We start from the raw sequence: 144,179 nt of genomic DNA, 5'->3' as shown, positions 1-144,179 counted from the left end.
AGTTCATAGGTAATACCCTTTGGCACTATATCCCCCTTGAGATGGAATTGGGAATTTTTAAAACTCTGTAAATGATCCTGAGAACTGTTTTTTTACCTGCCACAGGACATCATACATGAGCACTCAGGGTAGTTACTTCTTTTAAAAGACCTGTTAAGATTTTATGTCTACTCTCCAATCATCTCCTACATCATAAGACGATAAAGATTTAAAGGAGTGAAATAACTTATTTTTCTCTTCTTACCAAAACTTCTTACCACGACTGCAGCACAACTGAACACTTCTCTAGTGGGTTCCCAATTTTAATTTTGAGAAGCTACATGACAACTAATGCCAATAAAATAACACTCATGCATTTCCTTCAGGGCAAGGGAGCCCATGAGGGTTGGGCGCTCTTGAAAAATGAAATCCTAGCAGCTCAAGAGCGGGCCATCCCTGTGTTCCGGAAAAGGAGCCGGCGGGGGGAAAAGCCAGCTTGGTGGAGCAGGGAGATCTCAAGATGCATCAATAAGAAGAAGAAGCTCTATGTGCTCTGGACAGGCATCTTGGGTGGACTACAGGGACGAAGTGAGATCGTGCAGGGAAAAAATCAGGAGGGCCAAGGCCCAACTAGAATTAAAACTCGCTAAGTCTGTGAAAGACAACAAAAAGTCTTTCTACAAGTACATTAACAGGAAAAGGAGGACAAGGGAGAATATCCAGTCTCTAGTGGATGCAGAAGGAATAACAGTGACAGGGGATAAGGACAAGGCTGAGGTACTTAATGCCTCCTTCGCCTCAGTCTTTAATAGCAAAGAAAGTTGTTCCTTCTGTTTACAAATCCAAGAGTTAGAGGGGCAGATTGAGGCTCCCGTGATCCAAGAGGAGGCGGTTAGAGACTTGCTTGCCCAGCTAGACGCCCACAAGTCTATGGGGCCGGATGGGATCCACCCAAGAGTATTGAAGGAACTGGCGGATGTCCTTTCCAAACCCCTATCCATCATCTTCCAGAGGTCCTGGCTGACTGGGGAAGTTCCACTAGACTGGAGGCTGGCTGATGTTGTGCCCATATACAAGAAGGGTTGCAGAGAGGATCCGGGGAACTACAGGCCTGTCAGTCTCACCTCAGTGCCAGGGAAAGTCATGGAACAGGTAATCTTGAGTGCTATCATGAAGCACATGCAAGAGAACCGGGTGATCAGGCCCAGTCAACATGGGTTTACAAAAGGCAGATCTTGCCAAACTAACCTGATCACCTTCTATGACAAAATCACTCAACTACTGGATGGGGGAAAGGCTGTGGATGTAGTCTTCTTGGACTTCAGTAAAGCCTTTGACACAGTTTCTCACAGCATTCTGCTGCAGAAACTGTCAGCCTCTGGCCTGGACAGGCGCACACTCTCCTGGGTTGAAAACTGGTTGGATGTCCGGGCCCAGAGAGTGGTGGTCAATGGAGTTAACTCCAGCTGGAGGCCAGTCACAAGTGGAGTTCCTCAGGGCTCAGTACTGGGTCCAGCCCTGTTCAATGTCTTTATCAATGACCTGGATGAAGGCATCGAGTGCACCCTTAGCAAGTTTGCAGATGACACCAAGCTGGGAGGAAGTGTCGATCTGCTGGAGGGTAGGGAGGCTCTGCAAAGGGATCTGAACAGGCTGGACTGCTGGGCCGAGACCAATGGGATGAGGTTTAACAAGGCCAAATGCCGGGTCCTGCACTTGGGCCACAACAACCCTATGCAGCGCTACAGACTGGGGGAAGAATGGCTGGAGAGCTGCATGGAAGAGAAGGACCTGGGGGTGCTGGTTGACAGCTGACTGAACATGAGCCAGCAGTGTGCCCAGGTGGCCAAGAAGGCCAACGGCATCTTGGCTTGTATCAAAAATGGGGTCACCAGCAGGTCCAGGGAGGTTATTCTCCCTCTGTACTCAGCACTGGTGAGACCGCACCTTGAATACTGTGTTCAGTTCTGGACCCCTCACCACAAGAAGGATGTTGAGGCTCTGGAGCGTGTCCAGAGAAGAGCAACAAAGCTGGTGAGGGGCCTGGAGAAAAAGTCTTATGAGGAGCGGCTGAGAGAGCTGGGGTTGTTTAGCCTGGAGAAGAGGAGGCTGAGGGGAGACCTTATTACTCTCTACAACTACCTGAAAGGAGGTTGTGGAGAGGAGGGAGCTGGCCTCTTCTCCCAAGTGACAGGGGACAGGACAAGAGGGAATGGCCTGAAGCTCCGTCAGGGGAGGTTCAGGTTGGATATCAGAAAAAAATTCTTCACAGTAAGAGTCATTGGGTACTGGAATAGGCTGCCCAGGGAGGTGGTCGAGTCGCCTTCCCTGGAGGTGTTTAAGGAACGGGTGGATGAAGTGCTTAGGGACATGGTTTAGGGAGCGTTAGGAATGGTTGGACTCGATGATCCAATGGGTCCTTTCCAACTTTGTGATTCTGTGATTCTGTGATTCTGTGATTTACATAATTATGGATGAAAAAATAACACATAAGCTTTAAAGAATCACTGGTGCAGCCAAATAGGCTGAAGAAAGGCTTTACACATCAAAAGGAATTATCTAAATGTGCAAGATCCTCTGCAGACCCAGTGTAAGTAACAAACACAAAAAAAATCCCCACTAACATACTCTGGTTAAGATAATAGAAATGTCATCAGACATATGAGGCTTTTTGGGTGATCTGGCATACTGGAGATACAAAATTCACCACACGAAATTATGAGACAGACCATGTGGAAAGCCTCAGCAGTTTCTGCCTTCTAGTTATAAACTTCTCACAGCTTGGTCACCTCTCCAGCTCCTTTGGAATGAAAATTATTCAAAATCTCAGCTTTTCCTTTTAAAAAATGTTGCCACAAAAATATTTAAAGCATGATTTAGAAACCAGAAGGTAAATGAAGCTTATACAAAGGTACTGTTAAATATGAAAACCATTGAGACTTCCATAAGCTGCCTTTTCCAACCAGGGAAAAGAAGTGATCATTATTTTTGTGATATTTACGAGGTTTTTAGTTAACAGTTCTGCCTAAAGCTAGCAAAACAGTAAAAGATATATGTCCAGTGTTGCAGAACTTTAATGGAAGTACTCATACCTCCTCCCACTCTTCGTTTAGAAAGATCATATGAATGACAGTAGAAGAAAATTTTTGAGCGGCTAAGCCATTGTCTGTGTTTGACTGACCCCACGGATCACTCTCAGTGCTTACACACCTGTTTACATTCAGGTTGAATTATAGCAGCCGCTCTGGCAGCCAGGAGGCTGCTTGCACCCAAAGCAGAGAAACAAGGCTTGAACAGGTAAGGTCTGATGAACGAAATAGTGCGGTGAGCTTTAAATATTCAAGCTGCTTCCTGTGTGTTCAACTGGGTCAGAGTTACTGCACCTCAATAGATACTCATATAAATTCAAGGATTTAAACCACGGTGGAATAGTGGATAGAAGTCATAAATAAAAATAATGGGTGGAGAGAGAGATTGTCTCACCTGTTAGTGATGAATGGGACTACTTGGCCTGAAAAGAAAAAAAAAAAAAAAGCTCAAAAAGCTGCTGTTCCTCAAGCCAGTAGGTCTCATTGAACTAATCCAAGTAAAGTCTTCATTTTTTTAGTGTTTTCAAATGCAGTCTTTAATAACATCTGTTTGTATTAAAAAAGAACACTATATTTTTCCTTTCCCGCTCCATTAAAAATATTACAATAATCTTTCACAAACAGTGATTGCAGTTTATTAGCTCAAAACATCTATGAAAAACAGCAAAAAGAGTCAAGAAATTCAGGTAAGGAGGAGGTGAGGAGGTTTTATTGTTCACTTCTCGATATCTATTCTGCATATGAACATAGTTTCTTCCAGATTCACAACTAGAATATTAATAAATCTACAATGTTGATAGTATTCAACATTATTCCTTATTAAATATACATAAGATATGATGTATGATAAACGTGTTTTCTTTATGTTGTACTTGCTAGTACTGTTAAAGGATGCAGACAGAAACTCATAGAATCATAGAATGGCTTGGGATGGAAGAGAACTTAAAGATCATTTAGTTCCAACTCCCCTGCCATGGGCAGGGACACTTTCCACTAGATCGCGTTGCCCAAAGCCTCACCCAACGTGTCCTTGAGCACCTCCAGGGATTGGGCTTCCACAGCTTTTCTGGACAACCTTTTCCAGTGCCTCACCACCTTCAGGGTAAAAAATTTCTTCCTAATAGCTGATCTAAATCTGCCTTCTTTCAGCTTAAAACTGTTATTCCTCATCCTATCACTACACTCCCTGATGAAAAGCCCTTCCCCACCTTTCTGGTAGGCCTCCTTTAGATACTGGAAAGTTGCCATAAAGTGTCTAGGCTAAACAAGCCCAACTCATCTTCGTGTCCCTCCTCTGGACTCACTCTAACAGGTCCACATCCTTCCTACGCTGAGGACTCCAGAACTGAATGCAATACTCCAGATGCGATTACACACTAAGTATATAATCTGGTTTGAGAACTATTTAGTCCTCTTTCTTGCTTTTTCTCTTTTTAATGGTGTGATAGAAGTGTGGTGATATATCCTGAAGTATTTAGCCAGTTTTTGCTTAATTTTCAGAGTGTCTCCTCATCGCTATGTTTCTTTGAATGACTCTTTAGGGCCCAAAAGGTTAAGTAGATCAGTGTTTTGTTATACCACTGGAATTTTCCATATGTTGATGTTTAGATCTAGTCTAAATCTTTAGCAAAATATTTGAGAATAAATATTAATTAAATATTAATGTTTAGAGCTTATCCCGATTAAATAACTTTTTATTGCTATAGAAACAGCATTATAATAGTAGTAGTAATATATCATAGTAGTAGCAATACTACACTAACAGAAAGAAGAAATGCCATCTTATGGTTCACGTGGCATTATGAACCAACTGAACTTTATGACACTGCTTAATGATATGAGAAAAGTCAGAGAAGAATGTCTTCAGCACAGCAGAAAGCAAATCAACATTTATTAACTTTTCAATGGTTTATTATTATTTTTTTTTTTTTTTAATTTTCCAGCGGGCCCATTAAAACCCTTTGCTTCAAATTCTGGCCCAATTCAGATTATAGGGAATGTTATCATTGGCTTCCAAGAGGCTGGGATTTAACAAGAAAAATTATTCACAAAAGCATTCTGATCTGAATGCTAAACATGCTTATAATTATTCTAGGCATTAACATTTTAAGATTCTTTTTCCTAGTAAAGTATTAGTTAATTGCTTTCCTGACAAGTCTTTTGGTGATGAGAAAATGGTGATATGCCTAGTTCTAACTAATACGGTAAGACATTGTCAGTCTCCCTTAAGAAGGGCTGGGGGTTGTGGGTTTGTTTTGTTTTGTTTTGTTTTGTTTTGTTTCAGGGGTTTTTTTGTTTCTTTTTTTTTGTTTGTTTGGGTTTTTTTAATTTTTCTTCCATTTCACTTCCTCAGTGTGCAGCCAGGTGATAGAACATACTCAGCTGGTGAAAGTATGCATTTTTCTTGGTTGTCTAAGCAGCATTGCCATTAGCGTAATGGGGCTGACCCAGTGTTTCAGAATAAGAATGAGCTATGTTTCATTTCTGAAAGCATGCAAGTAAAGTACTAATATTACCCTGCAGAAACACATTATGTGATTTTTATGAATCACACCTAGCAATTTATTGTGAGTTTGTACCCGATGGATTTCTGATTAGGTTTCGGCTAATTTAGGAGCCTCTCTATGCTAAGAGATGTCTGTTTAAAGGCTGATGAAAAATACATGGTATGATCAAGTGCCAGGTGATACCAACACCTGTAATTTGTTGAGTATTTCAGAAGATGCAGGAGAAAGACCTTTACAGTAAGCAGATCTCTTCTGTTAAAAGAATTTTACACTTCTTTTGTGTTTCACAAGCTTCCCTGCTGGTGGCATAGGTAATCACTGATAAGTTCCTAAAATGTTTCCCTCGAGGAAACAGAAGAATAAAATTCCTTCAATAAGGGGACTCACTACAGAGCTGAAGGTGGATAGACAAGCAACATCATATTTATTCCAAGAAATATTGGTGCAATATGATAAAGTCAAATAGGTCATCCTTTTCAGTTTACTGGCATGCTTTCAAAGCACAAGAACGAAAACCAGCTTTACAGCATTTAAAAATTACTGCAGGCTTACAAGGTTTCCTCATGGAGTTTTCAAGAGCATTTAGCAGTTTCTAATTGTAGCCAATTTAGCAGCTTTTTTTGTCTTCTTGCCTCACATCATAAAAAATAACTTCTATTTTTTAACTCTGGATAATTTCTTTTCTAGTCTGATATTTCACAAGCACTCCTATTTAATCTTATTGCTCTGATTCTTTCTAAATTACTACTAAATCCCAACATGCTATTCATATACTTCTAAGTAAATTACTTGCCTTAAAAATACAAATTTCCCTTGGTATTTCAACACAGGAACATCTCAAACATATAAAGATGACAAAGAACTGCAGTACCCAAATTACCACACTACAGGTGATATGAACGGCATGAAAAGCATAGCTTTTGTAGTTATATTTTATTCTGAATAGAGCAATAAAAACTGGTTGGCATCATCAAGCCTGAGAGTTATTTTGAGCATGAAGTGAATTTTGAAACCTTGAGATAGAGGGTAACCACAATTCCATTAAAGTAGGGAATTGAGTCAAAGATGTTCCCATTACTACTGCACTGATACAACAAAATGAAATATGGAGCTATTTCCACACATCTCTGCCATGATTAATGGCAGTATAAATGTAAATGTACCCAGAATAACACAAAGCATTTCAGTTTTATGCTAGGTAGAAGTTATGGGAAAACTCTGATTCTTTTAGATTGCAAGTTTAAAGTATAAGAAATGAGGAAATAAATATTCACCAGAATGTTCTTAATAGACTCCAAGGGATGGCAGGTTGAAGCTGAAGATGTGCGTTGCTCTACAAAGGCTCAAAATACAGGTATAGAAATCTGGGGGAAATTACTACCTGTGATTTACCTACATCATCAATTGGTGGCCTTATTTGACCATTTCACTTTCCAACTGGAACTGGTTTAACATTCTCGATATGCTAAAAAATGCGCTATTAAAACTGAGATATTAAAGTTATTCAGTGGAATATTTATACAGATTACTGTTGATTGGTTTAAGAACAGGAAAAATAGCACATAACTTCAAGTTAATTTAATGTTAATACTTCAAAATTGAGCTCTGAGGAAAATGAGCTTCTAAAGAAAAAGACCCCCCCAAGCATTAGCTTGGCCATGTTGCAGAAAATATCATATATTAAGATTGACTTTACGATATTAAAAAAAACTGATGTAATTTGAATTTAATTGGAAACATAAGGAAGAAAGCCAGTCACATTACTATTAATTGATTCACTGATTGTAATGCTTGAAGAAACCATTGCAATCGTTTGTATTAACATCACAGGACACAGAACTGTGCTCAATAATGTCTGCATCAATTTAACAGTTTATAATCAAGCATTATAGGTATTATTCTCAATAAACCTGTGTTATTCTGTGTCTTCTAAAAGGACTAGAGGTTGTTTTAGAAGTTCTCAAGGGATGAAGTTATATTCAAAAATATTAATGTGATCCTACGTAATTATTTGTGCAGAACTCGGAGTCCCAGGCTGCACTCATGGCTTGACTGCACTTGGGGCAGTGGAAGCATGCTCCAAAACCCCAATTTCTCTTCCTAAGAGAAGCTTAGCATCAAGTGGTAAATAAATTAGAAGTATATGAATTGCCTGAAGATCAGAGGCAGGACTGGAAATAAGGAAAAAAGTGTCATTGCAGTGCGTATTCCACACTGTCTTTCAATGAGACATTCAAAAACTTGGATATCATACTTCCACTTCATGTATCAGTCACACTGAGCCAGCCCGTAACTGTTCTCTCAAGAAGAAATAGTTCAGCCTATATTGTATTTTTATTACAAAACAAACAAAAAAATATAATTAATATGACATTATACATACACTACAAGAAAGAAAGAAAGAGAGAGGAGAATAATCATTTGTTTCAGTTATTCATGTGTGTATGACAGGAAAAGATTGTGCACAGCTGAAATGTAATAACGCCTGACAAAAGGCAGCCTAGTGCACAGGCAGCAAGTTTCCAGTAAGAAAAGTACATCCAGGTCTCCCTGCTGGTGGTTACAGGCACAGGTTATGTCAGTTCTTACTGGTCTATACAAAGACTACCAGTATGTGATATGTGTACATCCATGTGGTTCCCCCTGCAGCCATATGTTTGGGGCGTATGAGACTCTCTCAGAATTGGGGGCTCTACACACAATTTTTGGGGCAGGAAGGCAGAAAGTGGTCTTTTATTGTAATCTAGCCTACACTAAATGACAAGCCTTGTTTTCTGAAAAAGATTTGTAGTTCTACAGTTTTGTGTGGCTTGCCATTTGTTTGTTATGTTTTGTTTGTTTTTTTTTTCCTGATTTTATTTAGTTTATTCCTGTTGAAAGCAATGACCACATAATTTTGCCCTCCAAAAATAGGCCAGTGCTGAAGCTTGTTACGCTGGAACAAAGGTGAACAAAATAAGCTTAAATTGCAGTAGAAGTTGTGTTATGATGTTTCTAAGGGGCATCACACAAGAGGTTATTGTAATGGGCTGAAATAATTATTTTAAAGAAGATTTAAATTAATAATCACAAATTAATACAGAATGAATATTTAATATTTCAGACTATTAAATATGTGACTACAGCAGAGTAAAACTAGACAATATGTCACACTGAATTATTTTGTTATTATTCTATTATAAGAAGAGAGAACATAAGATATTATTACCTAAAAGAGAATCAATGAATATTTAAGGCATATGTAAATTAATTTTAAAGCCCTAGAAGCTATTAAGTAAGTAAAAGAGTTTGCAGTAATTGTGTATTTTTCTCAAAAACAAACTGCAAAAGAAGCTCTATGAAGAATTCAAGGCAAATCTATTGAGGTTCAGAGTTAAGGAGACTCAGGACATCGGAGCACTTCATGTAATATATTTGTATACTTACACATATCTCTGTGCGCATGCATATGTGTGTAGGCACACTTTACAGATGAGTGAAGTAGGTTTTCTTAGCTCACAGTCTGTGTGTTCAAAGAGTGCCCAATTCAGATACAAGAACTTTCATTTATCTATAGTACTTAAAAAAAAAAGTAATGTCCTCAATTTCAAGCATACTGAAATTCTGAGCCTGGAACTTCTGTATTACTTAAATTCAGATGGAAAAATGGATGTTCAGTTTCAGAGCAAAGTTGAAGCTGTTGAATTCAGTGGACCCTACACTTCATAACCTGCTTTCAAATTTACTTCTGGCTTGTATTTTGTAGTAGTTAATGTCTGAAATGCACTTGAAAAACACTTCCACTTAAACATGTAATTCATGTGGGATATTATATACATTCATTTTTAACAAACAGAAACCAATATCTTAGTATCTTATTATTTTGTAAAGCATAGCATGTATTAGGAGAGGAACAAAACAGATTTCCAACACTTCAAATTGGAAGAAGTATTACTACTAGCAAGGGATTATAGAACTTTCCCATTACTTTATATTATAGTCCAGTTAATCTCCCTGGAAATAAATGAAGTGACCTTTGGGGCAACTAACTATGAACAGCATATGTTCCTTAACCCTTTAGAGTACTGGCAGTTTTTACTAAGATTTTCCTTCCAATTAAGTGTAAGCCCTCCACCTCCCCATAACATAGTGAACATAATGAAAACTGAGTTTGTGTTGTCCTTTGGTTCCCTCATCTACAGAGCGTAAATGCATATTTATTAATGACAGCAGCTGCAGAGGAAGTGAACTGGATCTCCAGGAAGTGTGAATCAAGAACAAATCAATTTAAGTCACAGTTTATACCAGTTGAAAAGCATCACTATCTTATTTAAATTATTACAAAGAAAGAGGAACTTATTTCAGAGAAACTAAAAGATAAACAGTAATTACTGTGTGATCAGAATTTAATTCTTGTCAAAATCTGGCTTGAAAATTAATAGTTTCCCTTGATATTGTGATGTTTTGGGACATATATTATCTCCTTCCCTGTCAGTGCTTATCCAAAATTGCCAGACAGGCTACAAGAAAGCCTCAAAATGTAATGATTCAAGAGTACATACACATATATATTTCGTTCCTAAATGATATCTATTAGCATAGTGAAAATGCAATTTTCTGGCATCTAGAAAATTTAAAATGTTCTGTAGTGTACAAAGCCTAATTTTACTGATATGACAAACCAGAAAGACATATGAAAATATTGTTAAATGGTGCTTTGAGGATATAATGCAGTAATCTACTTAAAAATTACATTGACATCATATTTCCGTTAATAAAAATAAGACAAAATCACATTTCTTTGTATTGAAATGCTATTTCTTAAATAGATTGTTAATGGAGTACCAAACAAAAGGTGGATTTTCCTCTTCCTTTTTCTAGTTTTAGAGACTGAAGTCTCTTCGAGCTAACTGTGACCACTTTAGCAGTGGTGGTCTTTATTAACTAACTCTGTAATACTTTTCACGATGAATTGTGCATTTCAGATGAGTTGTTCATTATAAAACTGATGAAAGTATATGTTATTGAGAAAGTAAGGGCTTAATAAAATACTCATCAATGTAAAACTCTACAGATTTTCTTCTGGGCAAGTATATAAAGGATTGTCAGAATGTCAGAATTCTTAGCTGTAGGCAAAACAAGTATCTCATTCTGTTTTAACAGCAATAGTATACACTACCTAGGCAATCAATTATAATTGACATTTTGTTAGAATAGAAGTATCCATTGGACAGACAATAAGCACTTTCCATTGTCAGTTGCTAATCAATTCCTTCTGTAAATCTAACTCAGAGATTGTGTTTCTGTTCGAATTTTATTTTAGATGCAAACAGCTAACCACGATTAGAATGAAGTAGCAATGCTGTTTATTGTCTCCCATTATTTATTAATAGAATTACTTGGTTTGCTTTCATGTCAGTGGCTGTTCTCTCAATGATGAAATGAAACTTTTACAAGTACATAAAAACTTTCAAGATTGTCAATGACACAATGCAGTTTATATGAAATGACTCTAAAATCAAGTTTTTTTAGTAACCCTTCGGATCAGTAGTTTGAACAAGTGACACCGAAAAATATTCTAACTTAAATGTCAATGAAGTAATGTTGGCCACTGCTGTAAAATTTCTGTTAAGTAGTTCGGTTCAGTTCAAGTTTCAAAATTTTAGACGTTCAAGTTTCAAAATATTGCCTTTAAACTCCAATTATTATAAATTCAAGTTTCAGCTGAGTTTTGCTCCACAGAGATAAGAAAGAATGTTTGTGTTGACATAAGGACATTTAGAACAGTCCATACTTACAATAGAGTTGGTAAGAGGTTTTTTATATTTTTGCTTCAAATTCTTCCAATTAATAATCATACTAGAATACAATGATTAAAACAAGACATGAACTGGCAGAGAAATCCAAATGATAATAACAACTTTGGCACTTTGAACCTTGATTGTGGTCTTAATGAACTTGACATTTGCCTTAAAATAAATGACAAATTTTGTCCACTTTATTTTGATGAGCATCCTAATGGAACACAGCTCCAGCATGTTGAGTCATCTTGATTAGCTGGCTTCTTCCAGCTTGGAGAAATTTGTTTTATCTATTTGTTCACTAGAAAACACCTTGTTGTCACTGAATGGTGATGATCTCCTTTAGGCCTGCTCAAGTTTAATTTTGCTCCTTTGTTTTCCACCCATGAGATCAGCTTTCCTTCTTTTCTTATTTCCTTAACTACTTTCCAAAATTCTTTATTTTGAGTTTCCTTTTCTTGAATATGGATCTTCAATATCATGCACAAAATGACTGAAAAACTGATGAAGTCTTAGCAGATCCTTGCACAAGGCAGGATACTTGTTTTGTTGGAAACATGAACAGGAAGTATGACAAAATTGTGTGTCGCTCTGTCCTCTGGATCATATGGATGAATTTGCTTCAACATATTGAAATGAAACACCTCAGCCCTAGAAACCTAACATTTCAGTATGAAAATAAAAAAACTGAAATTATTTGTTGATACAGAAGTAGTCCACTAAAATACTTTGATTGATAAAATTATATTTTTTAAGATAAAATGGTCAATATTTTTAGGCTGCTCTGTACTTCAAAATCGCATATGCTACACCATTATCTTGTCAAATCACAGAATAAAACTCTCATTAAGCTCACTCTATAAACTGCAAATCTTTCTCAATGATTGCTTTCCAATAATAACCAGCCAACAAAACTGAGTTTAAAAACAAAACGGAATATTCTTTTCAACAAGTCTCAGTTTCTGTCATCAAAAACCAGCAATAATTGTGTTCCACAGGAGGATACTGATGACTAAAAGGTGAACATACTTTAGTAAACAACACAAAAGAAAGGAACTCTTTCTCAGACCAATTTATTAACTGCCCTTCCCTTCCATGAAAGGGCAGACCTAGCCTGGAAATCTGCACAACTGCAAAGCCTATAGTCCAAGGGGAGAAGTTTGACAAACCATGGAGCCTGAACGATTTGTCCAAGAAGAAGGTGCTCTGGTCATTTAAAACTGACAACAAATGAAAAAAAGAAAGGTGGTAACATCAACTCTTCCTAGTAACAAATAAATCTAATACAGTAAAGGTAGGTAAACTCCATATGCCTGTCTCTAGCTCTTGTTTGATCTTTTTAACAGATCATGGTGAATGTATTTTAATAGCTGAATCCCAAAGATGAAGAAGGAATATGAGGTCTGACAAACAAAACAAAGAGATTGTGAATGTAACTCTCTTGAACAAATTAAGAAAATCAGCTATGATCACCTTCAAAATAGTTCCCTTCTGAGTTGACACACAGCTGTATACAATGCTGCCAATGTTCTAAGCAATTCCACAGATCACTTTCTGAAAGGCTGTTGAGAAACTGTCATTTTTGCTTTGATATCTTCTGTCAACAAACAATGGAACCAGTTCCTTGGGATTTTTTCACCACAAGCCTCGGTCAATAATTGAAAAGTTTCTATTGTGGATTTCTTCGGTTTACCAAGAAACTTTATATTAATTTGCTGTTCACTCTTGCACACCAACATTTTCCAAATGAGGTTAAAAAAAATGTCTATAATTGAACATGCGTCCACTCATTCAGAGTGAAGAAATGAAGCTGAGTCTTATCTCATTGTGACAGGTTAGAACATGTTCTATAACCATCTGTTTGTCTATCCTCTCCCATTCTTGGTTCCAGAGCTACATGTATGGTCAGTAGTTTTTGTTGAACCTCATCAGTCACAGTGGTGCAATTTCTTGCATTTCAACCTAAAACAGTTGAAAGCATTGTTTGAAATTAGGCTAATTTACAAACAATGTGAAGTAAAAAAAGACTGTGAAAGACATGGAAAACTACTAGTTTTCACAAATCCAGCATAATTATTTTCAGCTTTTCTCATGATAAACTGTTAGCCAGCTCACTCATATGCATCAGCTATTTTAAACGGTGCACCACAATGTGTACCTGACTGTTGAAATGTAAAGTTGTGTGTCATCAGCACAATAAAATCCTTTCAACCTACAAGCATTAACACTCATAGTTGCTTTATATGCCTCCTTGAAAAAGAGGTCTGATGGGTTAGATTCTCAGCATGCATCAGCAACACTCCAGTGAGGACAGAAAGTTGTTTGGTATTGTTTTCTCTGTCTTCTAGGAAACAGTGAGCCTGGATTTGAGATGGAAATTTGTGTAGCATGAAGGTAACTGGAGGCAGTAAGTAAAGATTGCTGCTTGATTAAAATATTCAGTGAATATGTTTATTTTTAGTTCTGGACACTTAGGCTGTGCTTAGTGTAGTAAATTATACATAGTTGGGATTATTTCCTGACACTGAAGCCAGCTGGCATGGAATGGCCTCTGTCTATATTATGAAATTATCTTTTTCTCATTGTAACTGCCTTTTAGTCCTGTGCTAATTTCCCAGCCATGCTCCGGATTTGTCTGTGGAGCGTTAGCTGGCCCAAGACTGAACCATGCAAGAGATTTTTCTGACAATTTAACAGTATAGAAAATCAAGTTCCAATGTCCTGGAACTATTCACTTTCTTAGCACTTTAATATATGGTTTTGATTTTATTATATATATAGTCTAATGTGTCAGATTCTCAGTTCTGTTCCTGTTCTACTTGGGAGCTGAATATAAGAGTGTTACACCCAACCCTGGAGATGGACAGGGGAAATGCAGTTCAATAAAATGGTGTTCTGGGAGGTGAATTAAACTGAAGGGACACTACATGGTTAATTTGAACTAATTTATTAATTTTAACACAGCTTTCAAATATTCAGTCATCTATTAAAGTAAAATAACTATTGATTCATGATGAAGGCAAAGATGTGTACATATACAAAACATATAAAGCAATACACTGTATAAATATGCCTCTCCGGAAGTGGAAAAGCAAAGAGAGAGAGAAGGATTAGGAAAAGGGGAAGAAAGGCAGATTAAAAAAGAAGAAAACAGAGAATTACTGGAAGAAATATTGTTTCATCTCCCTGATGAATCCCACAATACGGATGACACCAATATCCTTGGGCAAGTGGGAATGTTCATTTCAAACAAGAAGACTCTCCCCTTTATGCAATTTGGTGCCAGCTGATCATGTCGATTTATGTCCACTGGGCATCTCTCAGAAGGAAACTTTTGTTGCACAAACTGTCATGTGCTGCTTCCAGGTGAAGATGCCCAATTCATCTCAAGAGCACTGGGCACCCTGACCCCCTCCTGAAATTAGTTACTGATGTGTGACCACTCTTCACCTGTTCAAACAATACTTTAACAGGTACAAAAGCAAGTGACCTTGCTTGGGCTATTTTGAGCTAGTTTCAACTACTTTCTCTCACAAACATGACTCAAAAACACTGTTTAAGACAAAATAAAAACAACAGTTTGCAGTTTGCAACTAAGTGCTTGACAAGGAGCTAACTTTTCCCCCCCAGGTGAGGAAGCAAATTTGGTTGGATTTTTTCCCAGTTTTTCATTAGGATCATCACAGAATAGTGAGAGAAATGTAGGGATTAACCCTTCAGACTCAAAGGAAAATAGGGACACAAAAAAATATTAGTCAGACCAAAAGCTGATATAGCATAGTATCCCCCCTCTGACAGTGGGTAATAGCTGATACCTATGGAACAGTATGAGAAGTCGATAGTGATGGTTTTTTATGCTATATGTTGTCATATTCTGCTTCAAAAAAAGTCAGCTATGGTGTGGGGAGTAAAAAGATTCTTTCCTGAATAATACAATTAAGAATACTTGATTATTTTTTTAATTAGTGTTCTACAACATGCCCCTGATTACAATATCGCAAGCTATGGATGAGGTAAGATCCACTCCTATAGAAGTTATATATCTTTCCAGATTCCCCAAAACAAGCCTTGCAGAGATAGATGTCCTCTGCCAACAAGGATACTAATTTCTTGTTTTCAGTATTCATTTTTTACTAATCTCTGTTAAGTTATGTTGTGATTTAACCCTAAATTCAAAAGGTCCTACAAGGAGAATGACTCACAGAGGAACTCTATGCTCCTCTGCAATTTGGACAAATACTATCATCTTTAAAAAAAATAATAATTAATCACTACCAGCAGGTTTGCTATTTAGATATAAGCAGCATCCTTTTCCTTTATACACAACCATCCAGAAATATCGTTTTAGAGGTGCTTCTATTTACATACAGTCCATTAGGTTTAGTATGTCAAATGCGTGTTCTTCATAGATTTAAAAACAATGTTTGACTTCAAGCCAATAAACAATCAATTTAACATACACTTAAACTAGAAAGAGGAAACAGCTATTATTTTCACCGTGCCCGATAGGTTGAAAGTTGAGTTAGTAGGCTGCTGTTCTTGGTATTTGGGAGAGTCAGTAATAGAGTTACATACGTCCTGTCAAGTAAATTTTCTTGCAGTTGCAGTTGGTAATCTCAGTTAGCAATCTCAGTACATGAAAGCAACTGTCAGCCCCTTGATACCACCTCTGAAAGTGCTTGAAGTAAGTGGAAAGAGTCCTACTGGCTTCGAATCTCTGAGTTTTGGCATAATTACAAAGCTGTTGTTTTTTATCAAGTAATGAAGTGGTAGGATCAAGTGAGTTTACCTCCACTATGGTATGGGAATGAAATCTCAGTGGGAACCTTCATTCTATATACTACTTTGGGAAGCAGATGCAAAGGCTGGGAGGATACTATGGCGTGCTCTATGGATGACCAGAGGATAAGGCCTAAAAAATGCACTGTAGAAAGCAAAGAAGTGCTACCAGCTGTGCAGACACAGCCTGGGCATGCAGTTACACCTTCTTTACTCTTTGAAGCACAGCCATGACTGTTGCATCAAGAAAAACTCCAAAGGATCCACTTATTAAAAAACAAAAAACATTTACCTTACCTGCTATTGTTTTTTCAAGAAATTTCATATCCATGTGCAGCCAATACATTAGAGCATCTAATACTTATTCATCATACCACAGCTGACTAATTTAAATGTATATCCAGTAACACCTGCACTTACTGTTTTACTTCTAAAATCAAAATATCCAAAATGCATGATGTACAGTCTGCAAATTCAAATCAAATAAACTGTCATATTTTTCTTAGCTAATAAAACAGTACCATAATCTATGGGTTTACCATACAAAAAACCGGACAGTCGTTGATTTGAATATTGACCTGGTCACAGTTAATTCATTCTCAGGCCTAGTTTTTCCCTGCTTGCATTTCCATAGAATTAACATCTTAATTCAGCTGATACCATGCATTTTGGGGAAGTGGGATTACACTGAAGAAAAGAAACTATTCATGATTACACAGGAAAACACTACAAAAGACTGCCAACTTTGTATTCCTTCAGAGTAATAAGTTTTGTATATAATTGCAAAACGTAAGACATTATAAGATGAGGCATTACAAGCATGAATATATGAGACTGCAAACCTTTAGTAGGAATGTTTTATGCACTACAAATATTTTACATTATCTGCACAACGATTTTTTTCATCCTGACATGCTTGCTTTAATAGACTGCACAGTTCCCACCTCATTTACTTACCAACTCAACTGAAGTGAAGAAGAAAAATAATTTAAAGGCCAGTAAACTGTGAACTTTGAAAATATGCTTTATTGAATTTACTGCTGTTTGAAATGGAAAGAAATTGAAGAGGCAATATGTGTCCTGGCTTGATTTCTATTCACCATTACAGCATGCATATGGGTACAGGTAGAACTTCTCCTGTCAGCGTTATCACAAAGACACTACATTGCCTCTTTTTCAGTCCTTGTGGAAATAAATCATCAGAACCAGGTACCACTACTTTTCTGCTCAGTGTGTCCTGAGAAGCAGATGCAGTAAATTCTATGTCCGTGACCTTTTCAGTATTCTGTGTTTTGACTGAGTGTCCATTCTAGTCACAGGTTGCTGAGGTTACAAACAGAAAAGGATAGGAATGGCAAGCGAATCAAATTACAGAATACTAAAAAGGTCAGAGTAATACCATTTATATTACCCTTCACAGAACAGACCGGGCAGAAAAAGTTGTATATCTGTCTCACAACAAAAATTGTAATGATTCAGTAAACAGCATCAGTGACAAATTCACATTTGTGACAAACAACTGCACTATAAGGAAATAGCTAAAATATCCAGTGCTTACATGTTATACTTAAAAATGAAGTCTCTTGGAAGTTCTGTTGTTTTGAAATAGCACCATTACTTTCAGAAATAAACTTGAATAAAGTCCTTCTGAAACAAATTGCAAAATTATGTTCAGCTAAAATAATATTATGACAATAATCTGGCATGTTTCTATCCATGACATGACTTTTTCCAACTATCTTATACATGTTGTAGTAGGAGGAGCTATTGTTCATAAAAGATTTTTTTTTTTTTTAATTTAAATTCTCAGGTGGCCAATAGTCCTTTGAATTTCAAAAAATCACTGCAAAGCATATTTTTTTCTAGTATACTTTCGGATTTATGTCTGTCAGTACATGTAATTAGGCTGTCCTATCTCATAGTAGAGTCTTACATCAACAAAACTTCGGAATCAATATACTTATACAGCCCATTATTATTTTAAAAATTTTCAAAAGATGCAAAACCAGATGCAATGATGTGGGAAGGTCCTTACATACTGTGTGATATATTTGCCCATCAATCATTTTCCTTTTTTTTTTTTTTTTTTACAATGGCTAGTATCATAGAAGCAAGTCTGACTTTCAAATACATACTTTTTTTTTTATTTCAGGAAGCTTTTTCTTTTTATCGAAACTGCAACTACATAATCTGAGTAAAGCAGCTGCTTGCACCAAATTCTTTGTAGTCTAATAAAAATGGTGACCAGACAGCCATGGAAATGAAGCTGGTTATGACTGGCAATAAACCAGTTCTCAACAGCACAGATACAGCAAACATTTTGTAAGCAGTTCTTGGTTTTTGTCTTTTTTTTTACTGAAAGTGTATAGCTCACAGGAATGCAGAATGTCCACTTAGAATTTGGTACAATTTATTCTGCTCTACACAAAGAGGGAACATATTTAGGGCAGTTTTCTCCTAGTTCTTATTTATTATATTTCCTTCCTCTTGGAAGCAATTTCTAAATTAGGTGTGGGAGAAAAACATGAGCATGTCTTGCTTTTTGAACAACAGTTGTAAAGGTCTAACAGATTTAACACCCAGGTGGTCTTATTTCCAATATTACACATTGAACTGCAGTAGTGATAAAAGAAAAGTGATAAAAAAAAAAAAAAAAGATAAGTCTTTTTCCAGGAAAGTAAATTGTTCTTAAAAATTACTCATCCACTTATACCTAGTCATCATAATTCTACATTCTAAACAATCAACACGGTTTACATAGAAAGTAGTTCTCTATATTAAGCAGATTATTGCTTGACATAGTAAATATATATAAATCAACAGAAAAAAAATTCCTCTTGTTATTGTTGTTTATCATTTATATGCACCACTGCTTTTCACCCAGTGAGTCTCAGCACTCAGGGGAGTTTAGAAAAAAAAGCAATAAGGAGGATGCCAAGAGGTTGAGAACATTAATATAATCTATGACAAAGAAAAATCTCACTCCGCAACTACCCATATAGCTTAATCTTTCAAGGTCAAATATTATCTGCCATAAATAAACTATAAAGGCTCGTTTTGTCTGTAGTTTTCTTTTAGAAGTGAGAATGTCAGGAACATTTTATTTATTTCTTTTTCATTTCAAATTGAGAAGATATCACTTTACTTAGGCATCAGCTTATCTACAGTTTTATACTGTCATGGGGCTGTTCCGGGCATACCTTCAGGGTGAGATGATTCTGGAAGAAGTTTCAGTCCTCTGAAAGTTAAACCTTTATGAACACATAGTCCACTTTTTCTCAGTAATGCCCACCAATGTTTTGTCTATCTGAACCAATGCTGTTTACTTTTCCTTTTTTTCATCCTTATGCAGTCCCTGGTTATGGCTGGAACATTGCATACGTAGTAAAGAGACTTCATTATTTCATGAGTGATATTAGCTGTTTTTTTTATTTCCTTCAGGCAAAATAACCATCTGTTTCTTGTTCTTTGGATCATATTACTTCTAATATATAAATACCAACGATTTGTTTCCCAACATATGTTTTTCACTGTTTCCTAATCATTCTGAACATACAGTATTCAATCTGTATTACTATACAACTGTGTATAGGGCAAATTTCTTTAAGAAGAAAAACAAAAAAAAAGAATTTTCCTGTACAAGATCTTCCATTTTATGTGATTCATAAACCTGTCCCTTAGCAACTGACATCAAGATTTATCACAGCTAAATGAATCATAGTTACATGTACCAAATATTCTTTCAATCTAACTGTGAGTTTTCAAACAAATAAGCAAAATAATTTACATATATTGGCATGCTCCTAACACATGAGTACAAATATCCAAAGTGAATAACTGGATAATTGCATGTATGATTGATTCATGAAGTACTACATGAAACTACATAAACAGGCAGTTTTACTTGCACCACAATTTGGAAATGTAGTCACATACCTTGACAACTCATTAACTATCACAATGAGTTTTGTTGTTCATTTCTAAAGATGTTAAAGATCAATTTAACCTGCATTTGTTGGTTTAAAAATGATTAGAGAAAGAACTTATTTTAAAAAAAGTCTTCAAAATACTTACCCCTGTTTATGTACATGAGTGTATTTGACATCTGTGCACTGAAATACAGATCCTGAAGAGCAATTTATAGGAAGGCAGTTCCACTCACCCACTGTTCAGGAGACAAATCACTACTGGAAACACATAATCACCTATAAATCTGAAGTTCATAACTCAAGCAAATACAAAGTAAAAATATAAGTTAATTATATGAATTTTGTTTTGCACCCTCATCACTTTGTTATTTTTCTACCCCTGTTTTGTTTTCTTTTACCTTAATCAGTTACAATTATACTTTGCATATCAATCTTCTTGGCTATTTCCCACAGAATGTAAGGGGTATAGAACTAACCAGAGCTGGCAAAATGTAAAGACTGTCTCTCACTTTTTAAAGTGTTAGGAGCAGGTGGGACTGTTATCCGTATTTTATTCAGAAATATCCTCATTTCTGAATAAAAGTTTGCAGATTTGCAAATGCTTTTGATCTAGCTACAGAAATATATATATGTGTATGCATGTGTGTGTATATAACTACAACATTGTCTTCCATGATGAGGCTACAAAAGAAATCTAATGTTAACCTGCAACAGAAGCAGAGAGCCTGTAACATCAGTCAAATCCCTACTAGCATAGAAGTGCCTTCTATAGGACAGTGATGTGCACAAGTTACTTCTTAGAAACTGTATTTTGCCTAGCTGTGGTCTCACACTGACTTTAAAGGCAGGTATTGGGGACATGGGAGGCACAAGTAGTCTGTTACAGCACCACAGACTCACAGGTTTTTTTATGTCCTCATTCTGATTAACCCCTCCCCTGCCATTACCCATAGCAATTAATCTGCTATGACTCAACAGTCAGGTAATGGTGCGGATACCACATCAAATGTTGCCCCAGAGAGCACAGTATGATGTAGAAAAGCATGGCCCTGGTGGGAGACTTCTCCTTTGTACAATATTTATGTCTGTACCAGAATACATGCAGGAAGCTGCGACTTGATATGGGCAAGACAGGTGGCAGGTTAATCATCTCTCCACATCATCTGTTTTGCAGCTAATTCTCCTATTGTTTTTGTTCACTTGCCCTCTTATGCACTCCTACCTGTTTGCATGCTTTACCCTCTGCCTGTTTTATCCTTCAGGCTCCAATACGAGCAGGCATCCCTGCATGAGCTTAAGGAGGACACTGTTAAGGAAAAAAAGTTATAACACAGCACCCAAGCACTGTGGACAAACTGAGCAACCTTTCTTGAAATCAGATTTAACTTGTGTGCGCTCTCTCTGTCAGGCTGGGATTTCTCAGAGGATATCAGGATGCCTCTCCAACAAAGGACTGTGAAGATCTGGACACCCAGTTGTCTTGGCCTTCTTTAAAAAGTACCTTCAGTAAGGACTTTGCACTATGTCCCATGCAGCAGGAACCCAATCTCACCATTGAGGTCAGCAGAAGCCAACACTGGGAGGGGAAAAGAAATTCAAACAATGTTTGAAACCATGCATGGGTTCAGAGTGGAAACACAGAAACAATTCATCTAGATGTTGACTGTACCTGACTTTTCAAATGCCACAGTCCAGCAGTTTTAACATTCATAAAACAAAGCTAATCTGGGGAGATGATATTTTCTCTTGATTATCATGCAATCCTCTTAAAGTCAAATCCCCTTTCAGGTAAAATGTCACTGGAAGTAATTTAATTATAGTAAGAATTATAACTTCCGCAGAAAATTTCTGATTTTATACAAAATAGTATTAATAAAACTAAACTAATGCTGAGGTTACAGCATGCAAATATCTGTGCTGGAACGGAAGCAAGGGGAAATAGATGAACATGATCTAAAACCACTGACATGACAGACTGTGCAAGAAAACTATGATCAGAAATTGACATCTGGCTCTTACGGTCAACACCTCATGGATACTTGAAACTGGCACTGAGTTCATCTGGAATCATGACGTTGTAGATTTCTTCGGATTCACCATCCTGCACCAAGCACATGCACCTCTGGGCTATGCTTCCCATTATAATTCCCTTTTCCAGAGGGTAGGAAGGCTACTGTTCACCCCAATACAAATGCCATCTCCAGACAGACTTATGGTTGTACATGACCAACTTCCCAAATTATTACTAGTAAAGGAAACATTTCAAAGCAAATGCCACTGTGGCTCTATGTTCCTCCCAGTGGTGACATGCTGTGACTAATGCGCAGTCTTCACAAACAAATAATTGTCTTCTGGAGAATTAAGGATACAGAGATTTAGGGATTACAGGTTGAGGGCTTGAAGCTGTCAGTGAAATCACACAAAACACCTGTAGGAATGCAAAGCAATGCAATGTGCATCAAGCATGCTCTTCTCTCTTTACTCAGTAGGTGTACCATTTTTTCCCTATATTATGGTACTTCTCCCTCCCTCCAGTAATACCTGGATGGAGTGACATAAGACTGACTCCAACTGAAGAATGTATATGGAAAGCCCAGATATTAATTTACTAGTTGAATACAAACCAATATTTTATGTAGTTGAAGGATTTGATTGAGGCGTGAGTCTGGTTGTGGTTTTGTTGTTTTGTTTTTTTTTTAAGATTACATTGCTCATATGGGAGGGATGCCTGAGATTTGGAGATTTTGACATCCATGCTGCCTTATTATGTTTTCCTTGTGTTTAACGCTCTTCTTAAAATCCAGTGAAGCTGGAAATTGAGAGAAATAAAAGAAAATGACAACATACTGTACAGTTCCTTATCGTTTATAGAACCCATTTGAAGTTATGTAGTGCAGTTTACATGTATATTTAAAAACTCCATAGTAATATCTTAAAAAAAATACGTAATAAAAGGGGGAGAAAAGGAAGAGAAGATAAGTCTTTTCCAGGCTTCTAGTTTATAGACTCACATAAGTGTATCCCTTTAAGGGAAACATATTAAGTTATTCCTGTCTGACATTTACATATCCTCAGGTTCATCTGAATTTCTGTGAATGAAAAATAGTGGTATTCCTAATGTTCTATCTTTGCTGTTTCTCTCTCATTCTTGACTTTGGTATTTAATTCCCTTTAGCGTTCTCTCTGGTTTTGTTTGTGACCACTGTCTATCTCTAATAGGATGAATTACAGACTCTCATTACTATTACATAAGAACAGTGCATCACTGTACAGATGCAATGTCAGACTATGTTTTTTCCAGCCTAGTTCAAGAATTTTTGTATATACTACTCCTTTTCCCTCACTAAGAATAGTTCACCCACACACTAGTCTTAGCCGTTCAGGCCAACTTTCTGGGAAAAGTAGGAAGTAAAAAGCTATTCCTTCATTCCTGGGCATTTATTAGTATCTGTTTGGAAATAGCAGCTGAGCAGAACTGGTCTGTCTCCATATGGCAGTTTTCCCACATATCATATAAAGAAGCATGAAAGAAAAACTTTCTCGCTTCTACTTTATTTTTGCTTGAATCACATTTTTTACTTTTTCTTTCTTTTAATTTTGTTCTTGTTTCTGCACTCTTTCCTTTTTTTAAAATTTCTATCCCTCCTTTTCATCCCATTTCACACTTTCCTGCCACTTTTCCTACTCCTTTTTATCTTTCTACCTATCAGTTTCCTTTCTAAACTCTTTTATTTCCTTTAACATGTCAATTTAAAGCATTATTTTTACATTTTGTTGAGAAACTTCACAGTGTTAAGTGATCATGTAAAATAGTGCTGTGGAGTTCGAAAGTATATACACCATGGGTTCCAAAGTAGATTTTATCTTCTTACAATTGAAATTCTTTTTTATTTTTATATTTTGCAATTTTTTTTAATTATTCATTTTCCATGTGTAATGTTGATAGGAAATACTGTCATCCACAAGTCCGACTTCCTAAAGAACATGGACAATGAAATTTCCAAAAGATCCCTTCTGATTTTTAATCTGGTCTCCTATAGCAGCTTCTAACTTTTTTCCACAAGGATCAAACTCTCACCAATTTGATTCTTAATAAGGGCTTAGGATGTTAGCCTGTCTGAGACCTTGATCTCTTTACAGTCGTACCTAAATTGGAGAAAGTCTTTTGCAAGCTGTAGGCTTTGGGTTGTTTTCCCACAAACCCCAGGACTCTATTTGCAGTACCATAAATATAAATAATGATTTCATAAACATTAAGTGACCTTCTCTTCTATTCTGTCTTATCAGACTCTGTAAGCAAGTGCTTTAGTCCTTTAAGTTTCGGTTGCAAAATATCACCCTGAAATTGATATTCCAAAATGCTTGCAGATAGATTCTGATCTGTGGGAGATTCATGACTAGCACACTCTTATTTTTCATCCAATTCAATATATTATAGATAGCTTTGGCAAAGTAAACAATAACACATATACAAGGAGATAGGGCTGCAGTAATGTTTAAAAAAATGACTGAAGCATGGACAGTGTGGAAATTTTCCATCCTTCTTGAATGTCAACAGTGTGTTACAGCCATGTTCAGTGCCACAACAATGTTGCAGAAAGCTACAAAGTGTATTAACTTAGCCTAAGGGTATAAAATGTTGTCATGCATGAGAGATCAGAAAAAGTTGCAGCTTGTCTAGGTGTAGTAAGTGGTTGTGAAGATAAATATGAGAGGACTTGTAAAGAGGAAAATAAAAAGAGCCAGTTCTACTCCTTCACCTAAAACCAGAACACGGGGTCATTTGCAGGAAATGATCAACTGTAGTACAGATAATCCCTGATTCTATACAATTTAATTCAAAAAAAAAAAAAAAAAAAAGAAGAAATATCCAGAAAATGCCTTTGCCTACAACCACAGTGAGAGCAGATCATGGGAACCGAATGTTGTTCCTCTTTTATGTTAACTTAATTGTCATTTTCCCGCATGACATCCAAGTTACATGGAGATCAAAAGCCAGTTTAAGCTTAGATTATGTCATATAATGTAATTTAACATAGCCTGCATACACTAATGTAAAATGTGAAATTTGTGCTTTAAAACATTAATATCCTGAAATAAAAAGGATCTAATCCACCTGTGAGCAGGAGTTGTGCAAATTGTTGTCCCTTTGGCACATTTAGTTTTTGTAAAAGCTGACAGCAAAAGCTTAGTCATAAGGGCCAAAGAATGCTGCTTTAGCTCTATAGGCAACAGAGAGCTTGTACTGAGGAAGAATTTGATCCTTAAAGTTAGTATGAGCCGCATGTACATATCAAAGACAGACCCCTCCGAGCATACTGCTAAGGCAGAAATGTGCTCAGCTATAATGACATTATAAAGGTAAGCCGTAAAAGCAGTCACCCCACTGACTAACAGGAAATATTAGGTTGGTGGGATAAATCACATCTTATGCTTAATTCACTGGTAAATTGCATTAGAGGTGTACAGTGAAGGAGCAGAGAATGCACACTGAGTAAAAAGCCTTGTTCTATCACTTAATTTCCTGGAATACTGAAAACAGTTCTTTGAAATTTGCTGGTGTGTGAAATCCTCATACCTACACGCTACTGTGGCTTATTACAAAAAGACCACCTCATTATCACATCACAAACTATCCTACAGCAGAAGAAAAACATCCTCTTGCCTTTCACAAAACCACCCCATTTGTTTAGACATATTCAATGCCAACACTTCTGAGTCAATGTCTGGAAATGTTTCTAAATGAATGACCACCAGTTTTGCACAAAGGGCTCCAAGGAGGCAGTCATGCTGGGATAAAACAAAGTGTTTTGAACAGTGTTCAGAAATCTGTCAAGCCAATGGCCAGTTGTTTCTTTACGTCTCCTCTCCACCCCCACCCTCCTTTTCTTTTTCCCCCCCTTCCATTATTTTATCATCTCTCACTGATAAAGTCTGACTACCCTGGCAAGGGTTCAGAAAGCAGAACCGAGGGCCCCATAATGTCTGCTGCTGGAGTGAAATAAGCATCTATTCCATCTCTAAATGGCTTTCAATTCCACTGGTGCTGAAAGTGTATGTTATCTATAACTTTGTCATCTAATGGGTATTTTATCTGGAGTTGTTCTAAGAATAGCAAAAAATTATCATGTACAGGGCAGAGCAGGTCCTAAAATGTAAGTTGTAAACGTCACAGCTTAAGAATATAAGTAGGAAGACAAGAGAGATAACTCTGCGACCCTGAAGATACCAGCATACACATCAAAAAGTGAATGATGCCATTAAAATTCCAGGCTCCCAGTATCCAAGTGGTTTAACTACCTTATATGTCTTCCTTTTTATTTCTTTGTTTGCTGTTGCTCCAACTCTTTGATTTTCAGCTTCCCACAGTAAATCCAGAACTAGAAACAGCAGCATGGGATACTTCAACTTTTGTTCTGTGAATTTCCTGCTCCGTAGAGGGCAATGACTAAAGCTGACAAATATTTTCTAAGTTGTCAAATAACATCACCCGGCTTCATACATTGATTTTGTTTTCTTCTAAGGACTGTGGCAACAGATGTTAATGTGGTATAAATGAATACATAGAATTTCTCACACTTGTGATGGCAAGTCTTGGGGAACTTTACTTGCATTTGACATGCTACCTGACCTCTACCTGTTGCTCTCTGTTACATCAAATTACTTCCATATCAAGATTTTGGGATTCCATGATAGTGCAACATAAGGCATATTTCTTGAGGAATATTAAAAATCTCTCTTTCCTGTTTAGCTTTATGTTAAAACAATACTACAAATTCTGTCTTTCACTAACGTTTAAGAATACTTTCTTTCAAGGGCAAGAGGAGTGTAAATATTCAACTGGCTTAGCTTAAATATAATTTATATAAAATTTATTTTAAAGCAAAGATCCAATTATTGCTGTTGAAACACCAGCTTCACAAGCAGAATATTAGCTTAGCCAATGGATAGTGTTTAAATTGATTCTTGTAGATTTAATGTGTAGGCTTCTGAGCATACTGACACAACTTCAGCACTAATTTATAACAATTTTTCCTGTTACTTGCTACATCACCATTGCAGAAACTCAATTGATCAGAACATTGATGTTTAGTGGAAAAAAAATATTATATTTCACTACAGTGGGCTTGTTGGGGTTTTTTTTCACCAATGTTTTTTTCACTGACCTGCTCCTGGCAGTTGAATTCTCTTCTCGGGGGTGATGGCTTCTCTGTATCCCTTGAAATCCTTCTAAGACAGACAGTGCACCTGTGGAGATGACTCACACCTTTAGCTTGTGGGACTTGATGGCCAAATGGCTCAGAAGTTAGTCATGTTTCCCAGAAGTTAAAGCACAGCAACTCTAAAAGGTTAATTGAAGAAGGCCAAAAGGATAGCTGAGAAACTAGAATAACATTTTAAAAGTTGCTATTGATGTTTTGAAAACTTTGCTTATTAGAAGATTATAATAAACTGTAATCTCAGTTGCAGAGTCTCTGATTCAAACAAATTGCTAAAGTATCAAAAACACAGCAGGTTAGAAGGAGCACTAGCACAGATAAGGGAGTGTTCATTCTCTCTTAGGGCTTAAAACTAGTGAATTTTTTAAAGCACTGTGTGTATGTTTTCCTTCCTCTCCTTCAATAAATGTTCCTTTTTTTTCTTCTTTTTTCATTCAGGACAATTTTTCTTTTGAATAAGTGCTAAATAATAGGACTTTCAATTTTCCTTTCGTCTATGAATTGTTGTCACTACTGATGCCAGCAGGAACAACTAGAGCTATACACATATGGATCAGAAGAAACGTTGAACTGCTCAGGAGGCATTTATGGTCCACTTTGTTGTGGGTCATATGACCCCATACAAGAATGAGTACTGTGCATTTTGTGCATTCACAAGAGAGTATTAGGGGCACAGTTACAGATGCTAATTTTGAAAGGTGGAAAGCAATTGCAACAGAGAGAAGCTCTTACACACAACAGCATGTAGTCTGTGTTTGATGATGTGTTTATCCAACAGTGTAAGTTAATGTCTCAGGTAAAAGTAGCAGCATGCCATTAGTTAGCACAAAGAGTTTTCAGCAAATAGCTACTGGAGATTTAAAAGGCTGTGGCCACTCACATGTAGCTGTATGATTTTATGTTTATACCTGAACGAGTTAACTGAAGTATTTCACTTATGTCTGTATTTGAATAGGTAAAATTTACAGTTGCAGTCATATTAATGCATACCATGCGGCACATATGTGACTGACATTAGTGTCTCCCAATTGCCAGCATGTGTTTTTTCTCATAATACTTTTGAAACAGAGAAATACATTTCTTGTATGACTGAGCCAGAGAAGCTTTCCCACATGGGTCGTGTATTGCAGAGAAAAATATGAAAGTCAGGTTTGCTGACTGGAACCTTAAACAGTGCATATTTATGCCTCTCCATCCTCTACAGTTTGAGAGCCTATGCCACATTTTTCAGAAAGATAGATTATTAAATATGCACGTACACTATCTTCCACTTCATTCTGACTTCAATAGTTCTTGGGCCCATTGGTCCACTTCAATCGCATCTGAAAGGTTCATAAGGTTCTCAACATCACTAAGTTTTTCAGGTTAAAACCCAAGGTAAGGTAGAAAAGAGACACTGGGAGGTATAACTTGTCAGTTCAACAGCAGCAGTTGCACCAGTCAGTATGTGTGTACAGGCCAGCTAATCAGCTTGTGCCTATCTCCAAACTATCCTCAGAATTTGAAGTCTCCTTATTGATATGTGCCATGCGGAAGGAGAATTGTGTTATTATGTGACCTGTCTCGGTTAGATGAAGAAATCTATGATATACACTACTGGAAGACAGACGTTTAAGAATGAGCCATCAAACTGTAGGCATCATGACTGCATAATTCAGTGGCTCTCTTAGGAATAAATAATGAAGATATGCCCAAGACTTAATGTCAGACAGTAAATCATTGCTGGGTTTTTGAAAGATACTGATCTCAGCATGGTTTCCATGCATGAAGTGGCTCTGCTGCTCCACTACAATACAACTGCATGGGTTTATCTTGTGCACTTTTTTTTAAAATGCATGTTTCTCTCTAGTCTGCTTTACACAGTTGTAACATCATTTTGAGACTGGACTGACTGACAAGACTTCCTAAGTTTGTAAGACATTAACCACATTTTGTTTCGATTAAATCCCAGTGTTTGGAACCCTAGAGTACAATCAAAGGCAGTACCTAAACCAAGCCAAATACAGTAGTCATTCCTCCACTCAGAAGCCTCCATACTGCTGACGGGGTTATCAAAGTGTTCAGGACACAGTGGGCAATTAGCATCTCCAGTTCTCCACTAGTGAATTGATTATTCTGTCAGCTAATAAAAGTTTGCCAAAGATACTGCAGTACCAATAAAATTACTTAGGAAAAAGTTTGTTCCCAGATTCCCACTGAGCCTGTTGCCTTGGCCACCTAATAACTCCTTGAAGTACATCAAGCAATAGGACTGGCACTCTAAACTCTCTCTCCTTTAAGATTCTTTTAAATATTAGGTAGCTGGTTTAGGTTTCCTCTGCTGAGTCTATTGCTTATAGCTAGCTTCTCTCTTCTGTTTGCAGAGTTTTGCCTTCTACTTAGTTTTGCATCTAAATTTCACTTCTAATTTATTTCTGTGTAGCTCTAGCTCCCCAGTGCTGCTCGAGGACATGAAAAGATGATACAGTACTATTGGTGTATTAATGTACAATAATACTGAGCTTACAGTATCAAAGTAATCCTCATTGATTGGTGTCTCTGAAGACATGAGGCAGAGAATAAAAATATAAAGCAGCACATTTTGCATCCAGTGGGAGCTTTAGCTCTTATTACACTGCCAGGGACCACCACAGTGGCTGCATTTTGGAGAGCAAGGGATATCAGTAGCCTCCTTTCAGAGAATGTTTGCTTCCACTTCTTCTGTTCCTACATAGGTGTTCCCTATGATGGCAGTCTGTATATTATATCCATTACATTCTAATAACTTACTGCTTACAGCTACTCTTATTGGGTTTTAATCTCATGTGTTTATTATTTTATATTTTTCTTGCCTGGATATTATGTTTTCCTTTTGCTCCTCACTTTTTGTCCTTCTCTCAGCCTGCAAATAATCACCTTAATTACATCTGCAATAGAAGACAACAGTACCAAGTGCATCTGCAGTTTCTTGGGCTACTACAGATTTCGATCACAGATACAATACTAATCAGGAAAAAACCCTAAAGAAGTCCCATTCTTTCTCCTTCCAGAAGAAGCGTGGAATTGAAAGAAGTATTTACAAGCAATGCAACCTATACATGTTTATAGGCAAAGGAGAGAACAGAACCTATAAAAATTCTAGGGAAAGGAGACAACAGAATTTCAGTTTTAAGAGCAGCACTACATCAGGAGCAAATCACTGGAGAATCTAGTCAACAACGATTTGTATGTCATGTCAGGAAGCAGCAGGACTGGCTGCACTATAGGGTTCAGGGAGCTGGGAATCAGCATAGCAGTGCCCTCTCCCACTCAGGAAGCAGCCCTACGCTATAGCCCAGCAAGAAGAGCAGAGCAGGTCCAGTGATAGTACCAAGGTCAGTCACAGCCCAGTGATCACTGGATAATTCTGTAGAGATAGGACAGGTCAAACATCAAGCCAGAAAGTCAAGTCAGAAGATAAGGATCAACAAGGTACATGACAAACATGACTACAGCATGATTCTGCTAGGGACACAAGGAAGGATCTGCAAATAACTGCAACTCCCAAGCAAAGTGAGAGTGATGAGGACCAGCAATTTTCTCCTGGCTAACCTCGTAGAGATCTTTCATGACTACCTGATCCCATGACTACTGTACTCTACAAGACTACTGAGGCACACTGCTAACTCGACACTCACAGCTTTCATTTTGTCACCAGTCAATTAGTTTGTGAATTATAGAGACTAAGTGTATAGTGTTCTTTTCCATACAACGAGAACTTCTAAATCAGAATGGAATGTGATGGTAAGTCAAACGCATTTATCAACATGATCACCTATAAAAACAAACATAATCTTGCCACTAGGAAAGGAATTTGTCTGAAAACTGTACATTTCTAGAATTCATGTTGACTGGCATTAATATTACATTTTTAACTCCTAATTATTTTATGTTAGAGCACTTAATTTAGACTTCCGCTATTTTACACAGCCTTTATTATTCTTCCATTACTGATGACAATACACAGAATTCTAGGTCATCCCTTTTGCCAATCTAATGTTAGAATTATGTTGCTAGTCTTCTAATCTCTTGAAATTCTGACAGTACTTCAGGATTTGTGAAAATCAGCACCAGTGCATGAAGGTAGCAGCAGGGATATCTCTTGTGCAGAAGCAGTCTGGTTTTCTACCAAGAGTATAAGAGCTCATAAACCAGTTCATTTCCCCCACACAGAGTATATGGGAGTATATGGAGCATACTCTTTAACATGCCTTCCCTCCATCCACAGTTTTCTCCACAGACAAGGGATGTGACTTCTACTAGTGACTTCTACTAAGGTAAGTTCTAGTGTCGACCTTCAGCTCCTGCCTTTCAGCCTGCCCTCTGGGAGGGTATTTCTTGTTGATTAGATTTTTAGTCCATTGAAGATAGGATCCTTTCCATAGGATCCCTAAATAGACAATCATGACTAAAAGAGTTAGGTTTTCTTCATTGGGATATATGACAATGTTTTGGGAAGTTTCCTTTACTATCTTTCTTTTTAAGCATACTTAATCAACTGTCTCTGTATAAGTGCCAGGACTTTAGAATCACAGGGCAAATTCAGTGAATTACAGCCTCCACACACAACTAGTACTCTATCCACTAACTAAAAGCTCTTAGCATCTTTGTCCTATATATTCTTTTAAAAATCTTCAGTATCTATAGGGTCCTTAGTGCCCTCTTTTTCTCATAGCCTATCTTGAACCATGTTTTGTGCTTTAGTAGTCTGCATTCTCTTTCTTGTTTTTTTCAGAAAAGAAACTGTAAAGAAACTAACATAATTCTGCTGTTAGAAAGGTCTTTCTCCTTTCAAGCTTTCAGAATTTCATCTGGCTTCTAGAGCTTCACACAACTATCATTAGGTTTGCTAGGCCAGGTCACATGTGTCTGTCTCCTCTCTGTCTGAAGATGACTAACTACTCCATCCTAATTATTTGTCATCTGACGAATCTTCTCTAGATTTTTCTCTAAGACAAGTAAGCAGTCCTTCAAAAACTTGAAAAAAGCCCTGCTGTGATAAAGGAGATGTGAATACAGCTTACCACTTCTTTCCTTCATGTAACATCATTTGATGGTGCTTTAAAAGCTGACGTCTGTTATCTCAGGTCATTTCATAACTTTGATGTCCTGATTATTTCTGGGACAGATCTTTTATCCTGTTGCTCTGCATCCAATACTGTCACGAGATACACGCATCTGCCTCATGCCTGACTTGGTGGTGAATGGTTCATCTTTTACCTCCTGTGGAATTAAACTTTTATCTCCAGTCATTCCAAATGATCTGTCTTCATGACTGAAGGGCTGATTCAGAACTGACAGGTAGCTGAGTGAAGGAGCTGCTCTTGCTTCAGAGTTCAGTTCTATCCCTTCAGATTGTGAGCTTGAGGTGTGACTGTCTAAGAGACAAAAGCATTTATTGTTTAAGCTGCACACTACTGAGAAACAAACTAAATGTAAAATCAAGAGCTAATTAACTAATAAACACATTACTATTACTGAACTACAGTTAGTAATTTTGCCTAATATATTCTACAATTTTAAATTTAAGATTTTTTATTAAAAGCTATGAATTGTAGCTGCTACTGAACTACAAATTCATCTACTATGCCTCCTACACCTCTTACTACTGGGGTTTCAAGTCTTCAAGTCTATCCATCCTTACTCGACTTTTCTACTCCAAATTGCCTGAACATAAACCTGATTGAGGGGGTAACCCAAAGGGTTTTCTCTTTGGTGTCCCAGTGGTCTTGGATCCACAACTGTATTCCTAGCCATAGATGTCCACAATCATAGTAGCTAAAGATTCAACTTCTTGTTCTTTACATGATTTTTCTTGCTTCCCATTTCTTCAACCTCTGGACTCACTTTTTCACCTCCGCTACACCTCCATTTCTATGCCCAAACAAAAACCAATTCTCTACTAGTTTTGTTGGGGTTTTTTGCCTCGTTACTTCCAATTCTGCTACACCTCTTCTTAAATTTGCTGTTTCTGCTGTTGTTTCTCAAGAAAAAGAATCAGAATCATAGAATGGTTTGAGTTGGAAGGCACCTTAAAGACCATCTAATTCCACACCCCCGCCATGAGCAGGGACACCTCCCACTAGATCAGGCTGCCCAAGGTCCCATTCAACCTGGCCTCGAACACTTCCAGGGATGGGGCATCAACAACTTCCCTTGGCAACCTGTTCCAGTGCCTCACCACCCTCGTTGTGAAGAAATTCCTCTTCATGTCTAGTCTAAATGTTCCCCTCTCCAATTCATAGCCATTCCCTCTAGTCTTATCACTACACACCCTTGCAAACTGTTCCTCCACAGTTTTCTTGTAGGCTCCCTTCAGGTACTGGAAGGTTGCTGTAAGGTCAGCCTTCTCTTCTCCAGGCTGAACAACCCCTACTCTTAGCCTGTCCTCATATCAGAGGTGCTCCAGCCCTCTGATCATCTTTGTAGCCCTCCTCTGGACCTGTTGCAACAGTTCCATATCCTTCTTATGGTGAGAATTCCAGAGCTGGACACAATACTCCAGATGAGGTCTCACAAGAGAGGAATAGAGGGGCAGAATCACCTCTCTCGACCTGCTGGCCACGCTTCTTTTGATGCAGCCCAGGATACGGTTGGCCTTCTGGGTGGCAAGCATGCATTGCCAGCACATGTCGAGCTTCTCATCAGTCAGTACCCCCAAGTCCTTCTCTGCAGGGCTGCTCTCAATCACATCAGCCCCCAAGCTGTACTGAAACTGGGGACTGTCCCAACCCACGTGTAGGACCTTGCACTTGGCCTTATTGAACCTCATGAGGTTCTCACAGGCCCACTTCTCCAGTCTGTCCAGGTCCCTCTGGATGAGTGCACCACTCAGCTTGGTGTCATCTGCAGACTTGCTGAGGGTGCACTCAATCTCACTGTCTGTATCACCGATGAAGATATTAAACAGCACTGGTCCCACTACAGACCCCTGAGGGACACCACTTGTCATAGATCTCCATCTGGACTTTGAGCTGTTGACCACTACTCTCTGAATACAACCGTCCAACCAATTTCTTATCCACTGATCAGTCCACCAAATCCCTATCTCTGTAATTTATAGAGAAGGATGTTGTGGGGGAAGGTGTCAAAGGCTTTACAGAAGTCCAGATAGATCGCATCCATTGGTTTTCCCGTGTCCACTGCTGTGGTTACCCCATCACAGAAAGCCACCAAGTTGGTCAGACAGGACTTGCCCCTGATGAAGCCATGCTGGCTGCCACTATCACATCCCTGCACAGAGGTGAGGCTGACAGGTCAGTAGTTCCCAGAGTTGTCTTTTCTATCCTTTTTAAAAATGGGCACAATGTTGCCCTTCTTCCAGTCACCAGGGACTTCCTCTGACTGCCATGACTTTTCAAATATCGTGGAGAGTGGCTTGGCAACTGCATCAGCCAATTCCCTTAGGACTCTGGGATGCATGTCATCAGGTCTCATAGATTTGTATATGTTCAAGTTCCTCAGGTGGTCACGAACCTCATCCTCCTCTACAGGCTTTAGCTTCTGGGTCCTCGACTTGTGGTCCATTGACCCACAGTGGTAAGGAGAGCAGCTGTCAGTGAACACTGAGACAAAAAAGTTGTTAGGTACCTCAGCCTTCTCCTCATCTGTTGATACGAGGTCACTATTTTCATTCATCAGTGGGGGTATGCTCTCCTTAACTTCCTTTTTCTGATTGACACACCTGTAGAAGCCCTTCTTGCTAGTCTTCACTTCCCTTGCCAAGTTCAGCTCCAACTGCTCCTTGGCCTTCCTGACCCCATACCTACACAACTAGGCAGTGTCCCTATTCCTTTCCCAGATTACTTGCCCCTGCTTGTTGCCTCTTGCTCTTCAGTTCGACCAGCAGATCTCCACTCAGCCACACTGGTCTCTTCCCTTCCCTGCCTGATTTCCTACATCTGGGGACTGAGCACTCTTGTGCTTTATGGAAAGTATCTTTAAATATCTGCCAGCTCTGTTGTGCTCCCTCATCCCTGAGGACCACATCCCAGCGGGTCTACTGACTAAGTCATTGAAGAACTGGAAGTCTGCTCTCCTGAAATTCAGGGTCCTGAGCATACTATTTGATTGTCCCATGTCCCTCAGGACCTTGAAGCCCATCAATGCGTGATCACTGCAGCCCAGGCTGCTCCTGATCTTGATGTCACTGATGAATTCACTTACATTAGTGATCATACCGGCCTTGCATGATTATCTAGGTATGAATGGCCTTAAAAGACTCTACACTCCAAAATTTCTCTACAGATACTTAGTCCATTCTAGTGATGTATTCTTTCCTTTGTATTCCCTCTAAGAGAAAAGATTCAGCTTTAGCCTTTAATCCTCTACCTATTTCCAGCTGAGAACAATCAATTACTTCTCTTCTGTGCAAACAGCTGCATAGAAGAGCAATAAGAGTATGTTTTTCACACTCTCCTTTTCTGCTCATGCAGTATCCTTTTTATTGAATTTCTTTAATGACTCTTCTGGTTCCCTGAAGAGACCTTAGCTAGCTGTGATGCCTGGTGCTTCACAGAGGCCTATTGCTCACGGTGGTGATGGATCACTGTACCAGATTTCCACAGCAACTCAAAAAATGATTACCCTGAAGGTTTCTGGTTTGCCATCTTAACCATCATAACCTCAGGAATATGATGCCAATGTACTCCCTATATGCAGACCTTGTGTATCCCTTCAAATCATTTTGTATAACAGAATCATGGAATGGTTTGGATTGGAAAGGACCTTAAAAAACATCTAGTTTCATACCCCTCTGCCATGGGCAGGGACACCTTCCACTAAATCAGGTCTCATAAGAGTGGAGTAGATGGGGAGAATCACCTCCATCGACCTGCTGGTGACACTTCTTTTGATGCAGACCAGGATATGGTTAACTTTCCAGGCTGCAAGCTTATGTTGAGCTTCTCTTTCACCAAGACCCCCAAGTCCTTCTCTTCAGGGCTGCTCTCAATCTGTTCTCTGTCAAGCTCTGACCCAGGTGCAAGACCTTGCACTTGGCTTTTGAACTTCATAAGGTTCACTCAGGCTCACCTCTCAAGCCTGTCAAGGTCCCTACTGATGTCACTCCCTCCCCCAGCATGTTGACCACACCACACAGATTAATGTCTTCAGCAAACTTGCTCAGAGTGCCTTCAAATCCCACCGCCTGTGCCTGTGACTAAGACGTTAAACAACACTGGTTCCAATACAGACCCATGAGGAACGCCACTTGTCACTGATCTCCACATGGACACTAATCCATTGACCACAACTGTTTGAGCGTGGTCATTCAGCTAGCCCCTATCCCTGCCACCCTGCTGCTAGCTCTTGAGGACCCCACCCTTTCCCACTCTGGGGAGGGCTAGGAACCCTCTCTCCCTGTGATTTTGCTGCCACAGATTTGCCGCAGTTTTGCCACTTTAAGAGTCATCCCCTGGCATGATTCCTCTGCTCTGGAGACCTTTGCCTCAGTGGCTTTTGCTGAAGTGGCAGCTCACTGGGTTTTAAACTGTCACCGTCACTCCTGCCCCTGCCCACGCTGAGTCAGAGCTGCCACTCACTTGTCAGGAGCTCATTCTATATATATTCTTATTCGTTGGCATATTGATTTATCTGTCGTTAGTATCTAATTACCAAATCATGAGCTGAAATCTATTTAAGGCAAGACTACTATGTCTGATGGCATAAAGTAAATAAAAGAAATTACAGGAATTATAACAGTTTCCTGGTCTGAAACACCCCAAGGAACTAACTATATCATGCCCCAGTAACCCCTGTTGTCATAACTGACCTTCACATGCATCTTTCAAAATGACTTTCACTGGAGTTAAGAGCAAGAAGTTGTTTTGGGGATTTATTGATTCCTCTCAGTTGACCCAATTCCTACTTTTCTTACATAAATAGGTAACATAATAATCATTTAACTTATTTAAAAACAGTTAGGTTTCCTTATCTTACCAATTCTATGGAGAGCTGGATTTGGACCACCACTGCTTCTTGTTGCACAAAACACCTTCTGATTTTTATTTTCAAGTCTACTCAACTGAGAACGTTAAACTGCGCAAAACAGAGTTTTGTGAACATGGCATGGAGATGTCAATAAATCTTGATGCAAACTGAATTATTTTTGGTAAGATGTGCCTATGTTCTTTCATTCAAAAAGTAGTATTGACAATCAGCTCTAGCAGTCCTAATATAAGCAGTTCTCACATTGCTGCCAGTGTAATTCTGACTGTATAATGAGGTGGAATAATAAATAAATGTTTTCAAAGTTAAACTGGCACAACATTGCCCTCTGCCTGGAAGTGTTCAAGGCCAAGTTGGATGGGACCTTGAGCAGCCTGGTCTAGTGGGGGGTTTCCTTGCCCATGGCAGGGGTGTTGGAACCAGATGACCTTTAAGGTTCCTTCCAACCCCAAACCACTCTATGATTCTACGATTCTATGATTCTAACATTAATCAAATTTAAAACGTGTACTAATGGTAAATCATTTTAACTTAGCACTCTAATTACATGAGCAGATGGCACAGAATCTCACATAAGGCAGTAAATTGTTAAAAAATACAAAGGAACAAACATAACAAAACAATAGATTACTGTATAATTCCATGTATCACTGCACTTCACTATAAGTGTTCACAAACTGGAAAAATGAACAATTTCCATAATAAGATATATGGTGTATGAATTGATAACTTAGGTGAAATCTCCCCTGCTCTGTAATAATATTTGAAGTTCATGGAGATGGAAATCTTACCAAAATCATCATGCCATTTTACTCCCAAGTATCAGTTATGGATGCATGTAGAACTAGAAACAATGGGCCTATTAAGCCAATGACACTTTGTCATGTCCCCAATGTAGAAGAAACAAGCAGTATTGAATTATGAGCTTTCATTCAAAACCGTATACAGGAACTAAAGTGAATTTGGTGGAAATTGTTCAAGCAAAGAAAAGACTACAGCAACTGCAACAAGTTTACTTTCTTACTCTTTTTGGAGGAAAAGAGGAACATGAGAAGGATGAAAAAGCAGATTTTTCCAGTATGCTTTATTTCTGAATGTTTAGACAAGTCCAAATAAAAGTCATCTTTTCCTAGAGGGATGATTTCCTGTGTGATCACTAGTTCTCTGTGCTGATTTACAGGACAGAACGTGTCAATCCAATCAGTGAGTCACTTTTATGTGTGTGTGCTGTACAAGCTGTCTGTGAAGTGCTGCCTGTGCCACTGGATTTAAAAAGCAGAGCAGCTTCAGGAGTTTTTATCTCTGCATGACTGCTGGCTAGGGATTTGAACAGAAAAGAAAACTGCAAGAGGAAATTGGTTTGGACAAGAATAGCTTCTGTACATAATTCTTATTAATTTGAAGATGAAATGCAGTCTCTTAGAAACAAAAAAAAAGATACTGTGTGACGACTTGCTCAATATGGTTATTGCTACAGAATTCAGCTCCATTTTCTAAGGATTAGAACTGACTACCCAGCTCTCTGTTTTTACTGGGAACAAAGTTACTGGAATTATTCTTCTTGGAGATGAAATGTGCAAAGAACAAAAGGAATCAGATAAGAGTGAAACTCTGTTTCCCAATGCAGAAGAGATGCATGGCAGCTCTGAGGATGAAAGAGTGCCTCCTGTTTTGAAATTTGTTGCATTTTTTAGTTTTTCTTTAAATGTGGTTTTGGTCAGGAAAGCTAAACTTGATACTGAAGGAAGACAGTACAAAGTATAATTTGACTTGAGTATAAACACCTTCTAAAACAACCAAAATAAAATTTTTACTCTGGGGCAGTGTTCAAAGATTTTGTCTTCTTCCTCTTCTTAGTTAATAAACCACAGTAAATATTTACTTCCATATCTAAGTGAAAATAGATTTCTGAACTCATGGTACAGAAAAGCCTCACTGACAGTTTCTCAGGCAGAAGAAAGCGAGAAAGCTATGTATGTCATAGGCTTTGGGACAACATCTCTGTATTGTTTATGTATATCTACTTTTGACTTCATTGGCCTAGTTTATTAATAATGTCTGCACGTCTGGGTGAAAATAGTTTCCCAACGGTAGCAGAAACTGGTTCTATAATTTAATGACATAAGTGGCATTCTGCTCTTAAAGGTGAAAGTTTCCTTTCTTCTTCTTTTATTTTACTTTCTCTTCCTCCATAATTTAAAGCAATTTTATAAGTATCAAAATTTACCACAAGAATCATAGGTGTCCTTTGTCTGGTCATAAAGTTACTAGTTTCAGGATAAAATATTGCATTCTACTTAGTATACCTGTTCATCTGATGAGTGATTCACTGTTTCCAAGTGCAATTAACTGCTAGTCAAATGCAAAGATTGTGAAAATAAGAATGGAAGTGTAATTGTAGTGGACAATACAGGAAAACAATAAGAAACCCATTTTTTGGACCTGGCAGGTACCTAACTTTAAATGTGCCTTGCTTTGCAAGCAGGAAAGCCATGTCCTATGTAGTACAAAAAAAATTATTATCTTCATAGTATTTTCTGAAGCTTTTGTTTAAGAAAAAGCTTCCAGTACAGTAATTTAGAGGAAATTACTTACAAAATGAGAGAACAAAAAAAGAAATGTTGTTTTAAGATATAATTTAAAAGTTATCGTGCCTGAAAGATGTAGAAATAGCTATTTAAATAGTCTCATCCATCTGGCAAGCATCATAAAGACAGCATGAAATCTGGGGCATAGATGGGTGCAGCTTCTCAGGATAAATTATATGGGTTCTTCTAATTATAGTCAGCTTACTGTGTTGTCTGCAGAGTATCTACATTTAAAATACAATTCCATTCAGAGGAAATTGTTCAGGAAAAGTATTAAATAGATAGTAACTATATAGACCTACTGACTCTGGATATAAATAAGTCACATGACCTGACAAGAATACAACCTGATAACTACAAACAAAAGAAATATTAGAAATCTTAGGTACAAATTATCTCTGAAAAAAATTTTATGGAGTTTTGATTTTTTTTTTTAAAGCAAATGTAACTACAGGGACTGTGTGAGTCAGCTAAGATTGCTACATTAGCAGTATTTTAAATTTTGTCTCTGTTTAACAGTTTGATTTTTTCACAGTACATATTTTTGATGTTGACCTAAAATTTCATGAGTGATGGTAAGCAAATTTTAAGATGACCAAAAAGTCTTCAAAAGGAAAATAATCAATAGCTCCTGTAAAGAAACATATCATAAACCGATACAAACTCTTTGATTAAGAACATAGCGTAAAAATATAGCATGCAAAATGAGAAAAGAAGTATTTATAAAAAGCACATTAAGAATTAAAATTCGTTTTTATAAGATAAAATTCAGATTCTGAAAATTCTTGATGTACAACGAGATAGCATCTTTTTCCTTTAAGTGTATTTGCTTAGAGTGCAAGTATAAATAGCGTAAAAACAAAAAGAACCATTGCTCTTAGAAAGACATGTAATCATCATGGTTTATTCCCTTCCCAGCTTGTTCATCACCAAAGATGAACAGGCCCCAATTCCCTTTTTACCCATCCCCAAGGGAAAGAAGAAAGGGAAATGAGAGAAAGAGACTCGTAGGTTAGAAAATAAAACTAAAACAAGTTTAATGAAGCAAGAACAATAATAATGAAAATGCTACTAATAAGAAAATAAAAATATATACATATATATGAAACTGCTCTTCCCATCTCCAGTGATGGCGTCACCACAAATGCCGCAGAGCAGGCATGAGGGAAAGGTCCCTGGCTGAAATCAGCGGCAGGAGGGAGCTGGATCCAGGAACTGGATTCAGGAACACACGGATCTGGGATCAGGGGCAGAAAGACAGATGAGGTCCTCACTGGATGTCAGACATCAGAGAAGAACACTTCACCCTTGTGATCCCTCAGTTTTATACCAAGTATGACATATATAGAATGCAATACTCTGTTGGTCTCTTTTGTGTCACCCATCCTGTCCACTCCTCCCTGCAGCTACAACCCTTTTTTGCCCCTTTCACTTACAGCATTTCACCAACTTGAGGATGACTTTGGTTTCTACAGCAGTAAGCATAAGGAATGGTGCTCCTGCATACTAATGCCCCGTGTTATTACTTCTAGAGAGAAACAGTCTGAAAAACATGTAGTTAACTTTCAGAAAGTGAAGCTATTTAGATGAGGATTAGCTGAAAAAGTAGAAAACCGATTCTGCTTTAGCTCAACCCAGAGCAGTAATTCAGCCCTCAAGTTCTGAAAGACATCTGACAGCAGCAAGCCACAGACTTGTAGGTCTGCTTTTTGAGAAAGACCAAAAAATAATTTGGGGAAAGACTCATAACCCTATATTTCTTTCTGGGTATTCATCTATAAAGTACCTTTGGAACTATATTTTCTTGATTACTTCTAGGTGGTTGATGGAGAATTTTACTAGCTAAGGCAATACAAAGAGTGTGCAAATGTTTCTGTCATATTCTTCAAGTTTTTTTTCTAGGAAATACTTTATTCAATTACTGATGATACAAAGGTTCTGAGTAATAAAAATCTTTAAAAAATATTTGCTTACTTTTATTACTTGGAAAGAAGCAGATCAATCATTCCCAAGCTTTAAAGTTTTCTCTTCATATTTTTTTTTTTTTATCCGTAATTCTCCCTACACTACCATAGTTCTCCCTGTACTACTGGAGGTTTAGGACTGGCTTTAATTATATATACTAGCTTTTAGCTAAAACAGCATGGTCTTAGTATGAACTCTTGCCCATACAAACTCAAAATGTCAAAGCTTGGGAGAAGATTCAGGAAAATGCCCTATGCTTAGGAATGTGTTCCTTGTATTGCCAAACAAATTCAAGACCCGAATCTAAGTTCACCAGAGTGTTTCCAGTTACTTTCACCCACAGCAACACATATGCACTGTTATATTAGCACATACTGACAGTGACAGAAAGGATGTATCAGACATTTTCCATTCTGACATACACACAAGGAAATCATTCTCTTGGAACAGAGTATGATTGCATACAAGCTATCTCACAGCTGCTTAAACCACATAGTAAAATCAAGGGTTTAACCTTTAAAATAATGATCTCTATTTCCTAGCTCAGTATAAACTTTAAATTCGATTATCATTAGTAGGGTAAGCTGCAGAGGTATAATAATAATAATAATAAAAAAAAATTGAATACAGATTAGAATTGTAACTAAAAGATATTGAGTCTGGGAAAACATTGGCCAGTACTGTCAGGTCTTACTGGCCAGTGACTCCTCCATGACTGTGGATGTTGCTTGTTTGCCTCTCAGCAACTTGTGTATATAATGGCAGATGCTACTTCCTTTGGCCTTCCCTTCTCCCCTGTTTGACCACTTGTGATTTTGAACCAATAAAACACAGTGTATAAAGAAAATGCAGACAAAGTTCAAAGAAGCTCAACAGTGATAAACTGCGTTTTGGACAGGAAGGATTCCCTAGACTGCATGAATCCACAGATATCTTTTGTCCACCTACTTGCACAGGATTTGTGTCTCTTTACCCCTCAGCCATAACCTACAGCACCTATGCAAGATGATGATCAGGTCAGCTTACATCTCATACAACAGCTTTTCCTCATGATTGCATAGTCATGTCCATAAACGTGTGCCAAAAATCCAAATCACACCTGTTATCCTCGTTGTACCTTTCTCTCTTCCAGATTCCTGCCTGCTACTCAGTCTGACCTTTAGTGTGTGAGGGGAAAAGTCTGTGTAAGGTTCAAGGAGCCGAGACTGGAAGGACCTCTGTCAGGGGACCCACACAGGAAACAGGACCATGGCACCCCAGCGAGAAGAGCAGGTCTGGTGACAGTGCCCAGAGTCAGACAGCACTGCTCAAGCTCAGGCTGAAGGTACAGATCAAAGGTACATGTGGCCAAGTACAGGCACAGACGCAAAATAGCTGAGGCAAGAGCATCTCCTGAGAGAAGGGGGTCAAACCCACACAATGGTTTTGCACAGCTCTTCCAACAAAAAACTCAGTGCTTCAGGGTTGGGCTGCCTTGCTATCCTAGCTGGTCTAGAGCATGGGCAGCCAAACCCTAGATATCCAATGCCTGACAGTTAGGCAGAGGTGTTGACAGGAGTTGACATTTGGTTGCTGCTCATCCCCTGCAGAGATAGCTGAAGCAGAATAGGATGAGCTTACAGCTGGCTGGAATCTGGGAAAGCCTCTTTTGTCTTCATGTGAATCATGACTTACCAAAGGTTGAACTGACTTTACCTTTTTGCTGTTTCTTCCAAGAACAGCTACTAAAGAAAGTGACCATATTTAACATGGTGAATAGATTTGTAATACATTAAATGGCTTCTATGTTGAGATATCATCACAATTGTCACAAAAAAAATCCTTAACACAAGGCTTGACATTCAAGAAAAGATAAAGTTTTGTGGACTGTATAAAAAATTAAATTTCCCTGTATGGATGGGAAACATTGGTGAATTAGCAGCTCTGACAGAGGAATGAATGTTAAAGTAACTGCTAAACTTGTTAGAAGTCACCTTACATTTTTCTTCCAGGTCTTATAATTAGCCAGTGACAATCCTTCATCCAAGGCATGAGAAGAAAATCCATAAAAATCCATTCTCTGCAAGTAGTTTGTTTTGTGCCACAGTACAATTTCCTCATTACAAAACACTCAGGCCACCTGCTACAGTCAATGGTTGACTATCTGTCCTACTGAAAGAGAGAATGCTACCCATACTTCCACCTTCCAAATGAATTTGAAAAGATTTTGATCATCATAAAGGTCCAGGGCATATACCCCTTCTGACTAACATCACGCTAGTTAAAAAGCTGTCATTGAACTAAATAAATTCTCACTTGTCTGAGGAAGAGCTTCTCAGCTGCCTTGGATCATCTGAAAATCCAGTTTCAGCAGAGAACCAGACCCCATGGGTGACTTTAGAATAGCTTCTTGGCAAGAATCTAATCAGCCGGAGGCCTGTGGGTGAGTATTTGGACATAACATTTTATTTGATATATTGTTTTTGTAATAGCATATTTGTGGGCATGCAACTGCAGGGATCTCCCCACCTTTATTAGAAAGGCTAGCTCTGAGATGAAAGCTGTTGGGAGGGTGATATGGTTAATTTTAAGACTTTGCAGAGGACCATAGCCACGCACTTCTCCCTGGATATTGTCTGTCTTTCTCAGTGCTTTCACAGCAGGAAACAATGCTTTTGAGCTTATCTTCCCATTCACTGAATGGTTATGACTGTTTTCTAGTGATTTGCTGAAAAATGTAGAGAGGAGCATAACATAATCAGGAAGATAAAAAGAGACAGGTAGGGCGTTCTTGAGTACTGCGGTGCATGACCCAGTTTCTAGTTTTGCTTCTGTTAAGCTCATAAATCTGAGTATATATATTATAGAAACTACTGAATTTGTCAATTCACTGTTCACACCTACAGGATTACCATCTGTGGGAATTACATCTAATTTGGAAATCTCTGCAGTAAAGATTTGTAGAGAAAAACTTGAAAACCTGACCAAGGTTTACCCTCAAAATCCACATGTGAAAAAGGATCTCTAACTGAAAGCTACTTGTTAGTGTCTCATTTTGGCAGTACAGTCACCCTGAATTAAGCAAGCTACTATTCCTTTTGGAGAAGATTTTTCATGTATAGGAATCAAAAAACACTAAGGAAACATGAGAGGAATACTCCCACTTAAATTTGATAGCACCTTTTCACAATTAATCTTGCTAATAGACTTGAGAACAAGGTTGCTACTACAGATATTAGCAAAAGTCAATGAAAATGATATGTTAATAGGCAAGCCTAACTTCTTTCTATAAAAGCAGAGATATTTAGTTTGGAGACAAGATTTCTGGATTATTTCCTTTTCCATATTTTTTTCCAGGTATTGCATTTTCTATTCCAAAGAAAAAATGAGGGCAAAGTTGTTTCTAAATAGATGAATATAAGAAATAATCTTACAGTTTCATCGTGTTGTTTCATGGTGATGAAATGAAAACATAGTCTTTCAGGTAAGAAGTCTCAATATCAATATTTTACAAATAAATTTAAAAAATTAAAAGATCTGTTCCAAAAATGTCAAAGAGAATATTTCATCAGTCACAAACTACTTTTTAAATTTTTAAATGTAGTTTCCATAAACCAGCACATTTTCACAAATATCCCTCTTTGAGCTAAATATTTTTGTCAATAAAAGATCTACTGGAAAATGTCTGATCATATCCAGAGAGATAGATGCATAATAAAAGAAAATTAAAAATAAGAATATTTTGCAACAGACTCAAAATGCTTCTTTGAAATTTATTTAAATTGTATTAAATTATGAACTCCATCCTCAATGCATTGTATAGACTCAAGAACCACAAACAAAAGGAAAACAAGGGATTTGTTCCATGAAAATCATGTTTTATTTATCTTTCATTAATTATCCAGGAAACAGAATGGACATGAAATTTGTAGATGAAACAACCATATGACTAAATGTGCCCCTTTTTCAATTTGCTTACATATAGATCTTCCCCACGCCCATTGCATATTTCTTTTTGGGTAATTATGAGGCCTTTTGCACTATAATATTTAACAGCCTAAAAAATGTACGTATATTACCATCAGGAAAATCCTATGAAATGCCAAAGTTTTCTGATTTGTCTTTTAAATTATATATTCATTTGGGTAAATTTTTATTTCTTGCTGTTTATGTGTGCAAGTGTATCTGGAAGACAGTGAAGGTAAGTTAGAGCTCTTCTGCATTCAACAACACCAAAAGAAATAACAACTAATAATGATAACAGTAATATAATGTCCAAGCCATGTAGTTCTAGAAAACCACCTCATACTCTTCACGTAACAGAAACAACTCCTTTTTAAAACATTTCTCTTCCTAATGCCGCTCAATCTTCCAGCAGAAAGCCAGGATTTTCAAAGTGGATTTTTCTGTCTCCTAGCAGCCTCAGAGTAGGCATTTAGTGCAGGCGTTTTGGATGAAATAAGCATGCCCAAGTGTCTTGGTTAAACCCTAGTTGGCCACCAAACCCCACACAGCCTCTTGCTCCCTCTCCCCAGCACGGGATAGGGCAGAGAAGATTAAAAGTGAAAAATCATGTGTAGTCTACAGACAGTCTATATAGACAGTTTGAGAGGTAAGAAGTGAAAGCCACGCATGTGAGGAAAGCAAAATAAGGAGTTCATTCACAGCTTCCCGTCAATAGACAGGTGTTCAGCCATCTCCAGGAAACTAGGGCTCCATCATCTATTACGTGGGAAGACAAACGCCATAACTCTGAACATATCCCCTTCCTTCTTCTTCCCTCAGCTTTATATGATAGGTATGGCTTCATATGGTATGGAATGTCCCTTTGGTAAGTCGGGGTCAACTGCCTCGGCTGCACCCCCTCCCAGCTTCTTGTGCACCTCTAGCCCACTTGCTGGCTGAGTGATGTGAGAAGCAGAAAAAGGCCTTGACTCTGTGTAAATGCTGCTCAGCAGTAACCGAAACATCCCTGTGTTATTAACACTGTTTCCATCAGAAATCCATAGCCTTATACTATCCGCTCTAAAGAAAATTAACACTCTCCCAGCTAAAACCAGGGCACCAAGCTAGCTTTAGACTAACTAGCAAGTACTCTGACTGCTTGCATGTCTCTCCTGCAGATCAGAGATGAGTGCCGGCTAAGCTCCATGTTGCTATGGCTACATTGATAGCAATAACCAACCTGGTTAGCTTAAAGCCAGCATATGTCTGCTGCTATGAGATATAGCCTCAGTGGCTGCCCTGAAGCTATGCCTGAATACTTGCTCTGCAAGAATTCAATTTTGCAGAGCCATTGCGATGTGATTCAGAATTAATCGTCCCATATGTACTTCTAGGAGTACTATTCCCTGACTTCATCGGGGCAACGCGCAGCTATATAGCACGTTGAAGATATTCATGTTGTTTTCGCAGCAGTTTAGTAAGAGAAAAGAAGACTCTTCACGACTATTCTTGTGCTGTGGTTAGCCATCTTGAGCCTTAGGGTATAGCTGAATAATGGCTACGCAATCCAGTATCTTGATTTCACACATAATAACAAAACTGCACAATGCTTTCCATGGCCCTCCACACCTACGGGGAGAACTGAGGATGTTGGCTGCTATTTTCCAGCCAGATGAGTAAAGTTACTTACTAGGAGATAAGGGCCCAGGGGAATAACCCATTTCTCTCCTTCCCTTCTCCAAGGGAAAACTGAGTTTTGTGTACTGTTTCATCTACCTCTGCTCCACCACTGCCATGTCTTAGAAAAGTTTTTTCATCCACAGCTTTTAAATGTTATTTTTTAATGTCTTAAGATGGGTGAAGGGTCTTAAGAAGGGTGAACCATCGATTTGAAAAGGTACACACTGACTTCTGTGTAGAAAACTAAAATGATGGGTACAAACAGAAATATTTGGGCAAAGCCCTACCTATGCCAAGACTCACACTAAGATCATCGTATGAGACTAATGAACTATGACAGGTGGTTTGACTACATTAAAATATTTTTTCAATAAAATCTTTTCTCTTGTAAATACCACAAAAATACATGTGGCAAACTGGTGAATTGTATAATCAAGCCTTACCCAGCAATCAGTTTCAGTTGCGAAACTAGCTTTGTAAATTTTTTTATGTCTATTTTGTCTGCATTTCATTTATTCATTTGTTGAATTTCACTAACAGAAGAAGCAAGTCCCAGCGTTTTCTGCTTTGAGGTTCCTCAATCCAGACATCAGTTTGCGAGTATTGATTTTAATGAGTAGAAATTATATTGTATAGAATCCCCTCTACCATTTTCAATTTAAGAGAAAGATCATTTGCAGTGTAAAATACCAAGACACGTATTTATTTCATTTTACTTTGTCTTTGTAAAAACTTACAGAAAAGAAGCATCAATTTAATAGTCTTTCTCACAGTGTTCAAGTATTCTAAAAGAATTGAACAGAGAATAGATGGGGATTTCTGAAGCAGTCCTTTTTCAGTCCTAGCTTCCTCAAAATGGACCAAGACAAAAATAACCCCAAAAATATCCAAAAGGGAGAAGAAATATGCTTTTAATGGTGCTTACTTCACTTGCAGCTTCTCTGTTAAAAAAAAAAAATAATAAACAGCCCAAAACAAAAAAGAAAAAAAACAGAGAAGAAAAGATAAAAAGGAAAAACTCACAACTGTGTAGCCTGTCAAAGACATGCAAACTTGAAGAAGCATAAAGTTTGGGGGAGGGGGATTATTGTTGTTTTGTAGGATTTTTTCAAATAGCTTTTAGTTGCTATTATGGTCACAGATTCACAGCAGTGTTATAAGAATTGAAATCATGCCTAGCTACACCTTATTAAGCACAAGAGAAAATGAAAAAAAAAAAAGAAAAAAGAGAGAGATGAAATAAGAAGGGGAAGTTAATAGATACATAAAGGAGAGTTACAGCAAGAATCATTGTCTAGCATTAACACAGTGGCAGGATTTCACTTTAGCCTGTAGGTAGCAATTAAAGTGCAGAAATAGTTGCTTTTCCTCAAAACAAAAGGGCCTGTTATTTGAAGGAACGAACTACCAGATTAATCACGTCACCTGGGAGAAGAGGGGTTAGAAATTTAAAATTTACTTTACTAGATCTAGGCAAAAGTCTTGATTTTGCTAATCTTTTATCATAGATATGTCCTTCATATTTGACAGCTGATGTAAGTTTTCTATGAGTGTCTAATGTCAGAACTTTTCTTTTTTAATAAATGAATACTCACTGATGGAAGGAATCTTGAACTCTCATATCCTAATTATGTGTTCCACACTAGCTGTCCGCTACCTTTCCTACAGCTACATTATCTGTTTCATTCCTCTGGGCTAATAGATACTCAACAGAAATGATAGGAGGCTGTGAAGGTAAAGTGTAAAAGTCTGATTCTGCAGAGATTGCTCCCTGGGAATGTAAAATACGTAGTTTCAAAAGGAGAATGAACTATTAAACACAGCATCCAATTTCCCAATATGTTATCTTTCGCATTGACCAGTCTGGAGCTCACAAAACATTTTCTCTGCCATTTTAAGCAAACAAATTTAATAAATCATTCTTTCTGAAATTAGAGATGAATTTTCATAAACTATTCTGATTTCAGTGAGGGATTCCTTTCCAACAACAGGTCATAGAGAATTTTTCCACTAGTTTTAGTGACATCTGATTTACTGCCCTGACTGAGAGGAGTTTTAGAATCGCTTACACAATCTCACAGCTGCTGCAATCTATTCCTGCAAAATGTGATAGAAGTAATGATGTTCATTACTTCTAAACCATCTCTGCACCTCCAGAAAAAAATTCTTTTTTATTAATGAAGGTATATTCCTGTAACTTCAGTTGTAGTTTTCCAGTTTCTAAGAAGCCCTAGTCTGTTTTCTGATCGAGTGATGATTTTGGAACAAAATGAAATCATCTTGTTACATTTCTGCAGTGTTAAAAAATAATGTATCAAAACTTGCATTTTTAAAAGAATAGTATTAAGTAATGTGATAAGTTAAATTCTAATAAACTTGAACAACTTAAAAAAAAATCCACTTACATTTGGGAACTTGCTCATGTGATTCCTTAGGTGGATCTGTAGGAAGAATACTAATGTGAAAGCTGGGAGACTGAAATAATATGGAGTTGCAGGAGCAGAATAAATTACTTGATTGAAAGAATATGCATATAATGTTTTGTGGTTAAAGATTTGTTGTGAGTGTTGCAAAAAGCAGATGTGACAAAGCAGAATGAATGGATGGGTGACTGACAAGCATAAGTGAAGGGCATATTAGGTTAAAAAAGGAAATTCCATATGAAAGAGGAGAGGCATACCTTGCTTTCTTCACCTATCATTAGAATTAACATTCATTGCCATAACTGATATAAAAGAACTGGTGGAGTAAAGAATCAAAAATTCCAAAACAGTTTTCTATTTGAAATAAACTGGTGATCCAGATATAGGATATGATTTAGCAGTGTATGGTTAGACTCAATGATCTCAAAGGTCTTTTCCAACCTAGCAATTCTATGATTCTATGATTCTATGATACGCATTCCATAATGTATCTCCAAAATGGTGGTGCTATTAAAAAGATCCTGAAAAATTAAAGGCATAAATGGCACTTTTTGGGGTTTTGGTTTGGTTTTTGTTTGTGAATGTGGGTCCTATCCTTTGTGTTATGTCATCTTGTGTTGAATTGAGTTATGTGGAGAAGGGTTTTGGATTGGGTTGTAAGGACTTTTGTTAAGGAATGCAAGAAAGTTATAGGAGACCTGGTCAGGACCTAAGTTTGCACAAAAAATAGCTGGGGTAAATAAAGTAACGTGTGCATTTCAGTACAAGGGTGATACTTTTCTTATGTGAAATTCTTTGTTTGCTCTTTCCAAAGGGGGTGGTAGAGCACCATTTTTGGTACTTTTATCCCAAGCAACAAGAAACAACACTTCTAGAAAAACTAAGTACTTTTGAATTATTTCAAAGTAACTTTCTTGTATGAATGTGTTCTAAAGCTGAGAAATGAAGATAAATAAAGATTGATTTAAGCTGGCAATATTGAAAGATATTGGCAGCTGTAACAGAAAAATAAGGATTGTTGTGATTTGAGTGAGCAATTCTCTACATTACAGTAGGCAAATATGGTGCTTCAAGTGGATAATAGCAGGCTTCAGTGATCTGGATGAGGGGTGAAGTATGTTTACACATATTGCATTGGACTCCTTTATCCCTGTTTTAATTCTAGAGGGGGACTGAACGTATGTTCTCTCTAAAAAACCCATCAAAAGGTGAAACATTTTACAGAAGGAAAACTGAAACAAGGATTACCGAATAAGAGAAGAAAAGTCATCTGAAGTTGGAAAGCAGTGGGGAATTAATGAACATGTAATGCAGCAGTTCCAGAATGTTTCGATACGAATCTATTGCTCACCCACAGAGAGTTGTAACACAATTACTTGTACTCCCGAGACAGACGTTGCAAAACTTTGGCCATCTCCAAGAATCTGCCTCATTATGTGCTGTTGGCAAACTGTGAATGTTTTTGCTATTTATACAGAAAATAAGAGCTATAGTAAATCCCAGGAAAACTGTTGGACTAAATTTTGTGTAATAGAATTCATAGGAAGAGTTTCAGTAAAAATTACTTTTAATAGACTACTCAGAAATCCAGTCTCTGAAAAACTGCTACGGATTGAATGAGTAAAAAAAAAAATCTCTTTGAATTTCCTTCACGAGAAGATGGAGACAGCAGGCCAGATGAAAGAGGAAAAAAATATTAGGAAAGCTTCTTAGAAACAGAATGCAAATTTTGGTTAGAAACAGACAGAAATAGGCAATGTGGGCATGCCTGGATTTTTCAAGTGTCCATTAAGTACCCTTTGCTTTTTGAATCTCAAAAGCTACCAGATTTGTTCCACATAAAAAAATAAACACACAAGAATCAATACTTTTCTTACTACAATTTTATTTTCTGGCAAATGTTAATGACGTAAATTCCCAATAATGGGGTTTTGTGGATATCTTTAGGATACTGGAAATAGATTTATTTCTTATATGGAGATGTCTTATTTACACTGTTCAAAATGACTTAAAAATAAGAAAGGAAAATTTATTTGAAAGACTTTTTGAAAAATTATTTGAAAACACTATTTGATAGTTTTGGATAAAGTGTTGAAATAATGACAACTATAATTAGTTCTACAACCTGAATTGATGTTGCAATATGCAATAACAAAATGTATGAGAAATTACACAGAATATGCTTTTTGTTTCACCCTAAGGGAAAGAGGTCATTCACTCACTACAAAAAAAGTCCTATGTCATTCGTTCACTGCAAAAATTGTCTTTTCATCAGTCTTTTAGTTTCAACGGAAATATTTGCCAAAATAAGCTCATCACTGGAAACAGCTATCATATATTATGTTGGTTTCACTATGTTTGAAAGATCAAAGAGTTTTTTCTATTTTGTATTTTTCAACAAGTACTAACTGACATAATGATATGGTACCAGAAGAATATTACTTTTCCTTTCTAGAACTTAGAACTTGTCTAGACCTTTCCTTGTGTCATTTGGTGAACTACCTCAGTTCAACGCTTTCTGCTACTTTGATAATTTTCTCTGTTTAGCTTCTTTACTAGGACTAAAAAGTATGACAATTGATCTGTCCAGTTTTTCAGTACATAATTAATGCCAAAATAAAAACAGCAGAGATTTGTTAGGTGTTTTGATCCTATTTCTGTTTACACAAGCCTCTTTTGAAGTGCATTTAAATGTGACTTAGACACATAAAAGCTCAGGAAAATGCAAATTAATCAGAAACATCAGCGTTATAATTTTCTTCATCCAGGTATCAGAAGGTGATGAAAGGCTGCTTACAAGAGAATAAACTATCTATATGCAATAACTGATTTCCTTCCATAGGCAGCAGAGCTGAAAGCCTAACAAAAAGGGAGGATATACTATATTTGCAGGGTTATGCTGCATTTACTTACAGTGTTAGAGAGATGGAAGGGATTACTGGAAATTCTAAATTGGGGAAAAAATCGGTAAATTATTTTGAAACTTTGGGATTAGTTTTCTCTCAGTAAACACACACATACAACAATCTATTTTTGTCTCAATAAACACAAAGGAATAAATAAGAAATAAGAAAATAATCTGAATTATATCAACAACGATGACTGCAAAAAAGCTGCCAAAATGCCATGAAGAGGTTTTGGTCCTGTGATGAATGTTTCTCAAATTTTCTTAGTCCAAAACACCTTTTTTCACCACTAAAGTAAAAAGATACACTGCAGTGCCAAAGCTGTTATGTCTTGTTGACTGACTTGTTGTGATGCACAGCTGAAGCATGATAAACAAGTATTTATTTTCCAGAAAAAATCACTCTGCTGAAAGTAGTAATGACTCAACACTCAAAATGAAAATCTGCAGGATATCTTAAACTCTACGTTTTCAGAATATTATTTGACACCATCTATCTGCTCTAATAAGTAAAATAATCTGACCTCATGAGTCAGACTGTACATCCAGATTGCAGTGAATTATAGGATAACTAAATAGGACTGTCAAACACTGTTCTATGAAATTTGAGCTATATTTTGTATTCATTTGCATTATATGATGCTTGGTTTTAAAAATGTTAAAGATTAAAAGGCAAGCATAGAAAACCTTCTAGCTGGATGGCTTGTCACGAGCAAAAGCAATAGCTCATTTTGATATAAATAAGATTTCTTTCTTTTTTTCCCATTCAAAAAGACATAAGTAACATTTACAAAATATATGAAAAATAATCCCAGCATTTGACTATTTAGGAAAACCTCTAGAATGGAACATATTTGAGGATTTAAAATTAATAAAAATAATAGTACAGAATTATCTAAGCAATAATTACCCGCATTTAGCTATCGGTTGGTTATTTAATGGCCCAATTCAAAGGACTGTGCTTTTTTTGGTTTGTTGATTCATCTGTCATTTATTTGTGGCTAGTAACCAATTTTCATGCATTTTGAACGTAGAACATATTCCATTAAATTTATAAATTCATTAAAGTTCTTGTACACCAGATGGCATAATATAAGAAATGTTTGAAGCACTCCATAATTAAAGCTTCTAACATGTAATAGTTGTTACATACATAAAAGCTTAGAATATTGCAAAATGTTATGTAAATAACAAATTTGTAATGTCTTGGATTTAGAGTTATTCAGATAGAAAGGATCATGACTACAACAAATCTATATTCTGATTTTTCAGTTCATTGTCTTCTTCCTATTATTCAGAAGGGCAGGGTTCATCATGCATTTTCACTGTCTATTAAAGCAGCAGAAAAACAATTTACTGAATCAATTATATACAGACATCATCTATAATGTTACAGAAATGTCATACATATAGGCCAAATAAGGAATAATGGCTCCTTCTGGTGCGCTTTGTTTTCGGGTTCTCTCCTAGACCACACCTAGGTGGTCAAATGCTTTTTCAGCTTTGTAGACGTGGCAACTCAGCTCCCTGAGGACCTGAGGAGAGACGTCAAAAGAGAAGCATCTTTTAGCCAAAGCAATCCAGACTGACTGTTAAAAAGCTGCTGCAACCTGGTGGAGTGACTCCTCAGGACTTTAGAGAGATTGGCTTTTTCCCTAGTCCTTAGGCAAGATGGAAAGGGCAGGGAAGATTTCATTCCCTGACCAGAAGCATGAGCTATGGCAAGAACTGCAGCCTGGGAGGATACATTGCATTTCAACATTTCCAGGAGGAATACTTCTCTCTATAAAAAATATCAGCTCGTCTGGCTAGGATAGACCAGAGGAGCCACAGGCAAGATGATATCTATTCTCAGTTTATCCGTTTCTTGGTCAATTAATTTGAATAGTGGTGTCAGTGGAAATCAAAGGTGCAAAGTCTCTCTGCTGAAACACGAAGGAAAGACTTGCCAATTTTATTACTAGATACTGCTGGTAGTAGTATGTAATATTAGATGCTGCTCCTAAGAACAGTTAGGAGTGTGGTAGTGCTCTCAAACACACACTTCAGAGTTTTTCTCCACAAAGTGGTGTCTTACTGTATCATGTAATAATTGAGGCATTACTGGAAAACTTTGCAATACCAAATCTTGTTTACTTTGATTTTAAAAGTTCTAAAATTGATTCATAGTCCTGATTTATTTTCGTTTACTCTCTCAATTCCAATGGGGCTGCGAAATAATTACCTTATTACATTAGGTAACATTATTACCTAATGTGTTAATTGTTGCCAAGTAACAGCAGAAAATCTTATAGCTTCTGACAGAGGGCTTTCTCTAAACTGGGATTGCACTTAAGTTGATAACTCAGATTTTTTTCCCCAACTTCAGTTTTTGTGGAAGCTTTCATTAGTGGGTCATCAATGCCTCACGGTAATTGAAGAAAACGATATAAACTTTCTAGTACTTCCAAATCTGCATTGCTCAATTTCAACATTTGAGGTCACCTTGTCTGAAGAGCTGAATAGCTGAAAGTGACAAAACCTCAGACTTATTATACTGAAGTTTCAGGATTAAATGATTGACTTGATGGGTGACATCAGCATTTAGCCCTGTCATACCCACAGATCTTGCCTGGTTCAAAAAAGTCCTGCATTAACCTACTGAAGTCACTGGATATTCCTAGATTGTAGGGTTTCTCAAAGTCAAAGGTAAGACAAGGAAAAATGATCAGTCTGAAATTGAAATATTTCTCTGAAGTAAATAATATCACTACAGAAAAGACTGTAATATGGAGACTGAGAAAGTATTGGGTTCATTGGTTTAGTTAATTTATCAGCTGGACAATAGCCGTGGTATATAGTACAGGTAATAAATTTAGATAAAATTCCTTTTTGATAGCTATGGTCTTATATTTCTTTTGTTTTTTTTTTTCTTTTTTTTCCTCATTATGTATTTTGACAGAAAGTTTCCATGAAGCTTTCCATTTTAAAATATTTTTTACATTGGCAAAAGTTTGAAATTAACTACTTGAAAAAAATGCTAAGCACTTTTATCCTAATATAACATTTAAATTTGATGTATTTTAATTAGCTCTGCACTATTTACAATGATAAAATAATTCAAAATACATGAAGAACTTTTAAGGATGTATTTTGAAAGCAAATGTAATATATTTGTAGCATATTTATTCTAAAAGTGTGCTTTTTGTACACTAATATTAATACAAAATTAATGTACAGTACGCATACGCACATATGTGTATTATATAAACATTTTCTTTACTCTTCATATTAAATCAAATTAGACACTAGGGAAACTGAAAGTAGACAACAGTGGTTATTCAAACACGTATTCCATTTTCCTTTTCTTTTCTTTTAAATCTGATTCTATCTGACATCAGTAACTAATTTCTCGCCCATTATAGAATAAAGGCTTCTCCATAAAACATAAGGTTGATTTTGAGATTCAGGGAATAAGAAGAAAATGAACTTTGGCCTAGGTTTTGGGTTTTTTTATTAAAGTCTTTCCAAACAGATTGTCTCTGTTAAGTGCAGGAAGAAGGCTTCCTAATTTATAGTGCACCTTACTGATGCTGAAACTAGAATTTGGTTGTCTTCATCAGTTTCTGCTCTCCTTTCCATGAAGTGAAAGGTGCAATGTTTCACTTTGTGATTTCCAAAGTAGAAGACAATTGTCAGTTAAGGATACCCAGTGAGGTTTTGTGTGGTTGTTTCTCTCATGACTATGTACTTTCTTAAGCATGGATGATGTACTTCTTAGGTTAAAGATTATTATCAGACAAATGTTGTAGACATAGACCAAAAAACCCCACACAATAACAAAAAAAAAAAAAAACAAACCTGCTAAAACTTACATGATTTAAATAGAACATGACAAAATCAAGAATTTATGAATTGCTTATCATTAGACAAAAAAGATAAGATTTAAAGAGAATATACTTAGTTGTAAGTAATGGTTCCAACCAAGGAAAATGGTCTTAGTAATTTAAACTATTTGAATGTATTATTGTGCAAGACAAAATTTTCATAATGTTTTGAGAAGGAATTTCCTTTGAAGTCAAGATTGAAATTAGGTAAAAAGTAACTTGTAATAGATTTAAAAGGCAGCAAAGAAAGATTAGTTATAATACGCACTATTAATTACAATAAAAAATTGAAGTGTTTAACAGATTCATAATTAGATTATAACTGTTACGCATAATTAATTCTTGTGATGAAGTAAGAAAACTATAAAAAAATTGATTATATTATGCTTTAAAATATTACATTAATCTTAAGGTACCTAGTTTTCTCAATCTTACTTTAGATGTATCTTCGATGAATAAGAAGGGGAATGACAAAGACATTAAAAAGTATTTTTTCTCTTACACTGTGTCCTGGTACCCAAAGAACAATGACACCTACCTTTCCACTTGTCTTTGAAAGCTAGAAGGTGACTGTTGAGATCATGAGTTAGATTCAGGGAGAACTTCTATATTATACTATTTAGTAGTACATGGGCATGTCACCCCCCCTGTATGTTGTAAAGACGTTTAAGTTTCTTAACTTGGTATAGTTCTCATTAAATGTATGTATTGGGACAAAGTGTGGGAAGTTCATAACTCTATAAACATATTTCTGACTGTTTAGAGCGATACTAAAAGACACAAATATTAGTAATTTTTATGTGTGGTTAAAGTTAGTATACATAGAAGCATATCTTTCAATTGACATTATTAAAATCTTTCCACTTGATGACGTTTCTTTGAGAATAACTTTTTGCGGAGCTCAAAACTGCTTGCTGGCAGCTCTCTGTTAGTGGGAATTTAATAGTGAATGGACCTTTAATATCAATAAATAAACAAGTGATAGGGACATGAAAACCCTAAGAACGGAGCATGTCAGATTCGTTCCGAGTTCTTTACTTAGATATTAGTTTTCTAGCTGTTTATAGTGATAACTACTGCCCCCTTCTGATGTGAGTTAGAAATAACTCTTGTTTTTTCAGCGTCCGGTAACTCTCAAACCTGGTTTAAAAAACCACGTTCTGAAGTATCCCTTTCTTTTATGCACACGTAAAAATTGAGATAGCTTTTATAAAAAGTTAGACTGTTTCACAGTCAGAAGGATTCCACTGGATGCGTGAGCTTTCACAGCTGCAGATACCTGTATTCCCTTTCTGAAGTCCTACAAAAATGTACGGTGCATTTGTAGGGTACCTGGTTTTTGGGGGTTTGTTTAATGTGGAAAGCAAGTGTGACCTTTTTATAAGCTTGCAATTAGTAAGAGATTATCCTCCAGCAGAAACATCTATGATACTAATATTTTCCAAGTATTATTTCAAATAAATATAACTTTAAGGAAATATGAGGACAGGTTGAGAGGGTTGGGGTTGTTCTGCCTAGAGAAGAGAAGGCTCCAGGGAGACTTTATAGCTGCCTTCCTTAAAGGGCAGTAGTTTTTCCTTTAAGAACTTCCTTAATGTACTTTAAAGAGGCCTAAAGGAAAGGTAGGGAAGGGTTCTTATCCGGAAGTGCAGAGATACAACAAAGGGTGGCAGTTTTAAGCTGAAAGAGGGTAGATTTAGATTAGATATTAGGAAAAAAAATCCTTATTGTGGGGGTGGTAAGGCACTGGAATAGGTTGCCCAGAGAAGTCATGGTTGCCCCCTCCCTGGAAATGTTCAAGGACAGGTTGGATGGGATTTTGAGCAGCCTGATCTAGTGGCAAGTGTCTCTGTCCATGGCTGGAGGCTTGGAACAGGATGATCTTCAAGGTCTCATCAAACCCAAATGGTTCTATGACTCCAGGAAAGAATAAATTTAAAACTTACATTACAACAGAAAACAATATTTTTTTATTAGATGTGATATAATGCTCATTAGACTCGTTGAATTTATCCTGGAGGCCAAACAGCTCGGTATAACCCTTAGTGGTCCAAGTTGTACAAAGAAGTGTGGCAACTGGTACCCTCCTTACAGGGAACGAGAAGCCGTTACGTCTCATTGCACTCTAAATTCACTGAATTTGGAGTCCCCTGTAAAGGAAAATGAAGAGCAGGGTAGGAGGTTATTTGTTCAAATCTGAATCCTGTTCTCAAGAACTAGAAATATTGAGTACAGTTGCAGCGTGAGTGAGTGATGTAGGACACAAAGAGACTGAGTGGAGATTTAATTCTTTAGAAGTTCAAGTAAATATCAGAAATATAATAGCATTAGGAGCGTGTCTCTAAGATGGTAGCCTGTGAAAGATGCATTTAATATCCTCCTAAAATTAGAAATTTGTTTGTAGACTCATATGTACGATGCTTGTAATAGCATAAAGGAATTCAGGAATTCCACCATTCCAGAATTCATAAACTGGTTTTGGTGTTTTCTTACCATGTATAACTTTTTCCAGCAACATAAGGTAGGATTCATGTCACTACATGGTCCTGTTTCCACTCTGCCAGAGACACAAAGCAAGTAGGGAGTTTTGGTCATGTACTACCTCAGTACAGAGCAAGATGTTCAACTCCCATACATACTGGAAGCTGAAATGACTGCTCAGTTGTCAGTTCCTGCAGTATTTGATCAGCTCCTGAGTCAAGGCCCAGAACACCTGCTGTAGTTTGAACAAATAATGCAGCTAAAAATCGAATGATAGGTTAGTCTTTGCAGTTCTTCAATCTTTCTTAGATGTCTCTGTGTTTCTCCCACTCTATGGGTTGTCATCAGTTTCGGGTTTTCCTTGGCATCATGACAAGATGACAGCTTTGTGTGATGGCATTGGCATGTTCATACTCTTGATGACAGTTGTTAACAAAATATAGCCTATCAGAAAAAGTTAGCTTTTACAGACCTTTGGCATTTTACTCTGTTTTCCATCCCACTTCCTTAATCTCCTGCAGATTTTTTTCTGAAGTTTTGAGCAATGTTAAGGTCACTGGAATGGCCATTAGCCTATCACAGTTGCCAGTATTAGATATTAGCTATGTTAGTTACTTTTCAGGCATATGGACCTGCCCGAATTTAATCCATTTATTAAAATATTGCAGCACGACCTGTTCAGTTGCCATACAACACTATCAGAGAGTTGTTTGTAGCCCCTGGAGGTGAGACTGCAAGCAAGAGAAGAACAAGGGTCCCCGAGACTTTGTTCAAGCAACATCCCTTCAATAAGCATAGCATCAAGGAGAGGAGCAGCAGGTGAGTTAATATGTCAGGAAGCTGCCTGGAGGATCTTGTGACACTATGACCATATCTCTGACTAGGGGTCTGTACAACTGCATTACACACTTTCCTTGCTGTGCATGATGAGCTCCTGTGGGCTTCTGCACAGAATTACTTTTCTGAGTGGAACAAATTCTCACTAGGTATCAAATCCGATTACATTAAATGACAGCCAGTCTAAAAAGACTTTCCCACCTCACTTGGCCATCCTAAACTTTCAAAGTCATCTATATTTACCCGTTTTGCACTGAAGACCTGTGGTATAAAACCATACTTACTATCATAAGATTGTCTATAACATCAGAGTGTTGTTTTGTTTATCTCGTTACCAGTCTTCTTGGCTTTGTCTGTGCAGGGGCTGGGTTGGGGAGGCATTGGAGCCTTTGCAGCATGATGAAAATTAATTATTTTAATTGTTTATTCTTTTTCAACTAATAAGACTATTATTGGTTACTAGACAATGTTATATTGAGGGTTGATGCGAAAAATAATGTTGAATTTAAAGATTGCTTATCCTATTGTCTTTGCGCCAGGACAATTTAGATTAAATCTCTATGGTTATTACGGGGCTGTTAGGCTTTTTATTTTTGTTTGGTTTCCCCTAAAAGAAAGAGATAAAAAGTTAGTATATAGTTATACATACAGATGACTTCCAGCAGATTTGCTAAGCTATAGTGTGTTATTTCCAAACCACTACCACTCTCCTGTTAGGATTTTCCCCCCTCTCTCTTTTGTTTTGTTGGGTTTTTTTTTGTTTCAAATGAATTTAATAACCGTGAAGAAAAGCAAACTAATTGAAATTATTCCCCACAACATTACCTAAAATTAGAGAATGCAATTAACTATGGCATACACATCAACACACATAATTCTGTAAAACACTAATCTTAGGTAGAAATATTGTCATTACTAATTATAAAAGCATGATCTGCAAGAAATAACGAGTGAGAATAAAATGCACGAGCGAGCAAATTGTATTTAAAAAATACAAGTAATTCTGCAAAACAGAATTATATGTTGGAAAAAAGGGGATTTTAAACTTAAAAAAATGATCAGTAATACTTCTGTATTATTTTCCGTGGCATGAACTGATTTGTACCTGATTCAATAGAAAGTCTGCTTATGAGAAACTCTTAGAAATTTACAATTCTGCCTCTCCAGCTGAAAAGAGATTACTTGTTGGAATTTCATATCATGCAATATATTCTTCTAATGTTTAAAAAACAAACTTCAAACCTCTGCAAGCATATGTGAAATGTATTACTGTTAAGATCCAGAATCTTACTTCATTTTTCACAGCTTTTTTTTCATTTAGTCTAAAGCACTCAACATGGGGCAAGGAACACCGATTCTAATCCTGTCTTTACCATTTGTCTGCTGTGTGAACTTGAGGTGGTCACACCACCTCTTTGTACTGCTGATTTTCAAGCCCAGGAAAATCACTAGACTTTTCCAATGAAGTGACAGAGAACTGTTTTTGCAAAGTACATCATTTTTGCTGTAGGTAAAATTGATTTGCATAGGTCATGCCTCCAGAGTGACTTTTCTTCTCCATGTAAGCCTTTCTTCACTCCTTGTCTCTACACAAATTTTGTCTTATGAATTTAACTCATGATCTCTTTGGAACAAATGGGCATATAATCTTACAAAGTCTAATAAAATGGAAAATCGTAAGGATCCAAGAAGAATTCTTGTTGACTACAGTTCACCTGCATTTCACACTAAGTTGCCAATACATGATGTCATTTCAGTGGCTCCATTCACAGTGACTTATAAATTTGTCACACTTTACATGGTATTATGTTCAGAAAATGTAAGAGGAAAAAGAAAGTAACCCACTTTGAAAACAATGCAAGCTGAATCTGTTTTGTAGCCAATATCAAAATATCCTACTGTTAAAGTTTTTTTAAGCTATGAACTGCACATCTAAAACAGTAGGAAAAACATGAAGTGAGGAAAATGAAATCAGACCTTTGCCTGTCCTTATGAAAACCAAAGCATGAAATTCCTTTTAAAAAATTGTGTCAGTTCTGTATCCTTTTTCTGCGTTAAATGGAATAATCTCACCTCATGGTTTAGTCAGAAGATGAGTTTCAGTGGGGTAATTAAAAAAATGACAGTGTTTTGATGAATGATAGGTGACATCCATAAGAAATGAATACTCATATTCTGAGCAATGTTTCAGAAATGTAAGCAGTCGTGGGGCCACACACAAAACGCAGATAAAACAACTGCTAAAAAAGAAAGGTACTTTTCTAGTATCCTCTGTCAACCTATTGTGCTAAAATGCATGAATACTGTATGCAAGTTGTATGTTCTATGTTCATCTAATTAAATACAGCCCCATAACAGCAATGTAAAGGGAGGCATTATGGTTGTGTCCTAATCCTGGTCCTTTGTTTGTTTTGAGTGCACAAATGTCATAAAGAAATAACACTGACCCATTGCTTGATGAGCATGGACACATCATAAAAAGGGATTTAGACAAAGTAGAGATATTTAATGCTTTTTTTTGCCTCTGTCTTCAATACAAGTGATGGGCTCTTCACTCAGAGGGTGATGGAGCACTGGAACAGGCTCTCCAGGGAAGCAGTCATGGCACCAAGCCTAACAATATTCAAGAAGCACTTGGACAATGCACTCAGACACATTGTAAATTTTGGGTTGTTCTGTGTAGGGATAGGGGTTGCACTCGATGATCCTGTGAGTCCCTTCCAGCTCAGGTCATTCTGTGATCCTGTTATGTTCCACAGTAGGCAGCACTGAAACATTAGAGAATTACTGTGGGTAGAAATAATGCCAATATTTTTCGATAATGGCATTTAGTGTATTTATTGTGAGTTTCATAGTTATTATGTAGAGAGAAAAGTATTTTCATCAATCATGTCTTGACTGTCTTAAGTCATGTATACATTAAGAAAAAAACATCTTTTTCTGATATTTTGCTGGTATAATAAGGTAAGAATCAAGACCCGCTGTGCAAAACTTTATTTTTAAAAGTTCATTTAAAATTCTATATATTTAATACTGCAAATTCTTTTGAGACATCAAACATTACTTAAAGGAATGGGAGTTGAGGGACATGTTACAGGATGTTTTGCTATCAGCTGTACTTGAGAGTTTTCCCTTCCTCTTTTAAATGAAGTAGTGATTTTCACTGCTACTTTGATCATAACAAGAAGTAGTTATGCTATTTCAATCCTGTTGTTTGGATATTTACATCTGTTTAAACTTAAAAAAAATCTTGTGTTGGTTTTGTCTGAGGTAGAGTTATTTTTCTTCATGATAGCTGTTAAGGGGCTATGTTTTGGATTTGTTCTGGAAACCGTGTTGATAATACACAGATGTTTTAGTCCTGCTGAGCAATATTTGCACAGCATCAAGGACTTTCCTGCTTCTCACACTGCTCTGACAGTGAGAAGGCTGGGGGTGCACAAGAAGATGGGACTGGACACTACTGGAATAGCTGGCCCCAGCTGACCAAAGGGATGTTCCATACCTTAGGACATCATGCTCAGCTTATAAAGTTGTAGGGGGTGGCATTCAGTGGTATGGCATTTGTCTTCCCAAGTAACTTTTATGTGTGATGGAGCCCTGTTTTTCTGGAAATGGCTGAACACCTGCGGGCCAATAGGAAGCAGTGAATGAATTCCATGTTTTGCTTTGCTTGCATGTGCAACTTTACCTATTAAACTGTCTTTATCTCAACCTATGAGTTTTCTCATTTTTACTCTTCTGACCTGCTCCCCTATCCCACTGTGGGGACAGTGAACAAGCAACTGTGTGGGGCTTATTTGCCAGCTGGAGTCAAAGCACAACAAGTCTTTAAAAATGCACAGTCCTTTTCTTCAGGACTCCTGCTAAGCTTTCTAGTGCTGAGATGCTTTGGTCTGTTCTGCTGCAGCAAGAACGCTGAAACCTCTCTGCAAATTAGTTCTACTGACAATGTACAAGTAGCAGCAGTCTAAGAAAAACTAATTTCTTTCTGTCTGTGAATGCCAGTGAATACTTTCAAGGACATAAATTATCTTCTGGGAAATCTGAGTAATTAATATGAAAGATTAAATTGTAATGTGGGTTCAGTTAGGCATTACTTAAGAAAAAATCAGACGAAATATATTAGAATAGCTGTGAGTCTATCAGAAGACAAAGACATAACTCATAAGAAGAAAATATCCTTTCATAGCTGGAGGCTAGGACTAAAATCTGGCAATACTGTGAAAGGCATTGTAACCTAGTTTGTAGCAGTACCCTAATTTGGCACTTCAATAGTATCTTCCCTGTATATTGGAAAAATCTACAGATGGCTTTCAAGTCACTTGGGAACTCCTAAATTCAGTAAAATGGCATTAATCTTTTTCTCTGCCTATATATCATGAGTGTGCCTGTTTTCCATGTGTGGAAAGATAGGTGGAGGTTTTATATTAGCAAGGAAAACACAGTGATCAACCAGATAAGAACCATTTTCTAAACTGCATTTTCCACTTTTTGTTATTGTTATTGCTGTTCTCAAAAGCTTCATTTTATACTATAGTTTTATTTTTGCTTTGGTTTTATATGACCATCAACAGTACTTTGTCTTCCAGATCTTCTGTTTGTCTTCACCCAAGTATTTTTTATGTTTTTGGCGTTTGTTTTGGTGGGTTTTGTTTTGTATTTTTCAAATGGGATCAGCTACAATTCATTGTAAAAGCACAATGCTGTCAAACTACCATTTGTGGCAGTATGTGAGGGTTTTTTACATCATTTGATACAGAATCACTTGCTAAAGAAATGGGAAACATCACCAGATTGTTCTAGTGAAGCTCTGAAATGGAAGACTTAGAAGTGAATATTAATGGTCCAAAATCTGAGCAGTGCTATAACGAAGTTCAAGCGGACTGCATTTCAAGATCCAAACTAAGTCTGAGCCATAGGTCTTTGGAACTGTTTTTTATTTTCTTTCTCTCATTATAGTTTTCCATGTTGGGGTTATGTGTGTTTATCCATTGAATCTGTGTTACAAGAAGAAAGATGCTTTCTTTTTCCTGCCACAAGAACAGTAAGTAATGTAACACAACCTCCTTAAGATCTCAGTCCATTCCTTGAGGTTCCTTTAGAGACTTGGCGTGTGTAGTCTTTAGACGTAGATATATAATGTGCTTCTAATGTTTGCTCGGCAAGTGAAAAAAGCAATTGATATAAACAACCTGTGTTTACACTTAGCTCTTTGTTGCTTACAGTCCTGAAAGAAAAGAAGAGCAGTGCATGAAGAACAATGAGGTAAAGCACCACAGTACAGAGGAATAGTCAGTCTGCCCTTTTAAATAAACTTACCTCTGCCAATACATAGACTCAGAGAGTTAAAAGGGGCCTCGAGGTCATCTAGTCCATTCCCCTGCTTCAGAGTGTCATCCCCTAATTCTAGGAGTTATTCCAAAGAGATGCCTCATTTAACATGTTCTTAAAGATTTCCTGGTGACAGAGTGCATGTAGACCTCTAGTACCTTTCCTAACTTTTATAGTTTTCCCATAATTTCTAACCTGAAGATCCCATGTGGCAATCAAGATCCTTGCAAATTCTCCCATTCACCTGAAACACAGGGAATGGATTATCTTTACAAATGCAAGTGTTAGGGCAAAACTTACAGAAAATTCCCCCTACTCACAAAGACTTTCTTTAATAGGGAAACTTATTTCATTGTTTCTTTCCTGTGATATTTCTTCTAATGAAGTCCTGTGAAGCAACCAAAAAGGAAGAAGTGCAACTAATTAATTCTGTAATCCTATGAAATGAATGGAAATGAGGAGTTCAGTCCCATGTTTAATGAGTATTTTGAGAGAGGTTCCTCCAATATGTTGAGCTGAAAATTATCTTGATATTTCTTGAGTTGATTTGCTTGCTGTGGGTTGCATTAAGGTTCAGAAAGTTTTCTATGAATAACAAACACATTGTCTCTTGACTAAGGAATCAGCAGCTAATGCAATACTTTTCATATTCAACTAAACAAATCACTTTCTGGATCCAAAAGCGAGACAACTGACTGATATTGTTTTCAAAACTGACATTTCTTAGAATCTCTTAATATTTCCCTTACAGTACTGCTAATGTGACCAGATCATGATTGCACATAATTATTGGTTAAATTGATTTGATTTTTATTTCTTAATGATTCTTTGAAGACAACATGGTTAGTATAATTTTTACTGAAGTTTATATGTAGTTAGCCTTTATTCTACTGCTATGTTCAGTTTTACTTTTCTTTTTGAGCACTTGGACAGACTTTCAGAAGGCATTGTAAACAACTAGGCTGTATGATATTTACCTCTGCACAGGTGCCTAAATAGGTGAGCTTTTTGGACAAAATTATACATATTAAATATCTATGTTAATTACAGATTACTGAGCTATGTATCTTCACCAAAGAACAGCAAAGTAAAAATAAAAGACCCAATTAAATTCCTTTCTGTTGAGCAGCAGATATAGCTAGTCGGAAAAGGAAGTGATGTGCTTTTCAACACTTTAAACGTGGTTATGAAACAACACAGGCCATGGCTGGAACTGGGTAGGCAATGATATGATCGAAACAGAACTACACATTGCATCCAAAATACACACAAAATAATCTTGGGTTAGTTGAAAACTTTAAGCATGTAGGTTTCTGTGACGTTTCTGAGGTCCTGAATGAGATGGTCCAGCAGCTACACTTATGAGGGGGCTTTTTCCCTTAGGTAACTAGAGTTGTAAATCAGAACGTGCTAAGGCTACAGAGTGTTTGAAGAAAACTCCAATTTTACTTGTGTCTTTTAGGATCTGGACAGTTTCAGGTATGTTGTACAATATATTCAGTGGGTGGGTCTCAGCTCCCTACAACATTAACCTTTTAAATTCTCTGAGAAAGTGGATATGCTTATAGAAGCAAAATCAATTTGAGCATGTTTCAAGATGCCAGAACCCCCATATGGCATTTAAACCATATTTCATAGAGAAGGAGTGGATTATTACCGGTTACCAGTTTCTTTCTCAGCAAAGGAAATCTTCCATTAGAGAGAGTAGCTTGTTAAAGTATGCGTGCAAGCATGTTAGCTTACTATACTTCTACTCTACTCTCTTTGTTTCCTCATGTAACAGCTTTTTGCTTGCCTGATAGCTAGTCTTACATTGTGTTTCTCGAGTAAAATTTTCATTGCCTTCAGTGAAATCACAGGGCATAGACAGCAGGTTTCACATACAAATGTTAGACTCAAAAACTAATTGCATGTCAGGTTGATTCTTAATGCTTTCTGAACAAATCCTGCGCAGAGTTTAGGACACTGCTTGATATTAAATTTGTAACATAGAAATTAAGTTTTGATATTTCTTGGGGGGATATTTTTTCCTGAGGTGTGCATTTTAAATCTATTTATAATTTATCAAATTTCAGTTGTTCCATGCTTAAATTTAAAACACCTCAATAATTTCTGTAATGTCTTTACTCTTCACTAAATTAGAAAAAAAATGTAACCACAACAGCCTTCATCAGTCATGACACCATTTAAAAATACTTCTGTATAAACCTAGCAATAACCTGTTCTCACCACAGATCTACTTAATTGCTTCTGCATTTGTAATAGACACAACAGATGATTAATGCATGGTACACTGAGCAGCAATCTTTGGGAATTACTTAAATAGTTTTTGTATAATTCCTTAGGCCATAATTATAAAGGTTTATGTAACTTGCAAATGAAGCAAATCATCTTTTCTGCAAATATTTAACAAAACAGCAGCAGCACAAACTGTGCTTGTGAACAACTATAAACTACTCTTCATTTATTTGGGGCATTCCATAACTTAAGCTAATTATGGTTGTTAGCTGTAGATAAACACATTACTAAAATACCCTTTAGTGCCTTCAGAAGAAGAAATACGGAAGTTCTGCAGTTATTAAATTGCTGATGAAAAAAAGATTGGAAAAATATGTTTCTTTAGAAACTTGGAACAGAAGTGATGCCCCCAGCACCTGTAAATTTTCATTTCCAAATGTCTATCTTTAACAAGTCAATTATTTATTTGTAGTCACAGAAATGATTATGAATCTATATTGACACCTTGCGGATAGCTTTGTCAAATGCAGTAAGCAAGTTTCCATACTTATTAATCTTGGAATACATTAGCTGACTCAGAAATAAACAGTGGGCACTGTTTCTATTGAAAATCTTGAAGTAGCACTGCGTTTTATAAAAAGGATGTGTTTAGCAATTCAGTTTGTAGATGCTGCTAAGTTGGTGTGCTTGATAGGTGAGAGTAAAAAAAAAAAATTACTGTGGGTTGACACCTATAAATATTGGTCTTGCAAAGCTCCTTAAAATCAAACTTTGTTTAATTGCTTAACTTTAGATGGGAAAAACACTGCTATATCAATGTAACCAAAACATTGAACTCTTAAGCTTAAACACAAGGATTTATACTCCCTTTACTATTAAAGATTACAATGTCTACCAACCTATTAAAGAATGTAGGAGATGCCATGCCATTTTTAAGGAAGATCCAGTTACAGTCTGCTCGATGCACAGTGCAGTGCCGATAAGGGCAACAAAATTCTGTTAGTCCCCTTACTTCACAAGTATGCTTGTGTTTGGAGACTTTACCTATCATGACCTTATTGTGCTTCTTATTTCATTTAGGCTGCTCCATGTATTTCTTTGACTTTGCTGAGTATTATAGGAAAAGTAACACACAAAAAAATTTCATAATTTTTTTTTTCCTACAGTGCTCATAGAACAGACACAGAATGGAATCATAGAATGATTTGGGTTGGAAGGGACTTTAAAGATCATCTAGTTCCAACCCCTCTGCCACCGGCATGGGCATCTCTCAGTAGATCAGGCTGCTCAAGGCCCTAGCCAGCCTAGTCCTGAACGCTTCCAGGGAGGGGACATCCACAACTTCCCTGGGCAACCTGTTCCAGTGTTTCACCACCTCAATGTGAAGGATTTCTTCCTAATGGCTAGGCTAAACCTTCCCCCTTCCAATTTAAAGCCATCCACCCTCATCCTATCACTACAGACCCTTGTAAACCGTCCCTTCCCACCTTTCCTGTAGGCCCTCTTCAGGTACTTCCAATGTATAGTGATGGAATACTGAAGAGGTTTATCTACATAGTTTGGAACTGTAAAATATAATCATTTTTTCCCTACGTTATGCAGACTGAAAATAAAAAAAGATAACATTGCAGCATATTTTTTTTTATTATTTTTGTTTGTCATGTCGCATTCTGGAAATCCTTTTCCAATAAATTTTTGGGTTTCTAAATCTGCAGAATCCATCATAACATGCAGAGATGTGCCATATGTACTTAAATAGCTTATAGGTCACTTGGAGAATATAAAGAATTAGCTGTTGAAGGCTCAGTCAAAAAGGATGTTTCCCATGGGTGAGGGCAAGTAAAAGGCAGACACTTCGCTTCAGATAATGGCAAGAAACATGAAGCAGCCTGCTGAAGAGAAATAGGAGCTGACATCAAGGTCCCTACTGTGCCTTTCCTTTCCTTTCCCTTTCCTTTCCCTTTCCTTTCCTTTCCTTTCCTTTCCTTTCCTTTCCTTTCCTTTCCTTTCCTTTCCTTTCCTTTCCTTTCCTTTCCTTTCCTTTCCTTTCCTTTCCTTTCCTTTCCTTTCCTTTCCTTTCCTTTCCTTTCCTTTCCTTTCCTTTCCTTTCCTTTCCTTTCCTTTCCTTTCCTTTCCTTTCCTTCCCTTTCCTTTCCTTTCCTTTTCCTTTCCTTTCCTTTTCCTTCCCTTCCCTTCCCTTCCCTTCCCTTCCCTTCCCTTCCCTTCCCTTCCCTTCCCTTCCCTTCCCTTCCCTTCCCTTCCCTTCCCTTCCCTTCCTTTCATTTGATATATCTGTACCATATTTAAAAATGCTAAATTACAACTTCGGTGTTAACTTGGATTCAGTATTAAAACTTAGGCAATAGATCCTCTCTTATATTGGCAACATAGATTCAGCGATATATCAACTTAAACCTTGAAATCAATACTTACATAGTAATGCTGGTGTCAAAATTTTTTAATGTACTTCAGTAAATTAAAATAAATGTTATCTTAGGTCAACCAAGTATTAAGTAGAATACACTGCTCAGCGTATTCTTAAGCAACGCAAATATGTATACCTGAATTTCTTGCATAGATTAGAAAAGCTGTGGTGATGTGAAGCCATAAAAAATGTATCCTTTAAGGCCCCATCCTATGTGGTAGGATTGGGGAGGGTGAACATCTAAGTGTATGCACACTAGCTGCAAGTGACAACAATCACTCAAGAGGTTGAATGAAAATCATAACTATTTAGTTTGAACTCAGCAAAGTTACAGTCAACAGGACTCGGCAGAAGTTATTTTACAAACAGCACTACCTTAGATCTATATCTTTACGAGTGATGTCACCTGAAGGTGCCAAGAATAAGGGTAGATTTCAAGAGAAGATAAGGATGAAAAGAAGAAAATAACAGAATGAGAGATAGAACAAAAGATAGATAAGCACCCTCCAGATCCAGTGATGGCCAGCTTTGGTCTTGCCTTGTGGCCTTCTGTACGCAATCCTGATCCAAGAGGTAGTGGGTGCATGCGTGTTCCACTTGGCACAGTTTATTTATAGATGAAGATCTTGCCACCTATTAGCATACATTTCCCTGTAAGGTGTGCAGGGGAGGGGTCTTGTTACTTTTGCACAGTGTCTCCTTTGAAAGATTCTAGAAGTGGCACAAGCATAGTAATCCATTCTGAAAGGTTCCTGAAATAGCAGGTTTATAAGGGTACCCAGTGTCCAAAAGACCCTTGCCAGGATAATCGCCGAACGAGCTCTCTGGGTGCTCAGGCGTACTGCGGGATGCTGTCTCCTTCCCCTGCCCAGGTAAAGTGACTCAGAAGTTGTGCAGTTGTTACCCAGTCACAAACGCCCTCTCTTCTTTAACCTTACCTTTCTGTCATGGGGGAAGCCAGATATAAAGCTGCCTAGAGCCTCAAGCACGCAGCAGTTTTGGTATTAACTTGGATTTTAAGACCGATGTTTAGGAAGTATTAAAACAAATCATTAGAGACAATTAAAGAAATTGACTCTTACATAAACACAGGATACACTGTTCAAAAAACAACTACCCAGAGGCAATGTACAGAAATAATTATCAAATATTTGTAAATATTTACTAGCAAAGATTTGTGAATTAGAATTTTTCAATTAGCAGGATAGGCATGAGACATATCTGTAACACCAAATGAAGCAATATAGTTTTTCTCTAGACATTTTTATGTTTAACTAAGAGCAAATCCTCTCTCTCTCTGTGGATGCCATGTGTTGAGAACTGCAAGAGCTTGCAGTTTTCTGGTTTGTTTGTTTTGGTTTTTTTTTCCTGGGAAAGAAAAGTCAGGCCAGCGCTCAGTACATAATTTCTGGTTCTGCTCTCTATCCAAACATTTAAGGAAATCTAATTCCCTCTCCCTGTACCTGAACAGTAATACTTATGCAAGTCAGAGTATTAAAAAGTTGGCCAAAAAATAGTTATGTATTACCTGTGATAGTAAAGTTTGTAGCTCAAATTTCTTCACATTTTCTGTGGGTTTATAGAGTGCTTACAGTCTCTTAATCCCTTCAATGGAGGTTGTTTGCTTTCACTTTCAAATGTCATGGTTATGCAGTAATACCTTCTCTCGTGCTTTTAGAGTACAGTTTTTCATCTGCTTGGCTCATGACCACTACATGCTGTTGGGCAAGTTACTGCAGATACCAGTGCCTGTCAAACTCCATTCCAGCTTCTTATTACTTAGATATATCAGTTAATGTGGGACCAGAGCATAAAGCAAATGGTATGGAGCAAGGGATGGAGATTGTAGAGTTTGGTTCAGGTGGAGTTAACTTTCCTCATAGCAGCCAGGACTGTTCTTTGTGACTATGGCTTAAACTGTCTTGGTAACATGCCAGTGTTTTGCTTATTGTTAAACAGTGCTTGCACAGCATGAAGGTTTTCTCTCTTCCCCATTCTGCTACGTACTTCTCCTGAATAAGTAGGCTGGTGCAAGAGGCTGGGATAGCCAGAATAGCTGACCCAAACTGACCTCAGGGGCTTTCCATACTATATGACATCGTACTTGATAATAAAAGCTCAAAGAGTGGGGGAAGAGGAACAAAGAGTGAGAAACAACAGAGAAGATTAGGGATGGAGAAGGTAGAGGAGGATGGCAAAGCTGATGTTCACAACAGTGTAGGGGAGACCCACAACAAAGCAGATTTTTCTTGAAGATCTGCAGCCCATAGAGAACTCATACTGAAGGACAGGAAAAGAAGGAAGGAACAGCAATAGGAAACCGTTATGTACTGATCATAAGCTCTAACCTAATTTTGCCTCTTAGAGAGGCGAATAGGACATCTGTACATGCAACATGACTGGTGGGTGGATTTGACCATTGAAACCATTTCTTGGGTTACCTATGAATGTGAACACGCACCATAATTAAGCAAATTAAATATTTCTGGAATAGAGAATGGTGGAAGATCAATTGTATTGGACCACTGCGATGACTTGCCAAGGTAATTGTTATACACTTACCATAGTGGAGGCAACTATTGAGTGGCTGAAAACATACCCTGCAATCCACGCTGCTGCTTGAAACAGCATACTGGACAACTCCTGTGATAACATAACACTCCAGAAAGAATTGAGTCAGATGATGGGACTAATCTCAAAAAAACCCTCAGAGACCTGGGCCAGGAAATGCAACACTAGATATATCATCTTATCTCCTATTAGTCCCCAGAAATATTGAACAAAAGTGATCATTTGGGCCAGTGCTATCTTGTATGTAGATTACAAATTACCAATATTTCTAAAAGAAAATATAAAATAAACATTTTTTCTCCTAAAATTCATCAACAAATTAAAAATAGGGGCAGTATACTTTAATTGTTTAATGAACAATCAATTAGAATTCAAGTATATTACTTCTGACTTTGAATATACTATTTTGTTACACACATACAAGCTCAATAAAACAGCTAAGAAATTATAATTTCCTCTGAAATTATATCTGAAACAGATAATTCTTTCATTGTTATTGAATTCTAAAACAAAATAATGATTCCATGGAAAGAAAATGTCGATGGTAGAATGCAAATTCACATTTTCTTGTTGAAGTACAGCACATGCAAGTATTCACAAGGAATGTACGCATATATATATATACACACCATATATGTTTATATACACAGATATACATATTAAGTATAACACATTTTGTAATTTATTAAAAAGTTAATTGTTACCATTAACAAACGGTCACTGTGTACTTTAATGTTAGAAAGTCAAAGTTTAATATGTTCCTCAATTCATCTATTTTTTTCTGGAAACCTCTTCATGGCTTCAGCAGGACTGGAGGTCATATGAGTTTCATATTAGTTTGCCTAGTATTCTTCAAACATTGGCTTTATGGAAATCAATCATGATAAAAAGGTATATGGCTATATTGTGGCAAAGAATATTTCCTCCAGAGAAGTCTCTTATGGCATCTGAGTTTTATGCTGTCAATATAATACAGGGTTGCGTTATTAACTGGCTATTTGAAAAATAGCATGAAAATTGGATGAAATATGATTTCTATTCAGCTTTTAGTGTTGAAGAATCACATAATATATTCATTCATACATGAGTATTGATATATGTTCATGTCATGTGCATGGGATCCTTAGTTAAGGAATCAGAAGATAAATTATTTATGACTTTTTCTTTATAAAATAGTGATAAAAAATATGTTGTCAATAGTGTCATCAACAGCCCATACTGAGAGGGAAAAAAAAAGAAAGCTAAAACAATGACAAGACTTGATTGTTCTTATATCAGATTTGTTTTAACATAGAGGAAAGTAACCTAGGAGGAGATCAGCTTTAAACCTGTTCAGCCTTACTCGGTGCTTATAAGATTTTACCTCCTTAGCAAAAAAGGCAGTGATCAAAATGCTGATCACTCTATAAACTTTTTTGATGTATATTTAATTAGCGATTTGATTCCAGTAATGGTTAGGGAAATGTTTGGTTTTTTCGCTTTGAATCTGGAAGAGTAAATTCATGAATTAGAGTCTCATAGAAAATAAGATTTGTAAGGTCAAATTCTCGGCAGATAAAAATCAGCTTAAGCTAACTTGTATACATAGATGTCTTTGAGCATGTATTCATGTCAGATTTCCAAATAAAAATGGTAACAGTAATATATTAATAACAGTGAAATATAAGCCCAGAAAGTTATGAAGGGTTGGTTCTAAAGCTTTTTCAATTCCAGTGGAATTTTTCTCCCCTTGCTCAGGACTTTGAACAAATTTGTCTTGGCGTCTACATAAGAATAGATTGTGCCATTTATAACAGTCATTGCCTGCAATTTCTGAGGATAAATTAAATTATTTAACTATTTCTCTGAGTTTCTTGTATGTGCTGACTACACTGCAAGGATGAAATGGCATATTGTATGATACATATCAGAAAATCAAAGAGCTTTATTGAAGCTAGGCAATGATCTCATATATTTCCATGCCCTGTGAGAAGTTTTTAATTAACAGATTTTTGATATATTGTCAAAACCAACAAGCAGAAGTACACGTAATATTTTCTAATTTAGAAATATGTGATAAGATTTTTCTCTAATCACAAAATCAAAATTCTACTTCATATAACTAAAGCTGGATTTTGATCAAGTGACATGGTTCTGGAACAACCAATAGAATATTTCTACATCTGCATATGTGAAAGTTATACTGGCCCCTGCTCTTAGAACACACAATGTTTTAGGGGAAGAGTACAAAAAAATTAGTTCTGACATTTTTATCAGCGATACTTAAGATCTGGTTCTTAGCAACTGTGCAGTTTTTAATTCTTTATCTTCCATTCCAGAATTGTTTCTCTTAAAGAAGTAAGTGAGAACAAACTCTTGAAAATCTCAGTTCTGACTACACAGTTAACATGTATTATCTTATACTCATTGGATCTTTTTGAAACCACCAAATGCACACAAAGGAAAGTGCTGTGAACTGCCTCAAATAAGTAATGAAAAGATTAATTGCAGTAGAAAGGGCAAAAGTGAACTGATCTCCACACTTCCAAATGCAGCAAATGTAAAATATTTTTCAAAGTAAATTATCACTGACTTAATGAGCTGCAAGACAGAACTGCATTTCCTGTGAACTGTCTTTATCTTCAAGGCTGAGCGTAAGAATAGTACATTTGCATTAAAATCTAAACTGTAGATCTCAACATTAACTGCTAATTGAATACTCCTGATTAAAATTTCAATCTTTGAAAGCAAGTACATTTTCTTCTGAAGACATTTTTTTATAGATTCTTTTGCTAAAGATGCTGAGAACTCTTTGGAAATCATTTTAACAGTGTTAAACTGGTGCTTCTTCACACATCACTCCCCTGGGAAAGGCTAATTAGGAGCATTATCTACAGTTAGGACTTTGAACTGGCTCCACATTCATTTGAACCTATTTCTTCCCAGCATTGAGAATACAGTTTGCAATAGAATGAAACATGCTGATGTGGCAGGCTCAGACAAGTCAAAACTAGTAACTTTCTGGCATAAATAATATTAATTGTAAATAAAAGAAGTATTTTCTATTTCAGTTGCTTCAGGAAGATAGACTTCTTCCCCATCACTTAAAGTGCCAATGTACACATGCAGTAGTTCATTATTCGAGATAAAGCTGAGTGAGAGTTTCAGCTGCATTTTTATTATGGAATTATAAATCACCACAAAAATAATTTACTATAATTAGTAGGGGCAGCTAAAGAATATCACAGATTCTTATGTGTTTATTTGTGTGTGTGGCATTATGGTTTCAGTAGCCAGTGCTACAGATCTAATTTTTTAATCTTGGTTAGCTAGTTGGGTTTTTGTTGGGTTTAGGGTTTTTTTTTTTAACTGGAAAATGGATTAGTTAAGCATATAGGAATTGTTCATTAGAAGAGCTCCCTACACTCCACTCTGTCCTTATTTATCTTTTGTGTTCATGTACTTCTGATGACAGTAGAAGTTTGTTGGATTTTAAACCTTAAGTCTGATTAGGGCAAAATGAAGAATCTTACATTTATTCCTTGTAAGGATGGGTTTGAAATATTATTTCTACTACCAAGAAATTGTACGACTTCCAATTTGGTACAATATTAATTTATTTATTTTTGTATGGCTAAGAGTGCCTCTGAACTAGTATTTATCTGTCTTTTTATGGGGAATTTTCTGCAATTTTTACTGGAGAAATGGTTTTGTTTGGTGGGGTTTTCTTATCACAGCAGTGAACTCAATCCTTCCTAGTTCATAAGGACTTTTTTTTTTTACTGCTTCTTAAACTAGCAATATCTCCTTTCTTTGAATGGTTTCTGCAGTTTAAAATGCAATTTCAGAAATCTCATTTAAAGTGGTGCCTGGATGATATTGTCACTCAGACTGTCTAGATGAAGTCAGAATCTGGGGATTTTGTCTCAAGAGTACACTTAACTTGCTGTGTTTATTGATATCCTCCAGATTAAATGCAGCAAATGAAGGGTGGATCTTTTTATGGGCTTCAATACCTTTTGGATAAACTCTTAGAAGTGGCATTAAAGTAATGGTATTGACCCTCCTCTTTATAATTTCAAGTCTTCAGAAGTCTTTCAGTGACTCCTCAGTGTATGCGGACTAAATCCTTTCTACTTCTTTTCTTGCAAGCAAAAAGATTCAATGTGAATACGTACATTTCTTATGACTTCACTGATTCTTAAACATTTTTAAGAACTTTGTTGTTAGGTGTTCTGTGATTTGAGCTTGTTACAATATTTTCAGGGCTAGAGTAACAGATTTATATCCTGAGGGTCTTTTTCCCTTTCTTCCTTGCTTTTCATTATCTAACACAGAACAAACAAAATAAACATCACTTTGAGTTCAACAGTAGTTATAGGGGATAGCTTGGGGATGCATGAAGTGTCACCAAGAGACAGTCACACCATGTCAAACTGACATTATTCTAACAAACAAGTTTGAAATGTTCCAAAGCCCAGAAAGTTGAGAACAATACTGCATTTTGTGGCTCCAATTAGGAACGTTTCTTCAGTTAAAGGTAACAACCTATCAAAGGAATATGATGTAAAAAAGTAGTTTAATGTAAATCCAAGGGCATATATTTTAATTTTTCTTGCTAAGAAATAAAGGCAGTTTCATCAATGAATTACGTTAAAGGCATGGGTAATTGTGTTTCCTTCCCAATCCTTGATTTTCAATTACTTTCTGGATGTTTTTTGTAGCAACTATTACAATCCTTCCTCTCTCAAGTTACATGGTGGTTCTTGGATTACTAATGTTTTAAATTATTTATTACAGAATAAAACTTCCTTTGCAACAGAAAGGGAGTGGTTTCAAAAGACCCATGTAGTTATTCCCTTGAGATCTCCTTACTAATAGCAGTTGCAATGGTGTATACAACAAAAGGGATAAAATCTGAGTGTGTAATCATTAAGGATGCTCAGTCTTCACATAGCACAAGCCAGGAAAGTGACGGAGAAGAAAATCTGTCTTGTGTTCTACTTTCTTCCAGGAAATGTCTGTCTTAGCAATTATATGGGAAATTCTGATTTAGGTGGCCAGTTCTTACTGGTTAGTGTGTGAGACAGCAACAGCAATTGATCTTGCTACATGCAACTGGGAATAATGTGATCTTATTAAGTCTGCTGTTGCCATAGAAATTCCAGAGTTCTTTAATAATTAATATATTGTTAACAGTGAAAAGTATTCAATGCATGTGGCTGTTGTGAGGTATTTGTTTTCAAGACAGGCTTTTTAAAGCTTTTATAACCGTTCCATAAAAAAATAAATATAATCTCAGAGTTTATCCATACTCAAGGACAGTGTCCCACTGAAGAAAATACTAAGAAAATATTTATGCCTTGATTTACAATGAACACAAAGATTAAGCTCTTTTACGTCTGTGCTGTGTTAAAGGAAAGCTATGGCTCTAACCATTAAAGTACAGGATGCTAGTCAAAAGGAATACAGAATGGGATTTTTTTTTTTTCAGGACATAATTTGCCATTTGAACTGCCAAACTCCAAATATTTGTATATTCTGTGCCTCTTCTGTGATGAGCATCTAGTGGAGGTAACTGCACTATTTTCTTAAGATATCTAATATTTTTCAACATTACGCTTGTCAAAAGATCAGTGTACATAAAACAGTGATGTTAGATACAAACTGATGCGATCCAATTCATGGTATTGCATTTGTAGGAAGAGAAAAGCCCTGTGCTGTTGCATGCCATTCAGTGCGTATGTTTAAATTGTGGTATGGATGAGAACAACATCCCCTGAGTGTCGTCGTTTTAAATCTGAAAGATTAAAGGCAGTTGTTTGACTGAGGGCTGCTTGGCCACAGTAACACAGTAGAAGGCATGAAGTTGCACACTACACCAGGGTATAAAATACTGTTTGTCCTGCAGGACACAGAAGAGAAAGTGAATGTTTATTTAGGATTATGCAGGACATGTGACTACAACTGGGTCCAAATTTTGCCTCTTTAACTTTACCCGTACACATCCTTTGCCAAAACAGGTCAAACATTCCAAGACTCAACAGCAAATTGAGCATGTGCCTTTCAGCCTGGGATGGATGGTCTTACCATTCCCCTATGCAGCCACCTTTCCCTGCCTTGGCCAGCCCCCCGCTGCCTTCAGTCAGCTGTTGAACTCACCCAGCATATTCTGCCACCTTTGCCTTCAAAGTCCCCGAGACACAAATGGCTGGAGGTCCAAAGAACATTTTGGGAAATTAGTGCTAGAGGCTTGCTCAGATCATACACCTTCCCCTAAAGGTTCGTTCTGGGCCACTTGCAGATGCATGTTAAGAGAAGAATGAGGCTTTTCACCTGTCCTGATGTGGTTGTCTGTGGCACAGATGCAAGAGTCGTGGAGTCCTTTTCTCTTTGATTAGTTTGGTTTGTTATTTACTTAAAAGACTAGTAAGATTTTGAAAACAATAATGTTGAGAAAAGGATTTACAGAAGTTTTGTGGGATTCTTACTTCTTACACTTGGTAAGCACTGTGCTCATCACTCAAGACTGTAGGTGGTGATCCCTGGCATGTGTATTTAGTCTCCGTCTCCCTCCCTTCCTTCCCCAAAAGTTCCGGTGAACTTATCCTTCCATTTCATGAAGTACTGAGAAGCCCTGAACAATGAATTAAGAAGTATTTTGCTGAATAGTACTCAGTAATATTTATGTTATTTTTTTTTAGTGGAGATTGGCAGGTGTATAGCTTTTGAGGTCATTATAATACCATCAAATTGTGTTAGTATTTTTGGTTCAAGACAAGAAAACATAGTGTTTGCTGACTCTTGTGCATTGGAGGGATGGTATCATAAAGACCTTACTGATATTTTTAGAAGTTCAGTCTGTGAAATTCAACAGCTTCAGCTGTAAACACTTTTTTAAGGAAGAATTTCTGTCATTTTGCCATGAATTGATTTTCTTTTTTAACTTTATGAATGATAATCTGGAAGGAAGACACATTAATCAGAATATTTGTTATAGTATCAAATCATCTATTCACTGATTAGTTACATCATGCCTAAGGTTGATCTCTGTGCAAGCTAAAAACCATGTTCATTTGTTGTAGTTTAGCAACAGAGAATTGTTTGTACCTCAACAAAGGAGCAGCAAGTGAAGGAAAAAGTAGGGTGAAAAATAAAACTGAGTATATATAAGCTAGGGAAACAAGATTTTGTTTCTCTTTCGATAACTTTACTCTGTTTTTATCTACAGAGAAGGCAGTATACAACCTTATAGACCAATATAATATATATATATATAAATATCACAAAAGCCCATGAAGATGATCGGAGAGCCGGAGCACCTCTGGTATGAGGACAGGCTGAGAGAGTTGGGGCTGTTCAGCCTGGAGAAGAGAAGGCTCCAGCGAGACCTTATAACAGCCTCCCAGTACCTGAAGGGCCTACAAGAAAGCTGGAGAGGGACATTCTAAAAAGGCACGTAGTGCTTGGATGAGGGGAAATGCCTGTAAACTGGAGAGGGGAAGATTTAGACTAGCCATTAGGAAGAAATTCTTCATGACGGGAGTGGTGAGATGCAGGCACAGGTTGCCCAGGGAAGTTGTAGATGCCCCCTCCCTGGAATTGTTCAAGGCCAGGTTGGATGGGGCCTTGAGTGGTGTGATCTAGTGGGAGATGTCCCTGTCCATGGCAGGGGGGTTGGAACCTGATGGCCTTTAAAGTCCCTTCTAACCCAAACCTTTCTCTATGCATAATAATTAAAAAGAAATTGAATCCCTAAATCACAGGAGTTTATTTACCATATACCATGACCACACATTTGTTTTCATAATGGTACTGCAGGAATTGTTCTTGTTCATCACTTGCTCGAAGCCTCAGAAGCTACCTGATTAACACCAAAAAAAACCTTCTTCCGCTACTGAGTTGACATAGATAGAACAGTCAATTTGTGAGCCACAGATAATGCCCTGAATTTCTTGGCTACTGCATCTTTCAGATTTAGAATCACTGCTTTAAATAAATATGAAATGACACCATATAAAAACTATTAAGTATTGATTTAAATTTCTATCCAATCTATGTCAGATATGCCTTCATTTTTTAAGAGTACATTTTTACTGCTATAGCAGCAAATATCCTACAAACTGCCACACTGGAAGTGCTGGAATAGAGCTGTCTCCTAGTCTGAGATGGGCAGGATTATTCCCATTTCAGTCCAAAGACTGTATGTGCATGTCCTGTAGGCACTGCTCCTGACAGGTTTGTGAAGGAGGGATTCCCATCAATATTTGATAATCCTTTCCTGAAATTAGACTACTTATGCACAGGAAAACTTCCGAGAAATATTGTGTTGCTTCCTTATTGTCATATTTTCAGTATATGTTTCAGTATAGTAAAGAAGCTCGTGTTAAAGCAGCTTCTTTGTTTTGCTCAAAACCTGTCATTTTTTTCACTAGGGAGTACCTGTTTTGTGGAAATATTTGTTTCAAATAATCTTCTTGCAGTAACTTTTTACCTTCAAGTTGGACTTATTTTTGAAATAATGAAACAGTAAGAGATTTTCCCTTGCCAAAGGGTTTACAGTGAATCTGTGCTTTAAAGTACTTATTCCTTCCACAGGGTCTGAGTATGGGGAGTACAGATACAGATACAGATACAGATACAGATACAGATAAAGCTAAAGACTACTGTCCAGTTTAAAAGCCATCCAGAATAAATGAAATAATAGCTTTTCTGGGACCTGCCTCTCAAAAGAGACATAAGTCTCTTACCACAAATTGAAAAATTGTATTGGCTAAACTTCTTAAATAAAATTACTGTTTTCTGGGAATCTTAGCATGTGTGCTAGTTCCTAGAAAATATAACTAAAATGTTGCACAGACCTCCTTTTCATGAGGTGATGTAATAGTACAGAGCCAGAAGTAATCATAATTGTGGTGTTAATTTTTTTTAATGCAGACTGAAATTAGATATAAAAAGGGTGTATACAACTCTTTGAAATCTACGTTTAAAATTTTTACTTTCAATACACTTTTTACAATAGTCATTTCTAACTGGTAAAAAAAAAAAAGAGAAATTAGTATTTGAACTATTTTGAAGTGTTTGGAAAAGGCTGAAATCAGAAATTTAAGCCGTTGTGATTTGGTGCTAAGCGTTACTGTAAGTGTAACACACAATTTAAGCATTTTGACCATCTATACACAGCTAGTGTTAATCCTTCTATGAGCGAAAAATGAAATATTATTAATATGCTATCATCTATGCAATTACAATAAGGGAAGCTATTAATTTACTTCAGTCGATGTGTTACTTTTGAATTCAGTTAAAGAATATTTACAGAAGGAAATAGGAAAAATGTGAAACAGGTGAAAGAATGCTATGTTACATACAAAAACTGAATTATGATGACTGCATTTGTTATAGATTCACCCAGTCCCACCCTAACTGTTTTTGAGCAATACGTTGTGATCTTTTCAAAGGGTTTAGACTGAGATTACAAAGAGGATCCATGTATTTAAATTAAAATAGATTTGAAGACTGAGGGTCTGTGGTACAAACAGCTAAAAAAAAGTGATTAACCTAACTTCAGTACTGGAAAGATATTCACGTAGTTGGAGACAGCGACAGTATTTGAAACCCAAAGAAAATTCGTTTTTCAGTGCTGTTCCCACATAATCTCTTACTATTTAATTCTTTCACTAATAAGAATTATTTAAGAGTCATAAATTGTATGACTGTCTCTTCCAAAACAAGGCTAAGCTAGAGACATACATTTGGGACTTTAATACTTTGGATTAAGTAATTAAAATAGATTGTGATTAGCTTCTGAAATTTATATAAGTATCTTTCCAAAAATATTGTGTTGATGGAAGAAGTGATATATGCACAGCTGATTTGGCAATATTCATAAATACTGTAAAATATGCATTATAATCTTGAATAGTTGAATGATCTTAAACTTATTTTGTCACTGACACTTGGAGATGTTTTTATATTCCAGAATAATGATCTTCAGTGAAAGTTCACTCTAACAAAAGAAATGACCAATAGATCATGTCTCCATTTAAATAACTATGAAGTACATTTTCCCCCTTAAGTAACAGTTTATCATATTTTTTTCTCCTTTATTAATGTTTCTTCTGGTGTCTTCACCAGAAGACACCAATCTATGCCAAATCTTATTGATATTTTGATGTTAAATGAACACAAGATACTCTGTTTATGAAGATAAATTTCAAAAATCATTGTTTGCTTTGTGTGGAGAGAGTTGGAGACAACAGAAGTAATTATAAAGTGCAAGGAAAGCCCTGAATGGCTGGTAGAATGCACATTTAAAACTGTCTAGATGTGGTACACAAAGAATTCTACTTAATCCTTAGAATTTCAAATAGCATGGTGTGAATAATAAAAATCAAATGCATCTAAATCTGGGAGGGTGACGAAAATGGAGCAGTGTCTGGTTGTTTACTTGATGAAATGCTACTGAGTGGTAAACATTCCCTTGTCTCCAGGAAATGGAGTGCTCCTGAAAATTTATTTTTAAATTAAGAAAAACACAACAGTTTTGAGAGTATTGTCATCTGAATTTATAATGTGGAAATAGTTCTATAAAGGTGAGCTCTTGATGGGTCCTAGTTTTTGATTTGTGAGAGACTGAGAATTAAAATGACCAGAAGTCATGTCAGTTTTGTACAGATAGCCCTTAACTTTCTTCATAGTCTCCACTCTTTCAGGAAGCAATAATGAGTTACTTAAAACTGGTACCCCTTAGGAGAAACCCTAAAACAAACAAATAAAAAGCCTGTGGAAACCTTTTACTTAATAACATCTTTTCCCAATGCTTATCAAAAACCTTTGACTACAAAACTTGTGCTAATATGTCATACTCATATTCGAGAATAATACATTCTCCCCACATCATTTAACCCCCCTTGAAAGATCAATTTTTTTCAATGTAAAAAGATAGAGTTTCAGTACCAGCTCAGCTATCATTTCTTCACTTGTTTGGAGTGCACAGAAGTGGCCCTGGGATTCACATTAGCCCTATACCGAGGTAGGAGCAAAAGCAGGTTTAGCAGAGAACTGTGCAGACTGATGTATGCATTCCACCTGCACAGGAAACAAGAAGCTTAAGGCAAAAGTAAGCAAAAGCTGGTGTGTCACCTTAAGCCTGAGCTTATTGCTTATCAGGCTGTCCTCAACAAAGAATGGGCAGCAAATTTTTTCTTTTTTCTTCTTTTTTCTTTCTTTTTTTTCTATTCTTTTTATTATTAATGACAGATAGTATAAGAAAATTTGTGACTAGTTTGGTTGAATCGACATCTGGGTGCAGAATGCTACAGCTCTCTAGTTTTGAAAGAACTGCACTTATTTCATCATTCTCACTCTGATCCTGAGAGACTGAGCAGACACTCTTCTGGGCAGTCTAACCATAAATCTAAGATGGCTTTGGAGGATGATACTGGAGCTCATCCTACAGCAGAATTGTCACTAGCAGAAAGCCATAGCTCACGTCATGAAAATTCATTTGGTTAGTGGCCAGACACACAGAAAATATATAATATTTTGGGTTTTTCCTCTTTAGGGTAAATCTAACTTGGTGCATGAAGATGATTCACAGTAGATAAATATGTCCCTTTTCAGGAACTATATCCAAGACGATGCAAAAGCACCACCCTGCATTTCTGGCCATAGCTAGAGGATTTTTGTTCTTGCATTGTTTTTCAGCATCCCTGCACTAAAATATACTTTGTATTTGAGTATCTCTTAATTATCCTCGTGGTCACTCTTACATTGTTATCTGGAGTTTTCATTTATCCTACTAAGGTTTATGTAAGACTTCTCCACCACAACTTATCATTAGTTTGGCACATTCATTTCTTCTCAGATTCCCACTAATATTTAGAGGTTTTGCTTTCTTGTTGGGAGGCCTCTCCATTAACCATCATTCTGTATTCAGGTCTAGTACTATTCTTTCCTGTCTATATCAGTTCGCATTTCATTAAATTAAAACATTCTTCTTTGGGCAGGCTTTGTTTACCAACTACAGTCAATTATTTTGTAGTGTTCATTTATTATTCCACCAGTATTTGTGTCACGTGTAAATTATATCAATAATATTTACTTTCTAATAATTTTGTTGACCCTTATTGTGTGTAAACAACTTCATTTAGATGGGTTTTTTTATTTTTAGTTTTTTGTTACCTATGTACAGACAAACCCACAAAATAGAACCATATTTATGCAAGTATATCCTGCTTGAGGAATGTGGCCATTCCTGTGTGATAATTTTTTTGTTATAAGACAGTAGTAGGCAAGAGATTCTTGATGTGAATACTACATGTTGAAAATCTCCTTTGTTTAATAGAAGGCTGCCATTCATGGAATAGTTTACTCACCTGTATAAATACCTATATGATAATTATTTTTTCTCACTTGTGATACCTGTGGTCTTCAGTATGTCTTTCACATTTGTTTTAACTGCGTTTCCTGTTGTGAAAGCAATAATCTTTTGTGTCAAAGCATGTTAGGAATTTTTAAATACTAGAGAACAGTTTCAAATGGCAAAGATTTTAAGGAAGTTTTGAATGCACTGAGGGTTTGCCTTCAATTTTTAAAGAAGCCAATCTGAACTTCTAAATATAGTATCATAGAATTATAGAATAGTTTGAGTTGGAAGAGACCTTGAAGATCATCTATTTCCGCTCCCCCAGCATGGCCAGGAACACCTGCCACTAGACCATGTTTCTCAAAGGTTCATCCAAAGTGGCCTTGAACACTTCCAGGAATAGAGCATCCACAACTGCTCTGGGCAACATATTCCAGTGCCTCACTACTCCAATAGTGAGGAATTTCTTTCTACTATCTAGTCTAAATCTACCCTCTTTCAGTTTAAAGCCATTAACCCTTGACGTATCACAACAGCCCCTTGTAAAACGTCCTTCTCCAGCTTTCCTGTAGGCCTCCTTTATGTAATGGAAGGTCTTTATGTTATAAGGTTTTCCCAGAGCCTTCTCTTCTCCAGGCTGAACAACCCCAGCACTCTCAGTAAGTCTTTGTAGCAGAGGTGCTCCAGCCCCTTGATCATCTTTGTGGCCCTCCTACAGACCTGCTCCAACAGGTCTATGTCCTTCTTATACTGGGGGCCCCACAACTGGATGCAGTACTTCAGGTGGGGTCTCACAAGACTATAGTAGAGGGGGAGAATCACCTCCCTTAACCTGCTGGTCACACTTGTTGATTAGCTTTCTGGGCTGCAAGCACACGTTGCCCAGTCATGGTGAGCTTCTTATCAACCAACAAATCCAAGTCCTCCTCGTCAAGGCTAATAAGTGATAAAGATACAATAAATAAGTGATGAAGACACAAACTGGACAAAAGACCCCAAGGATTAACTGCCAGTGATTTATTTAAAAACAAAACTGTATTTTTAGGAGAGGTTTTCTACCATCTCTGTAAGCTCATATTTTGCATATTACCTTCTGGTGATATTTGTTCCATAAAGAAAAAGCTCCACTTGTTTTCTTCAAGTCCCTTCACTTGTGAAAAATCTTTCTGTGTAACCTTTGATTCACAGAAATACCTTCTTTTTTTCTTTCTTTTTTTCTTTTTCTGTTTCTTTCTTTTCCTTGGAGATTGTCATGTCCAATAATTTATTCCTTATCATATGAGACTTGATGTGACCAAAGTTTGTTACTTAACAGATCTGCAGCATTTCCAGTGCACATAGAGAGATCTAGCCAAAGATGCTGTGATTTTGTTTCAAAACAGTTTTTTGGAATGTATCTTGTCTGACTTTGAAGCCTGTCACTCCCTAAGGGTATTTTAAAACCATTCATTTTTTAAGCAAGTCAACACCAAAAACTGGAACTTTTTTTACCTCCCTTTTCAGTTTTGTGCCTCTAAAAATCAGTAAGAGATCAACTGAGCCTTTAAGGTACTAGTCCATGCTGGGAACGGTGTGGGTTTGCAGCACTTCAGCAGGTGTTCTGGGAGGCATTATGCCTCAGGTAAGCACAATACTCTGCACAACTACTAAATGTGTGATGGGAACACTGCCTGCTGCTACCTTCCCTAATTGTTGCTCACATGCTCCCTTTCACAGCTTGCTATTTCTGATGATTATTGAGTGGAGACCATGACCCCATTTCATCCGTACCCCTTTTAGGATTGCTGCTGGTAGTAGCACTAAGCAGAAGCTGTTTATAGTTTATTTTTATTAGGCATATGGTACATGTCAGAGATTTACAGTGTTCTGCTTCCCTAAAAGTCAGTTCCTAAGAGCTTAGCTGATTCATTAGGGCATATATGTATTATTAGAGATTTAACGCTAGTACTAGAATAATTAGAGCTTATGAAACAGGCATGCAAAAGAGCCAGAAGATTTATAATTTCCTTTCACTACTCATTGCCTTGTAAAATGTTAGCAGTAAGGAAAACCACTGAGTTGAAAGCTTTTAGGTTCCTACTTTCTGGATAGGTGTCAAGGTAAGTCACTTTTGGACATTCCCAATCCTTCTGATGAAATTTTCTAGCTGATGCTGCAAAAATATGGATTGATTTCTTTGAAGATCAGCAATAATAAATGGAGGTGTCTGTACAAATATTTTAGGCACTCTGGTCATGAGCTGCTGAAGAGGAAAAAAGTAAAATTCAAACTGAAAGACTGTATTTCACTATAAAGCATGAGAACTGATCTATCTTACCATTAAAAAAATACGTAATTTCTCATCTGGCGTGGGAAAATAATTTCTATGAAAACCTATCAAGAATCAGCTGAAAATAAATGAAAACTGGAAGGTCTGGAGGTTTTGTTTTCTTGGAAGCTTGGGGAGAGAGGTTGGTTGGTTGGTTGGTTGGTTTAAGCAATTTGGGAATGCTTATCATCTTTCTTAGCATTTGGTATTTATTCACGTTCCTTATCTCTTCACACAAGGGTTTATGCTATGGTGCAATTAACACCTAGAAAGAAGGAACTGAAGTACAAGAAAACTTAGCAAAGATGGTCTTCAAGGACTTTGTTAGTTTGAAAGAAAGAAGGGCTTAACAAATAGTAGTGCTGTGGATATTTTGGAGGTTGTAAGACTTTGATAATCAGTTTTGACAAGAAAAAGAACCAGATAGTTCTGTCTAATAAATAAATAAATAGATAGCATTTACCATAGGAAACACTGAAAAAAAAACCAAACCAAATTCTGCTAGCTTAGGATACTCCTGCCGGTAAATTGAAAAATGATGAAATCTCTTTACCTGCAAAGAAATTACTTTGGCAAAGGCATTCATTTCCTATGGAAGGTGTCCTTAATGCAAACGAAAAGGCATGGTGAGTAGCATTGGAAAAGGCAGCTGATCCAGCATTCATGGAGCTGATGCCAATGCTCAGGGCTTTGCCCTTCCAGAAATTCCTTCTCAAATGCTGACAGTTGCTTCAAGCCCATAGTGTGCATTACACGATGTTTGTGAAAGCAAGTGATTTGTGAAACATGATGATACATTGTGAGTAGTGCCATCATGGAGTTTTTTAATGGAAGGTATTTTCTCTCTTAGCTTGTAAGTGGCTAGAAACTGACTTTGAAATGTGAAGGGATATTTGCTTACATAAAAATGATAGCCTCAGAGGAGCTGAGCTCACACCTCTCTGGGTGTAAAATATTGCTTTAATAAAACATTCAAGTTCTGCTCAGAAGAGATATGTTACAGCAAGTTTTTTAGCTTTTGAAGTCACAAATAGATGCATTTTTTGGACCCAGATGTGTAATACTGCGTACGTATTTACCATTGTAAATGTACAAGTAATTAAAAAAAAAGTCCTACCTTAATTCTTAGGATTGTAAGCCACTCTGGTCAAACAGTTTTCCAGTAAAATAAGTCACTTTTAATTTACTGAATCACAGAATCATGGAATTATTTAGGTTGGAGAAGACCTTTAATATCATCAAGTCCAACTGTAAACCTAACACTTTCAAGTCCACCGCTAAATCTTGTCCCTAAGTGCCATATCTACTGGTCTTTTACTTGGCAATAATACATTACAGTTCAATTAACACTAGAGGCAATGCCTTCCTTCTCTCCAAGTGACTAATGTACTCTAATGATCACTTTCTCTAGAAACAGACTGATTTTAAAGAGAATCCCTCAAATCCAGGATAGACCTGTTTAGGGGAACAGGAACCAGGAAAGGGAGAACAGAAGGAGCAGGTGCTAAAAAGAGTGGCACAGAATGAAACAAGTTCAGGTTTCTTGTTTAGTCTCTTGTCTGAGTATGTTCTTGAATGAATCAATATTTATTATAATAAACAGTAGTAAGAGGGAGTAAGGAAAGTGAACCAGACATGTTCCCTTACTGAAAGAGGGTACCAGAACATGCATCTGTGTTCACCTTTTGCTTTGCTTTAGTAGAACAGTGGGTTGAATATGTATTTCTCACTCAATAGCACTGGGGATTGGCTGTTAAGAAATGAAACTCTCTCAAGAAAAATGTTCAAGACTTTAATTCTGATGAAAACTGAAAAACTGTTGTAGCCTGTGATCTGTTTACTTTCTGTGGTATCTATTGTTATTATTTTCTTATACCGCAGGATACTTATGTTGGTCTTTAACATCCAGTCATTATCTGCAGTGTCAAAAAAATTTGTCAATTGTATTTAAGATTCTTCTTGAAAGTTGTTAGAATGTAGAAGTAAGAATTCCTACACATGATCATTCCTCAATAAATAAAAATCAATAAAATAACCTAAGAATTTAATGGTTTAGAATACATATGTGTCATGAAAGTGTACTGCCATTGTAAAGCATAGGGACAGGAAACAAACACAAATAGAAATAGCTCTAGATTTTTTATTATTTTTTAAGTTCTACACTTTGAAAATTTGTAGTGTTATGTTCCCTTCTAAATCAGTATTTTCAGGCTGCTTTTTGATTAAGGTGCCTGTAAAAATACTCTAATTTCTATTCTCAAGCAAATAGTTTGGTCAGAAGATCAAACAGCTTTTTGCTGTTACCCTGAGCATATGAAAACTGGAGGAGAAAGAGGACAGATGCAAAGTCAATATAGCCAAAGTATGAATTCAATAAACCGAAACCGTGAGTGTACTTTAAAGATAGTCTTTACAATGGAACTTAGGGGTTATACTTGCTACACTCTCAATTTATACTCCCAACATTTTTAACAGCTGCTTTTTTGTATCAATGTAAATATGGCTCTGCTTCATCCATTGTTCATTATATAACTTTTTTTTATATATGACAAAGGACATAATAGCATGTCTGTAAAATTGTTGTTCTATTTCTTTTAGTTGCCACATCTAAGCTTGCAATATATGTTACTTTAGAATGTGATAAATTATGTAGAGTCTTCATGATGTTCTAGGATATGGCACTACATTGCATGTTTAGAAAAGAAATATGCAAACATTCTCCAAGTCTAACACTAAAGAGATAACATGGATAAAAAATAATGGCTTAGTACCATTTCATTGGGAACATAAGGGATTAATGACATAATACCTTTATTTTTTGTTTACTCTAGAATATATATTAGTTTTGTTTAAAGATTAATTTTATCTACAGATATTACATCTTTTTCTGTTTTCATAGATGGATGTGTGAGGTTTCCAGGAATCCTTAGGATAATATTTAAGACTGTATTTGAATGCTACCTGATTTCAAGTAGCATTCTTTAGCTAGAATTCCCATCTGGTCCATAAACAGCAGAAAGCCTGTTCAGTGATGAAAATGGCTACACTTAAACCTGATTTATAAATTTTCCCACATGAACCTTTTGTGCAATCTATCCACAGACAGTATAACACGAGGAAGTGAACTGCATATATGACAGGGGGACATATGAGTGCAAAAATTCAATCTGAGTTTGGAAAATAATATCTTAAAGTTAATTAGTGTTCAAAATAGTATTGGTACTTGTTTCTGCAATTTTTTCACCTCTGTGCTTAAAGCAGTACTTTAAAAAACATACAGCAATTGATAAAGAAAACGTTGGTGAGTTAGAAACACATGAAAGCTATCAGAGGCAAACATGAAGGAAATTATTACAGCAAATATATGCTAATAGCTTTGATGTTAAGAGCATTTGAAAAGAAGAAAGCTACCGGTGTTCACATTCTTATATTCACCCTGATTATACCTTTTTAGCGGCCAAAAGGAACTACATAACAAGCTATAATCATCTCTGTGAAATTTACCTTGAAATAAAGTACATCTAAATTTCCATCAACTTAGGAACCTGGAATAGTAATACTCTGTTTTCTTCAGTGTTTTGGAGAACAAACCTGGAAGCATTTTCAAGCGAACCCTGTAACTTTAGGAGTCTCCCCTGGCAGACATCAGATCAGGAAACACACACATGATTTGAAACAGTGTCACACACCAAGCAAAGCCTTGTTTGCTCAGATCATATTTTGGCTAAAGGTGAGGACTGGGAAAAGACTCCCACATACACATACACAAAAGGGTACATCTAAGGAGACTGGTTTTGAAAAGCACTAAAATAGTTGTCTACATTAATAATCAGTTATGCATCAATAGCAGAATATTGATAAATTTTGGATTGGTATTGCCTGAGGAACTTTTAAACCTGGCTCTGTTTGCAGCTGACTGTAGTGAGAAAAAAATAGCTAAGTCAGAAATCAGAAATCATTTAGTAAATGTTTGAGTTCTAATAGTTTATTCTGTACAGTATGGAGGATTAAAGAGCTGCAGTGAGCCTCTGAACCTTTTACAGAAAAGGTTAAAAGAATAAATTGAAGACTAATGCTATTGCAGTTGAGATTTTAGATAACTTTATTTTCCATACAAGGGTAATCTGTTAGTGTAAATATAGACCTTATTTTTCCCTCTTTATCCCTTTTTTTTCTTTTTAATCATGTTACCAACTTAAGGTTTGTAAAATTTTAAATGTTTTCATGTTAGGATTAGACAATTAAAGTAGAACCTCAGTACACAAAATCTCATAGAATAACTAAGAGTATACCTTGAATGATTCAGCTGTTTTAATATGCATAGATGTCATTATCTAAAGCACATCTCCTAGTAGCTTGATCCTTTCTTATTGAGTTATTCTTGAAGCATTCTGAGGCTTCTGATCCAATAGTGCCTCAATGAGAAGAGAGAAAATTATCTGATGTAACTCAGTAGATAATGCAGGGAGTAAAAACATTGCCCTTTTTAAAAAAAGCAAGGACTGTGATTAATCAGTTAGTGTTGTCTAATAGTTGCATCCTTACTGTTTAATTTGATTCATTTTCTTTATTATATTTATTCTTTACTATGTTTTATTTCTCATATAGCCAAAGTCAGGGTCCAAGCTGCTAATCTTTCAGTAGTAAGTCCCAGAAAATTTCTGCACAAATATGCTTTCTTCTATCATCAACGTCATAAACCAAATAAACAAAAAGGTAGTGTCTGTCAAAAAATTCTCCTTATCATGATTGTTCTAATTGGACAAACACCAAAACTAGTTATTTCTATAATGCAGTCTCATAGTTTATTGGCACATCAGGTTCCAAAGGCTGTAACAGTTGATTCAGGAATTTCGTCCACTTCTGTGATGACTGAACCGAAAGCAGTACTCTCTGTGGGAAAGCAAGCCCCGGGAATAAGACAGTATCTGACCAAAGCCTGCTTCATCTTTAAGCTCTAATCACAAAACAAGGCTATTTTTCTGTGTTGTCTTTTGTAGTTTTAGTGCTTTCCTTCATGCATGCGATAATAAATATATATTTTATGTATGGTATTCTGTCTGTGATAGCTGTTCTGTCCACCTCCCAAAATGGCACCTACAGTTGATTGCTTACCTACAAGTTTCTTGGGTCTTACACTTGAATTAGTCAGCTATAATAACTCAACAAAGTACGGTAGCCTTGACAAAGGCTTTGAATATGAGGAAAAAATTTCTCCTTCATTTTTGTTCTCTAATTGAGGATTTTTTCTGTGTTTTTTAGGCCTAATTCTCTCTTCTGCCTCGTCAGTTTTGTGGTGGCATAACACACTCTTGATGATGTAAATCAGAATTCATTCCAATTGGAATCTAATATTTTATCTTATTTACATTTCTTTTCATCAAATAATTTGCTTTCTTCTTCCATGAAAAGCTGTCACTTCAGTGTCATACATCTGACAATCTGTTTAATTGTTTGGTTGAGCATGAGGAGGCAAACAGTAGTGGTGCAGAGGGAGTTGACAGACTTCCACTTGTGCCCAGAACAACATATGGATCAGCAGAGAGTCAGGAAACTTTCATTATTTCCTGTTATCTGTCTGTTTTCACATTATAGGAACAGCATATATCTAAAGCTTGCTTCGGGAGCCTTTTTTGTTTTTCAATTGTGGGATTAAATTTGGATTGTATCTCCCATATTTGTAAGCACTCTGCAGCAGTGTTTATGCGAAGAGCCCTTTGTGGACTCATCCTGGTTTGACTACATTGCTACTAGAAGCTATCAAAGGGCTATAAAATCCCCAGAACTGGCTTTACCTTTCCTGTGGGCATTGACCAATGTGACAGTTACTTCACATCACAGCTGCAGCTGCAGCTTTTCCCTTTCAGCTCCTCAAACCACTCGGCAGCAGAGATGGCAAAGCTTGTCTGTTCTGACCTGTAAAGCTTCTCTCATTTCTTGCTGTCTTTGCACCTGGGAGAGGATGTAACACTGGCATAGCCTCTGATTAGACACAAGACCCCAGAGAGCAGCTGACTCTAGAGCAGAAATGCTGAAGAAAAAAAAAAAAAAAATTGATTTCTAGCACATGGATCTGAAATCTAATCAAATTTCAGTAATACCAGCCCGTGACCTTTTCTCTTAGTGAATTTATGCACAGCTTAGTCCCTGACTCCCTTAGCACTTTGTGTGTGCTGGTGCTGTCTTCAGCATAATTATTGGAAAATTTTGAGTGTTAATTGAGCATGATTGAATTTTGATATGAATCATGTCTACAGTATGTGAGAAGAACAGTGTGCTTGCATTTTTCTTGAGGTAGGAAGGAACTGGGTAAGCAAGCTGTACTGCAGAACACAGAGTTCTGATTTTTCGTGATCTAGTTATTTTAACATAGTTCCATGAGCAAGGGTATGGTAACATAATGCTATGTGGTACAGTACAAGTTTCACTTAACATCCATAAAATGTATGACAATAACGTTCCGTGCAGTATTGGAGTGGAAGCTCAGATAACACTATCTTTTATAAACCCTCTGTTTTCAGGTGTTTATCATAGCCGCAAAACTTTACTTTGGGCAGAAACTCGAGTAGCTATGTCAAACATACACTTGGAAACACTGTTTTTTGGAAATACTTTCCAACAAGTCTTGTTTCTTATTTCTAAAATTGTATGAAAGTTATGGCCTATAATAATTTGCTGAGTGTTTTGATGCTCAGTCTGTACTACAATTTCAAAACTTCAAAATTTCTTTTGTCTGTTTTTACTGTCTGTTAAAACTCTTTATATTGTACTTATTGATGCAGATGCTGTAGTTTAGTCATTAAATGTGTGCATTGGGTAAGTATTTTAAAGTGATTTAAATTAAAAAATACAATTTATTAGAGGCATTAAAAAATCAGGCTTTCAAGATAGTCTTGAAAATTTATACAGTTAACCAGCTTTTGTATGTGGCATGATTGGGCTTTGACTCAAACTTTCTCAAGCAAACAAGGATTAGGGACAATAATTTGGGTTCCACAAAGTAAAATAGATCCATTCACTTGGTGAGTATTTGTAAATAGTCTAAAATATTTCTCTAAAACATTTAAACATACTGTGCAGAAAGTTTATTCCAAAGATGACATTTGCATAATTTCTTTGTATTTAAGGTTACTCACTAAATCTGTGGTAGGTCTTAAAACAGTTCTATTATTTTTTTCCCTGTGAATATTTTATTCTGTGTCCATTTTGATTCCAAATGTTTTGAAACTTGGTAGTCTTTTTTTCCTCGGAATGGAGTAAATTTTCATTCGAAATAAGAACAGATTGAGACAATATATTGTGAAAAACACAGGGCTGATCAATTTTTCTCCATATATTTAACCATGAAGTTTAGGTGAAAAATGTGAACTTACATAGAAGTTTATTAATTGAATGGGTAGATTTTAATTTAAAGCGATAAATCAAGTGTCTAATCTTAAAATAACATTTTATTCATGTAAGCTAGAGATCTTATCCAAGAATGAAGGCTTTTCAGCAAAAATAATTGTTAATTATTTTAATTTTAAATTGTAAATTTAAATTATAGGGTATCACACTGTTTTTTCATTAAAAATATACTATTCATTTCTGCTATTTAGCATTTCAGAGATAAAGTCAACTGAAGCTCAGTCACTCAAAAATATTTTCCATGCTCCACTGAAAAATATTTTCCAATTGCCTATGAATTTTTATAAAATAACTAGATGCTCACCTCTTGTGCAAGTTATAGAAGAGATCATGATTACTGGAAAAGTACTCTAAAACAACATCTCAGAAACTTATAAATTATAAGAACTGCATATGTAGATTGTAATTACTAGAGTGAAAATTACATGGACATTTCTTTTGTAAGGTCAAACTAATCATAAATCTTTGTTTGGATTGTGAGGAAAAATTTAATAACATCAGCAAACATGAAGAAATATGAAGGGAGAAGATTTTCTATTATATTTATTTTTTCTTAGTTTCCAATGAAAACAATAGAAATACCCAGTTCAGGACAGCCAGGTGTCTAAGAGGCTCATTGATAGACATCCATTGGTGATGATCACCATGCAGTAATAATTTCTCTTAGAAATTTTTTAATCTATTTGGTATTGTGGGACTAACTGCACCTTGTTACAGCTAAGATTTCTGCAACCTCATTTGTCCTCCTTCACCTGTCATGCACAAGTGAAGTGTTACCAGGAAGACCATTGAGATTTCTGACTCCATAAGACAGAGGAAATGATGGTGAATAAATAAAAATAAAATAAAATGCACAGCTACTGTAAGCTTCATGTCTAAAGTTATTCAGTCAGGTGTAATGACATGTTTGAAGGACCAATGCTTTGAATAGATGGGTAAGAAAAGGTGTCTGTAAAAGGTTGGATTTTAAATCCAATTTATGCTGTCATTTGCCTTTCTCACATTATATAGTTTTATATTCTTCACAGCAGTAGCCACACAGATGAGAAACTTGTCTTTCTCAGAAGAACTTGAAAGCATTTTTCCTTTCCAGTGAGGAATTTGGCTTTTTTTCCCCCTTTGAATCTCATTTTTAAGTATCTCATTAATTTATAGTGGCCTGGTATAGTCTGGAAATAAGATCCATTTTTTTCTTGAGAACAGTTCAAGATGACACCTTGCAAATTCTAGCAATGGAGTATCTTTACAGTGACCAGCACTTACATCTAATCTAAATCTAACATTTTTCAGTTTAAAACCATTGTCTCTTTTCCTATCACCACAGACCGTATTAAAAAGTTTCTCTCTATCTTTCTTAGAAGAATCCTTTATATTCTTAAAGGCCACAATAAGGACTCGCAGGAGCCTTCTCTTCTCCAGGCTCAACAATTCCAACTCTTGGTAGTCTTTCTCATGGGAGAAGTGTTCTCTGATCATTTTTGTGGCCCTCCTGCAGACCTGTTCCAAAAACAGGTCCATGTCTTTCTTGTGCTGGGGACTCCAGAAATGATTAGTCATGCTGAAATATTTATTAGAATGCTCAGCTTGCATTTTTTTCAATTTATTAGCTAAATATCAATTTATTTTCTTTAGGTATCCAGTGACCCTGTTGTAGGCTCACTACATTGTAGCATCACAATAACTTCACAAATATTATATCAAAATCTTTGGTATTAAAGAAGCCTAATGTTTTAAATGACCTATCATCTAATATGAAAATATTCTAACCGAATTAAGAAAATGAAAAAGTTCCCTAATTCATAAAATGAACAAAGGAAGAATAATCTCTCAAAGCCTTCATCTTCTATCTTCAAAGCAAATTATTCTTACCATTTTAATTTCCATTACAGTTGATAAAATTGCTCCCAATGAAGAATGCCTAAAGGAGCAAAATAATACTTTATTTTTCCAAAATTAAAAAGATATAAATATATATATTAAAATATGCATAAAAATATGAGCGTACTATTGAGAGTTAAAAATTTCATTTATTTATAAAGTTAAAAATATTTGAAAATATACTTTTCATAAACTCAGTAGGTTTTAGCAGAGAGAAATTTGTTATAAGAAGTGTAGTAGAAGTTATGTATTTTGACAGCTACAGAAATTTTCAATATTTAAGTTATATGCTATTATAGTTCATTCCTAGTTTCTTCTTTTACTAGTTTGAAAAATCAGAAATATATTGTATGCTTTTATGAAAATAACATTATTTGTGCTGTGTTCTGATAGTGTATGTGTTAAAAGTTATAGTCTTTCTGCTTTAGGAAGTCCTTTTCTGAAAATTCAAAAGCATTAAATGGAAATTAAGCAGATTTGACAAGAAAAAACTACAGTACGATTCCGAGCTTGTATGATACATGATAGTTAAAGGAAAATGAAAACAAGATGGAAACATTTCTCACAGTTCATTTTTACCTTTATCCTGGGGAAAGACAGGGATGGGCAGATGCTAACCTGGTTTAGCAGCCACAGCACCCATGGGACCAAACAACAGTGGAAATGGAAGATTTCTGTGTTACTTTTCAGGCATCTATGTAGCAGTTTTAGGTCCCAAGATATTGCATCAATTGCTCTGTTAGAAAAGAATTGATATCTGTTTTCTTTGTTCTATTTTGAGCTGAAATTTCTGCAAGAGCAATTGAGGCAATTGTACTAAAAGAAAGCAGCCCATAGCTTCCTATGTGCAGCGCAAGTGGTTAAAATTAAAATCCCACATTAATAGTTCCGCAAAAATAGGTTGGTGTAATCGTATGCAGAACAGTGCGGTGTGCCACGAGCTATATAGCTTATCGCTGCTTTTGGCAGAGCTTGAAGATAACTGAAGGATTCTGCAATGCATACACAGCATACACAGTATGTAGTGAGATACTTCCCGTGTTTCTCCTCTCTGCACATGAGCACACTAACTTCAACATCTGTAGCATAGATAGGGAAAATGAAAAGAAATAAAGATTTCTGTATTTCAGACTGCACAATTTTGTTTTGTTATGGCAGTTTGTTGGCAACGTCCTTGCTGAGGAAGAAATAAATAAGAGATATCACATCCAAAACACTTCATTTTTTTCAAAAGCATTTCAGTTACTCTGAAATACTTTGATGTCGTAATTTCTGTGACAAGATGTGCTATGCTTTCCCAGCAGAAGGAGCAGTAGGTCTGGAGTAACAGGGCTGTCTTTCCTTTTGATAACTCCAAGAGCTGTATTGAAATAACTTTAATGCAAAGTACACATTGAAATGCTGTCATTTGAGCTCAGCTTTTTTTTTTGAATATTCACAAATCCTTTAAGTGTCACCTTTGTATACAGAAGCCTCACATTAAATGAATTATCAGATCTTTTATAGTGTAGGGTTGCATCTACTGAATTCCTTGAAAATTAATTTTTAAAAAGTACTAGGTAAAAAAAGTAGATTAATGGGTTAAATTTCTTTTTGCATTATCACTCCAAAAGACAATGTCTCATTTCCCCTCTGGCAAAATCATTATTCTTAGCTTTCTTTTCTAACAGCCGTTAGATTTTTCTGAGTCTGGAGGAAAGTTGAAAGTCTAGGTGATGACTAGGCTGGGTGACACTTGTTTTCCTGTTTTAGGCCATCACTAGTTACCTGGAAGATTATATATTACATTTGATGTTGTACATTAGATCTGCAAATAAGTTATTAAGAGATTTTTGAGTTTGGAGAATTTGGGGTATTTTCCATCTCTGGTTGGAATGAAACTATCTTCTGATAGCAAAGTCCCTCTCATGCCTATTCTCTTGTGTCAGTGGTCCTTAAATCATGAACCATAAGATCTTGTATCCCATTGCTTGTCCTCATTTTCTTATTTCATAAATGCTTTTTCTTATTGTGAACATCCATGGGGTGTATTATTTCCTCTTTGCTTACCTCCGAATGTTTTATAATTATGAGCTTAGACAAAAAATTTCACTCCTTACTCCTCAAGTTCTGCCTGCTTATGCCATGAAACTGTACTTTATATTTCACAAAGTACGTGTTTCCTCTTTCTCTGCCTTCAGAAGCTGCCACAGTTAAACAATTATTTGAATTTTGCAAAATAGTGTTTAGATAGTTCATTCACATCCAGCATTTAAGTAGGTTATTTTTTTTTTTTCTTTCTAAGGATTCTGAAGAAAGCTTTCTGGTTTATTTGTGATATTTGGAAAAACAAGAATTTGTCTTTTCCCCTGTCTCAAGGACATGCAGTCTATCAGTTTTGGCACAAATTCAAATTAGATTGCATATCTGAAAATGTTCCACCAGAACTAATTTTTTATTCTGCTTTCTATTCCTTTTTTATTTTTCACTCCCTGCTCACAAGAGATTCCTGCATTCCCAGAGTAACATACAGTGATATATTCCTGTATTTTGTGCTAATTTAGCAGGCTATTTAAAAAAAGAAATTTCTGGAAATTAATACTGTCCAGGAAGTGTCATTTAATGGTTCAAGTCTTGGAGGAGTTTACAAAGTTTTCTTTTGGCTTTTCCTAGTCTCAATTCTGCATCCAAAACTACATAGTTATAAACAGAAACACACAGGTAGTGATATCTGCATATTCCAGCATTTTCATGGGATATCTGCTATCATTACAGTGATGAATGACAATTCTGAGCTTTTGTGCAAGTGCAATTTTCCTGATAATTTCTTTTCCTTGATTTCCTCATACATTTCCTAGTGTATATAAAACCAAAACTAAACAAAAACCCCCAAACAACCAAAACTATATTCTTTTAGCTAGGATTTATAAAATAGCCCTTTAGATGATGTAACTTAGAATCTTAGAAGACTGCAGCAAAGACAGTATTGTTCAGACGCTTTTAATAATGTAAAGGTAATTATTTTTCTTTGCATCCTCACATTACAAAATACGTTAGTGGAAAGTCAAGATGCTTTACGATATGAGTTACGTTTACAGTATTTACTCTGCTAATTTACTGTTGCAGCAAACAGTGGATTATTTCCTAGCCAAGTTAAACAGTTGATTTAAGGAACAATCCAGGCCTTTTGATTTCCTACATATTGCCACCTGAGTTGCTCAGAAATGTTGCCACAACATCTCTGTAACAAAATGTCATTGAAAGAAGTTCCTCCTCTAACCGTGGTGGGTGTAGCATCACACATTTAGATATTCATATCTCGCAGGTGAGAAGGCATCCTTGAAATACATTGATGAGGTTAGAAAAGATACAGAAAAGAGGAAAGCTCCCTGGAAGTTACCATAATACAACAAGAAAACACAAATGACAAGTTACAGTAGTCAGCACTGAATAGAGGATTATGGCAGAAATGAGTACTTAAAAATATTGTTCCTGTCAGTTCTTCCTGCAGATATGAGACTAGATGTCCAAAAGAAAAGAAATAAAGAAACTTTTTAGGCGCCATGCAAGTTCTTCTCCTTCTCTTAAAGGTTAATTGTCATAAGCCAACATAGTAAAGTGAAAACCCAGAATAAATTCAGAAACTTTGTTTATCAGGATAGATAAATAGGAAAATCAGCAGAATGAAAAGACAAATAGGCAAGTACATAAGAGAGAAAACCTTCAATAAAATCTCTTTAATGATATGTTTTCAATTATTTGAAATTAAATTAAAAATACCAGTTATGCTTCAACATCTCATTTTAAATAAAAGACATCTCAGCAAAGTCATGAGTTTTTTCAGCATCATATATGACTCAGGAATCTGCCTCAAAAGCAAAGGAAATTAATAATGACATTACTTGTGCAGGAATTTATTTTTAATTGAATATATGGTACATATTCAGGTTATATGATAATATAACGTTCAAAAAAAACCCCTAATGGAAATAGGAAGAATTAGGCCTATTCTTTCTTTTTTTCGTCTATAATGCCTTTGTTCCTTTAGTAGCATTTACTCCATGATGTCATATGCTGCTCGTTGAGTACTTCATCATCAGTTGTAGTATCTGTCATAATTAGCTAAAAGACAATAGATGTGATATATAGACAAAGGGCAATATAAGGTTATTGAAAACTAAGTAAAATAAACTCTTATGCCATCAACTTCACATTTCAATCCAAATTAAAATCTAGTTTGAAACGAGACTAAATTAAAAAAGCTTACTTAATTCCTTCAATTTGCAGAACTATTCCATTCCATTAGGCAACTAATTTCTACCTGTCAGATATAGGATGAAAATGGTCTCTCTCTAGAGGAAACTTCCGTCTGCTTGTAGTAATTACGTATGAAGAACCTGGGAAGATGCCTATGCTTTGATAGTTGCTTGTGCTTAACTCTCAGAGCTCATCAACTCATGAGTAAAAGCAATTGAAGTGTCAGCTTCAATAGTTTCAAGCTACTGAGGGCTAAAATGAGGTTACATATTTCATAATTAAATAACAAAATTACTTTAATTTTTGTTAGAGAACCATGAAAGGTTACCTTTGTGAAATCCATGTATATAAATCCCTTTTGTTGATCTGTTATTTTAATAAGCTTTTAGAGACCGTATGAAGAGGTCTTGATTGCTATTAGAAGATAAGAGCCAGGAGAATGTAAGTAATGAACAACATCAAGGCAATGATAAACAACATGAAGCTAACAGAACTGTGCAAGCAAAATAAAATTGCTCCTCCTGCAATTCTCTTTGGATTGCACCTCTATTTATCTATCTGTTTACTTCTTCCCTAAGAGTATCTACCAGAACAGATTGGGGGAGGGAGGGGAGAGGGAACAAGAGTATAATTTGCTGGCGAAAATGGAACGCTATACTCATCACTTAAAACCACTTCTCTGTGTGATTTTAAGAAAAGAAGAAAAAATATGTTAATCAACATTCCTGTGTTTTTCATAGTGTTTTTGCATAAAGATAACCTATTTCTGGATCACATGGAGATTGGCACGTCCATCCTTCAGTTTATAGCAGACAGTATATTATTCTACTGCAACTGCATTATATTTTATTATAAAGAAAAAAGGGGGAAACTAGTTACATTGATTTATCACATTGTTTAAATTTAAATCAAGACAAATGTGAAATTGTAATTTTTAAAACTACAAAGTATTATAAAACTATTTGAAGGTGTATCGGGGAATTAAGGGGAAGAAATCATTTGGCTTTATTTTATTGTATTGTCCCTGGAGTATTTTAATTTTCTAGCAAAGTGAGCGTTAAACTGGCTGTAAGTCCCCTTAAGGTTGAACACAAGCTTTGCAATGTTTGAGTAGGAAAATCTCTGTATACCTCAGCTGTTTAAGAAAAAAGAAACACCTTCTAATTGTTTCCATGTAAGAGTAAATACTGTGATTTTTATATTCCTGCAGTTTCTTTTATTTAATTGTATAATTATCTCAAAAATAGGTTGATATTCGACGAATGAGCATACTCAGAATTCCACAATGCATCATAGTATCATAGTACAGTTAGGGTTGGAAGGGACATTAAAGATCATACAGTTCCACTCCCCCTGCCTTGGGCAGGGACATCCCACTAAATCAGGCTGCCCAAGGCCCCATCCAAACTGGCCTTGAACAGGGATGGGACATCCACCACTTCCCTGGACAACCTATTCCAGTGTCTCACCACTCTCATAGTGAAGAAATTCTTCCTAATGTCTAGTCTGAATCTGCCCCCTCCAATTTATACCCATGCCCCCTGGTCTTATCCACACAAGCCTTTATAAATAGCCCCTCTCAAGCTTTCCTGTAGGCCCTCTTCAGGTACTGGAAGGTCACTATAAGATCTCCTCTGAGCCTTCTCTTCTCCAGGCTTAACAGGCCCAACTCTCTCAGCCTGTCCTCATAGAGAAGGTGCTCCAGCCCTCTGACCATCTTTGTAGCCCTCCTCTGGACCCGTTCCAACAGCTCCATATTCTTCTCAAACTGAGGATTCCAGAACTGGAAACAGTATCCCATATGAGGTCTCACAAGAGAGGAATAGAAGGGCAGAATCACTTGCCTCAACCTGCTGGCCACGCTTCTTTTGATGTAGCCCAGGATATGGTTGGCCTTCTGGACTGTGAGTGCACATTGCCGGCTCACAGGCTCATAGAATCATAGAATCACTAGGTTGGAAGGGACTCACTGGGTCATCGAGTCCAACCACTCCTAACAATCCCTAAACCATACCCCTCAGCACCTCGTCCACCCGCCCCTTGAAACACCTCCCTGGGCAGCCTATTCCAGTGCCCAATGATCCTTTCCATAAAAATTTTTTCCTGATGTCAAGTCTGAACATTCCCTGGCAGAGCTTGAGGCCATTCCCCCTTGTCCTGTCCCCTGTCACTTGGGAGAAGAGGCCAGCTCCCTCCTCTCCATAACCTCCTTTCAGGTAGTTGTAGAGAGCAATAAGGTCTCCCCTCAGCCTCCTCTTCTCCAGGCTAAACAACCCCAGCTCTCTCAGCCACTCCTTGTAAGACTTGTTCTCCAGCCTCCTCACCAGCTTTGTTGCTCTTCTCTGGACACGCTCCAGAGCCTCAACATCCTTCTTGTGGTGAGGGGCCCAGAGCTGAACGCAGTACTCAAGGTGCGGTCTCACCAGTGCCGAGTACAGAGGGAGAATAACCTCCCTGGACCTGCTGGTCACGCCGTTTCTGATACAAGCCAAGATGCCATTGGCCTTCTTGGCCACCTGGGCACACTGCTGGCTCATGTTCAGTCCGCTGTCAACCAACACCCCCAGGTCCTTCTCCTCTAGGCAGCTGTCCAGCCACTCTTCCCCCAGTCTGTAACACTGCATAGGGTTGTTGTGGCCCAAGTGTAGGACCCGGCATTTGTCCTCAGCCCAGTGGTCCAGCCTGTTCAGATCCCTTTGCAGAGCCTCCCTACCCTCTGCACTTCCACCCAGCTTAGTGTCATCTGCAAACTTGCTAGGGGTGCACTCAATGCCTTCATCCAGGTCATTGATAAAGATGTTCAACAGGGCTGGACCCAGTGCCGAGCCCTGAGGAACCCCGCTTGTAACTGGCCTCCAGCTGGAGTTAACTCCATTTACCACCGCTCTCTGGGTCCAGCCATCCAACCAGTTTTCATCCCAGGAGAGTGTGCGCATGTCCAGGCCAGAGGCAGACGGTTTCCTAAGCAGAATGTTGGGAGAAACTGTGTCAAAGGCTTCACTGAAGTCCAAGAAGACATGTTGAAGTCCAAGAAGACATGTTGAAGTCCAAGAAGCTCATGTTGAGCTTCTTATTGACCAGCACCCTCAAGTCCTTCTCTGCAGGGCTGCTTTCAATCACATCATCCCTCATTGTGTACTGAAATCGGGGATTGCCCCAACCCAGGTGAAGGACCTTACTCTTGGCCTTGTTGAACCTCATGAGGTTCTCACAGGCCCACTTCTCCAGCCTGTCCAGGTCCCTCTGGATGACATCCCATCCTTCTGGTGTGGCAACTACATCACTCATCTTGGTGACATCTGCAAACTTGCTGAGGGTGCACTCAATCTCACTGTCAGTTGATGTCTCATTGTCAGTTGTCTCATTGATAAAGATATTAAAGAGCACCGGTCCCAGTACGGACCCCTGAGGGACACCACTTGTCACAGATCTCCATCTGGACATCAGTCTGTTGACCACTACTCTCTGAATATGACCATCCAACCAGTTTCTTATCCACCTTACCCACCACCCATCAAATCCATATCTGTCCAATTTAGACAGAAGGAAGTTGTGGGGGACTGTGTCAAAGACTTTACAGAAGTCTAGATAGATCACATCTGTCAGTTTTCCCGTGTCCACTGCTGTGGTTACCCCATCCTAGAAAACCACCAAGGTGGTCAGACAGAACTTGCCTCTGGCGAAGCCATGCTGGCTGCCATCAATCACCTCCCTGTCCTCCTTGTCCTTTAGCATAGCTTCTAGGCGGATTTTTCCATGATCTTCCCAGGCACACAGGTGAGGCTGACAGGTCAGTAGTTCTCAGGGTCATCTTTTCTACCCTTTTTAAAAATGGGCATGTTACCCTTCTTCCAGTCTCCAGGGACTTCTCCTGACTGCCATGACTTTTTAAATATCATGGAGAGTGGCTTGGCTGTTTGCCATCTCCATGCCATCTGCCAATTCCCTCAGGACTCTGGGATGCATCTCATCAGGTCCCATGGACTTCTTTATGTTCAGGTTCCTCAGGTGTTCACAAACCTAATCTTCCTCTACTGTTGGAGGGCGTCTACCCCCCTGGTCACCATCTTGCTGTCCCATGACCCAGGAGGGGTGGTGAGAGCAGGTATTGGTGAACACTGAGGCAAAAGGGTTGTTAAGTACCTCAGCCTTCTTCTCATCTGTTGATACGTGATTCCCATTTCCAACCATCAATGGGGGTACGTTCTCTTTGATCTTCCTCTTTTCATTGATGTAACTGTAAAAGCCCTTCTTGAGGATCTTTATTTCCCTTGCCAAGTTCATCTCCAGGTGCACCTTTGCCTTCCTGACTTCATCCCTACACAACCAGGCAGCATCCCTATACATGTCCCAGGTTCCCTGTCCCTGCTTGCACTGCCTGTGCAGTTCCTTCTTTTTTAGTTTAACCAGCAGATCTTGACTCAGCCATGCCGGTCTCTTCCCTTTCCTGCCTGATTTTCTACATACAGGGACTGAGCGCTCTTGCACCTTGTGGAAAGCTTCCTTAAATATTTTCCAGCTCTGTTCTGCTTCCTTGTATTGGAGGACCATGTTCCAGGGGGTCCTACTGAATAATTCCTTGAAGAGCTGGAATTCTGCTTTCCTGAAATTTAGTGTTCTGACTATAATCCTCACCTGTCCCATATCCCTCTGGACCTTGAAGTCCACCAGTGCATGATCACTGCAACCCAGGCTGCCACCGATACTAATGTCGCTGATGAGTTCACTTGTATTGGTGACCATAAGGTCCAGTATTGCGTCTCCTTGGGTGGGGATCTGTATCAGCTGGACCAAGAAATTATCTTCAATGCACACTAGGAGTCTCCTGGTTTGCCTACAGCTTGCTGTGCGATGTGCTTTCAAGAATGGCATATTTGGAAAACAGTAACCTTTTATTTTGCATTTTCACCAATACTTACAGTAATTTTGTTAATACTGTAAAATCTGTTGCATCAGTAGGGGGTTATGATCCCACAGCATCAAATTAACATAAGCACAACCCTATTACATACAGCTGAGGACAGAAGGGCCTTGTTAGGAATTTATGTCAGCAAGAAATAATTGTTTTGTCCCAGAGGGGAATGAATTCTAAAACATTCTTTCCAGGTTAGCAGGAAAAGTGAGGCTGCTTATGGCACTTCTACATGAATTCTTGAGTCTCAGATATTGATAGAGGTGAGTTTAAAAGGCTACACTGGCTGGGACATAAAAATCATCATTGTTATTTTATGAAACAAATTAGATTCCTACTGAGAATGCTGAAACCTACAAATAAAACCCTGTACATTTCATACTCCATTCATCTGGATTTTACATATACTGTTATTGTTTATTCTAATTAATTTCTAATTTTTTAAAGTTTTGTGGATGTTCTTATTTAAATAAGAATATGAATATATCTGCATTGTTCAGCTGTTTTGAAAATATCTTAATGACCGATTCCTTCCACTGGCAGACTCCTGTTATGCAAGAGAAAAAAAAAGAAAATCTTGTAAGAAAACCTTGTAAAAAAAGCTTCAGATATTTAGACTGGAAATATGTCTCTTAAAAAGGAATGGAGACTGTGTTTTCTAGGCATGGAATCTGTTCTTGTAGGGAGCTAGGAGAGTGTTCCCCAGTGTTTTCTTGAAGTCAAATAAATATCACAGGAGAATAAATGTCACAGGAAGGGTATATCCACTAGAACAACAAGAGGAGTTTTTCAGAGGTGGATGAAAATATTTCAAGGGTAACAAAAAATCCAGGGATATGGAAATCATATGCTTATGCTTCATAAGAAGATTTCAATCTCCACAAAATTATGTCAGAGAGATTCCTTTAAAATGAATGCAGTATTTTCACAGCAGCTGGATATTAGTTTGAGTTTGGCTACTTAACTTTTGCATTATATCAGCATTAGTAAAAAAGTAAGAAGTCTTGCATGTTTAAAGTTGATCTACAACAACAAGAAAAAGGAAGGATTTTTTGGAGGTACATTAAATCTTTCTAAATAGTTAAAATATATAAAATGCTATTTTAAAGAATAAAACGTCAAATAGATCCAAACGTCACCAAGACTGCTAGATCTGGCTGGATAGAATTAATTTTCTTCAGACTACCTAGTGTGGGTTTGTGGTTCAAATTTGTACTGGAAACAGTGATAACACAGACATGTTTTAGTCACTGCTGAGCAGTGCTTACACAGAGTCAAAATATTTTCTGTTTCTCATACCACGCCACCAGTGAGTAGGCTGGAGGTGCACAAGAAGTCGGGAAGGGACACAGCCAAGAGAACTGACCCAAAGTGACCAAAAGGATATTCCATACCACATGACATCATGCTCAGCATATAAAACTGGGGGAAGAAGAGGGAAGGCGGAGGATTTTCAGAGGTTTGATATTTTGTCTTAACAAGTAACCGTTACATGTGATGGCTGAGCATCTGCCTGCTGATGGGAGGTAGTGAGTGATTTCCTTGTTTTGCTCTGCTTGTGCGCATGACTTTTGCTTTACCTGTTAAACTGCCTTCATCCCAACCCACAAGTTTTCTTATTTTTACTCTTCCAATTCTTTCCTCAATCCCGTTGTGAGGGGTGTGAATGAGTGGCTGTGTAGTGGTTAATTGCCAGCTGGAGTTAAATCACAACACCTGGCTAAACAGAACAAACATTAAAAAGCTAACTTGAGATTGCCTCCTAAATAAATTCAATTTTAATTAAAATTACAGAAAACCTACATGTACATATTCCTTATAATATTTCAGTTAGAAGTTGTATGAAAATTTTGCAAATTAGTGGTACTCCAACATTGTCTCAAGTTACACAGAAATGAACAGAAATTAATCTGGATGCCTGGTTTTATCTCAATGGTGGCATTACTGAAGAAATCTCTGCAGCAACAATTAGAGCGTTAACCCTGTTAATGATACACTTTTCAAATATGCAACATTTGTTCCAGAAAGCATGGATGCGCAATCTGATATTTTCCTGCAAATTATTCCTTTAGATCAACAAGGTTATTTGATTGTGAAACCTTAGTTAAATAGCATGATGAATGCATGATAAAAGGTCTAAATATGATAGTTGAAATCTTAACTTCAGAAATGTTTTTTGACCACTAATATGACATATAGGCTTCTGTAACAATCACATGAACTTGAAACACCACATTTATATGCAGGGCTGTATCTCACTTCCTTCTAATAAATCCTAACTAGCTTTCATTTTGTAAATCAAAATAAAAACCTTCCATCTAATAAAAAATCTTCTCTCAAATAAAAGTCTCGTGATATTTTGCTTTTTTTATAGGTTAATTGACCTAGGATTTGGGGAAATCTGTAAGTTAGGCAAATGAACTTGTGATACACGTAAACCCATCTGGTTTTAAATGCCTTAGGCATTGAACTATTGTAGCATTAAGATTGATCCGGTAAGACATACTGTCTTTACATATGTTAATGATAAGTTGATTAAGTGTAGATTTCTACAAAATAGACTTCTCAGTCTTTGAATAGTTTGAGAATTCACACTAAAATTCAAAAAGTTCTTACGAATCTGGCACATGTGACTTGTGTGAATTCTGAAAGTCCTTGACTGGTATCAGTAAAAGAAAGAAGGATGAGAAAAGCTGTGCTGCCGAACAACTTGTGTATGGTTTACAAATAGAAGGCATAAAATGTCCTGTGCGGTAATATGTAAGATGAATTATTAATACATCTTCAAGAATAAATAGTGTGAATGATGGTTTTACAAATTTTTGCCTTATATACCTTAATTAAAAATAATAAAATTCTAAGACAAAAATAATTGTAATATCAAATTGACAATCAAATTTATAAGGAAAAAATTTATAAAAATACATAGTGCAAAGTAAAAACATTATAACATTTTCCAGGATTGCACAGAGTTAGAGAAAACAGAAAGACCACAGTAATAGCTGCAGATACTAATTTCAATGGAGAAACTTTAAATAGTATTTCTGAACATTAAGTACGGGATGCCTATGAGATATCATTCTTTCATAGACATTAATATATTTTATAAGTATAAATCTATTTTTCAGTTTGAGAGCACCAGGAAGCTCTTGGGAATCTGGAGACATGCCAATTGACTGGAAGCTGGCAAATATTGTCCTGATCTTCAAGAAGGGCAACAGAGATGACCCCAGTAACTGCAGGCCTGTTAGTCTCACTTCCGGTAAGCTTATGAAAAAGATTATTCTGGGAGCTATTGAAAAATACCTAAAAGACAACATAGTCATTGGTCCTAGCCAGCATGGGTTTAGAAAGGGAAGGTCCTGCATGACAAACTTAATTTATATCTATGAAAATGTTACCCACCTAGCTGACCAAGGAAACCCAGCTGGTGTAATCTTTCTAGATTTCAGAAAAGCCTTTGATACTGTCTCTCACAGTATCCTCTTAAACAAAATATCCAGCATACAGCTGGATAAACACGTAATGGAGTGAGTGAACAATTGGCTCATTGGTTGGGCCCAAAGGGTTATTGTGAGTGGGGTTACATTGGGCTGGCAACCAGTCACTAGCAGGGCTCTGCAGGACCAGTACTCTTTAATGTCTTCATAAATTACCTGGATGCAGAACTTGAGGTTTATTAACCAAGTTCACTGATGACATAAATCTGGGGGGAGCTGCTGACACTCTTGAGGGCAAAGAGGCCCTGCAGCAGCGCCTAGACAAATTGGAGAGCAGGACAATCCCCAATCACCTGAAGTTTAACAAGAGCAAGTGCTGGATCTTGCACCTGGGACTTGATGACCCTGGATATGCATACAGTCTGGAGAGTGAGAGGCTTGAGAGCAGTCCTGCAGAAAGAGATCTGGGGGTTCTTGTCAACAGCAAGTTGGGCACCAGCTAACAGTGTGCCCTAGCACCCAAGAGAGCCAACATGTCCTGCAGTGCATTAAGCATGGTATTGGTGGCCCGTCAAGGGAGGTGATTGTCCCATACCACTCTGCATTAGTGTGGCCCCACCTCAAGTATTGTGTGCAATTTTGGGTGCAGTGGTATAAAAAATATATCAAACTACTGGAGAATGTCCAGAGGAGGGCTACAAAGTTGGTGAAGGGTTTGGAAGGGAAGTCATATGACGTGTGACTAAAGTCGCTTGGTCTGTTTGGCCCAGAGAAGAGGAGACTGAGGGGAGACCTCATTGCAATTTACTGCTGCCTCAAAAGTAAAGGAACAGGAGCAGATGCTGATCTTGTCTCTCTGGTGACCAATGACAGGATCCAAGGGAACGGCAGAAAGATGTGCCAGGGGAAGTTAGGTTGGATATTAGGAAAATGTTCTTCAGTTGGAGGGTAGTGGAGCACTGGAACAGGGAAGCCATGGCTCTAAGCCTGGCAATATTCAAGAATTTGGACAGCGCACTCAGCACTCAGACACGTGGTATGAATTTTGGAGTTGTCTTATGCAGGGGTAGGATTTGGATGCTCCTTGTGGGTCCCTTCCAGTTCAGGTCAGGTCATCCTGAAAATACTAGAAGTTTTCATTTCTTATAGAATTGTCAGGAGCATAACAGTGTTTCCAATACTCTTGCGATGACAATGGGTATCACTAGTATTCTTCACACAGAAAAGCCTGCTATAAGGGATAGTCTGTAAAACACCCTTGTTGCATGTAGTGTTAAGAAAGACTTGTTTCATTATAGTAGAGTGCCATGTTCAGGATCAAACTGTCATGTGTATTTTTGCATTTAAATATTTTTATATGTATCCCAGTAAGCTAAGAAAACATTCAGAATGAATTGCTTTATTTATGTTCCATCAAATATATGGTGGTCTTGGAATTACTTCTTACTAAAAAGTACCATGCTGTTCACAGGCAGCTGTCATTGCAGTAAACCATGCTAATGCCACGAATTTTACTACCTATTTTTCTAAATCGTGTTAAATGCAAAAATTAAATGCATAAAGTTAAATACTGCAGCTTTGAAATGCATCAATATGTATTTCATGTGTCACTATGATTATAGAGTATGTAATACCATCGGCATAATCATCATCATCATGATTATTAAAATGGATCATAGATGTCTTTGATTGGAAAGGACATTCAAAGATCATCCAATCCCAACAATCTGCCATGGGCAGGTGCATCTTTAACTAGGCCAGGTTACTCAAAACCTCGTCCAACCTGACCTTGAACATTTCCAATGATGAGACATCCACAATTTCTCTGGGCAACATGTTCCGTTGTCTCACTACTATTACCACAAGAAAAATCTTTTTTATATCTAAATCTTCCCTCTTTCAGTTTAAAACCACTACGTTCTGTCCTGTCACTACAGGCCCTAGTAAAAAGCCTCTTTCCCTCTTTCTTATAAGCACTGATTTATAGATCAAAAGGCCTCAATGAGGTCTCCCCAGAGCCTTCTCATCTCCAGGCTGAAAAACCTCAACTCTCCCAAGCCTCTTTTCATAGGAGAGGTGTTCAAGTCCTCTGATCATTTTCATGGCCCTCCTCTAGACCTAGTCTAACTTGTTCATTTCTTTGTTGAACTGGAGACGTGAGAGCTGGATGCAGTACTCTAGGTGGAGTCTCACAAGAAGAGAGTAGAGGGGGAAAATCACCTCCTCGACCTGCTGGCCACACTTCTTTGTATGCAGAACGGGATTCACCTGTTCAATTTTTCTTCTTCTTTCTGAATCCCCTTCCTCTGACTGGTAGGATAGAGAAGAATACCACCTGCACTCCAGATCCTTCTAACACTGCTCCAAGTGACATATAGTCTCTTTTCATGGTTACAAGTTGCCTCATCACAATATCATTAGACTCTAGAAATAGTAGGAGTAGATGATAATCTGTAGGGTTCACCAGGCTTGGAAACTTTTCAGTGACATCATTAATATGAGCTCCTGGTAGACAAACTTCTCTAGGGAAGTTGTCTGGATGGCAAATAGATGCTTTGGTGTCCCTCAGCAAGGAATCTCCAATTACTAATGCCTTATGTGTTTTCCTGGTGGCGCTGGTTCTAAGATGGGAGGATGGTTGGATTGGCTTTGCATGGCTGGCTTCTCCTGAATCCTATCTGTTTACTCACATGCTCTTCATTTTCCAAGACCAGAACATTATATAGTGGCAGTTCAGAGCATGGAAGAAGGCTCTTCCTTCTATCTTCAGCAGGCACAAGGGCCCACTATCTTTCATCTCATGAGATATTTTTATGAGTTATCTCAAGTCTGAAATCAGACTTACCTTCTTCTTTAAAGTCTTAAGATAGGGCCATTGCTCAGTCTGGGACAATGTACAATATCATGTATTTATCTCCTTCTGGATATTGTGCTGCCTGTTGAGCTCTTCTTGTTATTTAGTTTATGTAACCCTCCTGTATGGCCTAAGAGTACTTATTATACTATAATGAAATGTCCTTTCTGAAGTGTGATATAGCTCTTTCCTTATTAACAAACATTTTTTAAAAAAAATTCATAAGTAAACTCTCAATTACTGCTTATTAAAAACCTTTCATTAAGAATACTCTCTTATTACTACACAAATTCAAAGCAGATCGATACAATCTCGTAAAAGCAATAAAGACTTCAGCTGACTTCAGCCGGTCTACAGTCTGAGTTGCAACATTTTCTATTGTTCCAGTAAGTTGATGCTGGGAGCCCTGGGCATCACACTTCCTCTTTTAGCCATTCTCCAACCATTTAACTTTGTGTTCTGCTTTCCGGAAATGAATGGGTCTTGTTGGTTTTAGAATTGAGTGTCTATGTGATGCTGGTACAAAAAGAAAGCTCCGGGCTGAGACTCTGGAGAGCTGATTTACCCATCACTTTCAGCTAGCTAAAAGAAAGCAGTTGACAAAAGGAATTATTTCAATAAAGACAATTATTACAAAATTGTCTATGAAATATGTTTTTTATTCTATGGCAAGATTTAATTCCACATTTCCCAGTTGATGACATAAAAATTTCACCAGGCTAGGTAGTCAAGGCTTTTTTTGGTGCATAAGTTGAATTTTAATAGCTCCCACAGGGAAACATTGCAGAAATTGTCATACCATGTTTGATCACTATCTCCATCGAGGTTTGACACTATGAGAGGAAGGAGACATACCTGCTGTTTTAAAGAAAGATGAATCCTTCCCATTCCATTATACACTATCATGAGTAGTTATTAACAGGCCTGTTTGCATAGGAGCCATTCTCTACACCAACAGGGAGAATTTACACTTTCAGCTGTGAGATTAGACTATGTTTTATCAGGGATCTTTTTTTCCTAAGGTACAAACATTGCTAATAGTTATAAAGCTTAATTCTTTTTTAAAAAATATTTTTTTCCCCAACAGTGTCCATTTGTTGTTAATCTTACAATTTAACACTAAAGTGCATAGGGAAATACATAGATATCTAGGTCAGCAAGCAGAATTATTTTTTATTAATGAAAACAAAAAGAAATGTGGCAGTTTATTTGTCTTTATTCTTTCTATTTCTCTAGCTTTACATTACAGTTGCAACTTAAGTGCATGTATGCATACACATGCAGTACAGGAAATAAATAAGAGGAGCTAGAGATGTGAGCATGCTTCATCTTATTGGCATCGTGGAGATATTGCAGCATGGCTCCTCAACTGGAGTGTTGGAATGGACAGCTATAGGTTTTTTAGGAAGAACAGGCATGGGAGATGAAGCGTGAGTGTCATTCTCTTACGTCAATGACCAGCAGGAATTCTTGGACCTCTACCTGGGGATGGATGAGGACCTGACTGAGAATTTATGGGTCATGTTTAGAGAGAGGGTAGGGACAGGTGACAGTATAGTGAGGGTCTGCTACAGGCCAATCAACCAGGAAAACTGGTTGGATGAGGCCCCCTGTAGGCAGATAGGAGCAGCCACATTTTCACAAGTCCTCATCCTCATAGGCCCTTCAACTACCTAAATATCTGTTGGGTGGATGACAAAACAGGGCATAAGCCATCCAGGAGGTTCCAGAGATGCCTTGAAGATAACTTCCTTCTCCAAATGATAGAAGAGACAACAAGGAGAGGTGCTATGCTGAACCTTGTTTTCACCAACAAGGAAGGACTGGTGGGGGATGTGAAGCTCAGGGGAAGTCTTGGCTGCAGTGACCATGTAAAGGTGGACACCAAGATCCTTAGTGCAGTGAGGAGGATGTGCAGCAAGCTCACTACCCTGGACTTCAGGAGCAGACTTTGGCCTCTTCAGGGATCTGCCTGGTAGGGTATAGAATCATAGACTCATAGAATCATAGAATGGTTTGCATTGGAAGGGACATTAAAGATCATCTAGTTCCAACTCCCCTGCCAGAGGCAGGGACATCTCCCACTAGATCAGGCTGCCCAAGGCCCCATCCAACCTGGCCTTGAACAATTCCAGGGAGGGGGCATCCACAGCTTCCCTGGGCAACTTGTTCCAGTGCCTTACCACCCTCATTATGAAGAATTTCTTCCAAATGTCTAGTCTTAGTCTTCTTTTTCCAATATATAGCCATTCCCTCTAGTTCTATCACTACATACCTTTTTAAAATTCCTTCTCCAGCTTTTTTGTATGCCCCCTTCAGATACTGGAAGGCTGTTATAAGGTCTCCCTGGAGCCTTTTCTTCTCCAGGCTGAACAGCACCAACTCTCTCAGCCTGTCCTCATAGCAGAGGTGCTCCAGGCCTCTGATCATCTTCACGGCCCTCCTCTGGACCCATTCCAACAGTTCCATATCCTTCTTATACTGAGGATTGCAGAAATAGACACAATACTCCAGGTGGGGTCTCACAAGAGTGGAGTAGAGGGGCAGAATCACTTCCCCTGACCTGCTGCCTACAGTTCTTTTGATACAGCCCAGGATATGGTTGGTCTTCTGCACTGTGAACATGTATTGCTGGCTCATGTCAAGATTCTCATCAATGAGGACCCACAACTCAGTGCAGTGCAAGCAAGGACTGGTAACCTTGGAAAAGTATAGAGGTGCTGACTGGTTGTGTAGGGATGAGGTCAGGAAAGCCAAGGTGCAGCTGGAGCTGAACTTGGCAAGGGAAGTGAAGACTAGCAAGAAGGGCTTCTGCAGGTACATCAGTCAGAAAAAGAATGTTAAAGAGAATGTACCCCCACTGATGGTTGAAAATGGTGACGTCATATCAACAGACAAAAAGAAGGCTGAGGTACTTAAAGTTTTTGCCTCAGCCTTCACTGATAAGCGCTGTCCACACCCCTTCCGTGTCATGGGACAACAAGATGTTGACCAGTGGGGGGGGTAAACGCCCTCTCTCTGTAGAGGGGGATCAGGTTTGTGAGCATCTGAGGAACCTGAACATATAGAAGAGAAGGCTCCAAGGAGACCTTATAATGGCCTTCCAGTACCTGAAGGGGACCTACAAGAACCCTGGGGGAGGGACTGTTTGCAAAGGCTTTTAATGATAGGAATGGGGACAACGGGTATAAACTGGAGAAGGGCAGATTTAGACCAGACATAAGGGAGAATTTGGCTGGAAGAAAGATTGGATGTGGCTTTGAGCAACATGGTCTTAGTGGTAGATGTCCCTGCCCATGGCAGGAGAGTTAGAACTAGATGATCTTTAAGTTCCCTTCCAGCACAACTTGCTTTATAAAATTTTGCTGCAAGACACAACAGGACTGATGGTATTAGGAAGCTTATAGAATGACTCTTTAATGATTTTCTTTTATATAGATCCAAAATAATTAGACTTTAAAGCGTGGAGAAACATGTTAAGTGTATTCATGAATAGTCTACATCAGTAAATTAGAAAGCACTTTCTCATAAGAAATACAGCAAAATTAATGTTAAGAAACAGGAAGATATCTGTCCCTTCAACATGTTTAAAATTCATGAGAGTAAGTTTTAAGGTTATTTTAGAAATCTATTAGGTTGAAAGCTTTTCTTTTTCGGTCCTGAAATTAAGCTATTCAGCTTACTTAAATATAATTATATTTATGTTGCATATTCAAAAAATTAAGTAATTTAGACATCATAACTGGGGAGGAAAGGAAAAAAAAAAAGAGTTCTCTACAGAGTTTTGTAGTGACAGAGCTCTGAGACAATCTGTCCTGTTGAACTGCCAAAAGGGAAAAAATTCTATGCAAAGCATAATCAAAGACTGACTGGGATTTTATTTTAAACATTGTGAAACATTGTGCCCCAGTTGCCTTAATTAAGCTGCAGTATCTGAACACTAAGTTCCCTGCATGTTGCAGAGCTCCTGTGGAGTTCTTCTGTAACTCTTTTCCTTAGAAGTTTAACAACTCCAAAGGATCTTGGTGTTATCTCTGCTATGCTGCTAATGGCTGCCCTGGCTCCCACTGTCACTGGTGGCAAATCAAGTAACTGGAGTTAGAAAATTGATGCAACTGGCATTTGTAACTGGAGTCTTTCTGAAATTAGCCTTAGTGTCCTTCATTACCAAGGACCTCTTGGCATCCTTGTCATACCAGTCACAGGAAAGGAAAGAATAAATAAAGGATTTTCTCAGTAGTTTTCCTTAACTTTGTGAAGGTGAAATTTCTTCACAAGAACATTTTTATTTGCGTTTAGCCTGATGCGTTGTGGAAGACTGATATTCCTGCTTGTCCAATCTACTTTTTCTCTGTCTTTTTCATGTGCTAAGTTTATGAAGACTTCAGTAAAGAAATAAGGGAGCAAAGGGTGTATACATCACGTTGAGTATGACAGGGAAGTCACCTTGTAGAAAATCTAGGTGCCAATGAGCCTTGAAGGTACACTTATTTGCCTGGTAAGCAGGCAAGTTACAATTCTGAGATAACTTATGGAGAGAAAGAAATTCTTGTTTCTTCAGCCTCTGTTGGCATGGTTATGAATTTCAAACAAAAAGGATTTTTTGCTGTTGTTGTTTTGAGTTTTTAACAAGTTGGGCCAAGTCATTCCAGAGTTTTATGAGAGACAGAGATAGTTGTTCCACTGGAATGGACAAATTTTACTAACCGTTTAGCAGCAGTCACCTAGTACTTTAAGGTCAAACTATCTTCAGCCTCCACTCTAACCAATTATTTTGAAGGCATTTAGGTTGAGTGCTAAAAGTTGGATATCCAGCATGAGGAATAAGTGAGATTTGGGAGAAGCTTAATTCTACAACAAGCTCCAGGCAGACTGGCCTCCAGGCCCTTGGAAAGTATTGAAGGGCTTAGCACATTTCTCTCAGCCCACACGCATCATCAGAAACTGAAGGAAAAAAACAAAGAAGTTTGCAGACTTTACTTCTTTGGCAAAGTTCTACTTGTCTGCATACCCGGTTTTGATATGTTACTGAAAACCAGAAGATTATGGCATTAAAATTGGCAGCCAGTATGGTTTTATCACTCTTTGTAAATCTTTTGAGAACATTTTCTCTAATACCTTTAACTGTCACAAGAAATATCATGTAGATGCTAATTATTTGGAAGAAAAAACATTTTAAAAGTTTAAATGTTGACCATTGGAAAGAAAAGTAAACTGAAAGGGTCACCTGTCTTGCATGTTAGTAAACAAAGTGATGGTCCTCTCTGCCACAAGTTCATTGTCTGATTAGCCGTCACTTAAGAGGTTCAAAATGTCTGACAGTTGAAGTTTGTAGAAGTTGCATTAAAGCAATTAGATTATAGAGGGGTTTTAGCACTTGAGCTTTCTGACAAATGGTCTTATAACAACAATTGATCACTGTATCTCCTTTTCTGTCAAGTATTCACCTTCAGTGAAAGCTTTGCACGCATTTTAATTTGTCTTAAATTTATGCATAACTAGATTAGCAGTTCCTGGCAATAATTTGTTTTGCATTTCTACTTTCAGCCATCTCTTCTTTTTTTACCACCTGCTGTATTTGTCTTCTGCCTAGAGTGTGCTGTTGACAGTTACTAATAATGCAGATTAAATTTGCTTACTATAAAAGGCAAAACGCTATATAAAAGCAAAGCAATAGATTCCCATATTCTTTTTCTTTGTTTACGTAGTGGCTTAAAAAGCTGAAATGTGTTCGGAAGAGCATTAATTCATTAACAAAGCAGATGTTTTATTTGGTTTAATATAGACAGCATGGAAAGCTGACTATGGTGGCATAATATTGCAAGGTTTCTAACAGGTGTGTGTATATATATACACAGAGGAAGTATAAAATATATCTACAAGACAATTATAATTTCTTGGAGTTCATTAGCATTCACTACTAACTAAAAAAAATGTTCGTAAGGAATGAAAATTAGCTTGATCTGGATGTTGAATCAAGGTGAATAGGATAAATTCTTATTTTTACTATTTATTTACAATGTCTAAAACCCCTGTCATTCTTGCTCATCATTTAAAACAAGCTAAAAGGAAACTATCTGCAGATTTTATAGTATGGCGAACAAGCCCAGACAACAGCTGTGTTTATTACACATCTAAGATGTGATTAGATGGTGGCAGAAGTGATGAATGTAGCAAAAGACTGCCCTCTGAACCAATGTATCATTGACCTACAGTATCCTCCACATAGTAACCTGGCAAACCTTCTGTGTGAATTGCAGCAGTCTATGCCTTTTTCATGTACTTAGCTTGGAAGATGCATGAATTACTGTGATCGTACAGAAGAAAAACTGCTTCATGTTGCATTATAATAGATTGCTCCGTAATTGGCATTATTAATGGAAAGGGATTTGGAGGCTTTATTGTGTAAATCTAGGTCAAGATAGAATAAGAATATTAGACATAATTTAACCCAAAGATACAAATATAAGAAGATTTTTACGTGGAAATGGAAATCATTTAGAGTATCAGAGAATAAGAAAAGATGACCTTAAAAAAGATGGATTTCTGTACAGACAGAAACAGTACCTTGCAGAATATGTATATGCCAGTGATTCATTGGTAAACTATGCAGAATACCAAATTAGTTGGAAATTCACTGCGTGATGTATTTTTAAGAAAAAAAAAAAAGTTTTATGAATGTAAAACTGAAGTTCTTTGAAGATGTTATTTTTCTTTCCTGCTGAGGTGTTTTCCAACGGCTTTCATTACACCTACAGTCTGCAATGCATAATAGTCCATTGTAACTAGAAGATGAGGATTTTTTTCTCAGTGTCTACATTAGACACCTGATTTGGGACCCTCAGTTAGTTGCCTAGACTTATTATGTAGCCCAAGAATAAAAGTAGGCATTTCCAAAGGGCACCTCAGAGCACCTCAATTAGGTGGCATAAGCACCTCAATTAGGAGGCATCTACCTCCATTTATTATACATAGAGCTGAGGCTTTTAGCTTTGCAAATCAGTTTTCTTTGCCTGTGCACAGAGACTGTAAATCTTACTTTGAGTGACTGGAGTTTTTCAGGAGGTAGATTTCCAGGAAACTAATTATTTGTCACCTGTTTCAAAGAAAGGTCCAAATTTCTCTCCAGCTGTAATTATCACAGAGATCTCATGTAACACCAACAAGCTCATTTAATGCACGGTGTAGCATTGATGAAAGGACAATAAAATCATCCAGCCTTGAATATTAGCAAAATGGGGGTTTGTTGTTTTTATCTGAGGACAAGAGTAAAACAGGTGGAGGCACTGTTAGAGAACATGGCATAGTGGTAGGGGGAAGGAAGCCAGCTGCAGTAAGAGGCTCTACAGCAAAGTCTAGTCTAAAGAAAGTAAAACAGTAGAAATTAATTAGTGTTTTGGTTACTGTCACAGAGTCTTCAGAATTTGTGAAAGAGAAGTACTAGGAGCGGCTGCTGCAAAAGTTGCAGTAAGCAAGTAGATTTGGGATCTCGGAAGCTGGCATACAACAGACAAAAAACAAGTGCTGAAAAAGAGGAATCACAACACATCTCTGGAAAAGCAACCTCTAGTAGTCACTAAAACAATTAGTGGTATATGGTAGTGGATGTTACAAAGTTACAGAATTCTGCTTTAAAAAATGTCAAAATGCTCATGTTTGCATCTGGAAGAATGTAGTAATATAGTATGACTAACTGTGGTCTGGTATATAATTATTGTATAGAAACTCATAATTATGTAGCTTGTACAGTTTTGTGAGTATCTGAAGTAGCTATGATTATCACTGAAGCATTTACAATAGGAAGGCAGAAAAGGAAGCCATCAAAAATGGCAATACATATGAGACAATATTTTAGGGAATGATAACAAAGACCTGGAAAAAAAAAAAAAAGGAGAGATCAGGAATATTAAAGGAAATGCTGAATCATATTTAGTAATGACATATCTAAAAAATGTCCGAAAGGTTTTCAGAGATAACAGAGATTGTAGTGACAGAGGTGTAGGATAGAAAAAGAGAAATAAAAGCACAAAGGAGAAAACCAAATATGCTTCCTGACATAAATAGATTTATGAATCTAGGCTGAAGCAATCAAAGAGGCATAGCTTTACTGTACATTTTACCAACTAAATACAGTTGTGATTGATACCAGATGCCAAAAGTTCCTATCACAGTTCCGTGGTTTATATGGACAGGGTATCCTAGTGCATAGTATTTTTCTGTGACATCAATGTAGGTAAAATTTTGCAGAGAGTTATGAATTTCAGAATGAACTGACACAAGTTTATATTAAATCCACATCATAACATGTTCTCATTATCTCTATTCTTTATGCATTCAGAGCAATTTCTGCCTCCTCAATACATAAGGTGATTAACTATTGAGACTCAATACTAAAGCAAAACTCTGTCTTGAAACTTTAATGCATACACTAACAATCACAACAGAAATTGGACACAGGATAAAACTGAGAGACCAAGCCTTCTGAATTTAAGGCTTGGTATTTTCTGCAAATTCATATTCATAATACAATTTATATTAGTAAGAAATGAAACTATGTCAAACGTACCATCTCCTCTGCCACTGGCTTTCATTTTCCTATAAAAGTCCACTTGTTACATTGTCTAGCTCTGGTCACAGTTACTGGATATGGAGCTTTTCTAAAATTTACTGGCTTAATGTAAATTGTTTTAGTGTGTATGATTTTATATCTGACGTATCCACTTTCCTTTTAAAACTCAAGTCAGAAATCTCAGAGACTCTCACATATTTCCCCTAAACCAGTTTCAGTGTCAACAACAAGTTTTGTGATAGATATTTGGTACTATGCAACTTTTCCAAATAATTCTTAACATGCAATAGGTGAAAACCTGTGCTCTCTGTGGTCATGTTTTGCCACTCTATTTTCAAAGTCTTCTATCATCTTGCAGTTGAAAGAAATACTACAAAACTCATTGTTTTAATTTAAAATTGATTCATGACCAGAGAACTAAACACAGTATTTAAAAAGCCAAGACATCAGTTTAGACTTACGGATCTCTGTGTGCAGAGAAAAAAAGATAACAATTAGACAAAGAATTGACAAGATGGAGACGTTAGTCTAGCATTATTATTAAATTTTTCTAAAAGAAGTCCTAACATGAAAGAAATCAGAGAAGAAACGTGCAATGCAGCTAGCTTTTCTCTTTTGTTTGCTCTAAGAAACAGCCCCCAGAAAGAACTTTGAAAGATTCAGGCACAATAATAGTACCCTATTAATGGAAAATGCAACAGCTAGATAAAGGAAGAAAAAAAACAAGAGACAAGGAAAGGAACATGAAACAGAAAGAAATGAAGGAGACAGAGAATGAAGAAAAGGATTATTATTAATTGTGTAATTTCATTCCTATCTTTTTTTTTTCCCCTTCTATCATCCTTTGTTTTTTCTTTGTGTTATTTTGAGATATGGAGATTAAGTTTCTCCTTCCGAACACTGACTAGCCTGCTGTGATTGATATATCGTTTGACAAATATTTTGCAAAAGTTTAGCTGTATATCATGTATAAATTGTCTTGCAATTGGCTTCACAAAATTCTTATGTTGTAGTTAAAAATTTTCTAGAAACTACTTGTAATGGCAACATCTCTCTACAGAAGAGCACTGAAATGTTTGGGGTTTTTTTGAGAACAGCTGATTCATCTTTCATAATTCTATGAACAATTTATTTGCGGTTGGGCTGTAAAAGATTTTGATGTCATTTTTATTTTCCTTGATAGCTGTCTTAGTGCCAGAGAAACATATAAGGCAACACCAAACCCCATACAGAACTATACCTCTGATAATGGCACTGTGTTGACGGCACTGTGTTGACGGCACTGTGTTGACAGCACTGTGTTGACAGCACTGTTCCATTGTTTGAAAACCCACAAAAACCAGCAACAACAACAAAATCAAAACAAATAAAGCCCCAGCTTAGTAGCACTGGAGTGAGAGTTTAGCCTTTAAACCATAGAATCATAGAATCACTAGGTTGGAAGGGACCCACTGGGTCATCGAGTCCAACCACTCCAAACAATCCCCAAACCATGTCCCTCAGCACCTCATCCACCCATCCCTTAAAACACCTCCAGGGAAGGTGACTCAGCCACCTCCCTGGGCAGCCTGTTCCAGTGCCCAATGATCCTTTCCGTAAAAAATTTTTTCCTGATGTCCAGCCTGAACCTCCCCTGGCAGAGCTTGAGGCCATTCCCCCTTGTCCTGTCCCCTGTCACTTGGGAGAAGAGGCCAGCTCCCTCCTCTCCACAACCTCCTTTCAGGTAGTTGTAGAGAGCAATAAGGTCTCCCCTCAGCCTCCTCTTCTCCAGGCTAAACAACACCAGCTCTCTCAGCCACTCCTTGTAAGACTTGTTCTCCAGCCCCCTCACCAGCTTCTGGACACACTCCAGAGCCTCAACATCCTTCTTGTGGTGAGGGGCCCAGAACTGAACACAGTACTCAAGGTGTGGTCTCACCAGTACCGAGTACAGAGGGAGAATCACCTCCCTGGACCTGCTGGTCACACCGTTTCTGATACAAGCCCAGATGTTATTGGCTTTCTTGGCCAGCTGGGCACACTGCTGGCTCATGTTCAGTCAGCTGTCAACCAACACCCCCAGGTCCTTCTCCTCTAGGCAGCTTTCTAGCCAGAAGTCTCCTAGATCGTAGCACTGCATAGTGTCGTTGTGCCCCAAATGCATGTCCTGGCATTTGGCCTCGTTAAACCTCATCCCATTGGTCTCAGCCCAGCTGTCCAGCCTGTTCAGGTCCCTTTGCAGAGCCTCCCTACCCTCCAGCAGATCCATGCTTCCACTCAGCTTAGTGTCATCTGCAAACTTGCTAAGGGTGCACTCAATGCTTTCATCCATGTATCAGACTCACTAACCTCAGGAACCCAGAGACACATTTTTATCTCTCATTAATGAGGCAAATATATTTCTGTGTGAGTGGTCTTAAGAGAGATAAAAATGCGCACTGAAGTCAAAACTGAACTCTCATTTTCAGGATAACACTGAGTATGAGTTTGCCCATACAGTTTTATTTCTTGGGACTTTTTGCCAGTGTTCCTTAACACATAGCTATTTTTCAGAAGAAAAAGAATAATTCTCCTTAGATCACTGACAACTTTTCATTTAAATGTATTTTTCATTCTAATGATCTTCATCTTAACCTCACTTTATTCCATCTGAATCTGATACACAAGTAGTTTCTCTGCTCTTGTGGACTAGATGCTCTAACAACCCCTTTTAAAAACAAGTATCCTGGTTATGGTTGCTGCCGAGAACTGGATTGAATGTTCTGGATAGTGCCAATGAAATCTCCGTTCCTACATCAGTCTATGACATCCAATCCTTTTGATTTCTTGATTAACTATAGATACTGTACATTTCATAACTCTCAGTGTTTAGAACACTTGGAAGTGGATAAAAAACTAAGGAAAAGGCTTTAAAACCTGCAATGCTATTTCGGTTCTTTAGAAGGCACCTCAAATCCAAGTACGGATCCTGTGATAAGTACACAATTACTTTTGTGGTCCATAGGAATTACAGTACCAGCATTCTCTATGTAAGTACAATAGTTCACCCATCATTTGCAGCATTTCAGACGTGAACCTAGAAAATATTCCATTGCTTCTTCAATAAGGATATTTAAAATTGTGGAAGGTGAAAAGCTGGTCCTCAACTAGGGACTGAAAATGGCAAAAGAGCAATTAACAAAATTTGATTTGAACAGGAAATGTTGCAATCTGCTATGTGTTTTCTGTTTCATAACAAGAAAAACACAATGTGCATCACATTGACAAGCTTATGATCATAAATGCAGAAATTCACATTTTCATTGACCACAATCTTGATGGCAATTTAGGCATCTAGCGCCACATATCTTTATTAACCACTTTCAAATAGATAAGAAGAGTAAATACGAATCTAGAACTACTCTATGCTCTGAATTTCTCCAGAAATAAACATACATTGATATTCTATGATGGCTTTAAGTTGTAACAAATGTAAATATAGGAAAGGGACACTCAAGCTGCTCAGAGGTCCTGCGGTCACTGACATGAGAGAAAAGGGAAAGATGCTTTAGCTCAAAAGAAGAAAAATCAGTGGTACTAAAACAATGTATTTGAAGTCATACAATGAAGCTGTAGCCCAAAACCTAACACTTCCTAAATCAATCTTTTATCAGAACATAGAATTTTTTTTTTTATTTTTTTTCTTTTTATGAAGTGTCTTAATATTTTCCACATATTGAAATTAACCCTTTAGGAAAGAATAAGAAAGATCTCAAAGGAAGTCTCTTAGATAAGCTGGTGTCTGGAACTCAGGGTTAAAAAAGGGAAAATGAAATCTGTAAATGAGAGGAATTGTTGATTTACATAATTCATTTTTTAATACTCAAAACTTGGTAGGGACACACAGTGCATATTTAGCTTGCTTCTCTAGGTAAAAATAGTATATGTTAATGTCAGACAAATATTTAAACATTTTTTAAAAATAATATTTTTCAAAAAAAAAAGAATTGTGGATATCTCCTTCTATATCCCTTTCTGTGTTTTCAGTATTCCCTTACTGAAAAAGCCCAACAGAGGCTGCAGACAAAGCTAGTAAAAGTATAAGCACCGGAATGCCATCAGGATAAGCAGAAGCAAAGGAGGTCATTACTCCTCAACTGTTTTGTATGTACATAGGCATCAGATCCCTTACATCGTCTTCCCCATTAAGTGGAATTGCATGAGATATTAAAATGTCTAATACCAAACAAATCTTTGAACTGCAATTATGTTTGCAAAATTGTGAGAATACCAGCTGAGACTAGCAGTAATTTTGAAGAATTGAGTGGTTTTTGTTATACTTCATATTTTGTTTCAAACTTTTTAAACAAGTATTTATTTTACGTTAGTTGGGGGGTGGTGGCTTATTTTTTATTTATCTCTTAAGCAAGTATGTTTCTGCTATGAAATAAGTAGTATCCATATGACATTAGATTATCATCTTACAATTCTTTTAATAGTGTTAATCTTATGAGAAGATTAATCTAAATGTCTCTGAAAAGTACGATCTAAAGCCAGATATGAATTTTGCAACCTTCTTTTCTGTATTTTTGAGCCTTAGCTTCACACATTATCTTGATCACACTTCACGTCATTTAAAATCTACATTCTTGCTTGTCCCATCATTTCGTCTCTGGTGTACTTTTGGAAAAGAACAGGTGATCATTTTAAAATACTGCAATCTAGACTGTACAGTCTGAGTACCTCATTGTTGGTAACAATGACAGTTTAGAAGGGCTCTCTTTTCTTTCTTCAGAATCCTTTTGATTATGCTGAAATTTCTATTGCATAATTTAGCTCTGGTGAATAATGAAGAGAGGATCTTTTGAAAATGAAAGAAAAATACTGATTTTTCACAGAAGTGCATTAAGAACTTAAGCATACATACCTAGAGCCTGATTCTGAAATATACTGAGCATTTTCTTCTTTTGTTGAACATACTCAGCTTCTACTAAAAATCAGCTGAGTCTGCAGATTGTAGCAGGAAAAGTGAGTTTTGACAAGTTTTTCTTTTAGAACATCTGGCTAATATAAACAACGTAGGGTCATAAACTAAACTGTAATTCCTTTGATTCCAAAGCTCTGTAAAATATCTAATGCTACCATATTTCTACATATTGCCAAGATTAAATAAAAATATTATTCCTTAGAAGTGTACCACAAAGAATGTTTTCTTTTGACAACAAAAGGAAAAAAAAAATATTTAAGCGAAGCCTTTAATTATTAAATTTAATGCAAAGAGTTAAGATCCTGCAAAAATTAGCTTTCTAATTGGGACAGAATTGGACCTTTCTGGGACAGAAACTGTGGACAAATCCATTGCAAAATTCTAGAATCCATATTTCTAGATATTTTCTGAAAGTAGGACAGTCGAGTATGCTACACAAGAAAGAAACAGAAAGAAGAGGTGTTATTTCCTTCTAGAACCCTCCAAGGGCTGCCTCTGAAATTGTGGCTCAGTGCAAACACAGAACATGGACTTAGGGACCTGTAACTTAAAATTGTAATAAATGTATAATTAATTTGATCACTGATAAAAGATTGACCTTTATTTCCTGCTTTAATTGGTATGACACTGCTCTAGAGTTGCAAAGGGAAACAACCTTTTCTTCCAGAGGTCAAAATACACTGACTTGGTTGCTTCTTTTAAAGCAGCTGTTGAAGCTGTTAGCTGCAGATGGCAAAGGACAAACCAAATAATGAGTCCCTGAGTTGGGCAAGAATCACTGACAGGGGATACTGGGAATACTATAGAGTATATATCCCAATAGTAAAGACTTAAAAGGGGCTGAGCAACTTTATATTTCTAAGTATTAACTTATATCTATATAACGTAATATATCTATATAAGTATTACCTTATATCTATATAAGGTAATATATATCTATATATCTTACTATATATATAGTGTTACAAGGTTAAATGATGACTCTTTACAAATTGTGGCCTTCACTAGCATTAATCAGGTGTGTGATAACAATGCATTAGATTATCATGACACGATGTGATGTGTGATCAGAGGACAAATGCCGTGATGCATTTACTATCCTCATGACAGCTGATACTGAACCTTAGAGAACACATTTGCATTCCTACGAAGTCAATGTCTAAATCCCATTAACTGAGATTCATATTATGGTGTATGGTCCTATGTGCAATATAAGTTTATGATGCCCGTGACTGCTATGTGTAATACTTCAGTTTTCACAGATGTTCAGAAATATGGAAAATAGAAGGCAAAAGTACAACAATTGCATTGCTAAGTAAACACAAGGACTGTCTACAAACATTTTTCATTGAAACAGAAAAAATAAGAGAACCTATGGAAGAACTAGTCTTATTTATAAGCTTTTATGTAAAGGTGGCAGGCAGCCTTTCATAGACTTTTTCAATGTTTCTATTAAATATGGCTTAGTTTGCTCATGAGGGTGGACGAGGGGAAAAGCAAACCAAACCAGAAATTACTGCCAATAGCACTTGAAAAAGAGGAAGGATCAGAATGTACATACTGTACTTTATAGGGCACTGAGAATAACTTCATGCTGAGACTGCTAAAAGTGTTATTGATATCAGGTTCCCTAGATACACATTAAAGGCATCTTGAAATACTCAATTAAAAAAAGCAACTAACCTATCATTATTTGTGTAATTATAGCGAGGTGCAAACTCTGTGATTTGTAGCACATAAAATTTTCCTACAGTCTTCCTATTTGTCTTTCTGAAAAGAGCAAAACTATTAGGTAGGAGATTTAGAGCAGAGGTCTTAAAAATACATCCAGAAGCTTATGTGGCAAAAAAATTAATAACACCTTTTAAAGCTATTATAAACTTTGCTTCAATAGCTAGAAGTTTCTTTCCAAACTTGTTAAAATACATTCAGAGTTTCTCTCTTTGTACCTACCAAGCCTTGAAGGCTTAGAGTACAATTTTAAATACTAAAGTTTTATTTCATCAGGCTCAGAGATTCCTTGAAGCCCAAGTAATTCATCGGACAATCAAATTCTTTTGTATATGATGTGACATAATTGCCTTTAAAAAAATTAATATGATGCCATGAACTCTACTGTCTTTGACATTCACCAACTCTTGCAGTAATTATCTGTCTCAGTCAAAGACTTTTGGAGACAAGAATTGGTATAAATCACTACAAGCATTCTTGGTTCTTTTTTTAATTAGCTGATTTGTAGCATTTAATGATTGAAATATAGGGGGGATTGTGGGTTTTTTCTGTCTGAAATAAGTTCTACAAGGCAGAAACTTCTTGATGCCTGACGAGTTTTTTCTAATCACTTTTATGTAAAGTAGTTGTTTTTTGATATCACAGTATAATATACGGTCTAAACTATGTCAAACAAAAACCCAGAAATTCAAAACTAAAAAGCAAAAAAAACACAGATCTTCATGGCTTCACTACATATTTTATATGCAACTTTTTTGATTCTAGATTACATTGAAAATTCAAGAGTCTGAAACCCCTTTTGTTGACCTGTCAGTGCATATGAACTTGAGTTTATTAAAAATCCACCTACTGAATACTGACATTACCTTCTAACATTATCTTTCTTGTTAAAAAGCTGTTTGTTTATGTGAAAATCAGAGTAAATGTGACACTAATAAAAACTGCATTGTAATATGCTGAATCTTTCAAGTCTGTTGTTTGTAAAGCAAAGCTGTCATTAGGATATAGCAAGGACGTATGCTTCAAGCTGAAGATCTTTTATGATGATACATCAAAGAAACTGCCTGATAAACCCGATTCTTAGGTTTTCTGCAAAAACCTTGCTAAAGTCCTAGGTTATTTGGTATACCTTTACTAGATAACTACTTGATATGGAACTTAAAACTACTCAATAGGTGCTGTAATTTGGACTTCTGTCTTTATTAAATGAAAATTAAATTTATAACAGGAAATAACTACCATTTTGTATTATTTTAACCAGGTGAATTTTATGTAGGAAAAATGTGTTTTAATTTTTTGAGATACGATCTTTTCCTGAATTCTATCAATTCAATTTTTAAGATACCCCTTGGACCATGTTAACAAAACCTTCTACACATATTACCAGAGGCAAGGACATCTCAGAACAAGGATACCACGAACAAAGAGGTTTTGTTATTATATGATGCATTTTGTTTAAACGGTAAATCCATGCTAATGTAGCAGCCACTGGGGAAAGCTTAAGAAACAGCAGCAGTAGGGAAATTTAAAATAAAAATTACTTTGGGATTCCATTTTCCTGAGACTTTGTAGGAATAAAACAGAGGATGTTCAGAAAACTGAAAATGTTTTTCTCTTAATCTCCTGTGACTGAGTGTGATAACTGTAGCAATTCCTGATAGACTGTTCAGAAACAGAAAGACCAATTATGGACTGAAAAACTAATGACATGAATTATGGTATTCTCTCCTGGAAAGATGGAGAGAAACAAAGCATTCCTGTTTCTCTTCAAAGGTTAGTGTCTCTGTTGCTGTAGTGTGCTTTTGTATTATGCTAAAAGAAAACTTCTTAATGCCACTATTTTCCTTTTCCCGCGTATATTTAATTGCTGCAGTGGCTCATATATATTTATCAAACAGGGAATTTATGTCTCTAACATCCTTGAGATGTAATGGGAAACAGCAGCAACCTCACAAATGCATTCACCTTCTATTTCTCTGCAAATAAACATGCGTGCTGCTACTTGAAATTTACTTATCTGTATATTTTAGAATAGAAATCAGAAATTGGACTTGATCTAACTGAATGGCTGTATTACTATTTACAGATTCATGAGGGTTTTTTCTATATCCTCTCTTTGGCCCTAAAAACACAAACATCGGTCTATTAAGTGGCAGAATTTCAACAGGAGGAGCAACAGAGCCATCCTTCCGAGATACATTGCCAGCCATATATTAATATAAATAAATTACTTGTATTCTCATGTGAAGGAAATTGCAAGCAGCCTTTCTCCAGATGGTCATGGAGCTGTGGAAAAGATGTCATTTTGAAATCCAGAATTAAGAGTCAAAGCTCTGGAACAGTTAAGACACCTGGGAAAGTTTTTGCTTGTCTAGCTAAGGCAAGAAGTACCCTGCTTGCTGTGTTAAACTGCAAGCTAATGTGCTTAACACTCTGCCAACGTTATGTGAGGAGCTCAGACATCCAGCTCTGGAGGTCTCAGTTCTGCTCTGAGAATAGGTTCTTCAGCTCCAGCATGCCCAAATGCCATGTGACGATGTGACATATGTTGTAGGTTCTGCGTATCCTTTCATCTTTTTCTATTGTTTCTTAATTGTAAAAGAGATTCAATATAGTCAGGAATATAAAATATTTTAGGCACTGGATTGATGATAATTGTACAAAAGCATGTTAAATTTAGATAGGGTGGGGTTGGCTGTGAGTTTCAGAAACTCTTCTGTGGCCTTAATCGCTAAGTTTATTATTAGAAACTAGGGAAGAGAGAAAGAGGGTTAAATAAATTTGTTGTAGCTACAGGCTCTATCAAAGATACACTAAAAATAAAGCTACAGTGATATCTAAGAGAACTTTTTTCAAGAAAAAGTAGTTAAACAAAATGGATAAATAACTCCAACTTTTCCTTACAGATAAAGCACACACTATGAGTACTTTGAATTAATTCAAAAGTGTTTTACATAAAAAATAAATGCAATATGAAGATCTAAGAATATGTTACTGTGCTTATCTATGTAAATTGCCTAACATCTGTCCTCTCACATAAGAGTGTAAAAAAAAAAAAAATAGAATTTCTGATTTCACTGTACTTTTTTTTGTGTTACATTCATCCTTTTTTAGGTTTTTTTTTATACTATCCTGACCTCCAGTCAGTAGCAAATGAGTCCAGTGGTCACAGCCCAGCTGTTCTCCCATTCCATTAAGCTATAGAGAACATAGCCATGCAGCAGTCACCCATCCAAGTGAATCATCATTATAATTATGTATGTTGTAATTATTATTAATTGATCACAGCAAAATGCTAATTCAGAGGAACTGTTTTATGGAACTGGTTGTTTTTTTTCCATTCTCGAGATTTTTTAGAGAGGAGGTGTCTTACTGTTTCGTGGAATTTATAGTTTTTCTTCCTACCATTAGTAAACATCCTCCTCAATTTAGATCATGTTTTAATCATAGTCATGCAGACACTCAAGGCCATACACAATGAGCACTTGGCTGCACTGCCTGTACCTGAGGGGATGCAGTGGAAGGACCTGCTGGAGCACAGAAACTGTCACATCTCACTGTTTAGATGTGACTGACTGATGCAGTAGCACATAATGTTTTAATGAAAAACTTTCAGAATCCACTATTTACTTAAGAAAATAGATTGATTTTTAAAATATTATGTTAAGGTTTCTGTTCTTTTTTTTTTTGTTTCAGGAAATAAAAAATAATAGCTAAAGTATCAGTTACAAATAGTACTGTTGAGTTCTAGTCAGAAATAGTCTGTGTCCATATTATTCTGTGATTCTGCCATTCACACAGCTGAGGATTTGCAGTTCTTATAACTGGCAAATGGTCTATTTTAATAGTGAAAGAATAAATTAGTATAAAGAGAAAGTATTATGCAATCAGGCAACTTTCAATCACATTTTTTAAACTTTCTATAACATTTGAAGTTATGAAACTTTAAAGATCAATAGCTTAAAGTAATACTGGCTCCTGTATTGCATGGCTGATATAGTGTAACATATTTTTGTTTATCCCTTTCAAAAAATAATCTGCTGATTCAGGAATGTAGGTTTATAAAAAAGCTGATGTTTGCTCCACACGACATGTTTCCTTTGTACCCATCATAACATGTGCTTGCCTTTGGGTGATTGGTTTAAGACAAGACTGGAAATCCTGCTTCACTTAAAAATCTCCACACAACTGATTAAGAAGCTTCAATGACCAGCAGAGAAAATGCCTCCTCTTCACATAGTATTATTTTTAGTTTTTTAACCAGATGCTTAGAAATGCTGGATATGAATCAAGCTCTTGTTTTATTGAGAGACTGTAGCACATACCACTTTTCAGTTTTATGCCAGCTCACCTCTGTGGTCAGTCTTGTAATTGTACCTAATTCTTTCACTCAATATAGTTTTCCTTAGAACTAAAAAGTGTCAATGAAGTTTTATTATTTAGGGTGCCCTGATTGTCTGCTTAACTGAATTCAGTCTCTGTAGGGGGATTGTTAGGTTTTCAAAAAGTATATACCTTGTCCTATAGAATTTTTTTTATCTCTTTGCTTGATTTTTTTCTCCTCTTGTTTAACTTCCAGAAAACTTTTTAGTGCATAACATGATTGAGGGGTGAGGGGAAAACCAATGGTTTCATCGGAGGTAAGTAGTATAGAGGAAATTCTGGAGACCTGTTTTTTACATTATGCCTGATTAACATATTATTCTACTTTCATGTTATATTAGAACAGAAAACTCTAGAATAAATGAGGTAGGTAGAGCAGTATGCAGTTTAAAGTGATGGGTATAATTTGTAATAGCAAATATTCTGTAGCAGTCATTCTGTTCGACTATTCTTCTGCTTAAATAACCATTCTGATGAGGTGGAAGGAGCTGGAGGGTGCATCAAAGTGGAAGATTTAGCTAAATGCAGCGTTGTCATGGGAGTGTGCATACTTTCAACTAATAGCTGAACTTTAATATATATTTAATATTCCAAGTTTTAAAGATAACCCAGAGAAAAGCAAAATAATTGTGAAATTCTGGTATGGAGATTGGGTATTCAATGTTGACTCCAATTTTCCAGTTTCAATTTGTCGTTAGAGCCAGCCAAGACATTTTAGTTTTACAATAGCATAAATAAATGGGGGATGTGACCCACATTATCACGTTTGTCAGAGGCCTGATGTTAAAGAAGGTAGAAAAATGATATTTCTTTTCCACGCAAATTTGATGTGTTACAACAAAGATCTCCTTTTGTTTTCTCTCGCTATCTCACAGTCAAAAAGATTCATGCACATTTTAAAACCTATAATGTATTTGCTATTTAAGAAGCAGTCATTATGATGACAACATATCACAGATGCGAGATAGTAAAAGGGACAGTTTTTCAAAAATATATACAGAAATCTCATTTATGCAAACTGACAAATAAATGCAGATGCAAGGTCATTTTGTAAATTCCCTGTTCCCATTTGTGAACACTCACATAGGAAGCCTCATTACAGCCAGTCAAATAATTCATCTGGATAGCTTTCAGCATCTGCAAAAGTTTAATCACCTGATAGAAATCAGTTTATAAATGATTTGACAAAGAGAAAACAAGGATTACAAAGGTGAACAATTTGTAGTAAATAATTTTGTTGGTCTCACTTTTGACGAAGTGGTGTATTATTAAAAATGAAACAGGGTTACTGCTGTGATAAATAAATAATATCAAGAGACTAAAGGGCACATTTGAAGGAGGATATAAATCCATGTATCACAGTGAAGCAAACGGTCTGTCGTAGAACAGTATCCATTAAAGCAAGTTTATGATAGTGAGGGAAAAATGCTCTTGTCATAGGCTAATCAGACTTTATCAGAATGTGCAAGAAATCCTTTAAATGCATTTTCCTTTTATTCCGTATCCCTGTACTTTTTGTCAGGAAACGTCACCACTATCTTCCCATAACAGAAATAAAAGTAGAGATTATACATTTACATTAATAACTTTTCTCAGTAGACGTGAATATACACATCTTTATGGTGTTTATGAAAACTCTGGAAATTTACAAAACATAACTTCTGAAAGTATTAAAAGCACATTTCATATGTTTAGTTGATAAATATTTTATATATATATATATATAAATTTTATATCATGAGAGATATTTTGAAGTCATGATAATGAGCCAAAACTGAAGTTTGCATTCAGAAAGAATTTGGACTTACCTCACACTCAGAACAGGTCATGATACAGATAAACTATATCAATGGCTTGCTACTGCTTCTTTTCGTCGCATTGTGCTTAGACTAAATTTTGTAATACATAAAATTGTGTTCACTTGTTTTCCCTGATACTACGAACTTACCCTGATAGTTACTCCTACTAAAATGCAGGATTGTTTCTGTCTCTGCAGTCATGGTTTATTACAACATTTTTATTCTGCTGTACCTATTATTCTGTTTCCTGAAAATGTAGGGAAAACTTATGGGGAGAGAGAATTTTCATAAAAACTGACTTAAAATACCAGAAGAAAGAAAAATTATCACAGGTCTCAGATTTTAATTCAGATTTTGTATCTTTCGTTTAGCTTATCCTTCAAAGACAAAAAAAATCTTATAATTCTAGTTGTTTGTTAGTTTGGAGTGCTGGACTTTCAGATTCAGAGTTGTTCCTCAAGAGAACAGCAAATGCCCAGGGAATTCTCTACGTAGAAACCATGAGAACTGAGAAAGATGTAGTCTTTCATGGAGATCGTAAATATGCCTGTTATTTTGAATTACAAAGAAGCCAAGTTTTAAAAAATATTGAAGTTCTTTATAATACTAAAACTTCCCTCCACCTATCTCTCAACCACCCTGAAAGAACATAACTAATTGTTACTGCAGAGTGAGAAAGCAGAAAGAAAGTAAAAGTTGTTAATTGTTTATATTTTTACATGGAAATAAATTGTATAACCCCGTGGGACCACATAAGAATCCAGGTGGGTAGATATCAGCAATAATCTTGCACAACTAGAAGGGACTTGATCATACCCAATGCAATTGTGAGATTATTTTAGCTATTAAATAATCTTTTGAAGCAGTAATCACTGCACAAAAATAAAGGAGTTGAAAAAAATTAGACATCAAGTTTTTCCACAGCTGCCAAGTAATATAGTGCTAAGTATCATCAATTTTCAAGAAACAACAATTCTATTCCTGAAAAGCCAATATAATCCTGACCCAGACATTTAATAAATTCAGCATGTTAGAGTATTGGAAATAAAGCATTGTGAGAGCTGAACTATTTCTTTTAATATAAATACCTTCACAATTGTATAATTTAAAGGAGGAATATTACACCCAAACTCTTTTGAAATCTGAAAGACTCTTCTGAGGACTCTCTAGTTCAAGATCTGCCCCTGTTTCTTGCGTTGCATACAACCTCTTTGTTGCCTTCAGTGTATCTGCACTTCTATCCTAAGGTTGCACTTCAATGGAATAAGCAGCTTACAGAAACAAAAAACACCCAGGTTTACCAGAGTGAGCTCAAATGTTGTTTCAGCTATAGCATAAAAGTCAATCCAGGCACCCAAATTCACCAGCGTCCTGGGATAGTATTCAGGCTGATGAACTGATCTGAGACCAGCATGGTCTACTCTCATCTGCAAAGCTAGACAGCTGAAGGCAAGTTTGGATGTAGCCACAAAATCTGCCCTCATTCCTACTTTTGAAAGTCCTGACATATCTTAAAGATGACAGTAATCTTATAGACAATACCCAGAAGAGTTATCTATTCTGGGTAAAAATCTCACAAGAATAACTCATTAGTTTTGATTTAGAAGCCACTGGAAGTAGCTCTTGTAGAAACAGCTGTTCAGCTGGTTTGACAAACTGATCATTAATAAGGTGTTTTGTAACCTTCATTTAGAAAAAGAAGGACTAAATGACTGAACCTAATCACTAACAGGGAGATCAATTTTCTGCTATTAGATTTGACTTGTAAACAAACATGGAAAGGTAATACATACTTAGTAACCTCAAAAATAATTGTTTCATTTAAATTATAAATTCACTTAGGATGCATTTTCTGTAAAATACAAATACTTTCTTAGGGTTTCTTAGGGATCAGAATGCAAGTTTCTACATAATAGTTCCATGCTGGACACCTAAACCGGACAAAACATTTTATATTTCAATTTAGGCATGCCCAGTAAATATTCTATCTTACATCCAGAAACATAAAGATGCTCATACCAGAAGAAATTCAATAAATTGTGCCTGTATAATAACAGGGAAAGGTGAGAATCAGATTCAGTAGTTTTACACTTAGAATAAATGAAATCTGAATTTAGCCCTTGCACAGAATGAACTCTCAGCATGTACTTCCAGTCTTGCCTTTTCTCTGGAAACATGTGCAGATGGAGGATATCTTTTACTTACATTGCTCCATGCTCCAGAAATCGTCCTCCTACTGAGTTACTTCCTCTCTTCTCATTTCACCCCACAACCCTCCTTTTTCACTTTATCCTGGAATCAAATCCTCCCTCCACTCGGCACAGCACACCTCCATTCTGTGCTCACTTTGGGCTAAAGGAGAACACTTGCATCTCAGCACTACAGGGTTTCAATACGTGTTCTTTTACTTTTCTGCATCACCGTGCAGTATGTCATTCTCCCCTAGCTATCTGCATGAGAGTAACTATGGTTAGTTCTGTAAAACATTTGCTCTTTATTCTGCCTCTCTTTCTGTAAAACATTTTATCACAGTTTGTATAAAGGCCTTTAGAAAATGTAAAGGGGGGAAAAAAAAACCCAGACTGTATTCATTTTGCTTTTTCAAAAAGAAAGCTGAGCATATGCTCATACTTGCTTTCCTTTAAAGGCGTGATGAGAGATTATAACTGCCATATGCACAGAGTCTTTTAATGTTAATATGGAGGAAGGTCATAACTAGCTTTTCATGAGCCCTGCACCCCACAGAGCATCAGATCCATTCACAGTGGTATCCCAGCATTAATAGACTGTGGAGATTTAGCTGGTCACATGTTTCCTCTCAAGTGATTTTTATCCACAGCCATGCCAAACGCTAAGCCTTTCTTGTTCACCTTTACTGACAATGAGGAATTCAACAGCTACCTGGAGCATAAGGGCCACAGATAATGCAGATGCAACCAGAAGCCTCTGAGAAGTTCCTGTCTCTCTTATAACTCAGTATCTTTGATATTGTCACTTTGTATTATCACATATTCCCCTTCTGGTAAACCCTGCAAGCTGCATAGACAGAGGTAAGAACCCCTTTTCCAATATTATTCAGTTAAAAGAACCTCTACAGTCTTATGTAAAAAACAGAGAGCTATGGATCCTCAAATTCCTTAGACAACTTATTGAAATTGGTTTATTAAATCAAAACAGCACAATGGATGCTGCTTTGTCATCTAGCAAATTACTGCTAGGCTGAAATGATTTGATGTGGAGTGAATTCAGGTGGGAGTGAGACAAAATATTTTATACTAGAAGGCAGCAATTCTACTTGTTAATTGGTAGGTTGTAAGTATGACTTTAAATAACTTGGCAGCTGGCTGGCGAGCCATATTCAGAGGGTGAGCACATACGATATATTAATATTTAAAAGGATGTAGTCCACTTATCATAGAATCATAGAATCACTAGGTTGGAAAGGACCCACTGGATCATCGAGTCCAACCATTCCTAACAATCCCTAAACCATACCCCTAAGCACTTCATCCACCCGTCCCTTAAAACACCTCCAGGGAAGGTGACTCAATCACCTCCCTGGGCAGCCTGTTCCAGTGCCCGATGACTCTTTCCGTGAAAAATTTTTTTCTGATGTCCAGCCTGAACCTCCCCTGACGGAGAAGAGGCCAGCTCCTTCCTCTCCACAACCTCCTTTCAGGTAGTTGTAGAGAGTAATAAGGTCTCCCCTCAGCCTCCTCTTCTCCAGGCTAAACAACCCCAGCTCTCTCAGCCGCTCCTCGTAAGACCCCAGCCCCCTCAGCAGCTTCATTGCTCTTCTCTGGACACACTTCAGAGCCTCGACATCCTTCTTGTGGTGAGGGGCCCAGAACTGAACACAGTACTCAAGGTGTGGTCTCACCAGTGCCGAGTACAGAGGGAGAACAACCTCCCTGGACCTGCTGGTCACACCGTTTCTGATACAAGCCAAGATGCCATTGGCCTTCTTGGCCACCTGGGCACACTGCTGGCTCATGTTCAGTCGGCTGTCAACCATTACCCCCAGGTCCTTCTCCTCTGTGCAGCTCTCCAGCCACTCTTCCCCCAGTCTGTAGCACTGCATAGGGTTGTTGTGCCCCAAATGTAGGACCCGGCATTTGGCCTTGTTAAACCCCATGCCATTGGCCTCGGCCCAGCGGTCCAGCCTGTTAAGATCCCTTTGCAGAGCCTCCGTACCCTCCAGCAGATCCACGTTTCCACCCAGCTTAATGTCATCTGCAAACTTGCTAAGGGTGCACTCGATGCCTTCATCCAAGTCATTGATAAAGACATTAAACATGTCTGGACCCAGTGCTGAGCCTATTATCACACTTTTTGCCTCTTTTCAGCATCTGAATATTTTTTTGTGCTGCAGGTGACAAATTCACACTGTACATGGAGAATTGCTAGATGCTATCTGAGTTGCTGACCTGTGTCCAGTGGCATCATCAAATAGAATTGCCTCTTTTAGAGGAACCCTGGAGTTACAATGATGTGGTGTGTAATGTCAACTGTCACTCGTGTCTGTTTCCACTGTATAATTCTGTCGGTGCATAGATTCATCACCTCTGATTGTCTCTGTAACATCATTTGAGTTCAAATTAGGAACATGCTTTAGAAGACACTTGCCCTGTTCTACCTTACAGTGCTTCAGTTCACGTTGTGGACATATCTGAACTGAACTGAATTCCTTTAGGTTTTAAGTGTCTGAAAGATGTTCTCAAGGAGTCTTCTTCAACACTCTGCAGCCCCTCACAGGACTATTATAGAGCTGGTCCAAAGCAGGACCTCCAGAAATATACCTCAGACAAATGCTGGTCATCAGCACTTAATTAGGTAACATCTTCTTTCAGGCACATACATTATTTTGTAACATTCACAAACTGAATGAAAGCTTATTTGTACTTAGGGCGTCTGTCTAGCTTAAGTCATTCTTATGTGGATATTCACTACACATTCTGAATTAAAATGGATTGGCGGTGAGAATTACAGAATCACAGAATCACAGAATCACAGAATCACAGAATCACAAGGTTGGAAAGGACCCATTGGATCATCGAGTCCAACCGTTCCTAACACTCCCTAAACCATGTCCCTAAGTACTTCATCCACCCGTTCCTTAAACACCTCCAGGGAAGGCGACTCGACCACCTCCCTGGGCAGCCTGTTCCAGTACCCAATGACTCTTACTGTGAAGAATTTTTTTCTGATATCCAACCTGAACCTCCCCTGACGGAGCTTCAGGCCATTCCCTCTAGTCCTGTCCCCTGTCACTTGGGAGAAGAGGCCAGCTCCCTCCTCTCCACAACCTCCTTTCAGGTAGTTGTAGAGAGTAATAAGGTCTCCCCTCAGCCTCCTCTTCTCCAGGCTAAACAACCCCAGCTCTCTCAGCCGCTCCTCATAAGACTTGTTCTCCAGCCCCCTCACCAGCTTTGTTGCTCTTCTCTGGACACGCTCCAGAGCCTCAACATCCTTCTTGTGGTGAGGGGCCCAGAACTGAACACAGTATTCGAGGTAAGAATTGAATTCTTTTAAACAAACTTGGTTATAAATTCATTTGGGACAGATCTGTGGGAATCATAATGGTTCTTCTAATCTGAACAGTATAGATGGAGAATGACAGAGAATAATTTCTCTTGCCTTTCCACTGTTCTAGGATAATGAAATATGTTATAAAGAGGAAAAACTCAATAATGCTTCCATTAGAGTGGTGGGATTTTTTTGATGTCAGCTGTGACAAGAGAATGAATAGCTACCAAAAGTACTAGCCTATGGCATTCTCATTGAAAGTTCCATGTTCAGGGCTTCTTAAAGGTTCTCTTGAAATGTGCCATTAAGCACATTACCAATTTTCCTAGCAAGGAATAACTGGTGGTGAGGAACTTAAAAAATTTGGAATTAATACAAGATTATTCATTTCCTTAATTTGCAGTTTTATAATGGAATTTCTCACTGAAATGAAAGTTACATTCTTTGAGGTGAAATGCTTAAAGATATCTGCACAACTGTAATAAAAATATTCAAGGTGATGAAAGACCAAGAATATGATGAGGTTACTGTAATTATTGCAGAGCTTGCAGGTACAAGCCATCTGGCAGAACTGTTAATTTCTTAGCAGCGTATCCTCTCTGTGTGCTAACTTTGTCAAAAGCTTTGAAAGTCAATATCCATTTATATTCTGAGCAACTGCTTGCAAAGGTCACTCTCTAAAATGTTCACATAAAGACAGAGAGAGTAGAAAAAACCAAAAATGTTTATATCATATATTAGTTACACATGAAAGCCAATGCTGAATTTAACTGGGAGAAAAATGCAACATCTATTCAATAATCCATTAAAAAACACTGCGCTGTAGCTCTTGAAGATATCTTTAAACATTCTGATGGGACAGTTGTATTTTATCCTGAAAATACTTACAGGTTAGTAATTTGTTTAATTATAGACAATTTTATTTAACATGGAAAATTACTATTTAATTATAAGTATTTTATTATATCATTACACATAGCCTATATAGTTTGGTTTTTGAAGTGAATGAAAAGTTTTTGAAGGGGCAAGATTCCATCATAAAGTTCTAATTTCGAATAACTTAAGAACTCTAAGGAAACAGTGTGATTCGTATCATTTATTCCCTGACTCTGCAAAGACTGCTGCTTCTACAGACTACATAGAAAGAGAGCCTAAATAATAGTGTAGCCATGAACAAACAAGAAAATATTTCCATTCCCTTAATACAGGGTTTCTCTAAAATTATCTGTGTGCGAGCACATTACATTTTTTTACTTCTCAGATGAAAAATAAAAATCAGATAAAAATTATTAATTTCTTTTTTGTTAGGAAGGAAGTTTTCCTTTGATAGCCATCTCTGTTAATATCAATAAAGTGTTACATTTTATGGCCAATGTAGAATAAATGTTTAAATATTGCCTTTTGGGGACTTCATGTTTGGTATATAGTTTGCATTAAGTAAATACATGAGCAAATCCAGTGACATTTTGTTTGCGTTGTTTCTAGGGGGTTTTATGCCAAAACCAAACGGGGTTTTATTTGTAATTACATTATTTTCTTTTTGTTTCCCTCTCAAGCATACGTATTTATTCACCTTCAGGCATTCATGAAGAAAAGACTTTCACCTTTGACACAGTATGAATATTCCACCTTCAGATAAGTTTCAAATATCTAAAAATAGTTTATTTAAAAAACAGGTATATGCAGAAATGTATAGCCTGTAAATTGAATGTTTCAAAGACTCATCCACTGGTACTCTAAATTTTAAAAAGAACAAAAAAAATCTTTGTTTTTTCTGTGTACAAGTAATTCTAAGTTTAAGGCTTCTATCCCAGAGGAGGGTTTAGAAAGAAACCCATTTAACCTTATTTTTCACGTTTACTATGATAGATTTATTGTTCATATATGAGTTCCAGCATGAAAGATCCCTGACTCAAAGACTTTATAAGAATGAGAAATATGAACAAATGAGACATATAAAGAGTGGAAGAAGAGTTGGATGTACAAAGAATAACCAGTAAGTACCATCTTGGAAGAGTCATATATGTTTGCTTGGTGGAGTAAAGCACAAACAAAATGGAAAACGAAAGGAAGGGGAAATAAGAATGGACAGAAGTGTAAGGGAAAGAACAGTGTATGTGGAACTAGTTTAAGGAAAGAGACTGAAAGATAAATGATCAAAACATTACAGAGAAAGTGTACTTGGAATTCTAATATTTTTTTGACAGGCCAAAAGCCAGTTCAAAAAGCAAGAGTGGACCACAGAGAAGCTGATCATATTTTTTGACTAACAGAGACAACTAAGAGGTTAAAGGAACATGGATGAACTTAGAAGGAGATATCTATACACAGTACTATGAAAGACACAACAGTAATGGTGAAATAAATTAAATTACTTAAAAAAGTAATTCTAGGAGGTGTTAATTCTCTGCTGGAAATGAAGAAGCTTCATGCATACGTGATCTATATAAGAAGCTACATTTGTTAAAAGAAACTTCTTCCAGTAACTAAACCAATAGACTATAAACTATACAATGGAGAATTAATAAGTTAGAATCATAGAATAGTTTCGGTTGGAAGGGATCTGAAAGAGCAGATAGTTCCAACCCCCCTGCCATGGGCAGAGACATGCCGCTAGATCAGGCTGCCCAAGGCCCCATCCAACCTGGCCTTGAACACCTCCAGGGATGGGGCATCCACAACTTCCCTGGACATGCTGTTCCAGTGCCTCACCACTCTGATGGTGAAGAAATTCTTCCTTATGTCTAGTCTAAATCTGCCACTATCCAGTTTATACCCAAAGTTCTTGATGTGCTTAATAGAAAACATAGGCAGAATTGGCGAAAAATGTGACAACACTGATTTCCATGCATGGTATATAAATGCACCCTAACTATGTAGAAAAGGGCTGAAAAGTTTCATTTAGTTTGGGATTTGTAAGAACAAAACTTTGTTGAAATTGGAAATTATCATAGAAAAAATTACTTCTGAAAATTTCTGCAGAATTTCGATATAGATATAAAAGGAATAATATTGTTAGATCTATAGCCTGTATATGAAACCACTGAAGTACAAAAGGAAGGACAGTTATTTTCTCATGGATTTTACTTATGTGTTTATATCCTCATGTTTTTCTGGAAAATGCACCTAGATGGAGTTGCTGAAAATATCCTAAAATTGATAAAAACCCTTAGTGGAAACTCTCATGAAAAAACATGAGCAAAATAATTGTTTAACTTGAATGTAGATATAAGACAAGGTTGTCAATTCCACTGATCCTCTTCAACTGTTATGAAGAAGAAATCTTAAGAAATGTCCTTAAGAAAAAGGATTGTAATCATTATTAGATGGGAAGAGTAGTCATCTTTTCTTGATCAATGATAATGCCCTGAGTGGACTCCACAATGGAATTTCAGGCAAAGAACATCAGAAACATAACAATCAAGTCTACAGGTATGAGAAAGTACAAAAGAAAATATGTAAAATCATTGCAACTCAGTGTAAAGATGTGATGAAGTATGCTGAACTCTTTGAATCCAATAATGAACAATATGATTACCAGGGATGCTAATTATTATGAGAGTTGTAACACTCCAGATCTGCTCTTTGGAAACTCTGCAAAATTTAGAGCCAAGAATATGCTACCATAGCATCTTTTGAGGAAGAAATGAAACCCTTTGTATCTGTCATATTTCTACAGATACAGGAATGTGAACTGCAAGTCTCAACTAGAAGCCTTGGTGTATCATTACACTCAGACATCATCAAATTACGTCATACTTCTACAGTTCAGCATTCACTCAAGGTTGTTGTGGAATTGAGTAATGCCTGATAGACAGGTACTATAAAAAAACACCACAGGTAGTAAGAATCAGCTAAACACCATCAACTATGTAAATTGAACAATTAAAATTTGAAAAGGAATTATAACTAACAGAGATAATGTATTCAAACTGATTTTCCCCATGTAGGAATACTATTTATGCTGCACTGTATTTCCAGATACTGCTTGATTTGTGAAGTTAAACATTTATGTCACTTATTGATATAATTATTCTGTGTCTTTGGAGAATTAGTGAGCACTGATCAATAGTTTGGAGGTTAATCAGTACTTTACTTGATGTTAAATTTAGTTTAGTTAAACAGAATTGATGCTAATTACTGTCCTGATTAAGCAATGGTTATTACCATATTACCATTCACTATCAGTAGGCTAAATTGGTTTCCCAAGAGACACCTCAATAAAGCAGCTACAGTGACAGAGCATGCCCCAATTAAACAGTGAATATTGTGATAGCATATTTACATAGAACTACTCATACTGCTACAGCTCAGAATCATGTACTACTTTTAAGACTAGACAGTATATAACCAAGACATATATGACTGCACATTAATGAAAAGACACAAAAATGCATAAGCTGATCCTCAAGCAAACTTCCACTGCTCCCATGAACAAAAAGAACTTGTATTTTAAAGATTTAGTTGAATAACGTACAAAAAAACCTATGCTGACCTTCCGGAAAATAATTAGAAGCTGCTAGTTTCTGAAGCAGCTTTGGTATTTAAAAATATTGTTCTTTGTTATGTTTTTCACAAACAGACAATGTGTAGTTCTTTTTCCCCCTCTTTTTCTGTATTCATTCTGTCTGTTTAGGGCCGGAGGTTGGACATAGGTGTTGGGATCAAATCCATGCATGATGAGGCATTTGTGCTACTCTAAATGGGGTAAGAGTTCCATATGGCGTTATACTGGAACAATACTTAATTTTAATTTGAAAGAAAATACATAAAAACCAGAAAGAATTGCCACAAAAATAAAGAAAAGTAATTATATCACAATCATATCTGCTGAATTATTTATTTAATTTTGTTGCTTTCCTCCTCACGCTCACCTCTTCTGAAGGGAATTTTCCAAGCATTTGGAGTAGGTAGCAATGATAAAGGAGAAACACTTTATGTTTTCAGCCTGGATATAAACATTAAATAATTAATCCTTGTATGACCGTCTTCTCTCTGCTACTTTAGAAAAGTATAATTATTCAATGTATTTGTATTTCTCAGATAATCTGGTGATACAGGTCTTCTTATCAAAAATGTATATGGATAAAGTGAGATTCATTTCTCGGTTCAGCATAAAGCTTATATATAAGAAGACAAAAATATTATTCTTCTTCCTATGCTATCTCTGTTGAAAAGTTATTCTGTCCTAAGAGGCTGTTCTCCTCAGCTTCCCTGGAATCAAAACTTTTTATCTGTTTATATTCATGTAATGTGTATTATTAAGGATATTGTACTGATACATACTGATTTATTATTTTTTTTTAACAGACCTATTTTACATCCTTCACAAACAAAATTATATTTTGGAACAACCCTT

At 36.9% G+C, this 144,179-nt stretch overlaps 1 long non-coding RNA gene across 1 annotated transcript; it reads left to right on the top strand.

Moving 5' to 3' along the window:
• The first annotated feature begins 43,563 nt into the window (after positions 1 to 43,563).
• On the top strand, positions 43,564 to 108,815 carry LOC128851524 (uncharacterized). Its single transcript, XR_008448893.1, has 3 exons — positions 43,564 to 44,224; positions 45,139 to 45,265; positions 108,702 to 108,815. It is a non-coding gene; the product is annotated as an uncharacterized LOC128851524 (long non-coding RNA).
• Positions 108,816 to 144,179: the final 35,364 nt, after the last annotated feature.

The sequence above is a fragment of the Cuculus canorus genome, chromosome 2 (genome assembly GCF_017976375.1).
Source record: "Cuculus canorus isolate bCucCan1 chromosome 2, bCucCan1.pri, whole genome shotgun sequence".
Taxonomy (NCBI): domain Eukaryota; kingdom Metazoa; phylum Chordata; class Aves; order Cuculiformes; family Cuculidae; genus Cuculus; species Cuculus canorus.
Note: the sequence above shows the minus strand (reverse complement) of the source record. Positions and strands in the feature narration are given on the sequence as shown.